Here is a 105,460-nt window from a genome sequence, read left to right as displayed (position 1 = left end):
AGGTACGCCCGATTCGTATTTTCAATTTTTAAACTTGGACAAAACTGCGTAACACAACGTGAAAACAGACCACCTACCTTTCTGCAGATTTTACAAGTCTCTTTGGACGTAATTACACAAACCTATTCAAAATCTATATTCAAAAACCTCATGTTTTGTTATGCATTGGGTCTGTTCTATTAAGTATGCAGTTAAACACTAAGACCATAAATACCACAGTTACTAACAAAACGTACCTCGCAACATAAAAACAAGAGCAAGGTATAAGCAAAGTGGACGAAAAATACGCTTTTATGCTAACCACGCACCATGGGCTAATGGGCTAAAAATCACACCACACCAACATCAAACGTAAATAGAGCAACCACTATTTTGTTCCAATGTACGTAACCGTTACATAACAACATAGAGGTTTGCCTCAACAATTTATTTTGACAAAAAATGAATTAAAAAACACTTTGTCACAAGACACAATTTTACATCCCTTAATCAAAAACACTCAAACAACCTATCAGCGGCTACTAATATCACACTGTAGGCCTACACTCTCTGTATAACCTGAATATTGGTATTCGACATAACATATATAACTACAATAAAGACGAATCACAATTCACAGCAGTATACATCGATCTGTTTGTCATTTAACCACAACTAGTTCACTATAGGTTCTTGATTGTCAAACCAACCAGCAGAGAGCTGCACTTACTGCAAAATTTACGTCTATAAAGCTCTATGACAACAAGGGTGTGTTTTGTTTGTTTCCGATCCCTTACAGCAAATTTACTGTAAGTCACTGGGTAATAATAAACCACTCGGATAATGCTTGGTGTGCACAGAGCTTCGCCGCCTGTTTGGGCTCAAGTTATTCATTAAAGGCGCCATCGACAATGCCTACCCCAATATTTGATTCAGTAATGATGCATCCTTTAACAAACAATTCAACTTTAACCATGTGGTTTAAATCGTTGTAAAACGCAGTAAGGGTTGTTACGGTTTGATGGGTGTGACAACAAGTGAAAAGTCGTACAGGCCGTGGGCCTTGACAATCCCGACAACAAGTTTTGTTTCATAATTAACCTGACTGTTTCCAGAAGTCTGCCACTGCAGTAACATTTGGCAAAGTTTGTCTGCTGTCTGCTTATTGCGAATGTAAACACTGCATGCAGTAACACATCTTTGCCCAAAACAACAGTTTGGGCAACTGTACCAATATATCAATTTCCGCAAACAGTGCCGCGTAATGTCGCTTTTCATTGACATTTTTCGGAAAACTGTCTTCAGAGATGTTTCCATTCGACAACGTGGTTTGTCGCATCTTTGTTTTGCGGATACGCCTCAACTGTTAATGAAGGGTCATTGAAAGCACTATACAAAGCTTTAACAACTTTTATAGCCACTTAAATATAACTTCTTCCATTTGCACAGATTAAAACCCTTCAGAGTCTTTAGAGTTTTAAGTGTAATAAGTTAGGCATAAAATATATTGGTCTGTAATGTTGTTTAACTGTTGTAATGGTCCAAAACACAGTGTATAAAACCCTAGGCCAAACAGAATCGACTGTGTTACACAAATTCTGTCAGAACACTGTGTACAACGGTTGGTTCTGTTTGGCCTAGAGTTTTATACACAGGATTTTGGTTTATATTGATGTATAGAACAGTAAAACTGCTACTGTAAGGTTGATTTTATTTCAAACTAGACTTTATTTTCTGTTCAAATGGTAAACCTACACTCATCATCCAAGCTGTTGGTGCTGTTAACTCCTATCGGGGTTACTTTTTGTTTTTTCTTTCTACGCTTCTTCTTTTCCACCTCTGTGAAGGAAAGTGGGGCAAGGTTTTGTGCCGGCACCGTCATGGGAAAGTCCCCGCTTTCGGAAAACCCAGGTGGATAACTGGTCCCCGGTGGTGGAGAAGACCTCTCGTTGGCCCATTTACTAACTACAGAAGTTTGTGGACTTGATTTTCCTTCATGTGTTGAACCGTAACTTGGCACATTTGGGTCAGAAACACTTAGCGCCGACTCCGGATTCTCGAACAAGTTTATTGTCTTTTGTTGTTTCCGGCCAAATTCTGTGTCTGAGCCACTCTCAGTGCTCATTGCATCATATTCTTTGTGAAACATGATGACCGCCTTTAGGTCTTTTGTTTCGATTACAAAATACCATACGCTTTACAGCACACTGAAAAACATACGGCCAATCGTGAAAAATCCAAACAAGTATTTATAAATATTAGATCCAAAAGGCGGTGACAAAACAGTAACAACCCAGCCCTATTTATTACACGTACTAATTTTTTGCTTGAAAAATTTGTTTGTTTTATACCATATAGATTTTACCTTTAAAAACAGAAACTTTACAGGACAGAATTTCAATTTCAAGCACTTAAGACATAAAGCGTATATGTGCCTGTCATTTCATCTGTACAATAGAAACTTTAACTATATTCCCTGAAACGAATATCTTCGAAATCATCGTAATGCTGTCTGCCACACAAGTGCTAATCATCAAATATCCATAACAAGTAAAAAATACCGTTAAACCGTCACGACTAGATATACCAGTAACATCTGCTTTAGAACGAAGAGTATCGGCGATTTACTCTCTGTTGACCACTCACCCGGAACGCGTACAAAGCGCAACGTCATTCCTTCTGTCCAGGTGCTGCCATGGCAATAAACCAAGCACAATTCTCAAAGCAACACCACGAAAGTTGTTCAAATGAGCAGAACGCACAATGGTCATGAAAATCGAGCGAGCTTTTATGGCGGCAAGGTAAACACAGGAATCGTGGATTTGTGTGGACATAGCGCGATTTTAAAAGCCCAAGGAACCGCAGTAAATTTCCTCATCTAAATTTAGCCTTTTAAGTCAGTGTTGGGCTTTGCACTATTCTAGAGAAAAACAAAATGAGCGATACAGCTAAAATGTTTGCTGCTTAAAAACCGTAACGACTAAAGGTACCTATGGCTTGTTCTATTCACCACAACAAAACAAAAAGCTATTACGTTACAGACTGCCACGTATGTACCAAACGGTCCGTGATGGTGTTTCTGCTTGACAGATTCAAACCCCGCCTCATACGTTAAACCCGACTTCGAATTATGAATAAAGGTTCAATATTTGTTTTGCGTTGAATTTCAACACCATTAATAGACATCTTAGGTTTGTTTAAGTAAATTAATCCAAAAGCAACACACCTAATTTCCGGCATACCTAATGCTTCTACTAGATTTTTTTTCAAAAACAACGACTATTCCCATATTTTGACAATGCTTTATACAACAAAAATCATGACAAAATTCGTAGTCTTTATTGTTTGCATTTGATATGATGTCCTAATTCTATATTATGGTGCTACGATTTGGACTATTTCACCGGAAATCTGTCTCAATAGCTTATAAAGCTCAATAACATCACTTACCGACTTTGCTTTTCGAAAAAGGATCCATGGTAATTCCGTTTCGAAGTCTTCACACCGAAATTATTTAATTGTCGTTGTTAAGGCTACATGTGTACAGATAAAATCGTATATGTCAAGACCGACCTGATAGGTTTGCAAAAAGCCCGACAGACATATAATGAGCGGTTTGTCAATTCCAACGACGCACCTGACTCTTGCCTATAACCTTCGGGCCATAGGATAGCGTTCAGCGTAGGAATCGATTCATGGGCTACACCTTTGTTATCACGTGTACGTCGTTCTGCAACAATAGCCTACGTACCGTATCGTTTCAATCTATTATGTGCCACTGTATGTTATCTTACACAATAAACCTTCACGAGAAAGGCTTGGCTCGCTGCCGATGTCTGCTGACTGATTGTACATGTAGGTTTATTGCCGAGTGGTTGTTTTGACCCTTTTTAAGTTCTTTTCTAAATTGTTTTAACATATTGGTTTAAAAAGGCCTGCTGGTTGGCAAGGATAACGCAAGTAAATTTACGATCGTGTTTCGGCACTTGAAATCGAATTGACGCGTTACCAATGCGAATTTTTTATTCAAGAAGCAACCATGACCTAACAAAACCGTTCTAGTGTTCGAGATACACTGTTTCACAGACAACTCACAGAACACATTGTAGGTTTAGTGCCCATGTTTAAAAAAATGCCGTAATCGTAAATGTCGACACATAATATACATTTTAAAAGTACACCGCCTTATACAGTTGAGGTCACATTAGAGCCCTGCACAACAAAGGGGTGCTCCACGCAGGGTTTGATCGTACTAGAGTTTATAGACAGTGGGTGAGTTGCAAGCGAAATGAGTTTAAAAGCCAAAACATATGTTTTATTAATTGTTGCAAAATTTATGTTTCCAAAAATAAAGCAGATTTAACTAACACAAATTCCACTTGATCTTAAGATACCAATAGTATCCTAGTTTGTGTGAAGCCATACACAGTTTGTGTGTAGTCACTTTACTTGATGCTAGCTATGCACGTGCATATTATTTTGCCTATTGCGTAATAATCCAGCACTGCCCGTGCGTAAGCGATGAGATGACAACGAATATAGGCTACAACATTGACGGTTTTTAGTGTCAGGAACCTTTGGTTTTGTGCAAGTAAGTTTTCTTCAGGGTACAATTTGTTTTTCGAAGTACGCTTTGCTTGTTTGACAGTGATTTTCAATATTTTTGAAATCTGATTTTTTCCCAACATAGGCAACCTTATCCATACATTTCATTAAAAAAAATGCCAACCTGACTCATTGAATTTTTGTTCAAAAAGTTAAATCGCTTTCAAATACCGGCGTAGTAAGAAAGAAGTGATAGCGTGAATGGAATGATAGAGCTACTAACACTGAGCATAGGCTTTGGGCCGGTCTGAGAACTTCTGGTAGGTGGCGCAACAAAGCATAGGCGTTTATGGTGCTGACTCGGCAATTATTCTTACCATAAACCCAAATTGCTGTAACAGCACCATAAACGCCTACGCTCCGTTGCGTCACCTACCAGAAGTTCTCAGACCGGCCCAAAGCCTATGCTCAGAGTTAGTAACTCTACCGAATGGAATCGTATGTGAGTCATCACAGTTTAGGGAATCTCCCTCTATTTTGGTTTTCTACTATATAACTATACCCACAGCTTTTTAAACTTGCTAATTTAACTTTGAGCATATTCTGTGGTCTCTATTATTATTATGTACACATAAAATTAGTGACAAATCAAATTGCGAACTTCTCGCTACAATGGGGCAGTTAAGGGTCGAAATTTCCGCATGGTGTCGCCACGCAACAGTTATAGTTGTCATAACGGCACAAACGCGCTCAAATTTAGAGGCCTAAATTTCGCATTTATTCTATTAACACAACTCCACTCCGTCATATTTTTACAAAAAACACTGCTATTTGACAACATAAATCAAGTAGAAATGGATTATTCTAAATGGACAACATACAGATTAAAATCCGAGTTAAATAGAAGATGTACCAAAACAACTGGCAAGAAAGAGGATTTAATTTTAAGATGCGTTGTATTTCTGTTTTTTTTGCAATAGCTTCTTGTTTTTTTCTCTGCATAACTACTTGTAGATAGACTTCAGACTTATGATAGGAATGACAACTTCACTTGTGCTGTGAGCTTGGGGGAGAATGTAGGTAGCAGCTCTGAGTAACAGTGGCCCAAAGTATAGATACTTAAATAACCATCTTGGATCAAATACCACACACAACTGAGGAACAAGTGAAAGTTTATTTTCATTTCAAGTCCACATGTGACAAAATTTCCAACAGTGTCGCGAATTTGTTCGATAGGTGGCGCAACGGAGCATAAGCGTTTATGGTGCTGACTCAGCAATTTGTTTATGGCACCATAAACGCCTATGCTCCGTTGCGCCACCTATCGAACAAATTTCAACCAAGCGTAATGGCGGCTGAATAGGAAGCCCCAAAAATGCATTGCGGGCAATGGGGAGAGAGTGGAAAAATGACGATAATTTTTGTTTTAGACATTTGTACAGCGATTTTTGCAGATATGATTTGTAGATTAATAGGACGCATGTATTCCAGTGTGTAATAACCTATAAATATGCGTAGATTGACTGTGATGTGTATTAGTGTAGGTGTACTGGATATAGGTTATTAAGTTAATGTTGAAATAAATCATTACTAAGTGGAAATAAATGTTTTATTATGCAATATAAGTGGTTTGCGTGCTTTTTTAAGTATTTTAGACATGAATCCAACAAGATGGCTACTTCCTTCACACAAGATGATGTAATTCTTTGTGTGACATTACCTTGTGCTAATCCAAACTGCTGTTTTGACTGTTATCAAACTTCAGGAAATTGTGACCAACATGTGGAATAACGTTTTAATTAAAATCACAAAAAACTAAAATAATATTTCAACTATTTTATCACTATTTGACTTTTTTATCTCGATTGAGTGCATTTGGTTTGGGTCTTTATTATCTTGCCATGGTGATATTATGAAATTTTGCAATTCCATTTTACATTTATGATAAATTTGTTTCCAAACATTTCAGACATAATAGGGTTTATATTTCTCCAATAAGCAACCTTTATTGTCTCTGGTAAAATTCCACTGGAATGTTTCAGTCTCCTCACAAACCCTCAAGCTTTATGACACTGCAAGATTACAATCCAGCCTTTTTCGACAACAAATACACTACAGAGGGATTGGAAACAGATTAAATATTTTTTGTGTGTATACTGTTCTACTTCCGCTGTGTATGTTTTGTAATCATTTCTGACACTGTCTGTAGCATGATATGCTGCACATTTTAAACTTAAACAACTTTGAGGTTGTTGTTTTTTGTTTTGTGAATGCACCATCTGTTATAATGGTGATCATCTGACAAAAAATACAGGATATCTGTATGAACTTGGCTGGTGTATTTGTTGCCTTCAGTCCTGTTTAGCAAGAATTTAAGTGATAACTGGTGTACAGGTGTGTTTCTGCAGAAAATTGCTTATTAAGTAGAATAAAAACAATATTTCATGATTCTGACTGAAATAGTACATAAATAGGCAACTCATTTGGGTAGTTAAACTTGTCCACCCTAACTGCTATGATGTCTTAAATGCATTTATATGAACATGTATCTCTTTGAGATATTAGAATTTTGTTAAGAGTGTAGTTTGAGAATTTACAACATTAGAAAAAAAATTATTCAACACATGTTGGTTGCAAACTGAAAAGGGTAGATTAAATGAGCTAATTGTGAGCTTACTAGATTTATGGTTGGTAACATAGAAGCAAAATAATGTTGAACCTACTACAAAAAAACTTTTAAACAGCCATATTTTAGCTCCAAGACCTTGCTGACAATTAAAAACAGCAGTTTGGATCAACACAAGGTGATGCTAAATAAAGTATCACATCGTCTTGTGTGAAGAAAATAGCCATTCTTGTTGGATTTGTGTCTTAAATATTAATAAATGCATGTAAACTACTTATACTGCACAATAAAACATTTATTACCACTCAATAATGATTTATTTCAACATTAACTGAACAATGTATTCCGAGTACACATACACTAATACACATCACAGTCAATCTACGCATATTTATTGGTTATTAAACACTGGAATACATGCGTCCTATTAATCTACAAATCATATCTGCAAAAATCGCTACACAAATGCCTAAAATAAAAATTATCGTCATTTTTCCACTCTCTCCCCATTGCCCGCAATGCATTTTTGGGGCTTCCTTTTCAGCCGCCATTACGCTTCAATTTGCTTCAAAAATCACCCAACCGTTCAACGGAGTAGCGCGATCCAGTGTTTATAGAGATCAGTGAGCTCTACCCCCCATTGCGCAACCCGCTGGAAATAAAACATGATAAGGGGATTTCCCCTAAAGTGTAAACTTTGTTCTATTTTCTTCGTTTGGAAAACAATACTGGGACGGGACAGCAAATAAATTGGAAAAAAACAACCAGCAATTTTCATAAAACATGCTTAAAAGCAAAATTGTTCCTCTGGAGGAATTGGAGTTTGCCTTTATTGATCCCAAAACAGGTGCTGTTTGTCGATTTGCTAACTGTTAACATTTGTAATTTGTTAGTCTAGTCTAGTGATTTAAATTTGGAATGGTTGATTGTTCGCTAAACGTAATTTTGTTTAGATGAATTGGTGTACCGAAAATCTGTACATTCAGACCTATGCCATAAGACCCTGTCAGGTGTTGAATATTACGCAGTCCCACATCATTTCAATGAAAATGCTGAGGAATTAAAGCAGTATGTACCGGTTTTAGATGACATAATTTCCGATCTCCAATGGCTTTTAATGCTAGATCATCCCAAGTTTTGGTGCCAGGTATTACAAAAAGTGTTTTGTTTGCTACTTTTCCTAGTGCGTGGTTGAATTGAGATAATTTTGTCGGCTGATGCAAATTGTAGAAGCAAAGTTTTACTAAAATATTCACCAAGCTGGAAAAAGCTGTGAATTACTGCATTTTAAACACTTTGGCACATGTGTAAAGTTTGCAATTAAAAAAACACTTCCAGATTTTATTTGAGTTTTTCTTTGTGTATGTTTTATTTGATACATGACTGGCTGCTACTGTTTTTAATTAAAAATATATTATGTGTTTTCATAAATTTAAAATGGCATGACATTTGAGCACAAACTTATGAAGAAAATCGTTTTTCCACAAAAATTTACTTTTACCTTTTTTGTCAAATATTACATCTGAGAGCGCTTGTGATCTTTAGGCACAGCTTCAATCTTATAAAACAAAGATTTTATTCAAACCTGTTAACAACAGAATAAGGCATTAGGAACAAACAAAATACAAAACAGGAGGTCAGATAAATTTTATCACAAAACGATACCATGGCATGCAATGCAAATAACTTTGATAGACTGTTACACATGTTGTTCTTTTTTTTCAGTATTTCATTTCTTAGCATAAACAACTGTTTTGTTATAAATTCAGGTTGCAGTAATTCCTTGTCTTTGTTGTTGTAGGTTGTCAATGATGAATCCGTACATGCTTTGCTGAATTCCTATTTACGAAAAGCACCAAGATACAAGCAGTGTGACCTTCCTGCAAATATCAAAAGAAAGCATGACCTTGTCCACCGTCTAGTTTTTCTGGTGTTTCAAAGGTAAAAGATTTTTATCATGCTTTACTTATTTGGCACAAAAATTGTATAGTTTGTAACATTTCTGTGTATATACATTATAATACTGCTGTTCAAATCAAGTTGGTCAAGCAACAAAAAACTAAGTAACTAAACTGTTTAGATTAGACGGTTCCAACCACATTTTAAAATGTCTGCACACATTTTTGATTGTTGCTGAATACTGTATAGAGTGTACACAGTTTGAATTACTGTGTGGTTGCGAATTAGCGATGGACTCCAATTGATTTCCACCATAAAACTAAGATGATTGCTTATTCATAATTGCCTCAATCTGTTTGATACATTGCAGAATGTCGACAACAAGGGAATCAAAATCTGAATTTATAAGCAAAGAATATTTTGGGCAATTGATTTATGATAATTTTCTATTTGATATTCCACGTTTAATGGACATCAGTGCTTTATATGGAAATCAACATAGTATTAAGTTAGTAAGAAAGGTGGTCAGCTCTGTGTTTGAATGTCAGCAAAGCTATGTCAGCGATCTTCAGCAAGCTGCCAAAACTGTTGTTGAGGTACTATTATTTTATGTTAACGTAGCGATGTTGTATAAATTTATAGTTTTGATGTTTTAACTAGATGTTACCATTCAACAAACAATACACAAACAAAGTTTGAAATGTTTTTTCATGTTTTGTTTAATATTCACTGATGTTAGCAAATTATTCATTGAATGCAATGTGTTAAATTTATAAAAGATGTGATTTGGACTGTTCACTTGTGTATTTTACCATGTGTCCTTATAGTTACTTGTTGGGTATTAAGCAATGCATTGTTTCACCCAAAAGCAAAATATAGCCGAAAAAACACAGTTTATAGTGGTTTCAGTTGTGACTTTTGTGATGTATTTCGGAACATACCTTTCAGATTCTCACCCAAACGGAAAATAAATGTTTAAAAGAGGGTGATGGTGCCAATACCCCAGCTTCACTTGCAAGTGGTCGACCCACTTCACATCTTGAGGAAATGGATGATGCTGACTTCTCTGACCTAGTCCTGTTTTTATCAGACATCACTCACACACTTCAAGCATTTTTGGTGGACGTGTATCCAAAGTGTAGTATTGTGTTTTTTGAGGTATATAAATTATGACTATTATGTAGCTGTGGTTGAATTACAGCACTAATAATAATGAAATTTGTTGTTAGATGATGTCTTCAGGAAAATTTACAATAAATATAACATATATATTTTAGGCCTGGTCTGGATTATCTGTGTTAGTTTATTTACTTTTAATTTTGTTCGAGTGCCTTTTTCCCAATTAAGTCATGGCCCTTTTACACAAGTTGGGCTTTTTTCTCACAATTAAACACATCTACAGTTCTTCTTTTGTTGACTCTTTTTATGGATGAGCTATCATCTGTCACATGGTTGTCTATAACACTTGAAGCAAATAATAGTGTTAACGTACCATTTCCATCTTTATTTTTTTAAATAGTTGTGAAAGTGCAAACAAACAACGGTACTACTGGTATACAATTTTTATTGTGAGGTCTGTAGTTTACCCTAAGAAAAAAAACTTTTTTGTTGCCTGTTTAGTGTGGCACATAGAAACCTTTCAATTGTCTGAAATACAGATTTATATGCCTGTGTTTTAAATAGACTTGCATTTTCATTTTTGTAGGCTGGGTTGGTCAACAAACTGGACACTATATTCTGTGAAACTTTGAAAGCACTAAAGTCGGCATTGCATGAGAGAAAGTCTTGTATTCCATTTCCTACATACCAAGAACTAAACACTCATTTAAAGTTGACTCACAAATCAATTCTAAAAATTGTCCACCATCTCATAAATACTTGTCTGTTAAACCCAATATTAAAAGCTACCAAAGAAGATAAAGATGCCCAAACAGCAATGGCTGAAAGATACTTTGAGGTATGTTACAAGATTTTATTTGACACTGTTTTGGCTTATTGTCAGCGTTCTTTAGGTTTTCACAAATTACTTTTTTTGCAGAACCTTACTTTGTTGTTATCACATCGACCATTAATCAGTGAACTACAACAAAATTTTAATCTTATCAAAGATGTTGAAGCAGTATTGCAGGTCAGACTGTTCGTTTGCATGAAATTAAACTTTATGTTTGTAACAAATTGTTAAATAGTCCCCAACTACGAAGCTGATATGTGCAGCATACAAGGCAGGCAATGGTGCTTGTGATTCAACTTTCTGCGGCTTCTCCACTGAGCCTGTGTATCTCAGTTGGTAGAGCGTGAGTCCCAGGAAGACTCATGGGTTCGAATCTCACCGCAGGCTGGATTTTTCTAGCCTGTGCCTTGCCATGTGGGAATGCTTGGAAGACCAGCTGATTCGGTACACGCGTTTAATAGGCCTGGCGTACAATGATTTATCGATATGTATGCCAGGATCGCTGGTCTGCATCGACGCTTCAGGGCTGATCCCAGTATGAATTCATTAGACATGATTTTTTTGCTTATCACTGCTTTGATCTACCATTTTAGACATGTCATGACATTGAGGCCGCACAACCAGAGTTTATCTTACAAACCTTGAAGGACATTTTCACGTCATCAAGTAAGAACCAGCGAGCCAATGCACCAGTGCAAAATGGGCCCTCAATGAAAAAATTAGTGCCGCAGAAGAAAAATCCATCCACCAAAACTCCCCATGTTGAGGAAAACACAGATGAAGACATGAAAATGATGATGCTTGTGTCATCAGTTCAGGATCTTTTTCATGATCTTGGAGCGACTTTCATTAAGGCCTGCTTAAAGCGTTTTGACATGAATCCTGAGAAAGTTATTCAAATGATTCTAGATGACAATTTACCACCTGACATTCAAAAGATAAACAGGTGAGTTATGTGAAAATCTATTTCATGAGACAGAGTTTATTTTTAAACTTTTAGACATCACCATGGAAACTTGTGGTCTACATTCTAATTTATGTAAACCAGCAAGTCTGATATTGCTGCGTGGCATCTAAACATTTAAAACACAGTATGTAAAGAGGCAGTCGGTGGGTAATGTTGAGTCAGCTTATCTATAGCTTTAGAACAAAACTCTGTTTAAACTTTTAAAACACAAAAGGGCAGTGGAGAGGGGCAATGTTTGATTATATGTATTTGATGTTGCCTGCTAACGACAATAAAACTAGGTCTTAGTATAAAATATAACCTTACAAGCAAGATTTGATTAAAGGTTTGCTTTAACAAATAATAACGTTTTGTTTACTGTACACAGAACTGAAGAGCAAGCTACCTCTGAACCACCTAAGACCGAAATCGTCGATCAACCTTCAGACACAGAAGAGCAACCGGGACCTTCTGGAATAAATGATGTGATTACCGAGCGAAAAAACATTTATGACAATGACCAATTTGACGTGATGACAGCAAATGCAGGAAAATCTGTTGACAAAGGAAAAATCCATCGTGGCAAGAAAGATAAATCTGACATTGAACACTGGGGTGCAGAGAACGAGTTTGAACGCTTACGAGAATTATACAGCAAGTATGACCTGGTTAAAGAAGGGGACAGCGATGAAGAAGATTTCTCACTACCTGGTAAGTTTTGGAACCGTGTTTGCGATCTTATTGTGAACAATGAAAAGCAAACACCATCGTACCCAAGTGATATTACTTAATCAACCACTAAGCCGTGGTAAAAGGCCAAATCGTAAAGAAGAAGTCGGGTGAGTAACAGTATGATCCGCTGCAACTGCACTACCATTAAACTGTGTTACTTGGCGGTTCTAACATTCAAGTAAGGTTTGTGCGCTATCTGAGACGTGACTGTAGGAAAATTGATGTAAGCAATTTTGATTCACCTAACTTAACCGATTTCAATCTTTGCAATTCACAAAATGCAGAACTAGTGGTGTGTTATTTTCTGTCCTATTTTTGGCATCAGTTTATTTAGTCAAAAATATTAGTATAATTTGTCAATAACTTAACCTAGATTGGAACCATTTTACATGTATAATGTAGTACGAGAATCTGCCGTGTACGAAGACGAATATGACGACACGTACGATGACGTCAAAGTTTCGGCGAACGACTTAGATAATGCTGACGATTTACTGGCAAGGAGGTTGAAAGCCCAGCAGATGATTCGACAGGAAGAATCAGATTCAGACGACGAACGGTAAAATACGTGCAATTGTTTTGGGTCATACCAGTCTTATAGGATTTGAATAACCGGCAACTGAGCCACGACTCGCGCCATTTCAGCTGGCGTTTTATCCATATATACTAGCACAACTCATTTTACCACCACAAACCTAGCCTCATTATTAAGTGTATTAAAACTTTAACGAATCCGTTTTAGGCCCAACCAAGTGGAAACAAGTCGACAGAACTTTATCGAAAATCCAGAGGTTGTAAGAGCGCGCAAGGAAGCTGCAAGACAGCGGAGGCAAGAAGACTTCCAGCGGAAAGCTGCAAGGAAAAAGGGAAAGCCGGGTGAGAAAAACCAGAGCCAACATCCTCCAACTGAAGGAGCTCAAAAGGAAACAAGAAAGAAGAATGAAGAACGAGATAGAAGGAGAAAAGAAGCGAACAAATCATCACGTAGCAACCATAATCGAAAGAGTTTAGCTACACGAAAAGCCGCATCGGGAATGTGAATTAAGCTGCTCAGCATGTTTGGTGTATATTGTTGTCATTGCATAATTTATTCGCTAAAGGTGAATTCGTGGGCAGATTATTTGAATAAAATTTACTTGCGTTAGGAATCGATATATTTACAAATACAATTTTAGTTCTTGTTAACAGAAAGTTTACTTCTGAGTAGCCAAGAAAGTTTACTTTCGATTTGCTGATTAAGGCCGGCCGGAATCTCGAATCAAATTGCTTAGACTCAAAGAAAACAAGTTCCATATTTTTGTAACGAACAAACTTCAAACAACAGGACTAAACCAAAAATTAAGTGGTTTGTTTCGAGCTTTACGTTTTTTTGGTCTGGCGCATCAGCCCTCAACAAGTTCAGTGAGTCTTCTGGCGGCGGTCTGTGCAAACGCATTTGTTAAAGAAATGAGCAGTTTCCTTGTCACGCGTATGTGAGAACACCGACACAACACATAAGGTAAATCGACAAAGTGCCTTAATGTTAATATACAGAACCATTTTGGTTCAGTAAAGGCAATTGCTTCAATTGTCAGTCAGTATCACACCAATTTGCGTTTCCGTTTTAGTGAAACTTTAGAGCAATTGTGCTGCTACGATTTTTGTAAACTTGTGGGAAGAAATAAGTTTAACCGCTTAAATTATTCCCGCTTTTTCCTCGTATTAGCAACGCACCAAATGTGCGACTAATGGCTAAACTTTCAATACCGCCGATTTAAAGCATCATAAATTAATTAATTGTTGTATCTAAAAAAGAGAAGCTATTGTCTTTAACAGGTTGCTGGAACATAAGACATGTTGTATAACGTAAAACATACCACACATGCCGAATACTAGTGACTATTAGGCTTTAATCTCGCTGTTATATGGTAACTAACCGTGGTACTTGGGAAGAGATTTATTCTTAGTGTTGGTTTATTACTTCCATGACAAATTTCCGACAAGTTTAAGAACGTCAGTTTATTTGCTTTTGACAAATTGCTCATCTGCGTTGCAGCTTATGGGAAAACCCGATACCGTCACAAGTTCGTTAATTGTCCTTGTTCGCTTTTACTAACTACTCAGTGAAAGGTATAAAAGCGGAAGAACTCAATTAATTCTAATGCTATATGCAGTGGAGATGAAAAATACAATGGAAAGTACAACCCATATCGAAATCACCGTGGAATAAAATGTTTGCTTAGAACATACACTCAATTCGTCACACAACAGTAAATACCACAAAAATAAAAGTCATAACCATATTGACGAAAATTTTGTGACTTATACTTTACTTACTTTACTAACAGTATATTAGGTTCTTTGCAACGCAGGCGCTTGAAATACATTTTTCAACTGCAAGTAATTATGATCAATTTACCGTAAACAGAAACTACATTGCGAGTCTCACTGTATTCCAACGTTAGGTATAGCAATGTGAGTAAAACAATTACAGTAGCGAGGTGTTTATTCGAGGTACATCGTAATAGAATAACACAATGAGCGAATACGACGCATAAGACGAGAGTCAGAGAAAGAAGGCAATCTGTCCGGTTCGCTGTAGTATGAAGGCACACGATAACAGAAGTGAGAGAGGCCGCTACAATCTTGTGTTTTCTCAAACACATAGAAGGGTTGGTCTATCTAAAGCAGGGGTTGGGAACCTGCGGCCTTCGATGTCAAAAAACATTTTAGGATGTTGATATAGCTGAAAAACAGACCAAAACGATTTTTTTGACCTTTAGTTCACATTCCTACTTGATTAGTTCTAGGGAAGCAGTTTTCAAACTAGAGCCGAATGGTCCCGCAGTGATAAACAAATTAAACGATTTCATAGGACTACCAAGACAAGAGCCCAAGGTTCTGCAATCTTACTTGTGTTGCAAAAGAACAATTGTTTGCGCATAATCGAATCTTAAACTCGTCTGTGGTGTCACAAGCTGCTTTTAGATCATTGATATTTGTAAACAAGCGAGTTTCTTGGTTAAATAAATCCTGAATGTTGTAGTTAAGGTGGAAATGTAGTGAGGAACCTTATTCAGCTTGGACCTTAAAGGGCCCCGGCAGCGGCGATGTGACTTTTTCTACATTTTAGCCATTTAGAATTGCCATAATTCAGGGATTCCGAATCACTAATTTTTTTTGTCCTATGATTTCTCGTTTTCGAGATATTCAATCAAACAATGTGCTCTCGAGCGACACCTTGGTTTAAAATGCAGCGATTGTTACGTCACCTCGTACCAACTTCTAACAATGGCGTTGGTCAGCTGTTGTTTTTGTTGCTTGTTTTACCTTTGATGCGTACATTTTTTTACTGTTTACAACTGATAAAATTAACGTAGACACTTACTTGACAGTTAAGGAATATATAACAACTGTTTGCTTATAAAGGTAGGTGTTTTGTTGTTAACAAAAGGTATTTTTCACGTAACAGTATTATTGTAGGTGTTTATGTACTAACTGTGTGGTAATGGAGGAGAGAAAATCATGCGCCTGTTGCCATGAAATTAGTAAGTGCAACAGCAGTTAGCCAAGTTCAACGAATATTCTGAGTCGAATCTGCTTTGTATAAATGCACATCCTGGATTTGAATATATGTCTCAACGTGTATGCATTAGAAGCAGCATATTATCGATTTAAACGTTAATTCGGAAATCAGGATGAGGGTAACACCTGTCACGAACAAGTTTTACTGTACCAACTACTAACATGCAACATTCCACCAGCAACCTCTATGTATTCAGGCTTTACAGATATACTGCCTACAGAAAATTTGTTGAATGGTGCTGGGGAAGACTTCTGAGTTACGTTGACTGACAGCCACTTGGCAACTATAAGGTGTGAATTCCCTTGTGACGTTGCTGCACAACAATACATGTGGTTGCATATGCTTTTCACCCAAGGTCCCAACTCTTTGCAATATGCTTTGTTAGAAAGTGCTGTCAGTTTCTTTTGGACTTCTAAATTCAAAACCATAAACACAAATATACTGCTCATCTTTTATTTTCATCATACTTGTAGCTACATGCCAAACATAATGTTTTGTTTCTGACAATTCTTCACTAATGTATTTAATGATTTGTGGATGCCTGTCAGTCACAAAGGCTTAAATAAACAATCCTTTGCTTGTGATGCTTTCAATGCACCCCTCCTTCTTATTCCGTAGCATCTTATTCCAATCCTTCTTATTCCATAGCATCTTATTCCATAGTTTGCCACTTCAGTGCCCTAGAAAATATTATGAAATTACCAACTGAATACCTGAACAAGGTTAATACCAACAATTTTATTGTTGCAAAGATCCATCATTGTGTATGTACCAAATTTAGCTGAGTGTCCAGGGAAATCTGCAGTTAATTTACTTCTGGTACACCATTTACGAATTCCTGACTTTTCCACTTATTTGCAACAGAGAGCAGTACAATCTTGAGCCACAGTCAGAAGTGAAACAATTTTTTTTATGGTGGGTACTGTGGCACCTTGACATTTCGGGCAAATTTTTAGGAGGTGAAGAAGTTTTCTTTTACACACAATATATTTTGGTTCATAGCTTAGATTGGGTGGTTCCCTACATGAAAATGTATTGATATTATCACACTTTTTTTCATAACCACACTTTTTTGTGGTTATGAAATAACCACACAAGTACATGGCATGACAATAAACTAAGTTAGTATAACATAATGGTAATTTTGAAGACTATAATGTTAAATGAGATTATTTCAGAATAAAATTAACTAAAGCAGTGGTCGGCAACCGCAGGAGTTCGTTACCGGGCCGCATAATCTTCCAGGATAAATGCTATGAAGCATTTTGCCCATATATCCCGGGGATGATAAACTAATTTAGGCGTTTTCATTGCTATAAATTGTAATTTTTTGAAGACTGGTCCGCGATAAAATTTTACTTTCAAAACCGGTCCGCAGTGCAAAAAGGTTGCCGACCCCTGAACTAAAGCATACCTTACGCTGTGTGACTACTTTTCTTGCAGCTGCTCTCATTGCCATTTCTTGCTGAAGAAGAATGTTCTCATAAATACATGGAATGGCATTTGGCTTTGACACCACAACTTTGCCATACCCCTGTCATACTGCAGTTTATTTGTGAAACATTCATCTGTGAAATGTAGGCTACAAAGAACACTGCATTTTGTTGGTCCCTTCCACTTTCTTTTCATGTTAACAAATTTAATCCAAGCTGACCGCAATCGCTTTATACTTGGAAAGCGAAAAAGTGTCTTATTGCTGGCCTTTTGATTTCCTCTCGAATAGCAACCATACACAGAACACACTGCAGGCATATTTGCACACTTGAGTATAAAAATGAAAGCAATTAAACACCAAAATACCTAACCTGACTAACGTAATTGGCGTCGCAAAATATTATACAACCACCGACAACAAACAAGCTCCAAACCAAGTTGGTACGAGGTGACGTCACATGACGTTTGAGCAAAAAAAAGTGACAAAATATCCGCAGGGTGTCAGTGTTTTTAGATTTAGAACGTAAATATTTGACTAGAAACTTCGATTTTTGTGGTTTTAAACCTGGAATCGTGTTTATAAAAATACGACAAACAACATATTAAAAAATAATTTTCCGGTGCCGGGGCTCTTTAAGTCCTACAACTCTACGAGGAAATACCAAAACAACCATTCTGTAAGTCAAAAAGTTTGAACACCACTGTCCTTCGCCTGGGAAATAGTCTATGTGTCTAAACAAGTGCCGATAAACCGTTTGGTGACCTTTATAAACAAAAATGTTTCCCTATTTTATGACACGTTTCCTGACAATTTCAACGAATATTGAATGCAATCACTTGTCAATTGTTCTCCAACAAGATTCTAATCTCATATCTCATACGGTTTTATTCTTCTTAAAGCGGAATCGAGGGTCGTTACGTACGAATCAGTGGAAATATTTCCATCTAATAACGTTCTCATCAAAGTAGTAGTTAGTAAAAGTTTACGTGTAAGGTTTATACCTTCTTAAATCAAGGGCTTACCTTAATTTATGCAAATTGTATTATTATGTGTAGGTTCTCCAGTTGTGTGTTTTCAAAATGGTATCCGAAGAATTTGGAAAACTTGCTGTTTCGCTTCTTATTCCAATGGCCGCCTTCAGTTTTATTGCCAACCTTCTGACACTAATTGTTATCAATCAAATAATTATTGAATTATATGAAATTTTCAATTATTTGAAAATGTATCAAATAATTTTTAACACAATTTCAAATAATCAAATATTTTTTTCCTATGCAGTAAACATTTTTAGAGCTAAGCGAATTTCACGGCGACCCTCTGCGCACAAGTGGACAAGTGTAGCCTACTCCTCGAGAGCACACTGCGACTTCTCCTGTATATGTGCAAAATCAATTTAATTGAACACATCAGTAATATTTTTGTGAAATATTTGTTTCACAGAAGCACTGCAAGATGTATTTCCAGCCTTTAACACATTCCCCAAAAAATGTTCTATTAAAAAATTTACTGTTCCTTCCGGTAGTAGTTACACTAGTGGTCGGCAACCGCCGGGGCGCGGCCTGGTACCGGTCCGCGACGAGTTCGTTACCGGTCCGTACAATTTTTCAGGTTAAATGCTTCAAAACATTTTGCCCATGTATTCCGGGAATTATAAACTAATTTAGGCGTTTTCAGTGCTAAATATTTGTAGTTTTTTGAAAACCGGTCCGCGATAATATTTCAGTTTCAAAAACAGATCACAATTATATTCAGCAAGTACTCAAGCAAAGCTGTTGACATAAAGTGAAAAAATACACATGGAAATTTTGATTTTTTGATTTAAAAAGGAGAAAATAGCTTTTTGATTATTTGAAAAATTAAAAACCTTTATTTGATAACAGCCCTACATATAAATTAATGTAAGGTTGGTGCAGCAGTATTAAATAAAAGGCGTTGTTACTTTCAGGGGACCTTTAATAAACCGATCATCAGTCTTTGTGTTTCGGATATTTTGTCTGCTCTTGTATGTATACCGTATGTGATTGGAATTTGTGCATGGCAAATTTCTATGTATGGAATCTTCGGATACGGAAGTACACAACGGGATCCATTTTCTACTACTTTCTTGGTCAGTTGTTTTAAATTTAAGGATCATTGTGGAATTGTTATGCATTTGTATGTACTACTAGTTGAATTGAAAGTTTTGAAAAACGAAAAAATTTGACATATTTTTTTAAATATGCTCCGAGTCCCGGAAAGACTCTGGTCGAGGGTTTAAATCCCACAGCAGACTAGACTTTACTAGCTTGCCCACGCCTTGCCATATGGGAATGCTTGGTGGCAGGCTGATTCTCGACAATGCCTTTAATGGCCACACAGAAAGTTTAACATCATATCATGTTGCAGGTAGTCTGATATATGTTGTGGATATTTAAAGTGTATATCGCTGGTAATATGGGTATTGCATTTGATTTTTGGTCTCAAGTATTTAACATTGTTTTGGATCGCCCGGGATCGGAAACCTTCTGAACGGTTTGTGTCTGTGCCTATACTTGCTTACGCTTAATAAAATTTTACATTTTTTCATATTTTTTTTCTAGGTGGCAGCTAGTAATTTTTTTTAGTGGCACTGGGTGATGTATGTTGTTTTACTGGTGGAATTTGGACTGACAACGGTTTTTACTTTTGCAGCCGTTGTTTCAGTTGGTCTGAACAGAAAACGTCGTCAAGTACTTTCAGGTAAACAATTTTTAATTTTATTTGCTAAGTTACTTCAATTTAAATGTGTTACTGTTAACAGAGGAAGCCAGAGAGCAACGAAACACAAAAGACAAAGTTATTATCATTCAACTTTTGCTGAATGTTTCGTTCTTTTACTTCGGTGATGTACCATTCATAAGTATGAGACTTTTCTACGTTTTTCACTGTTAGCACTCTACTTATTTTGTTTCCGTTTTCAACACAAACGTAGAAGTTTGCTACGTGGCAGCAGAAGAATGACCAGGTTCATTTGATCAATATATTGGGGCATTTCTCTTTCTTCATGCAAGCGAATGTTTTAACCCTGTGTTCTACAACATTGCATCAAGGTAATATAATTTAATCTTTAAAATATATTCCACACTTTAAATTAATGATGCTCTTTTCAGAAAAACTCGAAAGAAGACAATAAAGTTGTTGAAAGATGTGAATTTTTTTTGTTTACTTTATGGCTGTCCTTCAAGCACACCACCAGCTGCACCTAACCTAAGAAACGTTAGGTAACAACATTTAAGATCGACGGAAGCAAATGGTTTTTATAACCAACTTCACAAAATCATGTCTTAACTTTTACACATGCTTTTACTTTCCAAAACATGTTTGTCTGTCGGATTTATTTAACTTTTTCATCGTTGGTTTTGGCTGAAAACAAATAGCTTGCAAAAATGTCGTGTTTTTGACAGGCAAATGTTTATCGATGAACAACTCACAAATATGGCATTTATTGAGAGATATCGCAAAACATTGCGTCGGTATGTGTTTTGTATCGTTAGTTCATGTTGTCAAACTACTTGCTTTTTCTTTTACCACATACAAGTGTACAAAGAAATAAAAAATAAATAAATAAAAATAAATGTTGTCGATAAAACAATCCACGTGACCTGGCCGGTAAATAAGTAAAAAAGCATTTACCAACACAGTGCAGATGCCGAGGCGAGCACAAAATTTAAAATTCTATTCACATTACTATTGAGTAATGCAATAAGGTGAAAAGGCATCAATAAAACCGTTTCATTAGAAATTGATCAATTCTTTTTCTACGCTTTTGTATTTTTTGTAGACGTTTGCTAATTTTCTCCTAAAGATCTAATTCTAAACGTTAATAGAAGGAACATATTTCTACTGACAGTTTTTGTAAAAAGGTTTTTTTTTCCAACTCAAAGGCAGTGCTTTTCAACTTTTTTAGTGGCACTATGAATTTTATTTATTTATTTATTTGCAACAATTGTAATTTTTGTAATCTAACACGCACAAATAACTCCAATGCAACGAATCACTAAAACGCATTGCTGTGTAATTGCTTGTATCGGTCGTTTCTACTTTTTTCTCGTAATTAAGCTAGGGTGTAGCAAGGCTGGGTTTATTACGTCACAATTGCTCAATGTTGTAACTAAAGTTAACCAGATTGTTCAGACGAGCGTTACATAACAATAATATGATGAATCCTCAATGTGGGGAAAACCCCTGCGAAACCTTTAGAGTTCACGGAAAGCCTGTGAGTGCTGTACGTTCAAATGAGTTGTCCCTGCCGGGCATGACACGTTTATGTGTATTTTTTTCCAAAAAATAGAATTCGTGTAACTTAAATGAGGTGAAATATGATATCTGAACGGCACGAAGCTTGAAAATATGAATTAAAAAACTCATTCAAAGTTGTATGTTACAGTAGTAATTGGCACAATTACAATTGCCCTGACTATACTTTGGCATTCTTGTGAGCCGTTTATTTAAATTTGTATAAATTAATGTTTTGAAAGTTTGGATTTATTGACAAACAAAATTTGGAATCTACATGAAGAAATTAAATGGCTACAAACAAAGCAAAAAATCGACCGAAGTTCTTAGAATTAAAAACAATTTTCTTGCGTTTTGGCCTACTGTGCCAAAAGAACTCAATCCCTAGGCTAAAAAATGGACATATCTATAAAATGATTAACAAAGATTTAGTTTCTGTTTTTCTCATTTACTGCGCAAGACTGTTCTGGTTGGCTCCACTTCACCAGAAAGACATTAAGAGGAAGCAGCGTCAGGCGAAGTGATGTAAAATCGTATGCATGTGAACTCACGAATCGAAGCAGGTTTGTTCGAGTCGCTTCATTTCACTCCACCGTTTCGAAATGTGCTTGGTACTGTCGCACAGCGTCCTTGTGTCGAACATTGTACTATTATACGGAAAAACGAAAGTAAAAACCTTCAGTAAAATCCAATTGTACAAAGAAAATCGTAGTTATAAACACAAAGCTTTACTTACCTATAATTTTATCCGTTAGTTCTTTCACAGATATATCTTTTAAACCAGTGCTCTATGCATCACATATGGTTGCTCAGCAATTTTCTGTAGGAGTTTAGTCAATTTCTGTTTAAGTTATGGTGTTTATGTAATTTCCAAGCTTTAATTCGCACCGTTTGCACATTTTGTCTGTTCATAAGCCAAATATTAGTGTAGCGGCTTTTACTACATAATCAATCCACTGCATTAGTCTCTAATTTGTTACAAAACAATACCCTGGTATGGAGCAATGTCCCCTCAAAATTTAAATAAAAATACGCTTGTTTGATGAAATAAGAATCAACTTTAACACAGTGGCAATTTTTGGCCTTCCCAAAACTCTGTTTTGGTTACGCCACTGCGACTACATGCTATAGCATGGTTGCAATTACGGTTGAAATTTTGCTTAATTGTCATGTTTTCTTTTTCATGTTAATTTCCATTTTTGAATCATCATTCCACTTTAGCGTAAAGATTCTGTATGAAAATAAAATTCGTCTAAATAAAATAAAAAAAAGGTAAATGAAGTTAATCACGAAAACGCTAAAGTTCGCTATAATTGGACAAAAACGTTGCAGCTCAACCTCCGCACAAACCTCAAACACAATCTTTGTCAAGTGACAAGCAAAAATAGCCCTTCGGGCGTTTTGCAGTGACTTGAATAAGGTTAGGTAAACCACACCATAGGTCTGGCCAATAATCATTTGAGCCGGTAAGAGTAAAGTGGTCTAACGTCTAACATCGCCTAAACTTTTGTAAATGTTTTGGACAAAAATGTTTTTGATTTACTTTTTGATGATCATCATTATTAGCGATACTGAAGGTAAGAGATTAAGTTATAAGTATTGTCGGTGTATTCCTGTTTGAAATATATAATTATGATAATTACACAATATTTTTCACACAGGTTTGCAGTGTTGGAAGTGTGATGGAGCTTCAAGTAACATAGATTGCCTGCTTAATGGAAGAAGTATGAAATGTCCAGGATCGGAAGTGGGTGAAACAAATAATTTGCATTGAAAGCAATATTTCAGTTATAGGTTGTAAATAATCAATTTGTTTTCAGGATTGTTGTTGGACATCGGTTAGACGTTACAAGACTTCAAGTCTCATTTGGAAAGGTTGTAAACAAACTTCTGCCTGTAATAATGACAAACGTCAGGTATTTTCATTTGCTTTAAAAGTTGAAAATGTTTTGTTTTCTGAAAAAAAACATGTTTTTTTAAACGATAATACAACACACATTATAATGCCTATACATATCATGGCAGTTATCATGAAATCTGCCTTCTAATTTATTTATCAATATTATATTTATTCAATCTTACAGAATTTTTTTGGTGACTCCAATGGAATGTCGCAATGTAATGACAACCAACGTTCTTCACATTGTACTTGCTGCTGTACTTCATACCTGTGCAATCGGAATGCAAATGCATGCAGCAGTGAGTTAGCTTTTAGGTTAATTAACTTGTAATATTCAACTCATTCCGAAAAGTTCGTTATAATCATAACCAACAGTAAATTTGTTTAATTTGATGCAGGGGTAGATAAAATTGAAGGTGGGTTGGGCAAAGTTAACATTAAATCAATTTATAAATATAGCTATTCATTTTTTGCGTTTTATACGCAAATAGATTGTTTTTGTTTATTTTGGAATTGCAAACAAACAAGACTTAAAATTGCTACGTGATCATGGAACTTAAAACATACACACTCCTGGTTCAGGCAAAATAAACAGATTGTAAATTCAAGTAAAAAGAAGTTGTAATTTTTACTTTTTAAAAACCTAAAAGCTTTAACAGTAAAAGAATTGGTTATCGGCATGTTTCTAACGTTTATTTTCATGCAGCTGTGCGACGTTTGCCACAAGGGCGTTGTCCAAAAGTACCAACCATATTCCGAAACGGGGCAGTGAAATGCAGCGACTCAAACAAACCTGGTTCGATGTGTGAGTTCACATGCACTGGTGAAGATTTCACGCTACAACCTTCGCCACAAGCTGCTTCCTCCCAGTGTCTTCCTATGGGAAAATGGAGCCAACCAGAACAGTGCTGTGCAAGTAAATCACTTTAAAATCGGTTTTAAACGCCTGCTTCAATTCTATCATTTTTCAGGGCCCTGTCCACCTTATCTGCCACTGGACTACATAATTTTGGCACATGCCGAAGACGCGACAACTTGGGAGTTTTATCAGCAAGCTTTTGGACGTTCAGTTTTTAAGTATTGTTTGTAGGGTTAAAAAAATGTCAATGGGGTTATTTTTATTTTGAGGGAGATTTTATGCTAGTGTTCTAATTTTTGACGTAGGCTAATGATTTTATGAAGTAATGATTTGTAAGGTTACTTGTAAAAGATGGCTTACCGTCATATGTAATTTTCTGCTTTATTTGCCAGAGGTTGGATTTTTTAATAGCGTAGTCCTAAATTTATTGATTTTAACGATTCACCTCTACGTATATATTGTATTTCATCTAGTACTTACAGTCATGGTCCTGATTCATTAAGAACATCGGTGACACTGTTTAGCGGAGTTCCACATCCAGAAAATGCTATCACGCTAAATCAAACGGCAAACATGGATGCCAAAAGTGTTTTGGAGGCTATTGAAAATGTACCGTTTACTGAAACAGGTAAAATGCAACCAAGTGAATAAAACGCCATACTCTTGATCAAATCAGGTTAATCTAACTAAAGATGTATATCGAGTGTAGAAGTTAAAATTAATAAGCAAACAATTGTCGTGACCTTAATTGGCTACCACTTGTGACTTTCACGCCTAAATAGTTTATGTGCTTAATATGACCCTGTTTGATTTTTAATTGTTTTTATGGAATAAATACAAATGTTCGCAAAGTCTGTGCAAATTAGATAAGAAAGAAAATAACTACAAGGACATGAACTTTTCCAGGTGATGGGTTAGTGAACATTGGAGCGGCTCTTACCTATGCACGAGAAATGCTCAAACGACACGTGCGTGATCCGAATCGTCATGTGGAAGTTGTTCTTGTTACGACCGACTCCTTCTCGGACGATGATGTCATCGGGCCTGCACAGGCGTTGCGGGATATGGGAGTTTTAGTAAGCACTTCAGTTTCAAACCTAAACATAATGAATCACTGAAATTTTTATTCTAAAGACCAAAATGGAAGTGCTTTGACACATAAATTACTTTGACTTTATGGCGCAAACGTAAAAACTCCGTTGCACGCCCACCGAAACTAAACATAAAAGAACACACAAAACATAACAATCTTGTATATTTGGCCATAAACCACAAACATGAGGATGGATTCGTCATGGGGGACATTGATGATTTGTCAAACAAATTTACAGAAAGCAAAAAGGCGTACTAGGTGCTTTAGTTTGCAGTAATATTTTTTTATCAAATCGTTAGACTTGACGAGCAAAATTTGTTTTTCCTTTTGTAGACTTTTGCCCGGTTTGTTCCTTCAAATAACACGAAAACAGTCAACATGACTCAGTTGCTTGAGATAGCAGGGGACAAAGACCGGGTTATGATCAGCAACAAAGGCTTAAACCCGAGTACAAACAACTCTTTATTTCTTCAGTCCTATGTTTGCAACAGGATTTGCAAACTCTATTAATCGTAAATTACTAATTGACCAAATTCTAAAACAAACGTATATCTTTATTTGTGGTTAGATATAAATGGAAAATATTTAAATAAGTTATAATAAACATTGTGATATGTTTTGTTTCTATGTTGCATGTCATGAAAACATATCTGTATTTACTGACTACACTTCCAAATTGAATATTGCGAATACAAAGTGGTGTTTGTCAAATATCTTAAATAAACTTTTGCTAGCATAAGCAAAGAAAAAGCAACTTCGCCATATGTTACCACTAGTCTTTTCAGCCAAACTTTTGTTAGTTCGGTTGTTAAATTTTTTGACAGAAACGTGTTTAACCAAAGATTGTAACTTACGTCATAAAATGTTCCCATGAGATTTTTTTTCATATTCATGTTTTTTAGTCAAATAAGCCAAATCATAGGTTTAGGCTAGAAGTATTGATATGTCCCTTTTACCAAAATTCTATTTTTTGTTCAAGTGTGGGCCGGGTGCTATCTGTTTGCTAGTAACTCTGCATCACAATTTAGTAGCTATTTTTATATTGTGAAAATTATGCGCAAAGTGGATGAAACTAAAAACTATAAAACCACAAAAAAGAGAAAAGTCCGCGATGCGGAGGTAGGTAAACGTAAATCCTAAAAAGGTCACTTAAAACCTATACTGGGTCAACGGTTGCTTAAAAACAATGGTGTTCAAACCTGGTCCACTTTCAGCTTGGGGTTGTAATGTTGATTGAAAACAAAAGCAAAATGGCGGCCATATTTTGGACCAGGGCGGCAAAGTTTGTAATAGGTTACATTTTTGTTTCATTACGCCATATTCATTTATTTATTTCTGTCGCAGTAATCTAAGAAGAAAACGCGCCCCTGTGTTTTTAAAATCAAAACAAATAAAGAAAAAAAAAACAGTTCCTGCTTTTCAAGAAGTAGTTCCATTTCTGTCCGTTTGGCATTTGGCCTGTGGAATGGCAGAGTCTAAGATTCAACTAAGACCACGGTAATAAATGTCCTGATCATCGGAAAACAGACAGATGCTGAAGCGCTGACATGTGACAACAACGCGCGTCCAATCACCGGGTACAAAAGTAACATTATTCCTAAACCAATTATAGCTAAACTTGTTTAAACTTGTCTAAACTTGTAAACTGTTTGAAACTTGTTCAACGGAGGAGAGGTAAGTAATTTCTACGAGTAATACGGAGAGAGCAACAGAAGCTGAACCAGTAACAAATCCAAATATTGCCACCCAAGCATAAATCACAGCAAAGTTCGACAATTCAGCACCTATAAGCAGTGGTGGGATTCAAATTTTTTATCAGCCGGTTCTATCACAAATTTCATATTTTTCAGCCGGTTCTGTTACAAAAAGTACATTGACAGTAATCAGTAATGCTAACCGGTTCGCTGATCTCATAAAATTTCGTGAGCCGGTTCTATAGAACCGGTGCGAACCGGCTGAATCAAAATTAGCTAAATACATTCATTTACTTTATTTCAACTGTCCATTGTGCATTAAACTTTTTTCGTAGGCTACACTAGCCAATGCGGCCGATCTCTCGTCACCAGCTGCACTGATGAGACCTTATAGGTCGAAACAGTGTGCACTGTCTGCAGCTTATCATTTATTGGCTCTATGCTTTTACATTGATACTGTGACACTGAGCCGACTTCACTGTGGTTCCCAAGCAGTTGCTTGGCCATTGTGAGCCAGTTTCATCTGTGCTGTATGTCCAGTTGTGGCATCGCACAGACTAGGTGATGCATGGGGTTGTACCCTGTGCTCCCAACAAACTGGAGTGCCGTTGAATGGCTACACTAGCCAATGCGGCCGATCTCTCGTCACCAGCTGCACTGATGAGACCTTATAGGTCGAAACAGTGTGCACTGTCTGCAGCTTATTATTGCTATATATTATGAAAAGCGTTACTGAATGTAAGAGACGTTGCTGAATTATAGGCGTTACTAAAGATAAGAGACGAAAAGCTATACTTAATAGGAGAAGTATCGGGTTAAAAATAATTTGCGTGAAAAGCAATATTTTAGTTTAATGTGGTGATTTATACTTTTTTTTCAAGGATTCTTGTTGGACATCGGTTCGACGTTTTCAAATTTTGTCACAAAAATCTCTTTTGGAAAGGTTGCAAACAAACTTCTGATAGGTATTTTAATTTGCTTTTAATTTTGAAAATTCTGAAAAAAAAAACTGATTTATTTGAAGAATAAATTTAGGTTAAGTGCAGACAGTGAACTGTTTCGACCTGTAAAGTCTGTTCTGTTATGGTATCGAACAGATGTATATATTTTTTGTTTGTAGTATATATATATCATATGGTGTCACATCTTATCCCCATGCTTCCGCAACCCTGTTGGAAATATTTCGCCCCTCCATGTACAGATTATAGCCGCCTGCAATCCTGTCGGTTGCACAGTTTCCAGGTGATCGGTGTCTTGAACCTTGTCTCCACATAAGGGGCGGTATAGATTTGAAACTGTTCTCCATTTGTGTAGTCTATATGCTGTATGGCAGGGGTGGGCAAACTTTTCATTGCAAGGGCCGCATTGAAAAGTTCTCAATTTCAAGGGGCCGCATAGTATATTAACCCAAAATATAAACATAGTATGTTTCCAGCTAAATACAAATGCTTTGTTGTCACGTGATTGATCGTACAAACATTGGTTGAAACGCATCAATTGTAACTGTATCAAAATGAACAGGCATTTATTGCCACATAGGCTGCACTACGTGTTTTTGTTAAGTGTGCGCCAACATTAAACAATACGAGTTCCTTTTGTATCCATTTTAAGGTGTTGTGCGGGTAACGATTCCATAACCGTGTTTAATATCTGTTTGCAAAGTACTGCAACGACCTAAACTTGACCCAAGGTGTCCAAAGTTTTGGTGTCAACAGTGCAAAGTAGGCTGTATTTGAAAATGTAAATCGCTTTTACTTTTATTCCCCGCCGTAACAAATTACCCAAAAACTAAATCGTCGATAAAATTGCTGATTCTGCAAATGGTCTATTCAGTACGTAGATACGTACTTAAAGACTTACAGGCGACGTCCAAGACCGAACGCAAAAAATGTGTCAAGTGACTATTTGCAAAATAATGTGGCAGAAACAACAGGCTAGAGCACGTAAAAAGTATCTGTGTTTAGTTCCAAAGTATGGTCCGGGAACAGATACTGCACATGGTATAGGTATCGGCAAGTCGGACTCCGGTATTTTTTAAACTCTACGCCTATGCTCATAATACTATTTAGCGTTGCTCGGTAAGTTTCTCTTTCAAATTTACTAACTTTTGGCGGGCCGCATACCCACCCCTGCTGTATGGCAATGCTGCGATCAAAAGCGATTTGCTACAACCCATTCGTGTTGAGAAGCTGACACATAACCTGGCAATGGGTCGGTTGGGTCGAAAATTGTATCACCTGTCTTTGGGATGTATTCTTTCTATAGTACTTGTTCCACTCTTCTTTCATGTTTCTGTTTGTAGTATGCACATATCATACAACACAAATTGGAAACAGTGTGCAATCCTTAATGCACCTACTATGAATACACGGCACAAGGCAACGATTACCTATTGATGAGCTGTCCGATGACCACAACTGGGGACTACATATGAATGTGGCGAAACTTTAACAATATTGTTGCGTGAACATGGGACATGTTGTAAGATGTAAAACCAAACGAACACACACCTTGAAAATAAATATGGCTGAATACCAAGTAGTTATTAGACTGTGTGTAATTTTGCTGTATGCTTTTATAACATTGGGACTGGTCTGGTTTAAGGTGCAGACCAAGCACCAACCTTTCAATTATTTGTAAAGTTTGAAGCTTATTTGTAGCGTGTGTTAGTGCTGTGTTTTCACGAAATGATGTATGAACAATTGCCTTAGTACTTGGAAGTGATTTATTCTATTTTAGAAGTGACGGTGTGTACACTGGTTGTGTATTTTGCACTTTGCAAGAACTGTTAACGATTTGAATTACTTTCATTCCCGACGAGTTTTAACCGCGTTAGTTTAATCGCGGTTCATGGAACAGTGTCTTTGACAAATTGTTTTTCCGCATTGCAGCTGATGGGAAAACCCGACACCGTCAATAGGTCGTTTTTCTTGATCGCTTTTATTACTTACCCAGGAAGGTGGAAAGCTCCTTTAATCGTACAATCGCAGGAATTACCCATTATCCTTTATTCCTCGAAACACGTTGAGTTTCAAGCACAAAGATGATTATTTATAAAACTTTTCAGTTTAGACAAACAAAAATACATGAAACACCAATAATGAAAAATCTTATGTTGGTCCAATGTTAAGGAGAGAGACAATAGATACAAACTTCGATGTGTATCTACTCATACTCATCATAAAGACTCCTCAAATGTTTTATTTATTTTTGCTTGTTTGGAAAGGCTTGAGCTGAACGACACAAATCAACTAGCCTAAAAGTGGTGGATAGCGGCTAAACTTTGTCATGCATGGAGTTATTGTAAGCCTCGTCCATATTGCAGTTGTGTGTTGCCACCACACAAACTACAAAATAGTTTGGCACAGGCATACGTTGTAGTGTTTACAAACATATATTTTGCGCGTCCTAAGGCACGCTTTAAACATATTTCCCAATAGCGAACAATTGTTCATGTTAGCGAATATAAAAACTAACCGGTGCATATGTCTTTGCATTCCTAAAGTTTAATTGGCTATGTAAGTAATGTAGGTGGCTACATTAGTGAAATTTTGCTTTTGCTTAATCCTTTGTAGCAGGCATTATCTGACCAATATGTTTTTCGTGTGCAATAAATACTAAAAAGTGTTTATCATTATTCCCTGATTGTGGCTGGTGAATTAGTTAAGCTACTGTTTCGTGATTTTACATTTGTTTCGCATGTTTTCACAATTTTGCGTACTTTTGTACTTTGCGCAAAATGGTTTATTTTTTAGCATATAGTGGAAACCGAGAACACTATAAGCCAACAATGCTATCTTAAAGGACTTTGTTTACTATGGTATACGTTTCAGAACTGGTAAACTTTCGCATCCTTTTAGAACATGACGTAAGTATAATGGATATTGCAGTTCTTTTCTCCTGATTAGTTTGTCACACTTATTTTTAGATCAGTGGATGACAATTTTCGTCAAATTTCCACGATTATTTGAAACAGGTTATCAAGTGGGATCACATGTTAGCTATTAGCTTACAAGGTTTTTGATCGCATATACAACAATTTTACTCATCGAATAAAGCATATACATTTGTGTAGGTATCAACGTCGTTACCTTAAAAAGTGATTGGACGTGTTTTTGTTGAATATATTAAAACCAGTAAATAGTATCCAGTATCATTCTCATAAATGTAAATACATGAATAGTGAATGTTTAAATGTAGGATATACTTTCTTTTGGATTAAGCAAATTGTTTTATAATTCAATTGTAGGTTTTGCAGTTGTGTGTTGTCAACATGCTTACCGAAGAATTCGGAAAACTTGCTGTTTCGCTTTTCATTCCAATGGCTACATTTGGATTTTTTGCCAACTTTCTTACAATGATTGCAATTCTGCGTCCGCCAAAACTAAGGTGCTTTTGAATTTGAGCCTGATGCAGTATACATAAGTGTAAGGTTGGGGCAGCAGTACTAAAATAAAATGCGGGCGTTGTTACTTTCAGGGGACCTTTTAATAAATTGATTATCAGTCTTTGTGTTTCGGATATTTTGTCTGCACTTGTATGTATACCGTATGTGATTGGAATTTATGATTGGTTGAGACATCCTACCAAAGACAGCTTCGCACTATGGGTTTGTATGATTGTGCTATTCTAAAAAAAAATTGCAAAAGCATACAGCAATGAGCAACCTTCTGCAAAACTTTTCGCCGTAGCCAGTTGTTTAAAATTGAAGCATGAAACACCCAATAGAAATATAGAATGTTATTTTACGCAATGGTTCCATTTTACATTTTCGACAAATGAAAAATACTTGAGCAGTATCGTGCGTGTACCACTTATTACAAATGCCAATGGAAAATCTTCGCCCCGGCTAACGATCCAAATGACATCGCTTTAAAATGTTATACCACTTAGGGTTCATCGTGTAATTTTGTAATATACAACTTTTTGAGGAATATTTTGACTTTATTTGTGTCGTTAAAGCTCGGTGTAAATGGTTCGTTTGTCCCGTTCATGGTAACCGGCACACACGTTTGTGTGTTTGCTATCCTGCGATTTGTGGCGTGTCAATGGCCGTACAGAAAGTTGACAGCATCTCATGCGAAGGTAGGTTGATGTGTGATGTAGAAATGAAAAGCTGTAACAAGACAACTTTTTTCAGTGGATATCGGTGACAATTTGGTCAATTCATTTGTTTTTTGTTGTCGTATATTTGATAATAATTTTTACCCTTCGGAATCATAAACTTTTTGAATGGTTTGTTGTTTTGTCAGATGTAGGCTACTTACTTACGCTTAATAAAATCTTACTTTGTTTCTAGGTGGCATTACATGGTTTTTGTCGTTTTAATTGTGGAGTTTGGACTAATAACGGTTTTTACTTTTGCAATCCTTGTCTTGATTGGTGTGAATAGACAGCGTCGTCAAGCACTTCAGCTTTCAGGTAAATGAACTTTCAATTATTTTATTTTCTACTTCAATGTGCATGTGTTACCAGAGCAAGCCAGATTGCGACGAAACACAAAAGACAAATTTATCATCATTCAACTTGTGCTGATTGTTTTGTCCTTTTACATCGGTTATGTACCATTCATAAGTATGAGACTTTTGTAAGTTTTGTCAAGATTAGCAAGTAACCTAATTCGTTTTCTTTTTGTACATAAACGTACTTAGGTGTATTTTACGTCCTAGCAGAACAATTACCGTATTCATATGATCAATATATTAGGGCATGTCTCTTTCTTCATGCAAGCGAATGTTTCAATCCTGTGTTCTACAACATTGCATCAAGGTAATAACAATTATTTGAAAAATATAATCCATACTTTTCCTAAATGTAATATACCTTTTCAGCAAAACTCGAAAAAAGACAATAAAGTTGTTAAGAGATTTCAAAAATAGTTTGTTTTTTTGTTGTTCTTCAAACAAACCACCAGCTGCACTTGAGCTAAGAAACGTTGAGCAACAACAGGGGAAAGATACGAAAGCAAGTGATCTTTCCAACTAAGTTTACAAAATCATGTCTCATTCTTCACACACATTTTCACCTTCTAAAACCTTTTCTTCCACAAGCATTTGTTTCGGGTTTTTGCTGTAAAAACAATAAGTTACAAAAAGTGGTCGCGTATTTGAAAGAAAGTTGATCCATAACCATAGCACAAATATGGCGTATTTTGTTTAATTTTGCAAAATATTGCATTAGTAAGTGTTTTATTGACTTTATTGTATTTAATGTATTTCTTATATTACCCCACGCAAATTTATACAGTGTACTACTACTAATCAACAAAATTGCTGTCTTGTCGCAATAAAACATTCCTGGTGACCTAGGCCGCTGCAAACAACACCTTGCCACAGGCGCATTATTGCGTTTATGCATGTATACCTGATAGCAACAGTTTATATATATATATATTGATGGTTTTTCGCCAAATCGATTTTTTTACCGACGGGTTGTCTTCTTGGGGTCATCGATGGGCAAAGAGTCAACAGAAATAAATCAATTTGACTAAAGAGAAAAGTAAATGTATTTTTCTATTAATTCGAGTCTTAAAAAAGTAAAACAAAAATTGGATGAAATTTGATTCTACAGCATTCGACACTTTGTAATATTATTACAGTAAATAGCACATTCACAATTGCCTTAGTTGAACTTTGTCATCCTTGTGTCGTTTTATTTAAGGTGATATTTTCCGGACGCGGAACCACGGAAGCGTCAGAGTAGTTATGAAAGCAGTCAGGTTGTTTGAGTCTCTGCATTTTGTTGCACAATTTTGGAAGGTTTTGGTACCCGGAAAGAACGCTACTGGAGAGCATAAAAAGATAATTTTCCAGCATTATGTTCCAAAACATAATTGTAAGAATAGTTCAGGAAGCAACAATGCTTCCTAATCAGATATCAGTCAACAAAAGTGTTAAACCAGGGGTCGGCAACCTTTTTTGTACTGCGGACCATTTTTGAAACTAAAATTTTATCGCGGACCGGTCTTCAAAACAATACAAATATTTAGTTATAAAAACGCTTAAATTAGTTTATCATCCCCGGGATACATGGGCAAAATGTTTCATAGCATTTAACCTGAAAAATTATACGGCCCGGCAACGAACTCCTCGCGGACGGGTACCGGGTCGCGGACGGGTACCGGGTCGCGGACCGGCGGTTGCCAACCACTGTATTAAACGATATATATTTCGCCCTACTTGCTGCATTTAAAAACTTACCAAACCGTATTCTGACTTTTTCCGTTAATGACTGTGATACGCTTTGTGAACATGTTTGGTAAACATGATACTGCTACAAAAATGAGAAATCACATCAGACAAATTTTCTTTAAAATACCGATATGTGACTCAAAGATCATAGTCGCGAGTAAATGTTTAGACATTGACAAGATTAATAAAAAGTTTTAGAGTTAGTTTAACTGTTATTTTTTATGATAAATCTTATCTCAACCCGAATACTTTGGCATAAAAGTTTATTTCTACAGAATTTTCATTTTAAATAGTCACCAAATGTGCTTTTTGCGACATTTATTGGTATTTACAAATGTGTTCATATAAAATATCTATTTTTTCTTGGCACGTGTTGGTAAGGTTTTTGTGTTCATACATCATCAACCAATTACAATCACTTTAAAGTTAGAGGTCGCTTATACTAGTCATTGTTTCTAAAAGTTTCCGACAGTTTTTTTTGTTTCATTGTTGCAGTTTTTTTCTTGAAATAAAATTCTGTGTTAGGCTTTGCAACTGCAAAACGTAATTCTGGTATACAGCAAGAGCATGCTCAATAAAGGCGACAGATCTTCTTGCAGACATACGACTGAATTGATAGTGAGTTATCCTCGCTTGACTCTGAATTCATGTCGGTTATCGCAATGCGATCTTTGTCACCTGCTATCTCCAACAACTGGGTCATGTTGTAAGGTTCTGTGCCAGTCGAACGAACAAATCGGGTAAAGGTCTGTAAAACATAAAACTAAATAAAAAATTTACATGATGTAGCAAAAACTGCATGGCCACTGATTCCGTAATAATACTTTTAATATAAAGTAGCACAATCTTTGATATTTTTGTCTTGTTGAAATGATATCCTTGTGAGGTTTATTTATTTTCGCTTTGTATCAAGCCCGATTAAAAAGTTGAACCTACAAGCACTCCCATGTCTCTTAATGCTTGAGCGGGCCCAATTACGTCATCATCAGATGGCGTATCACTGACGACAGAAACAACTTCAACGTGACGACTTGGGTCGCGTACGTGACTTTTAAGAACCCCGAGAACGTAGGTCAATGCTGCTCCAATATTCACACGACCGTCAGCTAAATCAAATAAATTGATAAGTTTGTATTGGGCAACAACAAAACAACAGGAAACAGCTAAAAATGTTTTTACACTGATTTTACATCATTAAAATGTAAAAAATACCAATCACTGTTTACCATTACTAAGAAAATATTTTTGACGTAGGTCATTTTACCACTTTATGTCGTATTTTAGATTAAATTAGTCTCTGCAGATTAACTGGGTTAAAAAAACCTGGGTTCGAATCCCGTAAAACATCTCTGACCTGTTTTGGTGTACTGTATTTGCCCGAAAATGTCGAGAAAATTTTTGGAATCCAAATGAGCGGTTTGATTTAATGTTACGCCTTTTTCCGGATGTGGAACTCCGCTAAAAGGTAGCAAGGCGCTTCTCATCGAGTCTTGGCCATGTTTGTAAGCCCTTTAATTAAACAACTGTGTTTCGTATCTAAACAAACAAGTTGTTATCCTGGGCAGTGCCGCTGACCATTTGGGCGGTGAGCACTACTTACTTCAAGCCAGAAAATTAGGTTTGTAGGCAAAATAGCTTTGTTTATTGAAAAATGGTGCAACAGTGGGCGGTAAAGTTTTAGCTTTTAAAGTTCCGACACACTAACAAACTATATTTTGTTTAAACTTTCATTAAAAGATTTTTAAAACTTTGAGTTCACTGCTTTAAAAAATTGCTTTCAGTAATGCAAAAATTAAAACTGAAAAACATTATTGGGCAAAAACACATGATTTCAAAACACGCAACCTAAATGAAGTTATATTTGCTTATCGAAAATATACGTTACGTTAAAGCCTTGTACGCCAAAGTCCCAACATAGAAGTCCCAAGTTTTTTTGTCCTTTGCGTGAAGCAATCCAAAGTAATCCATAGGTATGAAGGGTGGACAAGGTTCTGAAATATTAAAATAACTGTTATAGCATTCATTTTCAGTCGTATTTTGTTTCTACTTGCTTGCACAACACTGTTCTGGTTGGCTCCATCTTCCACCAGGAAGACACTGAGATGAAGCAGCTTGTGGCGAAGGTTGTAATGTGAAATCTTCACCAGTGCATGTGAACTCACAAGTCGAACCAGGTTTGTTCGAGTCGCTGCATTTCACTTCACCGTTCCGGAATTTGCTTGGTACTTTTGGACAACGCACTTGTGACGAATATTGTGCTGGAATAAAACAAGATATATGTGATTGTGTAATGAGGAATTCCTGGAATGGAACAACACAGTAAACATTTATACGTCAAAGAAAAAAACATTTTAAGAAGTGTATTGCTTGAGAAAACGATAGAACACTTACATTTACATATTCCTTGTTTGTTGCACATAGCTGTGGAGCAACAGCAAGTACAAAGTGAAGAATCTTGATCATCATTACATTGTGACATTTCACTAAGTTTATGGAAGAAATTCTACAAGTTCAAGTAAAGGTTGAAAACAGACGATTTCGTGCCAGGAAGCAAAATTTTCTGCATCTATCAGGTGTAATAATGTACAAGGGCGTAAAATGCGATGTAAAACATGACAGTACAAACCTCTAATTTAATTTCGAAACGCGTTTAGGCTGCGACAGGAAACCGTCAAACCGCAACCAACGAAACATAATTGTGATGCATTTTGGGTTATATTTAAAACTTTTGTTCTAAAAATTCAGCTCCAAATTGACATTATGCAATGGCCAGTGGGTATAAATTAGGCATTCCCGCGTAATTTTAACTGAATATAAGTTAGTTTGAATGTCCATATCGATCAGAAAATAGTGGAAGTAGCCGTCTTCAAATTCTTTATTCATCGCGAAAGAATTTCATTCCTAATTTTTAAAAAGGAATCGATCAAAGAAACGTTTGTAGGCATCATTGAAAGTAACCTAGTTATAGAAGGATAGCCAAAAATTTATGTACGCATTTGATTAACATTTCTCGTGTTAAATTATTAAACAAATGATTTTATAGAATAAACTAACTAACCCTACCTGTCGTTCGTCACTTTTGCAAGCAAAACTTTGTTTGCAACCTTTCCAAATTAAACTCTTATTTTTGTATCTTCGAACAGAGGTCCAACAATAATCCTGCACAACATAAACCAATTCAACACGCACCAACATGAATTATGGTGGTTTATTGCACAATTTACCTGTTGTCCAAGACATCTCACACTTTTGCCATAAAGTAAGCATTCTTCTTTGCTTATTGCTCGCTCACACTTCCAACAGAGCAAACCTGCATGACAAAACAAGTGAACAACACCAAGGGCGTCCGCAGGAAAAAATACAGGGGAGGGCAAAACTATCTTCACATCGCCGTTCGATAAACGGTATTTCAGAACAAAAATCATCTGACTGTGCTACTCATTCTTGCCAATCCCAAAGTAGCAAAATAATACAATAAACACAATATTAAATATCACTGAAGTATGTGGTAGGTTGGCAAATACTTTTTAACGGAAGTAGGATTTACATTGACCAACCTTGTCAGATGTAACAACAAATACAGTGAAGATATCACATAATGCCTGTTTGACACATCCATCAATGACGTAATAATATGCTTGTTACCGAACTATTGTTAAGTAATAATGTTCGATTCATTTAATTTGTTGTGAAACCTTATTCTGTTCTGTTACAGCTACACTTGTAATAAAGAGGTGGAGACCCACGACGTCTTCCATTTACGTTCCAGGAATAGTTTTTGTATAACACTGTGTGAATGTTTATTGTGTTTTGTTTTAAGTTGCGGATTCTCCGACCGTTTGCGTTTTTCTTTTTTCCAGGGGGGGCACGTGCCCCATCTTGCCCCCCGCTGCGGACGCCCATGCACAACACAATATCCCACATATACGAAGATCCTATGTTTAAACGTTTCATATACATTAATAACATGCTTGTTTGTAGTTGACAAGCAATTCCTGCATCTTGTAAACCAGTGGTTCTCAAACTTTTTTGACCGCGACCCAAATCTGAGTTTTATGAACACCTCACCCAGATTGGAAAGAATGGCCTGCACGGAGGATTTATCCGCCGCGCAATATTTTGGATTTCCCCTTGTAAACCGCGCAAATTTAGGCTTTTTATGTGTAATCCGCGCAAAAAAATGTTGTCCGCGCAACTTAGCACAGCTTTCGTAGGTAACTATAATAAACTTTCTTTAAAATTTTATATTTTCGTTTTACAATGAAGTTCTATGTCGTCACAAGCCTTATTCGGGAACAATCCACATAAATCAGTCAAGCACATCAAAAATTACCGATCGTCACGCTTGAAATAACATTTCTATTTCGCTAACGTAATCGTTAAAAGTACATTTATCTGTATTTTTAGGACGTAGGTTGACTATTAAAGTGACTGTCGGCTAGGCAAGTTACATAAAATAATGTTTTCTACATGACAAATAATCACTGACAGTTAAGAGCAGTTTGGCAATCACAAACTATCCTTACAAAACAAATCCGCAAAATGTTTGAATCGTTATGAATATGAAAAATTGTAGAATCTAGCAGAACAGCTGCGTGCGCAATAGAGCAAGATAATCTTGCAGGCGTTACATACAAATTGCGTCAATCGTTAAATCCACCTGTCAATCAAAAGTCTATCAATCCGCGCAGAAAATTGTAATTCCGCGTAAAAATCCGCGCAATTATTTTGACGAAAAAAATATCCTCCGCGCAATTATTTTGACGAAAAAAATATCCTCCGCGCAAAAATAAAACTTTCCAATCTGGCACCTCACGACCCAAACCTCAAAAAAAGTATTTTTCTGATATGCATGAAATGATAGACACAGACAACCATTTGTACTACACAGTTCTATGAAACAATGATTGATTACAAACAAATGGTTTATTTATTTAATGTGATTGATGAAACTGAAATTTTCCTTCATAATATCTTCAATCCGCGGCTCTATTTTTCATTCGTGAGACCACTTGATACTTTATATTCAGTGAAAGGTCTGTGATTCGACTTTTAACTGTGCTGTTGGATAACGAGACGGACTGTAATTTCGAGGCCACCGTTATCGCCGCATAGGATTGTGGCCATGTGAAAATGGCTGCAGGCTGAACGAGCTCTTTAAACGAGCTTGGTTCGTTGGACAACACTGCATAACACAGCACACATTGCGGCTTTACAGCACCATGATCATTGATAGAAGTGAATCCAAAATCCAAAAATTTGTCCTTGTACGAATACTTACTCATCCTTAAACGCTAACTGTTACATCTCCAGGTTCAGTTTAGCATCATTAACTTGTCCTATTACTTCCCGTGCTATGACGTTACAATCGCCATGTGCGTAACAGTAAAGTTGGAAGGCTATATTTTGTATGTGGTAATGATTGGTTCTATTTACTGCACAACGTGGTCGAGTGAGGTGACTTTATTACTGCATTAAATAAATTCGTTTGTGTTTACTTAATTCAGTAATAGTTCGTTTGGGCAGAATTGAATTACCGTAGCGCGACCCATACTTAGAGAACCACTCTTGTAAACAAAGATTGTATTAAATAGGCTATTTCTCAGCATTTAGTTCACCTACCTTGCGTAATAACACTTTTCATTAGCAGGATGACCACTAAGAACTTTACTGAGCAAACCATCTTCACGAAGGATACCATACAAGCTTTGCAAAAAATTATGCAAAATTCATATTTGTTGCTATATATGCCTATCAGTTTATAGCCCCAAGCATATTTTTGGCATGTGAAGAAAATCTTTTTTGCGCTATGAAGGCCAAATGTTTTGCTCCAATGTTGCAAAACGAGCCCATCTTTTTCAATATACAACTACATAGGGTCCAACTTCTTTTAACTTACAAGAAAACCAAAAGATAAAAAACATAAAAAAGGTAACTTATGTTTTTTATTTTTCAAATATTTGTTTCAGTATTTACTTCTGCCACTATTAGCTTTAGTAACGCATCAAGCGTTATTAACAAACTCTTTCATTACATAAATATATAACATATGTTTTGTTTCGATAAAATGAACACATATAAAAATTAATTATTTGTTTATTGTAGTCATTCGGTACTTTTTTCAAATGCAGTGGCGGCTCGTGCCTACAATTTTTGGGGGTGCTGCTCCAATTTTTAGCCTTTGTTGGATTAATATAAGTTGGCAATATATAGAAAAGCCACATTTCTAGTTCTAGTCATTGTTTTGTGTAGAACAGGGGTTCTTAAACTTTTTCGGTCTATTTATTTATTCTCACGCCCCCCCCCCCTAAAAACGTTAGCACTGATGATGCTTGTCTTGTTTTTTGAAAACAACATATATCGTAGGTCCGCCTTAAGCTACTGTCAAGTTAGTTCCAGTCGTTAGAAAAAGCCACTTCAACACTGATAAGTTGCGAAAAAGCGGGCGCACAGAGCCACAGTGCCAGTATTCTTGTAAACTACGCATATGTCGCCCAGAAATTGTTGATGCACTAAAAGTCAAGGCAATCTCTGATGCGAAATTAAGAACAAATAAAGAATGTACAGCCGACTATATAGTACAGGGGTCACCAAACTACGGCCCGCGATCCCATTTTTTAGGTTTGCCAAAACGTATTGATAACTTTGTTACTGTCAAAAATTAATCTACTCCTTACGAAAGTTTACTGTTACGACATGTAAAATTAATATTACCGACTTTCATAGGATTGCAACGCCCAGGATTGACCCAAAGCCAATTTATTACGTACAGACAAAACAAAAAATGTTAATTGTGCGCAAACAATTGTATTATTGTGTTACTTGTGACGTAATATACGAGAATTCCTTGTAAGATGAGACTAATTATACAATTTAATAGATTTTAAATAGGTTTTTAAAAAGACCATATCTTGGCGCCCCTATAAAAATCGCCTTGTGGGCTAAGTTTGAGAAGAGGGCACTGGGACATGTAAAGCCCGCAGTGGAAAAAAGTTTGGTTAGTACAACTGGACATCCATTTCAGAGCAATGAAGCGTTTACTTTAAACAATAAGTTCGAAATCACTGATTTCAAATCAGCGCCGACATAATTCCAATACATTCATTTACAACTGTTTGCAAGTGAAAACTTTGCAGGCAGATTGTGCTGCGCCCCCCTTGCGAACCCTTCACGCCCCCGGGTGTAAACAGCAGACGGTATCATTGGGGAATTTTGTTTACTTGCACAGCGACGGACCAAACTCAATAACATGCGGTAATAATGTGGCACAAAAACACCCGGACACAGACTCGAAACGAAGCGGTTGTAAATACGGTAAAACACAACAACAGTATAGAGAAAACATTATTAATAAATAAGTCGAAAAAGTCGAAGTATTTTAGTTGGACAACATTTAAGTAAAACTGGTCATAACAATGACTACTAACTAACACTCTTGCTATTCAGTCATTAATATGGGCATGTATCATTTAAGTACCTTATAGCCACAGTCAGCATTTTCAACATATTCTATTACACGTCACAGATTATAATTGCCACACAAAAAATAGCCATAAAGCTTTTTATTTGTATCATAACTGACAAATTCAACGACCACATTACATTTGTGTCAGAACTTGTTTATTCAACACCTTTTCTTAATCTTTGTGTACAACTATTAATTGTTTTCAGGTTTCTTAACAGCTAAACTTGCTGCTTTATTTGGTGGCAAATAGCTTATAATTCCTTTTTTGAAGTACAAAACTCTGCAAGCTTTGAAAATTACAACACTCTCACTTAAATTTAAAACATACTATTAAACCGTGTGCTTCTATTTTACAACCAAATGAATCATAAAGCAATAGTTTAAGCAAAATAATTGATAGCTTCTTCTTTGATTTCCAAATGACAACCAAGAAACTGTTTTTTTCTTCTTTCTATTCAGTGCTATCACTGCAAGTGCAAGTCTTTTTGGAAATAATAGTGTTCCTTAGAAAAGTTTGCATCCTTTTCAGTGTTGACATCCTTTTCAAGAACCGTTTTACCTTTGAGAGACTCATGGAAATTGCTGGCTAACTGGCTTTTCCTTTAAAAGTTTCAGTATCTTTTTTAACAACAGGATACATATGTTTAGTGGTCACTACTATCTCCCCTGTAGAATGTTCATTCTTAAGAAACATTTCCTGTGAAGCAATTTAGCAGCTACTGTTTAAAGAACCATAACATGACCATTATATCAATACACAAGATTGCACTTGGTTGCAAATACTGTCCACATGGTGTGTTAAGAAACCAAAACTTAAAATTGTCATCACTAAGGTATTTCAAAATTACTGTTGCTTGTGTTGTCATCACTAAGGTATTTCAAAATTACTGTTGCTTGTGTTGTCATCACTAAGGTATTTCAAAATTCCTGTTGCTTGTGCAATTGTTTGTTCTGCATTTAATATTGCCTGAATTTCAGTGAGGCATTTAACTTCACAGTGTGAGTAGTTCTTGTGGTTGCTTATTCCTGCTTGACATATTTGGAATAGAAGATGTTTTATCCCAGTTTTCTTAACTTTTTATTCAGGTTTTTATTACAAAGGTTAATCGTGACTTTTCAAAGTATTAGATGACCTTTTTCTTTTTCAAGGTGGTAGATACACTTTCTAATTCAATGATAACTGCAAAAACTGAAGCCCACTTACAGTCATCTGAAAAAGTCACGACTAACCGTCAAAAATAATCATGTAACTGTACTCACTGTCGAACTTAAAAATACAGCACACGGGTTTGGCTTTGGAGCACAGTAAACCCGGAACAGACTACACAACTACAGGCCGGTTCACACGCTGCGTGATTGGTGGAGCTGCGCGAGCCGCAGCACCCTGTCGCCTATTTCGCTCCGCAGCACCCTAGCACGAGCCGCCCCTGTTCAAATGTGAAGCCGAAACACAACTGAGATAGCACTACATACACAAAATATTTCAATGAGTAGGCCTATGTTACTGGGCATTGTACGATTGTAAAAAATAGGTCGCATTGGCAAGTTGTTCAATTCCTACAAAAAAGTAAGGCACAATCCATTAAAAGCATACCGGTCGCAATGAGGCCAGTATACTCAAACGGGTGCAGTATAGCTGTTCAACTTCTGATATGTTTGTTGATTAAATAAACAGCCAACATTTTTTCGTAAGGGTAAACGTGGATGAAAATCCAAAATCACCAAACGGATATACAAGGAAGATATCTTTGTCGAAATGGATTTTATCTCTTATCTGATAGGCGCAAGCACATGCATCGAATATATCTATCTGACTATCAATTCCACTGTTGTTCATCCACTGTTTGTAATTATTTTTATGGTAAGGTACTCATCGGTATTTTGTACACTTTTGTGATGTTTTTATAATCCTTTTTTACGTTTTAGCAAGGAAGGAGTTTTAAGCTACGCAAGATTGTGTTTGTTTCATGTAATTTTTTGTTCCCAAATTATTTTAATTTTTTAGCAACGTAATGTAAACAGATTAGTGACAATACTTTGGAGGCATCCACTTGCCGTCATTCAACTCACTGATAGTTAATTTTGTGAAAATTGCAAACAAAAATGGCGATGATCAAGCTTATAGGCCTAATGCGTCGAGCTCGCCTTGATCTTCGAAAAAAATCGGAATATTCGGTCAATAGGACTGATAAACTAATTCCTAAACCTAAAAACAACTCTATGTCATTCCGTTTCCACAACTTTTTTAATCATTTTTCACGGCTGTAAAAAACAAATATGTCAGGTTGCCTGAGGTTCAGCACTTGTTGCGAATCTGCACTGCACGCTGAGTTATTTAGGAACGGGAATCTTGACTTTGAAAATTAGAACACAGTATAGAGTAATTAAACATCTATTTGACAAATGTATGGCTTCCATTGCCGAGCACACACAGTTTACTATCATATTTGGCTTCCTTACACAACATTCAATCTTCACCTTTTTGCACACAACATAGTCCAAGCATAAAAAGCAATAACTTACTAATTTTACGAAATCACGATTTCATATATCCACAGTGATTTTTTACTACTTTATATCGTTGGTGTTGTAAAAAAATATGGTATCTACTCTCTATTTTACTTGTATCCATACTCTGTTCGAACAATTGACTGAAAAGTACTTTTAACAACACTGCCATAACTTTTCGGGTTCTTTTCAATCCTTAACTTGGCTAAAAAATAAAAAGCAAAGAGTTGGGTGGTGATGGAATATATTTCTTAGCAAACGCACAATTAGCATAAGACAGGAAAACGGATTTTTTTTCAATTTTAAAAGTTTTACCCACACGCAAATTAAAATCAGAAATGACAACAAAGATTCGAGTTGGTGACGGATATTTTAAAAACAGAAATAAGCGTGTTTGTATAATCTTGGAGCAAAATGAAATCAATCGTTATAACAAAGCTTAAATATCAGGCTACCCAGCAAAGACCCCACGAACATTCTAAAAATTTCATGGTAGGTCCACTTTACCACTGGGTAGCAAAATTTAGTTTAGAGTAATTAACTGAGCCGGACTTTTACGTGAATGTCGATAGTCAACAAGCAAATAAAACACAAACACACAAAAATTTGTACACACCACGCCGCTGTTGCTTTTTCAAATACAATTTATATACAAAAAGAGTTCGCCCAGACGGAAGTGCATCGGAACCAATCTTCTGCCAATCGACCAAGCGATGGGCGCCGTTAGCCGTAAGGTGGCGCTATTGCGGACGCGGGTGGACCACATGGACAGGCGTGTTTCCAAATTAAATATTGTAACGATTGGCAAAGTTAAATATTTAGTGATTTGAACTTTTCTGTGATTTGGTTTAATTGTTGGAACGGTTCAAGTGCGGTGATGCTATTTAAGGAATAATAATTGTTTTGTGTAGCTTGCAAAGCAGAATCTAGTTACCACATACCATGCCGTATGATAGTACAATAGTTTGGAAAGATAAGATGATTTTTGCATTATTTCAAACAATCGCGCCATTTGTACAGACTAAAAGCAGTTAAAAACACGCTTACATTGTTCCTTAAAACGTCAAATCTGCAAACAGCCATCCCTAGGGGGGAAACGAGCAATGACATATTAACGCGTCGTAAACCACGTGATCTGTCCACCCGCGAAATCTCGGCTCTGCTTTATTAAAACGTGCGCCCATCGTCCCGGTCGAAAAAGCGTTACCGCTTGCGCGTGTTGGTTTGTGTGTCTTCCGTATCACTCATCTGCTCTCTTAGATGGTCATTGCACCTCGGGCTCTCGTACCCCATCTACCGACAAAAACAATCGTTTTGTTTTGGACGTCAAACAAAAACGGTTCAATTACAGTGCAGTGAGGGCGAAATGTAACGACATTGCACTATAAATTTAAAATTAAAATACAAAGTAATTGTTACCTTTTTTTATGAAACCTAAATGTGATTTTTCACACAATGCGTGTTTTATTGAAAGTGTTGAAAATAACTATCCAAGGCTTATTTCACGCAATATAGAGAAAAATAGATGGAGGAAAACTAAGTATAGACCAACTTACATGATGCGTCTAATATTGTGAGAAATTCAACCCCTGACCAGCATAAGCTCTTTCACCCTGGTAAGTAGAATCTTGTGAGAGAGCAGCGTCAACTTGAGACCGGAATTCGTCGCCCATATAGCTGTCCTGTAAAAATGTTAGGCGTTTTCACTAAATCAAAGAAATGCAAGCAAATATATGGCGGAATATAGTTGAATCCTCAAATGGTGTTGCCTAATAAGTACTATAAATGAAAACAATACATGTTCAGAACTTACAAATAACGCCAAACGAGTAAACGCTTGAAGGTTTGGTTTGAATTAAAGTATTTTCAGGTTGGGCATTAGAAAGACAGAAATTAAAGGTTTAAACTTTAAAGCTATTTTTATAGATCATTTGTAATGTTCGAATCCATTCCGTTTTTAAACATGATTTGGCCTTGAAATTTTTAAAATCATAGATAGTAATTGCTTACCTGCGACAATTCAGCCTGGGACAATCCCAGCTGGCTCATTCCCTGACTAATCGGTTGACTCATTGACAGTCCGGCGCCGTAGTTCTGGGTCAGTGCGCCTATCGGGACATATAAACACGATTGAGGGTCACCAAAGCAACACAGTACTTCATAGGTGGCTTAGCCCATAAAATAGTCGTTGACAAGTACAAAATGGCTACACGTATGGTAGTTTACCTTGTGAAAAGTTTTGGGTCATGTCTTGTGACTGAGTTCCCTGCTGACTGGCGCCCTGCGATTGGCGTTGAATGTTTCGGCTCAAACGAGGAGCGCGACCCTTTGCTGCTGGACGTCCTGGAACATGACAAAACAATAAGTAACTAAAGTGTCGTTTTTAACAACTGAAGAACAAAAAAGTTATTTCTTTCGGAACATTTTGCTGCAATTCAAAATCAAACAATTAAATAAAATAGGACACGCTGTGTACGTTTATAGCAGTTATTGCAGCCAAAACTTTAGTGGTGAAATTTGCAATATTCTTCATACCTTGTGGTTGTCCGTTCTGGAAGTAGTTTGGCGGAATTGTCGGGTTCATGTACATGTTAACCGGCACCGGAAGATTGGCGACGGCTTGTTGTGCTTGTAGAGCGGGGTTACCATTGATCATCCCCATCTGATCGTGAGTACGTATGTATTGATGACGTGGAGGGAGATTCCCTGTAAATATTTCAACAAATTTATGACGTCATGATTCTCTAAACCACAAAACATTGACAAGGAGTCCACACTATAGGGTAGGTTACCATTAAATGGAGTTGCTCTGTCGTACGCTCCACCGGGTATTAATGCCTCTCTCGCATCCCACATTGCATTGCTCATATATCTCCCGCCCTAAAACAAACAGGTAGAAAGCTTATACATTCCAACCTCATACCCTCATTTTCAAACATGAATAAAGCAGGGGTAGTGGTTAAATAAAACACAAAGAAAAACAGTCACACAAATGATACAAAATCGACTTTTATTTCAAAATCGACACTAGAATCTACTTAGTGACTATGGCAAGTGTAACTGGCATCTCATTTTTTTGATTATCCCTCAAACAATTTTGAAGATAACATCAACCTATAACACTAAAATCTAAACATAGTTTGCTTTGTTGTGGTTCCGCTTCGTGTATTTTCCTTAAGGCAATGAATCGCGTACGCGCATGCCACGGTCACGTGATTCGTTAATTGTACCGCACTCATTACCCTTTTGCCTGTGGTGATTACTATTCGTCTGTGCTACGTAGATTGGCAGTTATCCAAGCTTAAATGCTTGTTTCATTTATTCGTTACTCATTCCACTCATGTTTATTTCCTGGCATGCCAAATATACCCTTAGAAGTAAATTTATCCAAGGTTAAGAACCTTTTAATTTGTAAGGTTTAAAGTTCCTTTCATTTTTTTAAACTAACCGAAAAACTGTGACGTAATTCAAACATTTTATTTAGGTATATTTTAGGACATTTCAAAACCTACAATACAACCATTTATGATAAGTGTACAAGTTCCACAAGGACGAGGCCAAGAGTATTACCTAAATCTCATATCTTACCGGATTGAGGACGTTAGTGAGTTTTCTTGGCTTGGAGAACTGCATAAGACTTTCCTTTAAGTTTCCAAGCGGGCCCTCCACTAACGCTCTCTGCTCCTTGAAGTAAGTGAGCAGATGATTCCACAACGGCTGCTTCGATAAAGCCTTAGGGCTCCCGACAATAATAACTCCGAATCTGAAAAGATTAGATTTTTACGTTTTGGAAGCAATATTTAACTTTATTAAGGCAAGGTGTTTTCTTTGAAGGCGATTCAAAGGCACGTAGTAAAACCGTCAATATGTCGAAACATATCGAAACAATTACATTCCACTCAAACGCATAGTCCGTTTATTTTCATTGGGATTGTGAATTCAGAGCATATGGTCAATTTAATATAAACTTTAGTAAGACAAATAGGTCAGATACGATTAACCATATTCGTACTTTATTATACTCTCTAGTTCGTTTCACAAAAACAGTAAACCGACAACTCTAAACCTCAGTTGCGCAACAAATCACTCCTTTACTTTTGCAGAACCAATTTGCAACATCTAACAATTCACACTCTCACCTTGCTCGTGTCAGGGCGACATTGAGACGCCTTGGATCGTTCAGAAATCCGATTCCTTGATGTTCGTTAGCTCTCACACAAGACAAAATAATGAAATCCTTCTCACGACCTTGGAAAGCATCCACGCTCGCTATCTCAACCTCCTGCAAACCAAAAACACATGCCTGAGTCTTGTTTTGTAATGTATGAGACCAACAACAAATACATAGAATTTGTTCATGCATTGCGTAATGTACGACCCTTTAGAAAGCAGGTGCATTCGTGTATGAAAGAGATAAAAATTTCCAATGCTCTGGCCTTCAAATCACAGTACGCCCGGCCCATTGAAGGCTTGGTGACCGGCTGATTCGGTATGGCGCCTTCAATGGGCCTGGGTATTGTGATTTATGTATGAGCGTGCCGCGATCGCTGGTCTGTATAGACGCTTCAGGACTGATCCCAGTTATGAATTTATGTTCATCTCTGGCCTTTGTTTTTAAAAAATAAGCAGGCATTTGTATTACAAAACAAGTTTGTAAATTTTAATCAATCCACAAACCAAGTCAATTAAAACACATAAACGTTCGGCACCAGAATAATTAATTGTTTACAATTTTACTGTATACTTAATGCAAAGAAATCCACATATTATTTCGCTCATACCATGTACAGCTTGGAATGAAGAGATCCAGAATATTGCATGTATTGAACAAGATACGATCGTTGTCCCTCATAAGGAGTGATGATGCCGATCTGCTCGGGTTTAATGCCTGACTTCAAAAACTTGGTTGTAATCCTTTCAACCACTGCTGCCTCGGTTCTGTTGATAAAATGTTTATTTTGCGTGAGAATTTTTGGGTAAGTGGAATCTTGATACTTATACAAATCAGTTTAGCAACACGATATAAAGGCATTCGAGTTGGAATAACAAATCACAATTTGGAATGTTTGATGGGTTTTGCATAAAACGGATGTATTATTTAGTTCAGAAAAAATGTGACAATAATAAGCAAAGATTTTAGAAAACTGCTGCTATTGGTCGGACAATACATAATCTTAACTCAAATCCAGAGGATATTACTCAAACCCAGGCGTTTGATTTTAGTCTCCTCCATTGGTTTACCAAACTTGTACAATTAAAACAACGTCTGCAACAGAGTTAAATAAATTTGTGAGTTACCTGTTAAGATAAGAAGTTCCAGAGCTGGCAATTTCCTCTTGGCCAGATGTTTTGTAAAAGAACATGGGCTTGTCGGGTGATGGCCACGCAAAACTCAGACCTTTTCTCATTCGCTCACCTAAAACAACCCAGTATTGATTATGTTGAACGCAACATAACATAACAGTGCACGAAAAAGTAGCATTGATTTTCGGGCATAATTATGTCAAATTAAAAAAAAACTTGTTTTCTGGTATATCGCCGTACTTTTAAATACGGTTTTTGTTAATATGCTACTACGAAAAATATGGTTTAGTTAATATGCCAACCAGTTTTAGCAACACAAAATTATAATCCTATACAACTGTTGGAAGGTTCCCTTATTATTATTGTCGCAATTGACCAATTCTGGTCGATATATTTTGACATAAAGCCTGTGAGCCAACAAAAGGACAGTTTGTAGCTAGAAAAAAAAGAAGAAAAAAATTCAACAAAACGTATTAAATTTAAATGGATTACAAAGGAAAGGGTAATAACAAAAATGAGAGAAAATCCATCTCTATTCCATTCCACAGCGTGGTGACAAAATCAAGATAAACAATACCTGCAGTAACTCCATTCTGCAACGAGCCTTCGTAGAAAATGTTGGATGGAAATGCAGACAAAGCCGGATGCATTCTATACTGCACCTGTGTTGCAAATACAGATTTAAATCGAGATCATTTGCAACGAGATCGTTCTTCATTTGAAAAACAACACAATTAGTATCGAACCTGTAATCTGATTGGTCGAATTCCCAGCACAACCAAACGTTCGAAGAGCGACTGAGCGAGACCGGCATTGGCCGCCTTTTTACACATTACAACGGGACCAAGTTGACAATGATCACCCACAAGTATAAGCTAAAATGTAAGAATAAAAAAATATTTCAAAAGTTGCATTTTAAAAGGCAGTTAGAAGGTGAAAACGAACCTGTTTTGCTCCCAACACGACAGGCACCATACATTCTGGTTCAGTAGCTTGTGTACTTTCATCAATCAGTATTGATCTAAAGCGGAATCTGACCAGCCTGGGGTCGCCAGCACCAACACAAGTTGAACATATTACATCAGCATGCTAAGACACAAATGCAAAGTGAATTACAAATAAATTCGTTACAAAGCAATGCAACGTAAAGTGATTCGTGTAAAAGTTTGCAGCTGGATTTGAAACGAAGACCTTGACTGCAGTTTAAACATACACATTTTCAAACTGCATTTTGTCAGGCTCGATTGATACTTTTTTGTTTTTATGCACAAAAAAAATAATAATTAGATAACACACAAAACGAATAGAATTTACTTGTAACAGTTCTCTTTCGGCGTTACGCTTCAGTGCACGGTATCGTTTCTCATCATTGGACGAAAGTTCACCAGTTTCATCTTTCAACTGCTGGAGTTTTTGAAGTTCAGGCAAACTGCAAAGAATCAACTCAATTTAACGAAGCCGAACTTACACGTGGTTAATTGTAGCAATCATTTAACTACATCAAATATCATTCAGTTATTATCGGTGTATTACTTGTTACATGCAAATACAAATATTTAATCCGTGCACGAAACATTATACTTTTACGGTTTGTCACTTAAATTGATAAAAACGTTTCGATAAGATACAGCCCTGTGCATCTAAAAGTCATTTTACGGTTTATAATGTCTATATTTTTGGTGTTGTAATTGTTGTGTTAATTTATTTTTCTTCTAAAATATTAACCATTGACAAAAATCTTCACAAAACTTTAATACAACGTGTATGGGTAATAGTAAACCATTAAGAGTTTTATCCAAAAATAGTACAGACCTCCCCATACTGCGGACTTGATTGTGAAGTGATAGAAATGAGACGTTGGAGTCGATCGCTTCTCGGCTTTTAGCACAGAGACGGACAACCTTCAAACCAGTGCGGTGGATTTTCTCTGTCAGTTGGTCCACTGCAATGTTGCTGGGCGCGCACACAAGCACTTGTCTGCATAATTCAAATACAATCGTCAAATACTGAATTATACTGACTGGTAGTTTAAAATCATGAGCCCGATCAATGCAAGGAGTGTTACAATAACTACCACAGTGCACATTTATCAAGGAATTTTTAAACCACTTTTACAAAAAACATCCACACCCACTTTTAATTCATTCCTCTTTCCGATTTATTGGTGGTTTTGTCTTGGTAATGCAATGCGGATTGCGGACCAATGTAAGACACACATGACCCAAAAAAATTAACAACAAAATGATTAGGCAACTTGCTACTTACCCCTGTCCACAAGATTTAACCAAGTGGTAGACAATGGTAGCACTGGTGACAGTCTTTCCTGTGCCTGGTGGTCCCTGGATCAGACACAGTGGTCTTTGGAGAACCGTCTTGACTGCGTACACCTGCACAGTCGTCACATATCATTTGTAAGCAAAGTTGTACCACATAATTATTGGCCAGCAAAATAATTTCGCTTTTTTAACCAACATGGTTGCACAAGAACAAGATTTTAAATTTGTAGGACAAATTTTGATATTTTTCTTGAAGGGTTAGTGTATATTTGCCTGAGAGTGATTGAGTTCTGGAAGTCCTGGAGCTGAAAACCTCTTTGGGAGATTGATCTTCAGTGTTTGTTCCTCAACTTCATGTCCCAGTAGTCTGTGATAGATGTAGGCAGATACTGAAGCTTCATCCACAGCAAAAGTCTTCATTGAACTCTGCATCCTAGAAAATAAAGGAAACATGATATGATTTTTTTTATTTATGCTGATTTTGTATCTTCAACACCATGAACAAATTTAAATGATTTGTTGAAACGGACAATAATTCTCCTTAAAAGGTGAAAATTTTTTAAGAGCACTCACCTATCAAATGAAGTTGATTTCCATACAAAGTCAACTTGAAAGTTTCTGGTGTGTTCCAAAGGTACACCAGCTGAAGATCGAAGCTCCATGGCAATTTCATCGCTCAAATCTAATTGCGATTCGGTCAAGAAACTACAACATTGTTTTGAAACACAATCGCTACACAAGGATATGCATAATATGCACAATTTACACCAATAAATTAAACAAAACCTCAGGTACACATACTTTGCACGAAAAAATTGCTTATTTTGCAAAATTGAGTGCTTTACATTTTGTTTCATGCCAAATGTGTTTTCAAAGGTATAATTAACTAGCAAAACTTCATAGGCAAAAAAATACAAAGATGTGTTTAAATTAATTTGCATGTTGTGATGGTTGAGACTGCCTTCGGTGACAAATTAGAACAAAATGGAGTTCAAGAGTTATCATGCTGAATTGTGTTAACAAACCCTAACACACGAGACAGCAGCTCACACTTCAAACAGTAGTTAAAAAAAATTGGGATAAAGCCAACAAAGGAGTTTTATAAATAATAAGTTTTTATGTTAAGAATAAGATAACAAATCAAATGATAAAAGGATACTGTCAGGGACTTTTACAACATGGCCCTTTCCTTCCCATGAAGTGCCAAGATGTCGCAAGCTGATCTCATCTCCCTTCATAAGTTTCATGTCTGCAAACCAAGCTATGTTACAATAGAGCCACAAGCAAAAACAGGAAATAGCAGCCAATTCAGTTGAAACAAAACACATTGTGCCCATCACTTGCATGTTTTTAATTTTAATACATTAATGTGTGCCATATTGGCCTATTTGCGATAGCTACTTAATAATATTAGGCAGGGTTCTCAATCATATGTGTTACAACTAGTGATGTACCGAACCCGCCTAAAAAGGTTTGGGCCAAAACTGAATATTTGGCCACAAGGCTGAAACCTAAAAATCCCTTTCCAAGGGTTGTTTTCAATATTTTGCTGACAGTGTGGCTCGTATTTTATAGATACAACAATTAGTCAAATTATGATGTTTCGTATTGGCAATATTGAAAGTTTAGGCATTAATCCCATGCATCAAAAAGTTTGGTTTTGGTCGAATTTTCAAAAAAGTTTGGGCCAAAACCAAAACATTGGAAAACAACGTATTCAGCCGAAATGTTTCGGCCAGCAGAAACTTAGGTACATCACTAGTTACAACAGCCTTTAAACAATTTTTGGAAACTATAACATTTATTTTTTCATACAACTAAGGAAACATAATGTTTGAAAACATTTAAAAACAGCACCTGAATCAGTTTTAGGAAGCTGAAAATGAGCGATGCGTTTCTTGTTTAATCCAATATCCCAACGCACAGTGACATTTCCCTGGGTTTGTGACTCCTTCAATTTTCTGTCATAATCAGCTTCAAGCTTCACAAGAGGACCAAATATGTTCTGATACTGGTAAGCATCTTCATATCTGTAATAACAACCAGCAATATATTTAACAAAAACATATGCACTATATCAAATTTGGTTGTCAAATCGACATTAAACAATATGGATATGTTTTGTGTTCCACTAGCAACCAAACAATCTTAATAAAGTCAGATTTAAGTTTCCAATAAAAAAATATAATAGAAACAGCCAATGACTTGCAATGCACCTTAACAAAACAGCCTGAGGTTCCTCGTCTACTCCTGGCTTTTCCAGATCTTCAATTGTTGCACCTTCGTTCTCCTGTACATACAAACAAAACATACGTCCATAAATAGGTACATACAGACATACAAAAACGGATAATAGATATATATTGGAGCACTAACTAGCAAACACTGATTTAAGGTCTATCTTAGTGTGCAGTATTAAATATTTACCCAAGAAATAAACTTACATTGGTGTGGACAACATTTTTGCGATTATAACAATCGTAACTAACATCTCAGAACAGTGGCATTTAAATTATATACCAAAATTTAGCATTTACTGCACAGGTGACATGCTTTTAAGAAAGCACATGATAGTTTTGCAATAAAAATTTACTGCAAATACTATCAGAGAAGAATATCTTGAAGGTTTGGCATGTTGCAAAATATTTCAGCATATTGGGTACCAGCAAAACATATTTTTCTTCATATTTTTTTCTCACTACCTTCCACAATTCTTCGAGTTTATTAATTTGCTGGGCGGTGATTTGTCTTGCTCTCAGCTGCTCCTCCTCTGATGGGATTTTAACCAACCATGACAAAAAGCAGCGATCATGAATCAAAGGTTGCCACTGGCTGGCATCCCTTTAGATAAAGAGTAAACATGTTTATTATATAAAAAAGAAGACCACACCAAACCTTTCGCAATGCAATTTACCACACAAAATATCAATGTTCCTATGTCCAACAGCAAACTGCCTATGTTTACACCTATTTTGTGCAAAACTTACCAATTCATATCCTTCAAACTGCTTTGATTTGCACATGGTTGTCTGTAAAACATAAAGATCCTCTAGTCAAAGTCGTCTCATTTACATTTTTTTTGCCAATTAACATGAGGTTGATAAAAAATAGTTATTTAAAAAACTCATTAATAAGAAAGAATAGTAACAATCAATAAAAAAATAGGATTGAGGGATCAATACAAATGATGTCTAATCATGAAGTGAAAGTACACAAATAATTTAAACCAGAAAGTTTCCTTTTCCAACTCACCTGCACAATAGGACAACCACAGAGTCGGCTTTTGCAGGAATAAATCCAAGCAGGAAAACATTACGACATCCACAGTTGTAACATTCCAGCACAGAGTCACCAAGTTGTCCATCACGGTGCAGAGTTACTTCTTTGCACTTTGCACGAACCAAATGGTTGATAATGTGACTAAAAGCAACAAAAGAGATGACATTTATTTTACTTGTCAAAGAAGTAAAAAATATCTGCACATTATTACACAGTTACATCCTAAAGTATATTTTTTTGCAACTATTATTTGCCATATGACATGGACAGACAACACTTAATATGGTGCTAGAATAGCATCACATAACTCGGTCATTGTTGACCTTGTTTATTGTATACACCAGTTCTCGCACCGACTTCTGTCAACTCTAAAACTGAGCATTATATACCAGTAAAGCTATAGTTTGGATGAAAACTTAAAACCAACCTCCCAGATGTGTTTCCACGACCATTGCAAAACCATTTTCTTGTTGTGTTACACATTACCACACAATTTGGGTCATGAATTCCACAATACCTAAAACAATATACATAATGTAGAGTTGAAATATTTCAAAGAAGGCATTCATATATGCCTAAAACTGATATTACTATTAATTCATAAAAATAATATTTGATTTGCTAATTACCTCCTGTACTTTTGAATTGTTAAATATAATTCCTTTTAAACCAAATAACACAGTTAAGTTAGCTAACCCTATTTATCATCATATTTGTTTAATATGTACCACTACATTGGATGCAATGACTGTCTAACATGCAAATATAACTGCTGTGGTTGGAAGGCAAATAATAAACTTGACACTATTCTATTTCAACTAGAAGGGTGGCTTAGCACATACTGCCCTTGCACATACACTATAACCTATTTGAAAAAAATAATATATTCCCTACAGTTATTTTATATTGGGTCCCATATCACACACTGTCTTTTATAACATTAGTTGTTTCTGCAGGCAGAAACTCATGGGTCCCCACACATGCAATGTTGTAAATAATTCATTTCAACAAATAACCATGTGAATATTTGGTATTGTAAGGTCAAACACAATGATTGGTACTGAGCATAAATAAACATGCTATGTGGAGTGCAAACTATCAAAATTTTCTTCCATTCGGTCATTTTTAAAGGTTTTTCTATTGTATGTTCTATCTTAAAAATGAAGGGGTAAATAGCGAAAAATTAGACTAAAACACAACAATCAGCTGCTATTATTGGAAATTGCACAAGCTGTCCTAATTTCATTCAATTCAGACATTGTTAAAAAAATTGTCCTATTTTGGGGGGCAAGTGGCGTAAATGTTTGGGCTACAGGGTTAAACACAAGAATCAACACCTATAAATGGCATACTCTACAAGCTTTCCAAATTTTATCCAATTCAGACATTGTTTAAAAAATTCCCCCTTTTTAGGGGGCTAGCGGGTAAATGTTGGGGCTACAGGTTGGAAAACAACAATCAACACCTAACAATGGCACAATGGACAAACTGTCCAAATTTCATCCCAATCGAACAATACTTAAACAATTCACCCTTTTTGGGGGGCTAGTGGGGTAAATAGTTGGTCTCTACTCCAAAACTAAAAAAATATCAAACCACAATAACCCAATCCACAGTCCTGTAATTTTTTGTCCAAATCGGCAAATGTTTGAACATTTGGTCACTGGAGGGGCTTTTGAGCAACAACCGTTGATGCCTCTGACGTCATAAGGCTGTTAACACCCCCTGACTGTCGACTGCAAAAACATCCACCAAACAACCCACAAACATTAGTAGTGTATATATGGTTGGTTTTATAACATCACACAAAACTAACGTGTGTGGTGCGCACCAACCACATTTTACATTTTGGGGCTAGCGGGGTAAATACTGGGGTTATCATGACAAACGAAGCAGATGGCACATCTACATAACTATATCTACCATCTGTGAAAGTTTCATCCAAATCCATCAAACATTTCAAGGCAAAAAGGGGTGGACAAACTTCAGGGAAGAAAAAAAGAAAAAAGAAATCGAGTAAAATCAAGATGTGTCCCCTTCAAGGAAGGGGACCCATAATTATTCATCAGCATTAAACTTTCACATAAGTTCATCTGCAATTTTAAAAATAGGAAAATCAATTTCTTGAAGTTGTTTTTATCATTAGCAAACCTGCAAGCATATTCTGGTAGATCTTTGGTGTAATAAGCATCCTCATCTTCTTCTTCCTCAAATCGAAGATCTGCAACACCCTGCGTCGCTAAATGGATGCTTTCCTGAAGTCCAACCATTCCACCATCAACTCCTTCCCCTTCTTCATCACCAACCACATCTTGAGTCTGAAAAAATGTTTTGTGCTTTTTATCATAAGGTTTTTGCCACAGACAATTTTGTTCTGTAACTGGTAAGAGTCTATAAAAATGCATTCATACAGAAATCAGTCTTAATCAATGCGTGATCAATACAGACAATTGCAGTTGCAATCTCATGAAGTATGTAAGTAGTTATTCCAAAATAGAAACAGTGTAAGGTCAAAAAATTGAAAATCACTCAATAGATGTGAGTTTCATTTCCATGTGTCATATCAAGTTACTGCACTACTTTGTCTTGTGTGTTACATAACACCAACTGGGACAATAAGCAAAAACAAAATGTTGGCTTCCATGTTTTGTTGTAACACTTCATATTACTTAACAAATTGTCTGCAAATATTAATAATAACCCAACATTTCAATAAACATAAACCAAAAAATTAGTGATGGGACGAGTACCCGGTACCGGGTACTCGGTATCCATGGTATCGAACGATTTCAGTGGTATCGATACTCGTACTCGGTATCGAAATATTTTGTCTCAGTTTTCGATACCAACGTGCGAGTACCGAAGGCCGATTTACACCATAAGAATACGGGCAACTTTTGGCCAATATTTGCTTCAGACAGTACAAAATTGGAAAAAAGTCCCGCCAGTTGACGTATGTCTTTTTCGCTATCACGGGGTGATTACATTTTTCGGCATGTGTGTGTGCACGCCTTTACCCCGAGCATGGCAGATAAATTAGCTAGTGATATACAACTAAGTACAACACTACACTTAAGTACTCGGTATCGAAGGTATATACATGTGGTACTCGTACTCGGTATCGGTACTCGCTTCAAAATCTGGTATCGTCCCATCACTACAAAAAATGTTGTGTCACAAATTTACTTTCAGGTATATATTTCTTGTAATTTTTGTTGAGGCATAGTTTTAATTTTAAATAGGCGCAGAAAAGTTTGCCAGCGTAGTCAAACCAGTTGTTTGAAAATATAACACTTGGCCCAATGTATATCTATTCAAATTTTAATAATACTATTTCTCTAGGAATGTGTACCACAAGTTTTATGAAAGCTACAAATTTGTAATCTCGATGTGGATTAACACAATCATGTGTGATAACATGTCATGTACTTATGCTTCCAATCTATTCAAACGTTCAGAATTAGCATAAGCAAACAAGAAATTTGACCAACTGAGTTGCCAAGAAATTCATTGATTCGGGCAAATAATTGTATTCACCAAAACTTTGGTATGCAGGAACTCAAATTTATGTAAAAATAGAAGTGTCAGATTTTTTGGGGTAAATTAGGAAACTGGCAAATGATTGAGATTATCTGGGTTGGTCTACTGGTTTAGCTATTTAAGAATAAACAATACATATATATATATATATGGGACTTAATACTCTTATTTGACTGTTTCTTTTGTTCGTTTTTGAACACAAGCACATGTAACTCAATTCATAGATCCTAATTCAAATAGATAAGATTAATTTTTAGTTGAATTAAAGCCGTAACTATGAGCACATTTATTTAACTTTTGATTTAGCAATACAAATGTAGACACAAAATTATGTGATTTATCGCAACATAATAGTCATTGTTTAGTAACCCAATTGCATAGTTTGTGTGATCCAAACATTTGAGAAGCTAATATAACACTTAACTTGTCCACATGTTCAGTAACTTATATATATAGTCCCTATACAATCTATAACAAGTTGTATACATACCTGGCTGTTGTCTACGACATCCAGCTGGCTTTGACTTGCTTGAGTTTGAGTCTGCATTTGAGTTTGAGAGGGCATTGTGAAGTCAGTAAACTCATACTCACTGGCCTAAAGAAAGTCAATAAATAGTTTTACGCCAAAACAGGATGCTTGATTACTTTTTAACCATTTAAATAAAAACTACTATTTGGTAATTCCTAAACTGAAAATGTGCTATGTTATGTTTTCGCGCAAAACTTCGTATTTTTTTTCTTTTGCTTGAATACATACATCAAATGACTGAGAAAGCAAGTTTGCGAAAGTCAAAGGTTGCACTTCTGTGCATAAACTGCAAAATCAATATTTTGAATTATTTTTTATCTTGGGCTAATGCAAACCTGTGTGTCTCCTCCTGCAACCAAGATATCACCCTCTTCAGGATCCAAAAAGGTCAGAGTTTGGGAGCTCGGCCCATAAGCATCAACACTACTCATCCTAATTTATCAATGTTGCAACCCAATGTTACAAAAATTTGTCAAACTACAAAACTATGAATGCAAAGATAGAGATGAGTAAAATCATAAAAAAAAAACATTAAAGGTCGTACAAAAGTGCCATGTCCTGCAATTGAGGATTCAGCATGTACAACAAAGTATTTTGGCAGTAAAAGAGCAAATTAGGAATAAAACAGTTTATGTAGAAAGTTTCGTTCAGGCTATAAAAAAATGTTGGCAAATCGTAATAGCAGTCCAGTGACAGTTGGTGAATGTCTAGTGTTAGAGCTACAAACTTTTTACATTAAACACATGAAAAACAACTTAGGTCTTTATGTTTTCCTTTGATAGCTTTTTGGCCTCAATGATTAACAACTTGCGCACAAGTTGAACAAAACCGGCCAGATTGTTAGTTTCATTTAGCTTTACTTCAAGCTCCTTGAGGTTATCCAATGGAGGCTCACTGTCCAACAACTCATAAATCTTGTTGTCAAGTCTAATAATCACAAACATTACAACACAAGAATCTTCTGGAAAGACATTGTGAAACAAAAACTGCACACGATTGTCCCTAAGTGGTCTTACTTCAAGGCCAAGGTATTTTTCTGTAAGTATCATATTTTGTGAGATTGATTTTTGTCTTTTGCCATATTGGCCTTTCCTCTTGGTAGGTTCAGTTTCCAGGGCAGATTTTTCAATTGACATTTCATCCAACAGCTTTGTAGATTGCTCCACTTGAGCTTGAACTTGTTTCTCCAGATCAAGCAAAGAAATCTTTTCTTCTTGTAAGCGATTTATATGCTCAGCTGCAACTAAGTTATTTTCATGTGCCGCTTGAACACTTTTGCCAGACTCAATGACTGCTGCGTACAAGCTATTGTAGGCAGTAACTTTGTCCTCAAAACTTCCTGAAATTTTTGCTCTATGACTTGTTAAAGCTTTGATGTTGTTCTCAAACTTTTCGTGGCAGTTTTCCATCACAGAATCCAATTTTGCACAAAAACTGTCGTATAGTGCATCAAATCCCTCATTTTCAGGGTTTATCACCATTTTTGTTGAACAATACACTTTACAGCTTACAAACCATTTATTGACAATACTATAGCATAAAAATGGAAATATATGAAAATGATTTTCAAATTTCGCCGTCGTCCCACAATATACAGGTTTGGGTGTGTACAGAACTTATGCGTTATTTAAAAAATACAGGAGCAAGTATCACTATCAAGTGAAACATTAAAATAACACAACCATAAAACTGTCACACAACTGCGTAAGGACTGCGAAGTGCGGAACTAACTTTCTGAACTGAAAACTGCTTGCAGAAAAAAAAACTTTGCTTGGGACGGTTAATTTTTGACAGCGCGATCCATGCGTACTTTTATGACGTCCATGGCGGTACTCCTGTTAATCACTCACGTGGCGGCTAATTTGTGTGTCAATGCAAATAAGACGTTGAAAACAAATATTTTCATTATTGAAACAAAGAAGCAATAAACCAAATGCTAAACAAGTAGAAAACTTTCAGGTCTGGGTTGTTATACATCACTATTTATTCACCCAGTTAATTGTTTACAAAAAATAAAAGACTAATGTTTTTGCATAATCTGCGTGTTTGCAAAAATACATTTGAATTAAATATCCCCTCTGTACTTAAACTACGAGCCTTAACTACTAATGGCCCATGTGTTTATTGAGTTTTGTATATAGTTTTATGGACACAATCAGCTTCAGCAAAAAGCTTTGTCTACATTTAATATGTAATTATATGTAGCCTATAGCCTACAGTTTGAATAATTTGGGATATTTTAAAAGCTAGACTTTTAACAACATCAATATATCACAGTGTTAACTGTCAATGACTTATCAATGCGAAATTTCATTCTCTTTTTGCAGTTTTGGGTTTAGTTTAGTCATAGACGGTCACGAAAGGGTTATTTGAGCTATTTTGATTAAGTGAGCATTGGCGGATCAAAAAATGTTTGAGTGAATTTTAATACCTAAGTGAATTTTTAATGTAGGCCACTGAGAATCAATGTAGGCTATTTCTGTCACGATTTTTACAACCAGGTATTTGTTTACATTCATTCTGTACTCGGGATCGAACGCAGGACGACCCCGAGTGCTAATTCTGATCAACCAACTGATTGTACATCGCAATACATCGTATGTATTGCATACCCATTCTTACGCCGCTAGCAATTTATAAAACTGTGCTCTTTTTTAACCTTCCGGGAAATTCATTTAGATCATTTAAGCCCACATAAAGGAACTGGGGTAAGTAGAGAGGTGATATATGTTCCCAAGTTTACGACCTGCACTAAAACGCCAAGCTGAGTAGTTTGTATCGTCAAATATTAATGTGGTACTCAATGAGCTTTTCACATTCCACACTGTGTTGGTAGGCGTTCACACGACATGGTTCAAGTTTTACTGCATGTTACCCGGAAAAGGCTGGCGCATGTTGGCAACGCAAAAATAAATGTAATCACTCGACCGGAACACTCAAACCGAAAGAAGTTAAGGAAGGGATTTTTGGACAGACAATTGACGTATCCACCAGCTTTTGTGATGAGAATAAACGCTTGCAGGATGCGAAAAATGTCTGCAAAGCTTGTCAGTTGTTAATCTGCTCGAGAACCTAAGTGCTTAATCGACTTGAGAACAACATTTAGCTAGCTGAGGAGCATTTTTCAGGACCAGGTTAAAACAAAGATAATAACACTTCAAAGTTAAAATCAGTTATTTAAGTTATTTGACAAAAAACATCGCATAGGAATAGTAATTAAGTTTCGGATGTGCAAATTGATCTCCATGCAATATGAATGAAGTATGTTTAGATGACGTACATGTCACGTTGAACTTGGCAATACGTTCATCGCAATATTGCCCCCAGCTAAATCGATGCCAATCAAGCATTACGTGAGGTTAGTAAGTAAAGCAACAATGTTACATCAGCTATCTGATACGTATGCTCTTAGGACAAACACTTAGATACAATTTGCAGCACGGTTTGTCAACGAACTGCATATGCAACTACTTAGGAATGGCTGCTTTTGCATTACAATTTAATTTGTAAAGTTCATTGAATGCTTGACGAACCGCGAAGCTTTTTCAGTAGAACAGGGGTATAACAATACAAAGCACGTGTCTTATGTATTTTGCCGACAAATCGAAACAGAAGTATGACATTTTAGTAGGGCGATGTGATAACAATGGTCAATTTGGTAAAGCAACACAGCGACTGACAATGCGAACTGTGACCAGATGAACTGGAGATGACGAACCTCTTCAGGAAGCGTCGGTTTGCCAAATATTGTACTTTGTTCATACTGATACAGATTGTGCTATTTCTGACTTTAACGGAAAAGTCAAAGGAATTTCTGGGTAAGGAAATATGAATTTTATGTTTATTATTTTCACTACATTCTTTAATTGTGGCATAATAATTCTTGCATTTGCAAGTAGTTATCGGGTAAACTTATTTTGCGCATGCTGTGATACGATCAGTAGTTTTCAGTGTTTTTTTTTCAAACAAAGGTGTTATAATATCGGATGGAACTGTGCCGCATTCAAAACTATCAGCAAAAAATTTGGTTGTTTACAACCGGGTGCCGAAATGCGCAAGCACCGCAATGAGGCTGTTATTGGCCAAACTAGAAAAGCGCAATAAAGGAAGATTTGAACTAATTTTGGAGAACTCGCCTCACTTACGACAGATATTAGAGCCCGATGATCAGGTAAGCAAATAACTCGTAATTATAAAAAGCTGTATGGAAATACACATTTAATTGCATGTTTTCGTTAAGCACATTTTATACACTATAGCAGGGCTTCCCAAACTTTTTTGATCGCGACCCCTTTTAATCTCTTTAAATTTTTCGCGACCCTTCAAGGATAATATGATAAACAGTGCGAAAAAACGTTTGTTGTATTTATTGAAACGCCTAATTGGAGCGAAAACTAAAAACAACCTACCGGTACTCGGAGTCGACTACTTTACACGTTCAAACACCGATAACTTTTACGTGCTTTAGCCTTAGTTTCTGAAAGATTGTTTTGCAAATGGGCACTTGTCACAATTTCTTCGTGTGGTTTGAACGTTTGCTGTGCGTCGAGAACATACGCACGTTCGTAAAGGACGATTTACCGAGTCGGCAAGTTTCACAACGATTTAGGTTTTAAGTAATTTGTTAGGGCGGAAAATAAAGTAATAGCAATTCAAGTTTCAAATCATGTATTGTTGACGCATAAACTGAGCTCACCTTGGACCAAGTTTAGGCCGTTGCAGTGCTTTGCAAACGGATATTAAACACTGCTTAGAACTCGTAAATTTATTGCCTATTTTTTATTAGAGAAAGTTATTGCGCCAAAGAATGCTTAAACGTTTGTAACTCTATATATCATGTTTATGCTGCATTAAAATGCCTGTGTATTTCAAAACAATTGCAATTGTTGCGTTTCAACCGACGTCCGTTCGATCAATGGCGTTTTAAAACCGACTAACTTGAACAAAGATGCGATTTTGACGTTATACAAAGATAAAGGCCGGAGGTGTGCGGCACCATCACATCCCCGTACTCTGCGCCAGTGTATTGAGTACTTTTTGCACAAATTGGTACAGCTCTCTGCGACCCCTCAAGTTTGTTAAGCGACCCCTTCCGGGGTCGCGACCCCCAGTTTGGGAAGCCCTGCACTATAGCAGTGGTTCCCAACATTAATCGACATATTCTTCCCGTAAAAATTCTAAACATTTTCATTCTTCCATGATGTACCACATAGAAAGATCATTCAAATTTGGGTCGTTTATTAACTTCGCGGGTTATATTCCCAGAGCTTGAAGTATATATTCACAAACCATCTGTAAAAATTATAGTAAATTTATCTCCTCAAGTTTTAAGATTCCTCCCGGGTGGGCAACCACTGCACTAGAGCTTTTTTGAATGAACCGGATTTGAATGGTCTAAGTCAGTGGTCCGTAAACAGTGGGTCGCGACCCAAAGTACAAATAGCGATAAATAAATATCATGTTTCTTGGTTTACATTCCTGAATCAAACTCAATATATAGAAAGAGAGTATTTTTCTTAGCATCTATATTGCAGTATGTGGTTTTGTTCACAAAATGTGCTTGCCGATGTTTGTTTGGCACCATTTAAAAGGAAGTCCAGGCTGTATATGACACTGAAATTGTATCGCGGACCGGTCTTTGTAAAACAACAAAAGATATTTGGACTTGCCAACGCTGTCGTATGTAAGGAGTGCATTACATAATTCATCAAAGTATTTCACCTAAAAAAATATACGGCCCCGTAAGGAACTCCCCACAGACCGGTGATTGCCGACCACTGACTTAAACAGCGGACAATTATCAACGAAAAAAGTTTTGTATGTAGGCATGGCATTTCTATTATGTATTTTTTTATTTCGGCTCAGAAAAGTTTGGCAATAAAGTGGAGCAAGGAAAGCAAACCTGCGGTGATCATTCGTCATTTGCATTACCTGGACTTCGAAAAGTAAGAGTAACAAGTGTGCTGTAATTATCGTACTTACATATGGCTGATCAAATTAGTGTACGAAAATTTAAGTTCCATGCTTTTTGTATATCTTAACCTGGCAATAAGCTTTCCGTGAAACGAAAAAAACAGAGGTGTGTAAATTAGAGTAATTTCCGATACCTGTACTAAAACTTCTGCGCGTTTTAGTTTTAGTTACGTTTTTAGGTTTGGACTTCAACAGCCAGCTTACATCAATGTTGTACGAGAACCGATCGACCATTTCGTTTCAAGTTATTATTTCAACCGGTTTGGATTCGTCGGTTGGAGCGATGCCAAAGTTAAGAAGTGGTTGCGAATTCTTCCCGACGAAGAGCGCTTCATGGTATGTTTTTTACAACCTTGTTTTTTACTACAACGGGGGTCACTGAGAGATTAAGATTCGAGTTATTTTACGTAACTTACATGTATAGTTTCATGTTTAATTTCTTTATGGTTGACTTTACCGACATAAGATAAAGTGAAAGATAATGTTTCACCGAAAATGTGTGTTTACTGAGGGAAGGATAGGATCGATACTGTTTTACGTTATATTTTCCTGCAACTTTTTTGCAACTTCATATTCCTTAAAAAACTAATATTTAGGTATGCAATTGAGCATAGAGGACAGTGTTAAATCAGAAAACTTTACTTAAACCGTGTTGCATTTCCATGTTAAAATCACAAGGTTTACCAAAGACGTTTTTCAACAGAGCATCAATGAATGTGTGATGCGAAATGCCACTGAGTGTGTGGAAAAGAATCCAGCTAACATAATCGCCTTCTTCTGTGGTCACGATCCCCGTTGCAGGTATAACTTTGTGTGTTATAAGCGAAGTTCTATTAAGCAGTATTTCCCAAATTGTTTCTTGTAAAATTTCATTCTTTGGTGGGGGAACTCAACACTGGTAATGAGTCCCAAAGAAGCATCAACAAATTTCGTGGCTTAAATTAAAGCTAACTTACACCAAACGTTAACAACCTTGTAAATATTAAGTCTAAAAGTTCGACGTTTATTTTACTGTATTATATTTTTTGCGAAAGTCTTTTAAAATATCACTACGTTCAATTTAGGACTTATGGTGATTGGAGCCTAAACGAAGCGAAGAAAAATGTCGAACAAAGTTTTGTAGCTGTTGGAATAGCGGAGGACTTGAAAAACACAGTACGGCTTTTCGAGGAAGTTCAACCACGGTGAGGTTTTTACCCATTGCTTAATAATTAAATAACCATTTATACTTAAATTGGTTAACCTTCCTTTGTACACATTCTAGTTTTTAAGCTTGGTATAACCATCTGACACAACGATTTACATGTTTTGTTTTAGACACTTCAAAGATTTCTCGTCCTTGTACGCCGAGGAAAAAGGTTTGTTTTGTTTCACATATAATACAATATGGTCATTCTTTCGTTTCAGTCACCACTATGTCGTTTCAGATCTTACACTGAAACAAACTTTCGTCAGCTTTTGACTGTAGTTGTAACTTACGTAAGGTTTTTCGCCATTTGTTTCAGATTCCGTATATACTCCCTAATATTTTTCTGTCGCGTGATTTTAAACTTGTACGATTTTTATGGGTCACACAACAAGTTTATGGGCATTATTAGTCAACGAATAGTTTGAACACGAAGCATTTTCATAACAGGCTTAGTGTTTGGTTTTATTCTAACAAACTACAACTTTCTAAACAGGTCAAGTTTTTTTATTTGTCCGCAGGCACCCTACCCAACACGCGAACTGCAAGGAAAATCGATCCAACAAAAATTGCGCGCGAACGTTTGAGCTACGCCCTACGTTACGAAGTCGAATTCTACCACTTCATCAAAGGACGGTTTTACAGTCAGTTGCTTGGCACTTGGTAGCAACTGCTTATTTGCCTGCAGGCATAAACTGCTGGTTGCCGGTGGCTTCGTGAGAAAAAATTCGTGAAGTATTGGACAAATGTTTTCTTAACCGAAACTGAACGGTTTTCCAAGTATCTAAAATTTATTTCAACTTTTCTGCGTATACCACTGTGTGCCTTTGAAATTTACCTCTTTGTTGTGATTTGAAAATGTATTTATCGCTATTTTGAAAAATTATTCAAGGTGTATAGTAATAGTTATTTACTCCATGGACTATCATATAAAATAGTTCATTTTATTCAGATTATTTGCACAGGCACATTGTTGACTGTAACTCGAAATTCCTTTGATTTCTTATAACTCGTCGAGGGCGAACTTCGTTGGGAAAGCGTGTTCTGCAGATTAGGATATACCACAAAACACCGAGACGGGACAAAAACCCATAAAGCCTTGTGAGCTGAAGCTAAGCGACCATCTTGACGCCTGAAATGTGCAGCAGCTTTGCCTATTATCTCAATGTGCAAGTAAGCTCACGGAAGCAACGTTTGCCGAAAGTCCAAGCTACCATATAAAAACAAGCTATGATTTTGAATTTAGATCATTCCGTATAAAAAGACTTATAAATGCTAAAAGTATCCGTGTCTAACATGATTTTCCCCTTTAGTTCTTGTTTATTTTTTGTTCTTCGATACATTATCAAAAGTAAAACAAACAAACATATTTTTAACATCACCAGGTATCAATTTGAGGCAACCGTTACTTAATCTAAAGAAGTCAAAAATATTTCGGTTCATATTGTGACTTAAAATTAAACTCGAACAAAATCAACCAGACCAACAACAAAGTAGCAAACATTTATTTTTCAGGCCAGACGCGCGAAACAGTGCAAAACGCAAAAATAAACAGCGCACCATTCAGCATGCTGCGTATCAGCACCAAAATTGCGCGATGATTGTGACACAAACAAACAATAGAAACACGCGCGCAACAATACTGTTTACGCTAATGTCCACAAACGTTACTTCGCGGAGGAATACAAGTGAATAAACGAGAGCTGTATAATACAAACACAAGTTAATAGCAATTAGCCCTTATTGGGCATTCGGAAACTCTTGGCGAAGAGATAGACGTGTTGATAATAATCACAATAACAATGTTGTGTTGATGGTTTTGCATAATTAAAGCTGTGTCCATTAGCTACGGCCATTAACAATAATTAATTAGTTGCAGTGACGATCTGTAACAAGTGTTTGCGACAAATAATGTGAAAAACAAGATCACTTTATTTTAGGAATGGGTTCTGAAACACGCCTGAAAGGTGTAGTTGGCACTTGTGATAAAATATTGCTCAATTTTACGCGGAATTCATAAAATACAATGATATTTTGTAGCAGAAGTTAAAAAAGAGAAAAGGGTTGTTGATATTCTTCGGCATAAACACAGAATGTGGGAAAGTTCGATTGCTAACGTTTTTTATCCTCCCGAATGAATATTTCATGAGAAGAATATTGATAAGAATTGTAAACAGAATAAGTGTTCAGTGCTCGGAGGCAAACAAATCCATAAAACACTTTTTAAACAAAATTCATTCATAAACAACATTACAATTTGTTTACAATTTAAAATCATCATCTAAAAATAAAGTGATAGAAATAGGCGTCGTTAGATTTTAATGGTTGGAACATCGTTCAAAAGGCTAACAAATAGCCGAAGCGTTAAGCAACAAAAACAATGCTAAAAAGTCAGCAGGGTGATGCGGTTAGGATGTAAAGATGCGGTATAAAATCACCACAAGCATTTATCAACACTGAATTCCATTTTCTGGTGACAAGTTTAACAAAAAATACTTGATGAATGTGGGAGGTCTGTGCGAAGAATCACAATGAAATGCTGAAAATGCATGTTGAGGGAAAGAGGGGTGGTCTTACTAGCGGTTTTACAGCTTTAATGCTACTTTTAGCTTCTTCACATGGAATGGTCGTTACTAAAAATGTACCTATTTGCACGCGAGTGACAAAAATATGCTAACAATGTGCAAGTTAATATTTTTTCAATAACACATGGGACCTTCGAGTTTGAAAGTTGTTCATTGCTGAATGTGGTAGGAATGTAACAATAAAGATTTAAGCGTATACTAAGTGTGGAAAGGCTAATTCATCATATTACCGGTAATATAGGTCTCATTGATTCTTGACAGGGCTGACACACTGAAAATGCTCGATTTGTAAGTAATGCAATTAGCAAAAAAAAAACAAATCTAAAAGCACAAAAATAGCAACAAAACACACGTGACATGGGAACCTTTCGTAAATATTCCGAATTTCATAAGAGCAACAAAAACCTTTTAAAAAAAGAGACAAGCCGCTTCGTCAATCTCACACGGATTCAAACGCTCCGTGACGTCACTGCTATGTGACAAAGTTGTTTCGATGACGTCAGTGGCCCTAGATCAGACTAACGACGGCTCGATTGCCTTGCTTTGCGCTTGGAACGCGACGGCCCTTGCCACTGTGCCCGCTTCCGCAGCTAATGCAGCCGCTAAGTGGACAGTCGGTCGTGAAGCTGGTTGCCTGAAAAGAGAAAATTACATGAATTCGTCTTTTAGGTGTTCAACTCACAAAAATCTGAAATTTTAAGGTATGTTTTGTACGTTTATTAAAGTCGAGCGGCCAATACTGGAATTGAATAAGATTTACTACATTTAACTGCAAGCTGATGCATGAATACCATGTATCTGCCGGTCGTATTTTGTCATTAGTGAAAGTGGGAAATGAACAGATAGCGAAATAATGCAGTTACTAAGCAAGACAGATCATGCACGACAAACGAAATCTCACCCGGATCTTGCCAACATATCCTCGATCGCTCGAATCTTCCTCCTCTTCACCTTCTCCTGCTCCGGAGTAAGAATCACATCCTCGTACTCCACATAGCGATCCGGGATCTCCACTTTGTCAGGGGTTATTAGCTGCGCATGCGAAAGAGGTTAGACGGATGTCACGTCTATGACGTCACAGTTAGGTAGCAGATGCACCGTTGGTTATGACGTGAGTTTGTTACGTCACGCATGCATGAAACCATAAAGCCTTACCTGGTGTGTGACGTTCAAGTCCAACTCGAGATCTTGCGGTTCCAAGTCTTCCTCGCGGTGAGGGCTTGGTAAACCGTTCATGACGTCACCATCCACTACGTCATAGTCGTTCATTGGATCATCAGGGTGGATTGCGTCATGCTCAAAAGTGTCGATATCGAAACCTTCCACGACACGCTTGGGTGGTTTCTCCGCTTCGGCGCGTTGCATTTCACGCTTCGCTCGTTGCAAGACCTGGTGACGAATGACAAGTTAAAAAAATCGCTAATGCCCGTATTTAAAAAGAAAATGCGTAAAAAAGCGAACAGTTTGACCAAAACCGCGAAGATTTAGTTAGGTTTCCAAAAAATATGTTTCACAAACTTCTTATTTTATATTCTTTATTATGCAATACAAAATGCAAAGTCGCACAGGTTAACAAAAATCACCTGCACCAGATGTGATTTTGGATGTGTCTAAATTTAACGGAAAACTTTAGGCAAGCAAAAAATAAACGAATTACACATTTTACCAAGCTCAGTTTCAAACTTTTAGTGTTATCACATTCTGAACATAAAGCAACAAAACAATAAACTTTTATCTACTCTACAGTTCGCTATAGTAAAACACAACAAACGCAAATGTTAATAGATATGTTAGTTTGTTACCTTTGGCATTCGATGATGCTTGATCGCCTAAAGGTGTGAAAATGATAAAGATTAGTTCAACAGCAAAACTTATTCACAAAAATGTAGTTATTTAACAATGATGTGAAAAAGTCAGTAATCAACAATATCACAACAAGCGATGGGTGGTTAAAACTGAAAATCCATTCAAGTAATAACGATGATAGGTTCGATATATACTAATTTTATGTAATTACTGGTTAATATGACATTCCATATCGATTAGTAAACGTTCAAAACAGGTGATTTTCGCTCGAATACTGAAACAGGGAACTTAAACTTAAAAATCCCTACACAAAGCTATGCGTAGCTGTGTTTTAAAATCATACCAAAATACTACAGGGAACTATTATGATTAGTTTTAAACGTCAGGACAAAATAAAAACATGCATATGAAAGCTCTCATAGTAAAGAAAAACGGCTTCACAACGCTTCGCTTACCATCTGAACGTCAATTCCCACTTGCATGTGTGTATCGTGGTGATAATAACGCGGGCTCGTATGACGTCGCGTAAAATCGTTGGTCAGAGTCCGTCGGCGATTTCTAAAACAAAGCACGTTTCTATCAAAGTGGTAACGACCTAGATGGGATTTCAATTCAAATTGAGACACAATGGCAACGTGTATACTTATATTTTGGGCACAGAGCAGGTTACACGGTGAAGACATTTGGCTACTTTCTAACACTGATTAGACACGTTTTCTCAAAGACATAAACATACGCAACGACAGACTTACTGGTTAAGTTCGCGTTGGATTCTTTTGATCTCATCGGGATCCTGAGATGACAAGTTACCATGCGATCCGACCAGCAACCTTTCAGCAGCGGACTTAGTTCGGTGAAGGTTGGAGGATCGGGCGCTGCTGGGACGACTGGTGCGCATCAGTGTGGCTGCTGTGAGGCTATCAACGCTGGTAGCATGTGATACTGTATGAACAAACAAACGTCTTAAAAATGCAAGCAAATAAAACGCAGCAGATGTGTAACAGGTGCTTTGAATGGCTAACATTTTTGGATTACCCAAACAGGCCTGATAGATCGGTGTATAGCAGTCTTATACATGTTTTGTCACTTACCACCATGGGCGGGGAGGGTGTGATATTTTCCATCATGTGACAAACTGCTAGATGATGAGGCGCTTCTCATATGTGAGAAACCTCTTCCGGATGATCTCCGTTCCGTCGAAATCCTTTTTACATTACGGGGCGACCTGTAAAGCAAAACAGTCATTGTTCAAAAAATTTCGCAGTCGTTATTTGCACAAAAGTCGTTGGCACAAAGCAGCATGTAACGGGCAGATAAGTTATGATATAAAAGCTTCACAACAAGGAAAATTAAATGATTGTACCAGTTCACTACAAATAACCCATCATTTTTTGAATTCAGTGGCACATCTAGTGTTTCATATCAAAAGCAGCAATATAAAGCTTTTTTTTATCATATCCGAGATTTTTACTATTTTTCTTTTTGTGCAAAATTAAAATACATAAAACGACCGTGAACACTTATTAGCTTATTTACCTCGCTTCAGAACTTTTTGTGGAACTGTTCCTTCCAACGGTGGAAGTTGGTGAAGTGCTTTGTTGATCTGCAAAGGCAATATTAATAAATTTTACAAAAATACTCAATATTCACAGTCAACGACAAGTTTGTTCAGTTCAAGTATATTTAATACGTTACCGAAAACGTGGAGGTATTTTAGGAATCGACTGTAATTTTTACAATGTAAAGAGTTCATATATCCTTCCCCCATAAATTACCGACCTCTGAAACCTTCCAGGTTGGTGTCAAGTCCAATCTTATTCCGATTAAGATTTTCCATCATCAGTTGAACTTTTCCAAGTTCCCACTCAAGCTGCCGCTGAGATTCGGTGGATGGACTCACACTGCAAAAAATTGAAAAATATAAAATTTTGAAAAAAATCAGAAACACATTGTAGAAATGGGAATGTGGAGAATAATGAGATCAGTATAAATGTTGCAACTGACCTTTGACCCCGGTTAAGTTGTTCAAGGAGTCTTGTTTTGTGCTTTCGAACTTCCCGTTCAAATTCCTCGTTCTCCTTTGACATGTCTTTCAATCTCTGTACCAAAAAGCAATGTTGAAGTAAAATAATTCAGCCATAATTAAGCCAACATCACAAAAAACATAGATTTTATTCGCCAAGTGTTTTTTGTTAGTTTATGTGAACCGATATATGGGGTTAGATTGAAGTTTGCTTATAGGGTTGGGTAGTCGACGTCAAAATACAAGGAGAACTACTCTACATTGCTTACCGACGCAGATTCGGAAAGTTGCGACTTTACTTTTGAAAGTTTGTGTTCCAGCTCTACAGCACTGCCTTCACCTGTAAATAAAAAGCATAATTTGGCAAACACAAAAAGATGAAAATCTACGACATTATTTCACTACCATAAATCGTAAAAAAATTCACGGAAGATAACTTACCAGAGAAACTACTGCGCGCCCGCAGGAGGGAGCTCTCGAGTCGCATCTTGTTCTTTTGCAAGTTGCTAATTTCCTGAGTCAGGTTACTCAGGGTGTTGTCCAGCTCGTTCAGTCTGTCCAACTTGCTCTGCAAAATTTTTGTGTTCACATTACAACGGGCTAAGGTAATGAAAATTGTGGATTTTTTCCAACCCGAGATATAGTTTCAATTTCACAGTAACTGTTTATGTACCTGAATATCAGTCTCGTTTGTAGAAAGCTTCTCAAAGTTGTTGCTCAGATTTTGCGTGGCTTTTGATGGAATCTGTAATACCCAAAAAAACATGTTTTGGTGACTGCGTTTAAATCGATTTTGTCTTTTAAAAACCAACTATATCTACTAAAAATATTATCTGGGAATTTTCTCAGTAACACATCTTATACTGACCACGTCTGGTTGCTTCATTGAAACTGCAAATGCCCGAAGTTGACCCTAGAAATTCACCAAATGTAGTTAGTGCCTGAAAGAGGTCTAAGACAAAAGTTGAAAACAATTCACTTATACCTGTTTTCCTTTAACGTCCATTTGTCGAATCTCGTAACCAGATTGTGGAGTTGAACCTATAAGTTAATGTCTATGTTATATGTTAAAATTGTATATAATACATATTAGGAAGTCTAATGATCCGATATAATTTTAATACATATTAGGAAGTCTAATGATCCGTTGTTCGACTTTTTAAAGACAACGTTTTTTACGAATATGTACCTTTTGTTTGAGAATAAGGGTCGTGTTTTGACAACGGTTCAAACTGGAACTGGTGGCTGTTTGGGTAAGAGCTGTCACTTAGTGGGGGTGAAAACACGTCATCACCAGCTCTGTAACAATGTATCGTTAAAATGTCAACCATTGTCTATTGCAAAATCACGCTAAACTTGTCAAATTTATTTGTTGGTGTGTTTACATTTACATAAAAATGATTCAATTTTAAACTGTCCGTTTGATTAACTATTTAGGTGTTGTAGGCAATATCGTGCATTTAGTAAAAGTTGCGAAATCCTAGCAAACTTTTCCTGCTTTTTTACCTTCGTGGTGTGTTAACTGAGCTTGGAGTTCTCTGTGATGACGAGCGGTAAGATGGCGGTGAGTTTGTGGAATTTTGTGGCAGATTGTGGTCAGACTTTGTGCGAACTGGTTGCCTAGCAACGTCAGGTTCAAGATAACTGGTGCTCTTCGAATTCTGGATGCGTTTTCGTCGCGAACTTGATCTGTCGTCTAGTTCCTACAAAGTATAAAGCAAAACACGCTGTTTAAATTTGAAAGTGTAACATAAAGTTTTCAAACAACACATGCAGCAGATTCATTACATTCGTTTACTATATTTTAACTTGCAAATTCTTTTTTTAGAACCCGGCCAGAACTTTTTCTGCAATATGCACACAAATATAAAATCTGTTTTCCTAAAATATGTGCTGTTGGACATGACGTTACACCTAAACGACGTCACAGACGACCCGCTAACACAGTTTTGAGTTATCATCTTAACCACGTTTAGCTCCACAAATTCTTCCAAACTATTTATCTTACAAAACAAAATACTTTAATCACAAGAATGCTAAGTTCCGATCAGTGAGTAACAGTTCATTCTTAATCACAAATCGTCTAATACTCTAATGTGACAAACTTCAGTATTTGAAAAACTTGCAACCAACCTGAGTGGATCGCGGTCTGGGCAGAGACATCACTCGGTTGTTTCGAAACATGGGTGGGACGCTCATAATGCTCGATGCCACTTCGGTGGGATCCATGTAGTCGTTGTAGGAACCTGACTTGTAACGCTTGCCGCTAGATGGCGGGTGGTGATGGTGAGCAGAACGCCCGGTACGGTGAGTGTTGGTCGGTTGGTAAAAGTAACTATTAGTGTAAAACGTGAGGTTACATTGCAGAAAGAGTGTTTGACGTAAAGTATAGCTCGTCAGCTTTTTGTATTTGTTGTTGGCTTTAACGCCTCAGTTACAAAAACATGATTTAGCTTTTCAAAGAATCCAATGGCCTATGCTTTTCCTAAAAACTTGGTTATACACTGTGGTTAGAAAAACATTGCTCAATCTGTTATTGCATGGTTAATGTTTAAGTGGAAGTTACATGTTTATTTACCCGTTTTTCCGATTCGCAGAACTAACAGAACTCATTTCGCTCGCTGTGTCGTAAGCAGGCCTGAGTAAATAAAAACAGAATAAACAGTTGTTGACAAATATCACATGACCACATCAGCACAAAACGACTGCTAGCGTAAGACCGATTTACTGCAACAAACAATTCGGTAATATTGTGGTTTACCTCCTCTGCGAGTTAAGTGTGTTAGTTGATGTCTGTCTTTGTTTTTGGTTCATCACCCAGTTTCCCAGTTTCGTCATCGACTCGTGACGTTGTACTCTGCCTGTTGTCCCTCGCCTAAATATAAAATTATTCCACACCGTTGATTAGTGCTATTTTTTGTCTGATACAAGTTTAATACATCAGTAGCGGCTTTTATTTAGATTTGGGAGTTAAATAACATGAACTGTCATAAAGGTCAAAAGTTGACTTATCAATGTGACAACATTCTAAGTATGCTTTGACACGAAGGAAGCAACAAGATAAATGCTCCAGAACCGTACAAGCAGCAGTAGAAAAGCATGAGCCTACCTGCCGTCGGGCGACACCGCATCAGCATATGGAATATCACCATTACGATGACCGTAGGCCGGTACGTGCTGGTCATAGTTGTTTATCATAGCAGTTCGGGGGTCATGCTGTTGTGGGTAGTGGTGGTGCTGGTGATGTTGGTGTCTGGCTGGAGGAGGCTCCGAAGTGTTTCTCCTTCTCTGTTCAACACTAGGTGTCGTGTTGCTCGTCGTTGGAGTCCTGCTCGAATTGGAGGACCTCGTACGATGAGAGGAGCGGCTTTGTTGTGAGTTTCTGCTCTGTTGCCGTGGAAACTGTTGCTGGTGAGGCTCCGAAGGGGTCGATGAAGTCGAATGTTTTGCATTATTGTTGTTTCCATTTGCAACTTGCTTTTGAACAGGAGGTGTTGGACTTTGAGGTTCTTCCGCCTTGGGTTTGGTGTTGAAGCCAAAATCGGACTCATCAGCTTGTTGGGCTTCCTTGGCTTGCTGGGACTTGCGAGAACCGCTTTTGCTGAAGAGAAAAAGATTGAGCGTAAAAATCTGAACGTGCACTTACTTAAAAAAAACATATAGTTGGTACAAACTACATATTGCTTCAAAAATCTAAAATGGCCTTTGCTGTTTCACAAGTCGGGAAACAGTACAGCTATATGTGGACTGGTAAAAAAAAACACAAGAATACATGTCTTTGTTGCCACAAAACGAAAACTTATGACACTTTTAATCAAATCACTGCTGGCATCTGTGGTATCAGGCTCGAGTTTTAACTCTGTTGGAAAACGTTTATTGTTCGCAGTACCAAAAACACAATTTCCTTGACTGGAGTGTATGAGACAAACGGTGGCAAGTAGGTTTACTTTGCACAAACGTCAGCCATCATTTGACAAGTTGTGTAGACAACTGCGAGTTGAGCAAAAATGCAAACAGCAAGTCAACCACATAATCCCGGATTACAGCCAGTATAAACTCGGCTTGAAGTAATTAGGAATAGTTTTGCGCACAGGTCGGCAACGCACAATTGCCATAACACGGCATATGATGCTCTAGTTGTGATTTGAACACCCACGAAAGCGGTCCACCCATCAACATGCCACCCACAGCACTAGACGATACCGGTTGTGAAGATATGAAGCAGCTCAAGTTCGCATCACCACCGGAGCACTTTAACTTCAATGCGTTGAGCGAAACCCCTCGGGCGGCAAAAAGTGGAAGCAAATCGCTTTGGCAAAAAATTGCAAGTTAACCCCGCTAGCTCAGACCTTCGTGATGCATGGATCTTACCGCTGAGCCGGTAAAGGGTTCGGGTAAATGTAGTGGCATAATCGGAAGCGCATTAGAGTGGCGACAACGACCCTAACAATCTTGAGGTCAATAAGATGATGATGGGTTAAGGTCATGGTAGGATAGCTTTGTTACATATATAGCGTCATACAATAGTCTTGATGTCGAACCACTGTATCGCACGTACATAACTGAACTTAAAAAAAAATGTTAGATGAAACGCTTTAAACCCTGACAACTGTTTATTTTTCACAAGGCTTGTATAACTGCTACATTTTACACGGCCAGTGAAAATAGGTGATGGAATTAAAACTCGTGCAACCAGCATTACACTTATATAGCAAATGTTCAGGATAGTTGTGCGCGAACAGCTGAATTCGTTCGACGCTGACGGACAACCACAATGCCACAACATTTCCCATGTATTTCAAGAAACGTAACCAGTAATTGAAGGATTACTTAAACTGGCAATCAACCTATATTTAAACCAAATTTCCGCTACAACTACAACCAGTCAACACAAACAAGTTCATTTTACACTTCCATGTAGGGATATTTCCACGTACGTGAGCACTGGAAATAATTTACATGAAAAAAATTGTGATTTCTGCTTTAATTATTTAACACCCAAAGTTGGTTGCACTCTATAGGTTTTGGTTCCCATAGCCAGCGCAGCAAAGTGGGGAAAGCAGTAATCTACGTGTGTTGGTTTATCGCAATGTAAAGAGATACCTTTATCGATACGACCTCGACAAGTGCCACAAAGCCTTGTTCGTGTTTCCATAACGCGATCGAACGAAGTGAGCCCGCAACCCCGTGTGTTGGAGCAGCTACAAGGTCCGCCCTTTGTCGCGTTAGCTGTCAGGCACTAAGTAAACTGGGCTTTGTGTAAAATCGAGCCCTCTGTGTAGCGAGGTGAGGAATTGAATGGGAAATGTTGGCAAAGGTGCAGCTGATTAAAGGTTGGGTAAACATAAGCGCTAATTTCGGGAATCTATGCTTTATTGCACTGCCAATTTTCGTACCGTACTGAGGCATAGGTGAATTCCAAAACTACAGGTTATTCACGTAAAAACAACTGCAATGGACTAAATCGATATAACAAGCTGATAGGACATGACCCTATGGTAGTGCTATCAGATCCAGATATTAACTGTAAAAATATATTACGATCGCGTTGACATTCGATTACCTTCAAATTTTAAATTTACCAACATTCACAAAAACACGTTCTACTAAGGTTCCTCTTTCGTATGTGAGTCAACACGTACTTTCACAATAAAAGTTCCCACACACCACAAATTGGTTCCTTATCCATTCCGAAATCGAAAACGTGAATTTCTCAAACCTTTGAAATTTGTTTTGGATATATGGTGGAAATATTTGGACGAACACAATATTTTCTGTGAACCTGAGAAAATACACAGTGGAAAGCTGGTCGCTGCCCACAAAGGATGTGTGTGTACCATGCACGTAAATTTCTATTTTAATTGTCAGTTTCGTCGCTATAGTAAAACATTATCGGCTTCAATTAGAATTCACCCAATGACTAGCGCCATAGCAGGTTAGGCTCATTCAGTCGTAAACCCTCTCAAGCAAAACCACGGAAACACAAATTCGCTATCCGGGGAATTTCTGTATCGCTTCATAGTCTCGACAGGTGAACGAAAGAACGTGCCGTCCAAACTCGGGCCATCAAAACACGACTGTGAGCAGAGAAATCTTAGGAAACAAGCCGCAAAAGTTAAACACAGTAACGTGCATTGGACCTTAACAGGGCGATGACAGACCTTTTCCAGTGAGGTCGGAAAGTTGTCACGCACAGCGCCTGACATCGGTGTGTGAGGCGAACAACAAAATCGTCGCCAGTTTGGGCCTTGTTGTGAGCGGCCACAGTCAAATGCCTTTACTCGTGTGCTGGCGTGAGGCGCTGCAAGTCGGTTACGGGGTGTTGAACACACCATCAGTCTTATATTCTTGCAGGTTGCCTTGCACTCTTGCAAATTGTTTGAACGTAAACAAACCGTAATGTACACGCAACATCGGATAATGGAAGCTAACTACAAATTAATTTAAAGTGGTAATTATGCCTTACGCTGAGCAATTTCGTTCTACAGGTTTTGTAATAGACGGGCCAATTAACAGTATTTTTAGAGCACTACTTAGGCACCGTACATGCTTAAACTTAAGTTTTGGTATTTTTTTCGCTATTTTGTGTGCGCCGGTGTAAGTGACTAAAAGGACGCCAACAGAGGCAAATAAACAAGATCATAAAGGCTCGATATAGGCACAAAACCCGCATGCAAAATAACACGCCGCTTTTTTAAGTACGGACTAAAGTTTGGCAATGAATTGAGTCTTTGTTATCATTTTTCAGTACAATATTACCAACGTAAACTTATATTTGACACAATGCTAAATAACTCGGCGAAACATTTAAAACTGTACATGCTAGAGTTGGATTTAAAGAAATTTCGATTTCAATCTGTCCTTTACATTAAGGTTTTACACAGTTCAAATGTGTTTACACGCAACAATGCAGTCCACAAACAACACTTACCGGAATTTAAACTTTGGCAGTTTTACGAGCATCATGGGTGCTGCTGATCCACTACAACTTAATTGTTACAGTAAATCCAACTTCATAAATCCACTGCAATGAGTTTAACGTCGCAAAAACGTCTCAATATTACCAGTTGCAATTACATCAATCAATCCTAGGTCGTAGGGTTCCAATTAGCTTGGCACTAATGGCTGCACGAGACACAAGTATAAGTGTAGAGATGGCAATATTTATCGACATGCTTGCGTTTGACCTTGCTGCGTGTATAGGCATTTTATGGTCAGCGCTTTATTGCATGTACACTGGCTCTGCAAAACGATTAGCCTGCAGTAAACACGGTCACAAACTAAAACCACCCTGACTAACAACAACGTAAAGATTGTTTATATTTTTATTTCAACTTTATTACATGTTTTACGACAGCACATACATTTTGCCAGTAAAAATGAAATTTTTATTCCTTTTAACTCTGAAAAACTCGTTTCGGCGCAAAAACTCAATCATCAAGAAACAGTTCTATAAATGTGTATGCTAACAAACTTAGGTCCAAGTTAAGTGGTCTAATCTGCTTTAGACCCATTAGATTAACGTGATTACTGGGATTAAACGTACAGCAACCATTAACCCGAGTACAAACAAGTCTGGCCTGGTCACTCAACTAAGCATTCCATCCCTGATAAATCCTTTGTATTTGAACTCGAAACTTAAACAGCTGCAAAACCTTTATTGCTTATAAACACAGACCTGTGCGACTCACGCTATTCTAAACTGCATGCTTTTAAAAGTAGCCTAAAGTAAGCTGGGTTAATTTACCCAGCACTACACAAAAACGGCAACATTCAAAGACAGATTTGAGACTACACGGCCTAACAAAGAGCCGCCATTCACCTACAATCGTGGCAACTGGCAACACAACGGTTCCGTGTCAAACCGGGTTGAGTCTAATCCACACACAGTAGGTGGAATCAACCACATCTATTACGAATGCGTCACGCCGTATAGCGCTGTAGGCGACGATTTCAACTCTAGTAAGCCTGTTCAGATATTAACGGCTTTTGTGCTGCCGAGACTTTTAAAATTTGTTGTTGTTTTTCTGTGACATGTTCGCAGTATGACATAAGAAATGCAATTGTTTTGGCCGCATATTTGGGGGCGGTGAGAGATATTTTACTGCAATTCATCACGTGCAGTAGCAATCCTGTGCGCTAAACTAAAGTTTTTTATGCAATGAAGTAGATGCACTGTTTGGCCTGCGCATCGCGCATGTGGTTCATGAAACTAAATGTTCATTTATCACATGGATGAATTGAGTTTGCAACTAAAACCACACAGCTGTGTCTGGAAGCCGTTTGTAAACAAACTGACGACTTACTCTTCACAATTGTAAAATACGGCCTAAATGCCTGCAACCCTGTCTAAATTGCCATGCGGTTAATGCTCTGCTAGGACAAAGTTAACACTTGGTATTTCACCAAGCAAACTTCATGTAAGTGCTTCACTATAACTTCTCACCACGCAAACATATAACTGCTTCTGTAAAACACTTAACGACAATTTAGAAAACTTAGCAGTGTAAATGCACCTGCATGTCTCGGCCGAACTGCTTCTCTTCGCCTAATCCGAAACTTAATCTCGCGTTTCGCTACAGACTCATTTTTTCCTCTAATTTCTAGCGAAAAAAATGCGAGCCGAAAAAATATGCTGGACAGCCCTCTGTCGCTCGTTTCGCTTGATTTGTGATGCGTAAATTACGATTTTCTGCTTCCTGTGCAACTTGCCAGCACAACTGCAGCGAAAAATATGTTGGATGTTTTACAGACTGTGTCACAGATGCTGCAAAAACTAAAAACTTTATTGTTCGGCGTGGGATTCAAATGATACATTTTACCAACGCCACCTACAAGGTACAAAGTACAAACACATAAACCAACAGATTACAAAAACATTTTTCCACAACTTTTCGACTTGCAAATTACTATATTGGACATAAAATAAATTCTGCTTTGTCAGGTCGTACTTAAAACATCAATTTAGTTACATCTAGTAAATGTAAATTTGGTTAAATCTAGTAAATAAGACAGAGCTGCTATACCAGACAGAACAGTTATACGGTATAACAGTACGGTCTAGTAAACACTTCAATGTCGAGTGTCAAATTTAAGACGAATTTGTATCAGAAGGTAAAGGTTGGGTCGCGACAGAAGAGAGGTGGTATGTTGTTTTGGTGAAAGATGGAAAGGAAATGCTGCGAAAACGAGGTAAAATATTCGGAAACACGACTCCTGTAGTAAAACGACGCCTCATACACCGCATAGCTTGCGACTGACCGACCGTTGAACGGGGGTAGCCAAATTTTAATCTCCTCGTATGTTATGCATAAGCATTAATTTTTATGCATGTTGATGGCACTGAATTTAGTTTTTCGCCTAAACTTTTCTGAAATACTTCCAAAAAGAAACCAATTACAACATAAGAAAACGTATGGAACAAAAGAAATGTGATCGAAAAACCTTCCGATATAAACTTAATGACGGTAAAATTACCGATAATGCACTCTAGAAATCATGTGCATTAACATAGTTCGAAAATCATCACCAACGTATAACTGATCATTTTGCACACGTTTTGGGGTAAAATCATTTTTTTAATGAAACAATCTTAAAGAGATTTTGTACATTTAAGCACCAAAAATTAAGGTAACGATGGTGCGGACCAAATGCGACAACATTTGAAAGGTTCGCACTAATCTATGCATGATCATCCTAAATCATTTAAAGGCAATGAAAGGTGACAAGTTACAAACACACCACTCCAAGCAGCAATTTGAAATCCGTAAATTGCAGTCAATAAAACTGCCAAAAATTTTACAGCAACTTTAATTGCAATAGCTTGAGCCCACAGCACCTAGGGCGACAAGTAGTTCGTGCAAAGTAGTTTAATAACGGCACTGGGGATGTTTTAATGCAATGATGGCGTACATGGTAATTGAAAGCGGTTTGTCGACTAAACTTATGACATTTAGTTCCAATGAATAATGCACACGTTAAAGCGTTATGCTACTCAGGTATTGCGACATTCATGAAAAATTTAGCTTTACGTGCATTTTGCACTTGGCAATTCACGTAAAGGAACGTTGACTTTGATGTTAGCCGAAGGGCAAGCTTGTTTACTGCCAAAACAAAAAGTTTTCATTTGGAATTCTTTAAAACATCGTCAAACAACATGAGCCATGAGGAGTTGCGACTTTTTTTAAACGCGGTAAATTTGCCAAATCTTATTCCCTAATGTAAATTTAATTTGTGTTTGGGACTTGCAAAACCGAGCAGAATGCATACGGGTCAAATTACCAATAAAATCTCCCATGTTTAAAGTATGTTATATGCGATAAACAATAGTGGGGGGATTTTAGAATAATAAAATGAGTGTGTATGGATTGGTGCGTGTGGCGCTATTCGCAACTACACATTAGTTACGACTTACGGGTACAGTTTTGTTCTAAAGAGGTTAAGCAGACGGTTCAAGAAGAAGGGAGCACTACAGCATCAGCATCATACAATAAAAACAAGTTAGCCAAACATGTGTTGGGTCGTTAAAAGGTAAACAACTGTGTAAACAAGGTTTGAAACCTGACTGTAATACCGACAAAAACACAGACAAGATACAAAACCGTCAAACGGGCCAATATATCGTCATCAACAGACGTCATCAAAATAAAAACACCAATGTGTACTCGCTGAAGAGTTGGGGTTGGTTATTCATTAACGCCGACAGTTCGTACACACAAACAAAACCGTTAAAATCAATGACAAGGGTATAAAAGCTCAAAGTTAAACCAGGCATTTTTATGCTTTCACTCCTAACCAATACTGAAAATTTCAAAATACATTGCAATATAGTTTGGACAGCACAAGGTTAACAAATTTCTTCCAACAACGTTGAATAATTAAGCACAGAACTGCAAGTACAAATTCCAATACATGACTGGTATATTTTTAACACATATATTTTTAATTATGTTTTTTGTTTTATTCTATTTCAACTGCAATTCTTGGTGAAATCACATTGTTTTTTTGAAATCTTTTCTTCAAAATTTCACCTTTTTGGAAAAATTAAAGTCGTCTATGCAATGTCTACACTTGCACAAATAACCTACACTTGCGTATACCCTGCTGATACAAATTCGTCTAAATGTCATTCAAAGCCAAAAATAAAAGCACAAACACTCGCTTTTAACGACAAACAACCTCCAAGCCTCACCCGAAACCCATCTACTCCTTATGCTGACACAACATGGAAATGAAAACATATCGCTCGGAACATTACTGATTAACCTTGCTAGAGGGGCGGGAGGGTCGAATCACCTTCACTGGGTCGCGTTACGATCAACACGCTCCAATTAGAGCTGGGCGGTGCGCTTTTAATTCCGAAACATTGTAGCGACAAGGGTTTGCCCAGCGTCAAATGTATCCACTCGAGAAACTCTACGCTGGGACTAATTACACGCAATGTGACACTGATGGTAGCAGCGTGCTGACATACTCCACAAAATTGTGCACGACCAAATTTGTTTTTTTAAATTCCTGAGAGTAATCAGTTTGAGAAAATTGCAAAAACAGTTTTTGATAAATGTTAGCACAAATAAAAGATAAAAAACGGTAAATAAGTTCACCCGTGCTGAACCTGTTTTACTGGTTTGCTGACCAACATCTATAAGACTGGGTGGACAGATAACCAAAGAACGCCATTACAATCAAAACACAGCATAAAAAATGACCAAACCTTGTTTCATTAATATGAAATAGTGATATCTTACAACACTTCCTTTATGGGTAATTTAGAATTGCCGACCAGAGTGTAACGAAACAGAATATTCCGAACATGGCCGTAAGGCTGTGGGTCTTAAAAACAAATAAAGACACAAAACCGCCATCTCTTCTGCACTGGCGATCACAAAACAAGCGGATCGGCAGCGCGTTTGACAGATTTGTCTTTGTCACAAGGTCTGTAATTGGAGACAGGCTGATGATCGGATCAAGGGGCTACAACTGCTAAAAGCTCTTACACCTGGGTGCTTGCAAAGAACGGCTTGCACAAAGTAACGAGTTTCAAGTGGACCAAGACGACAGATGGGCAAGGTTTGTTTAATTTAGGTTGACAAACAAGGTAAGACGCGATGACGACAATGAAATGACTCAAAAATATAAACACCAAAAACTTCGATAAAAGTTTATTTTTACATTTCATTTATCGCAGGTCAAAGCGACAAATTTCAAGTCAAACTTTTACATGAAATCCAAGGTTTAATTTCTTTGACGCCAATGTTACAGCATACTGTGGCTATTTAACATGATTTTCTGTAAGCAAGTGTGTAAATTCGATATAACAGTTGAAGAACACTAATACCTAACCTTTTAAGGCCTGGGGAAGCACTATACCATCTTTGTTTTTACCGCAATCCGCTGCATTAACGGCTTACCTACCAACAAGGGTTAAGCCGGCCGCAAACTATAACAAGCCTTCGAGAGGAACCCTAACTTTTCGGGGCAATGCATTCAGTTCTCTTATATGGATGGGTTTGGCGAGTTACGAAACTTGTGGCATGCAAGAGTTGGTGGAGGTTCGCGGACTCGTGCCTGTCCTGACAACAATCTTCATGCGCCGAAAGTAACCCGGTGTAAAGCAATTTTTACATAACCCTGGCGCGCTGTAAAAACGTGCGTGTGACGCGCCTGCTAAAAAGGGGCTGCGGTTTTCCGTCACTGTCACGCAAACCAAAATCCTGGTCGTTTCGAACTCTAAACAACATTTACCATGCCAACGACATTAGTGCCAAGAAAACAACGAAAAAAATCCTCTTTACTAAGGCTTGCTGCTTTGAATTATTTCCGACTTGATGATACGGAATGACTGTTTGCAAACACTCCCGAACAGCTTATTCAGTAAATTTCCCCATACAGAACTGCAACTCCAATCAATCAATACTTTATTTGTCACGCTTGGCATTAAAACATTTGCATAAACAAAATAGTAACACATAAACAAAATAGTAATACATAAACATAAACAAAAGTAATATGCGCGCGACCGGGCCAGTGAGAGCCAAACATTGGCCATCGAGTCACTTGACCCGTTTCTGTTTATTTAAGAATTGAAGGAAAAGGGGACGAGAGAAATAAAGGGACTATGTGATGCTAATGTTGGCATTGAAAGAAAAATATATGAAGTAATAAGGCCAAAAACACAAAATGCAATAAACAACAAAGGGAGTACCAGAAAAGGAACATCGCAATGCAACAAAAGAAACCAGTACTGTCAAACAGCGTGAAAGAAATTGCACGAATCGTTGTGGAGTCTGACGATGTGAGTAATTTAAGCTCGAGGGCAAATGCGTTTAATTGCTGAATTTGGAATTTGGGGTGTGATCAATTAGTGGAAAAACAATGCGAGGCATGTTTATGTTTAGCACGTGGGCGAAGCTGCATGTCATTACCAATTCAGTTTACCAAACGTTCAAGGTGGGACATATCTGGCTTCAATAAAGCGTTTGACTTTTTTTTTGAAAGTGAACAAGCTGACATGATGTTTTATGGCGTTTGGCAGAGTGTCCCACATTTTGGAACTGGCGTATGATATGGTATTTTGCGCTCTTTTGGTGGAAACGCGATGCAGAAAGTAATGACCTCTGGACGCCAATCTGGTGTTATGCTGATGTATGCGTTGTATGGGTGTTAAAAATTCGTGAAACGTCTCAGGTAATTGCATGTTTTTGTAAAGAAATACAAATTTTACTACCTCTGTAAAATGAATGTCTTTTAATTTTATAATGTGTGTTTTTTTATACAGAGGTGTTGGTGAGGTGCGATATTGACTGTGAGTAATAATTTTTAAAATTCGGTTCTGAAGAGCTATTAGTGGTTGCAGGTTGGTTTGGTTGGCAAATCCCCAAGCAATTAATCCATGTAAAAGGTATGGATGCACTAATGAGTAGTAAACCGCTCGAAGGGTTGGGAGTTGCATAAAATGTCGAAGTTTTGCAAGAATGCCTGCGCTGCAACTTATCTTTTTCCGGATGAGCTGGATGTGAGGTTTGAACTTTAACTTATTGTCAAATATCACTCCAAGGTATTTGATTGTTTGCACCTCTTGTATACATTTTTGTCCATACGTTATTTGGAAATTGAAAGGAAATTTGTGTCTGTTGTTTTGAAATATCATAAACTTTGTTTTTTTGTAATTTAATGACAGTTTGTTGGCACGCATCCAGTTGTCCACCTTGCCGAATTCATTGTTTACATTTTTTTGAAGCACAGAAATATTTCTGTCTGACATGCAAAGAAACGTGTCATCTGCAAATAATCTTGTACTAAATTTTGATGCTGTTGGAAGGTCATTGATGTATACCAGGAAGAGCAGAGGACCTAAAATAGAGCCTTGCGGAACTCCACATGTTGTAACTTGACAGTTGGAGTTGTGATTAGGATGAATGTGAGTGAACTGTTTTCGTTCAGTGAGGTAACTTTTAAAAAAATCGAGTATATGGCCTCTGAAACCGTAACAAGTTAATTTTTGTAGCAGTATGGAATGATCAACAGTGTCGAATGCCTTTGCTAGATCTAAAAAAATTCCACAGGTGATGTTACCATTATCACAATTGAAAATGAGTTTATCATGAATTTCCGCTATGGTCAAATTTGTGGAGTGTTTTGGTCTGAAGCCATTTTGGAATTTGGTGATGAGTTTAAATGTTTGCAGATAACTGGACATCCTTTCGTGAATTAATCTTTCAAATACTTTTGACACTGTTGGTAGAAGTGATATAGGTCTATAGTTGGTCATTTCTTGGGAATCCCCCCCTTTGAAACACGGAATGACTTTAGCCAGTTTTAGACATTTTGGATAGATACCCGAATTAACACATTCATTAAATATGGTACATAACAGAGGAGATACATATGGTGCTGCAAGTTTAAGTAATTTCACAGGGATGTCATATGGACCTGGAGCCTTCCTTTCGTTTAGTGCTAATATAGCATTGTAAACCTCATTGACTTCCATAGAAACAAATGAAAACGAATTTGAAGTGGGGTGGGGAAGAAATGATGTGGGGGATTGTGGGGTGGACGGAATTTTCCCTGCCATATTGCTGCCAATTGTTGAAAAGTAAGTGTTGAATTCATCAGCAATTAGTTTAGGATCTGTTATATGTTGCGAGTTTTTTACAACTGTGATTATTTTGTTGGGTTCAGTTTTTTTGTGGGATGTGATATTTTGTATTATCTTCCAAGTTTTCCTTGGATTGTTTTTATTTATTGTAAAAACGTTTGTATAGTAAAGTTGTTTTGATTTTTTTATGACATTTTTTAGCATTTTTACATATGTTTTATAAGTTGTTTTAATGCCAGTGTTGTTTGTGTGAAGTGTTTTTTTGTACATTTTGTTTTTGGTGTTAATGGATTTTAAGATCGCCTTTGTGATCCACGGATTGTGTTTACGACAACTTTGTTTTGACAAAGTTGTGTATGGTGCATGTTTGTTTGTGATCCCTTGTAAAAGTGCTATAATTTGGTCTAATGTTTCTTCAACAGATGAAAATGGAATAATGTTCTCAGGAATTTGCTGAATATCTCTGCAATAGCTCTCCAAGTTAAAGTGTTTGTAGGTTCTACACTTCCTTAGTGTGGTAGATACTTTATGTGGGATGTGTTTAACGATCACAAATATCGGAAGATGGTCAGATATGTCATACTGTAATAAACCAGGTATGTGCTCTGTGTCATTGTTTGTGTATATATGATCAATTGTAGATCTTGTATTGGAAGGAGCTATGTGGGAATATGTATCAATCAAGGTTGTTACATTTAAGCATGCTATCATTTCTTTGTATTTATTGCATGGTGTTGTATCAGCATTAAGATCAATGTTAAAATCACCAAGAATGTAGAACGCAGATTTTTTTTTGTTGAGGGCAAACAGACAATTCTCAAAGTTTTCATGAAATTCTGAGATGTTGTAACTGGGATGTCTGTAAATTACTCCTATTGTTGCACATCGTTTGTCTTGTAACTGCAGATTTATCCATATGTTTTCACATTTTTCCATTTTAATGAAGTATGTGTTGATAATTGTGAATGAGAGTGAATCCTTTATATACAGGCCAACCCCACCAGCATGTGTTACCGAATTGTGTTGGATAAAATTATAGCCAGATATGTCAACATTTGAGGAGGTTTTTTCATTAAGTTTGGTTTCTGATATTGCAATGACATCTGGCCTTAAATTACAGGTATTGATAAACTGTACCAGGATATCATGGTTTTTAGACAAGCTTCTCACATTGAAGTGAATTAGCACAATATCATTATCAGTCACAGTCGAAAGTAAAGAATTATATTCCGTCACATCATAGTATGTTGCCTTGTTGTTAATCATTTTTAACTCCAGTGCTTATTTGAGAAATGATACCAAAAAAAGTATGTACAACAAAATGAAATTCAAAAAAATATAATAATAATACATATATAAATACACTATCATACATACGTTAGGTGGTGGCATTCCTTTGGACCTATGCTTCATTCAATGGAATGTTTTGAAGAACCATATCATCTGCATTCCGAATTGCAATTGTTGGACTGTTGTCATCTTTTTTTAAGAGAATTACTCCATTGTTTGTCCAGATGTATTGTAACTTTTCAGATTTTTTGTGTTGAAGACAGCAGTTGAACAACTTCCGGTTCATTTTTGTTAAGCTTTCATTGATAAAAATTTTAGTGTTATTGTCTTGCCGTACCTGCCTAAGTTTTCCTCTGTTGCTGTATATTTGATCTCTTATTTTTCTTGTTGTGAACTTGGCAATGATGGTTGGTGGATCTTTGCGGCGGTCGTTTCCAACTGCCCCAATCCGATGTGACACACTTATGTCAGCTTTTGTGACTTTTACACCAACTTGTTTGCACACTGCCATTACAATATCATGAGTACTTTCTTCTTTGTTGTAATTAATTCCTTTAAATTCCAGACAGTCCCTTCTTCCGTATTGTTCCAGTGCATTTAGTTCATTTTTGCTTTCATTTAGTAGTTTTTTCATTGTTTCAATATCTTTCTTCAGTGCAGCATGTTCTGTTTTTACTTTTTTAATTTCCTCCTCATTTGTTGTTACCTTTTTTAGAATACAGTCATATTTTTCAGACAGAAATTGCTGACTTTTTTTAATGATTTGAATCTCTTCCATCATTTCGTTCATTTTTTCGCTGTTTTCCTTTGTTTGGTTTAATACAGCATCAAGTTTGCTTATCCAGGTGGACTGTGCTTGCTGTCCAGTCTTTTTTGGAGTTGTTTTAGACATGACAATTATTTTATTTTTTATAGTTGCCAACCTTATTCAAATCACCTTATTCTTATTCCCTTATTCAAATAGAATCCAAACAACGCAAAAACCAAACTGACAAATATTTTTCCGTCTAAAAACTCAAAAGAAGTTTTTATTTTAATTTGTAACACGGCTACAAAGTCCACCACTACAAGTCTTTGTTACTTTACTTTTGAACATATTATCAACAAAAAGCCTACTGGTCATACAGAACTTTGAACAGTTACAAAACGGGCAGATAACACTAAACACCGTAATAATGTCTTTCATGGTACAAGAGGCGACTTCAAACAATTTGCCGAGATCGGCATGTGGGGCTCCCGCCGCAAATCACTTTAAATGCCAGCTATGATCCACCGCAAGCCACAGATACCCGATACAAAAGTTCCTATCTCCTAGTAATGACTGTTGAACCGCATAACAAACCAATCAGAGCAGTGATAATTCATCACAAAACGTTCTGACAAAGTCTTATTCCGCAGAATATGTTTTGTGCCGAGTGGTGTATATATATAAAGAAGCACGGTAAAGCAATTTAAGAAAGGTTCAAAGGCACCGATGGAAAAGTTTATCGAAACTTTTCAGTAACAGCGCCAAAACATCTTAATTAATACGTGTCCTAGTTCACTTCACAGGCAAATTAAAAACTGCAGATTGTGGCGCATTTGGCAGAAAGATTTATAGATTTGATCCGGCGGAATGGAAAAGAGATATGCAACAACAAACATGGAGATCACTTTGTTCACTTTACTGTTCGGATATCCGTCTCCGGTTTAAAAGATATAGAAACTAGAAAGGTATAAAATGTGGTAGATCTGTGATTGATTACGATCGTGAAAATAGCTTGCAAGTTGAGAAAATAAAGGAGAAAAAAAACGACGAACGCAGCATGAAATTATAGTTTACTTACTCAACATCAAAAAAGGCGGGGAAGACTAAATATGAAACAAATTTTCGATATGGATGTAATTTTCATGATAAAGTTTCAAAACGCTACATAGAACACTCTCTTCCTAAAATGTAGATGAGGCTGATTTATCTGTTGCAGTGGAGGTTCAGGTTTCACCAAATGCTTTTACACTCAGCGTTACATACAACCATAAAGCTATAGCTTAACTTAAAACAATAAAGATAGAGTATGTCTTCCGCAAAAGACGCAGGAGGTCGGCTGCACAAGATTACAATTAATTGAGTTTGCTGTGACAAGTCAGATTCAAGTTGTAGTCCAGGATTGACCTCATACGTGTGGCCGGCCACTTCAGCATGCCGCCATGTTGCTGACTACAGGATTACCTGCCCGAAAGTTACTGTGAGTCGTCGCGGTCGGTTGCGTCTCCAGGGGAAACCGTCTGCAAAGCACGCGATACGAGGGACGACACCTACTGGCTACAAATTTAAAAGATGCAAACTGCCGCACTGGATTTACAAAATGCAGAATTTTTAAACCACAGTATCTTTAAATTTATCAAACGAGATACGACTGCATCAGAAGTGCCGAGAGCTAATTAACTTCGTAAATGTATAAAAAAAATTCGACTTTGAAAAAAAATGTTCAAAATCGGTAATTTCCAAACTGCAAACTTATAAATCACATTGATAATTATGTCGGCAATCAGTTGATCGAATTTAATCGCATTGCCCCTTAAAACGTTGCAGAGTTGCTATTTTAACTGACTGACGTAACGCTTTACGCTGACGTCAGTGTCGTCGGGGGGACAATGGGGGCATTGTTGGGCGACGGACGTCGTAGGCACAGAGTAGGCCATGCGCGAAGGTAAACAACGGGAAGATGCGATTAACTTTCGCCTCAAGCAGTCGGGGACGAGATGTGTAGATTACAGGGGACTGCAGGCAAATGAATGATGACTGGAGCAGTCGCGGTGTGATGTTACACACGGAAGCACGGTAGCGGCACTTGCAAGTTGCACATGAAGCGCATGCCTTGTTGTGGGCTAGAGCCTGTGGCCGAAAGGGGGAACGCAAATGCAGTGAATGCATCATGGGCCTTTTGAAGGTACGACCGGGCTGTGAACCTAATTGGTTTGAACTTGGGGCCACCGTAATATTGGTGTTTTGTTATCGACAGTTGAATACTTGAGTAAATGGTCAACCTCCTTGAAAAGGTTATGGGGTGAAACGTAATATGGGGTAAAAATACGTCACTAAATAAATAAAACAATACGAAACTTTTTGAATGACGCAAGTTTTACTATGTTGTCATAGACCTAGAGATTTACTTCCAACGAATATATTTGCTAAAAAAGTGGACACAAAAATGGCCAACCACCATTAAAATCGATTACAAACTTGCAAACATCGACAACATGTTTAGCAATCCGTGTGCACGAGGCGCGCCCTCAAAACAAAAACTGAGCACCCAGCAACGCATAAGCAAACCTGTTGAAACAAATGGCCAATTTTCCGGGGCCGTGGAACTTGGCGTTGCGCCAGCTTGAAGACTGATGAGGTCAGATTACTACCGAAGCACACAAGGGCGCTTGTATTTTCCCCAATCGCGAAGCGCTAGAGCTGACTCGTCACGAAACCGGACCTGTCACGTGACCCCGCTTCTTTGGGGTCGTGACCTCGGTGATTCGGTTTGATGAAATCGCGAAGCTTAAACTGTGGGATTGCGTCCGGTGGGCAAACAAACAATAGGACTGATATCTTGTGGATGAGTTGATGACGTGCGCGGTACTTGATGAACAGCGAGTAGCAGTATAGGGTAAGCACCGCAACAAATAAGGCAACGAAGAGTCAGTCCGAGATTTTTGCTATAAGCTAAACAACTTTACGGCAGTCACAGCAGTCGCTAATTTGATCAAAAGCTTTGTGGCGTTTAACCGACACCTTTTATTACTGCAACATTGCAATATTTGGCATGCCAATTGTGAGATAAGTTGTTGAAATAAAACAACAGTATTTATTGTTTTCATGCCTTGAAAATCTGACCTTGCATCACTACCAAAAAACAAAACAAAATTCCACCGACCGTAACCAAAAAATCAAATTTAACGCCTCATATGACAATAAAACTGCACGTACCAATAATGCGGTCTGAATCCCCATCTCTTCTCATTATTAGCTAAAGAGGTTTTGCATTTGCAAGGGTGTTGAGAAAACGGCCGATAGCAAAATTCAATAAAGGCTCGGCTTTCAAGTTTCCATGGGCTTTGTCACGCTTTTTAGCTGGGGTTAAGAAACTTGTGTTTGGTTCACTTCAATACCGAACATGGGTTGGAAACCGGAGCGGGTGGTTGTGACCTTGCTTGCACACACACAGCTGTTAGGAGCGCAAACAATCATGCACACTCATCGCTCACGTCTTGGAATATAATCAAGATGTGTTATAAAGCTTCAAATGTACGTGTTCAAATGCAAGTGACTGTGTCACCCCTGTGAAAGTTTCATCCAAATTCACCAAACATTTCATGCCAAAAGTGCATGGACAAACTTCGGCAGAAAAAAGAAAAAAACAGAAAAAAAAACAGAAAAAAACAGAGTGAAATCAAGATGTGTCCCCTTCAGGGAAGGGGACCCATAATAAACTTACAATCGAGTGATTTTTGGAAAAGGATTACAAATAACGTTGAAAGAACTTTGTCCAGCAGCGAATAATCATAAAAAACGCCATATTTTTTGAATGTGAAAAGTGTTTGCTTGTTTGCACCATACGAAGTTGTTATCTAAACAAATTCAATCAAAGCAAGCTTGTACCTTGACATATAGAAATGCTTGGTGACCGGCTAATTCGGTATGACGCCTTCAATAGGTCAGGCGTTGTATGATTTATACATAAGTGTGCCATGGTCGCTGGTCTGCATTAACGCTTCAGGACTGATCGTAATTATGAATTTATGTACATCTCTGCAGAGCAAGCGCATTTAAATTAAAATTAAAGTTAACTGACTGTTCAAACTACAATAACTTATAACGTATGATACAAATTCATATTCTTGAAGCGAAATGGACCGTCGCTTTTCTTCTTTTTTCACCTTCTAGCTAAAAGCAAAAAAGGCAGGCACACCGGAAAAAACACGACAAAAGACATTTGGAGTAAAACTGACTCACCGGTATAGCGTGTGACGATGCAGTCGTTTACGCTCCATCACAGTTGTTTTCGAAAACAAAGCGCCCTCCTACGAACAACGGGCATCTTCCGTGTAACAGTATCCACGCATTATGCACAGAGTTACATATATAAGTGACAACTTGCACGCTACGGTCACTGCTAGTTGCTGAAGAAATACAGTAGCCGGAATTTTAATTAGATGCGGAATGTTGCACTGATGACAAAGTTGCCTTATAGGTTGTGAAAAGCTTTCACTGAAACTTTCACCACCTTGTAAACACAACAATATGAAACGGGTGGTCTGACAGGCTTTGTTAATAAAAGCTGAGTTTGTTTGTGGTGGTACATTAACAGAATTTGCGATTTTCGTTTTATTCTTCACCCAAAGACATTAGATGTGACAGGAAGCTTAACTATACATACGCACATACTAAACCCGATGTAACAGTTCCTTCGGTCCATAGTGCGGTGACGGTGAAAACAAAAATCCCCGGTTAGAAACCATTGTTTTCACTACATGTTACATAAAAGCGTAGTTTTTTGCGCATTATACACTTTAGTATAAAATCAGTTCTATTTGTTTTTGGAAGACATGCTTCAAGGTAAGCTCGTGATATCTAAACTGATTGGAGATTGGTTGAACTGGCTGGACACCAACGGACAGTTAAATGTAGTATTCAAAACCATATTCATCACATGGAATAAAAATGAAGGGGTCTTTAAACCCTTGTCCAAAATAAGGGCTAGGCTAAGTAACGTCGTAACTTTCTATTGTTTTTCGATCGCAACATGCAAAAATACCAAATAGAAATGCTGACACTAATCCTACTGAGCTGATTAAACGTCAAACAAAAAGCGTGTAATTTTTACGGAAAAATTGCAGTCACATAACAATTGCGACAGTTCCACGATATGTGACCCTAAAAACCTCTAAACAACATACAATTTCAAAAAGCCCAAATTACAGAAGATACCTAACTACATAACTGACTGTTCAATTAAACAAACTTTACTTTCAAATAAAAATGCGTATTACATTGAGTTTGTGGCGACTATTTATAACTTTCAACATGAAACTCAGTAATGGTATCAGCACTACATTGACAACTCTACGCTGGTTAAGGAGATGTCACAAACATCTTCACTTCCTACTCCAGTCGACCACCATCCCCACAGCCGCCATTGGCATCAACTCGTTAGTGACATCACGACGGGCATTGTTACGACACAGAGTGAAAGGCGGAATTTGGTGGATGGTACTCCAAGTTGTATCGAGGGTCGCAGCAGTTGGAACGCGCTTACTAAACGCAATGTATTACTCCGAAGCTGTAAGGCAAACTTGTCGGTACCAGTACTCGAGCCGATCCTGGTATTTCAGTAGCATAGGAGTGGCGGGATCAGTTAATTAAACGGTAATGTCTTTAGGGTAAAATTCTGTGACAAAAGCGCAAAACGTTTCAGGGCATCAATGAATCATTAAGAGCTAATTCCCGTGGAACGACAGACTGGATGTCTGACATGCACGCTAACGATACTCAACGATCTAATCTTTCACAAAAATAACAAATTACAGACGTAAAAAAAACGCATGGAGTAACAAAGACAACAAGAAGAAAATATGCGCATTTTCCACATCACCAAATTACCAAAAGATCACCAAAAGACGTAAGGCATCATGGTTAACTCTACAAGTACTGCATAACTACCCACAATTAAGTAACTTATGACCAATTTCAATTATTAAGGGTCACACACAAACATTTTTACCGTAATTATAAGTCAGAAGAACACCAAGAGTCAGAAAAAAAAATCCACTGTGAAAAGCATCTGGGGAAAATTTGTGACTTGTTTTACAATTTACCAAAACCTTTTAGTAACACAATTTCCTCAAAACAGTAATTATTTTAATTTCCCATCAAAATAGATATTTTTCTATGAACGTTTTACTCCAAGTTTTGCTTGTGTAACCTTGTTTGTGTTTTTTCGCATACCTTCTTTGGAAATTTTGCAACCAATTAAAAACAGCGTGTACCCCATTCCGCAGTGTATGCTTTACAAATACTGCAAGTTTTATAAATCGATTGTACAGCTGATACAACGCATTCCATTGGTTCCAAGCGCCTGTTTCCGGGTTATTGAAAACCTCAGAACCAATCCACCGGCCTCTCGAGGTTATTTAAACTTTCAAGCATATATTCGTATGTTGTTATTGTTAAAAGAGAAACGTACGATCTCCAGATTGTTTCACGTTTAAAGATAGTGTTGCAATACACCTGGTGAGCAATGTGTAAAAAAAATGTAAAAATGAAAACGTTGCAAAATCGAGCGTAAAGCAACGGCAAAATGTCTAAAAACAATCACAGAATGTAATAATACACGTTTTTGGTATGTCGAACGAATAGCTTTTGGTGAACGGTCCAATATTTTTTGTGATTTATTTCGAGGGCTATTTTGCCCACCTATGACAATGTCATATCCAAAAGCAAATTGAAACGGAAGATGTATAAAAACTGTGTAACCCTCGGAGGTGGTTCTGTCAACCAAATAAACAACTGATTGTTTTCGGTCAAAAATTGTCTTCAAAAGACTTCTAACAAGTGCTTTAGAGTTGTCAATATGACAGGCTCTAGAGAGGTAAAGCTAAATTAAATCACAATGGCTGAAATTTCATGAAATGATGTTGGCTGAAAATCACCAGTGTTAACAAGGTAGCTGAAAAATAGTTTGTTTTACCCAACACGCCCGATTACACGCTTAAAGGCGGCTTTCGGCCGTTCACTGCAACCACTGTGACCAATTACATGCATCTGTTAGCGCAAATTGATTTGACTGAAACCGCTTAAAAGGTGGATGTAGAAAAATATGAAGATTGAACGAGGCAATGAGGAACTAGCAAACGACACACCTGGTCCATGACCTTCCATAAATAACGTTTGGATACAAAACCCATTTTTAAAACATCTGTGTTTTTTCTACGATAAGAATAAACATTTTCAAAGTTGGAAACGTATCTGTTTTTCATGAGCAAAGACAATTTTTTAACACTGCCCAGCAGGTCTTTATTACCAAAGCAGGTCTTTGGTGCAATGTTAACTGTATGATTTCTTTTGTACTATGTTTCCTTTAAAAACTTACAAAAGATTTACTGTAACAGCGCAAAGACATCCAAAACACTATTGTAGGAAACATAACAGAAAAAGTTTTCCAATTTCCAACAGTTTGTAACAAATGTTTTGGATGGCGGTCATAATTTGATCACACTAGCACCTTTCTTAAACAAGAACTCGGTAACTTTAGTACCGCGGGGTCTAGCACACTGTAAATTATTCCTACCTTGGACTTGATTGAGCGAGGCAGGTGTTGGAAAGCAGTGAAACCCACTCCGCCATATCTTTGTAGGATTCGGCGCTGATGTAGTAAGTTCTCATGCCTTGGTGCTCTATCTGGTGAAAAAATGGTTACCAATATTTTATTTAACGTTTCAAAGCGCTTTTTAATCGCAACCGTACGGCTAGAATAAATTACGAGTATATAAACCAAAAATTACAAGGAATGTGGCCGAACCGTAGTTGTACAAACTAAAGATTCATAAAACAATGTATTTTGTACTGTATGCTGTTGGCTAAAATCTTACTTTTAGATAAAAGTGAAGCAAAACTTTAAAAACAAAAACAAGTTTTAGAAATCATTAGCTGTCTTCTGCTTGATAAACTACAACTTCCCCAATAAGTTTGTTTGTAAAGGTTCTTGGGTTTTAAACAGACGTAATCACAACCGTAAAACAAATCTTTACAAGATGTCCGATTGCATTCACTTAGCTCTCTACTGCCACATGTGGTAAACTCACTTTAAACGTGTATTTTCTGTTGATTTTGTCGCTTGGTGTAGCAGTTGAAATATCATAGCTGGGAAGTACAATGCTGCCCAATACTTCCTCCTCCTTGGAATCTGGGTAAACAGGAAACTCACATTATATAGAAATAGTTTTTTTGCACATATTGTATTTTTAGTTAAAACTTACAGAATCTATTAAATCAGTGGTTCCCAACCTTTTTTGTCCTGTGCACCCTTTTAGTCCATATTCAAATCTAATTCCCCCCTACAAATTTAGTTTGCTAAAATACCGTTTACATGAACATTTTAATGTAATTTTAGTACAGAAATTAAACTCTCAATTATAAGCCTAAACCGATTATATGAGAACTTATTTTTCTTAGCTCGTATATGACAAATGCAGCAATAAGACAGACCACCAGAAAGAGTTTAATATTGTGACACACATTCCCCCATACAAATCACAAAATTCCCCCCTAGTGGGGAATTCCCCCCTGGTTGGGAACCACTGTATTAAATGGTACATAAGGCAGGAATATCGATATGAAAGAATTTATTTTAAGTTATTGATCAGCCATCAAGGTTTACTTTTACAACCACAAATATTTGCGACTACTGTATTACCTTTGTAGTAGAAAAGACAGAAGTCGGAAAGCACAAACCACCTCTTCCTCCAAATCTTCATTCCTCCCATGCCACTGCTATCCTGTTTGTACAACCAACCACTTTTTGTCACCACAGATTTGGGATCACGTCGAACGACTGTCATTTTGATTGCTTTGTTTAAACTTTGGCTTGACCGTCTTGCTGAGCTGGGCCTTTTTTCTTTAGGCTGAAAAAGGTCACATTTTTTCTTTGTGTATATTGATGGAAAAATATGTTTCAAGTTAGACACAACTAAAACAACAGAACTTAAGGAGGCACAAACTTGATAGTTGCTATGTGCAAAGAAGATGCATAAGTAAATAGACTGCTTTATATGATTATTTTAAAAGCTTTATATATCACATACCTCTTGTTTTTCTACCTTCATTTTGTGGTTCTTAAACAATTTGATGTTGTTGAAACAAAGTGGTAAACTAGAATAGTGGTTTTCCTATATATTGCCAGTTTATATATACTACATCATATTTAACGATGTATCACATATACCATTTACTATATTTATAATGGATATATATTTGGCATTGGGTCCCTATCTTTTTCCTGGCACTTTATAACATAATTGTTTCTGCAAGCATAATCTAATGGGTCCCCACACATATGCATATGCGATTTGGTAACAGTAAAAATAGGGCACAATCATTGTTAGATATTTACCAATTTACTATACACATCATTTGATCTACACATATGATTGCTTTTGCAAGCAAAAACGAATGGGTCCCCACACGCGCGTTTGTGCGGATATATGGTAAACAAACATCCTGGTTATTTTTAGATTCTTAAGGAAAAACTTAACCAACTTTTGCCTTAACCCAACTTTACTTTAAAGTTTTGTCAGTATTCTTTTTGTATTATTATTGTCATATAATTACAAAAAAAACAGTAAATAAGAACAGGAAAAATACTTTCAATTTAATCTCATGCTTTGACCTTGATATTGTCATTCAAGGTCAGTTTTTAAACACAATTTTCCAAAACTGAAAATGAGCTTGATAACTTAATAAAACGACATAGCATGGCTGCACGAAAACAGCTGATTTGTAATCACCAACACGACTGTCTCGTAAAACGTCCGTCCGGACGTCAAGCTGAGCACTCCCGCTGCACTCACCCACCTTAATCGTAAACGAGTGAATTGTGAGCACTCCCGCTGTATTCACCCGCCTTAATCGTAAACAACTGAATTACTACCTTGAGATTTGAGAGTTCTATCTGACTGACAGTGTACACATATTATGGACTGTAGTGTAAAAGTAACTATTTTGCCGATTAAGGTAATTTTTTAAATACTAAACAAATAACCTACTGCAAACAACTGTTTAACATTTCAGCACATTGGGGCTTGTATTTCTGGCCTAAAACTTATTATTTTGGGGTTTAAGGGGTAAACATGGGTGAATCCAATAAAAAGTTACAAAATTCTTTAGAATGGCTTACATTGCACCAACCAACAAAGCATGAAACCCTCAGATTATGTACTTGGGTCAGTACAGCCGTTTTTAACTTTTTTCGTTTTGGGGGCCTGTGGGTGAACCGCTGGGTCATTTGGGGTCAAACTTCAGGAGGATCAAATTCGGAACAATAACTAACACCTGTGCAAATTTGAATACATTTAAAGCACTCTTTTTTGACCAAACGCATTTAACAAACAAGCGTTAGACAGAAACGAATATTTTGGGGTTTAAGGGGTGAAAATGGGTAAATCTTTTTTTAAGGTACAAAATTCTTTGAAATAACTTATATTGCACCAAACAACAAAGCATATAACTCCTAAATGAAGTACTTTAGCAAGTATAGCCGTTTTAAAAATTTCACGTTTTGGGGGGCTGTGGGTGAACCGAGGGATCAAACTGGGTCAAAATTTACATGGACCATCTTTAGACCAATATCTGTAATGTGTGTAAATTTGAAAATGTTTGAACCATTCTTTCTTGACCAAAACGTGGGAACAAATCCGCGTTAGAAAGAAAAAAAGAAAAAAAAATATAGACAAAAACAATATGTGTCCCCTTCCGGGAAGCCATATTTACATTGCCAATTCAAACAAATGTAAAATGCAACCAGTGAATATGGACATAACATACATTGCTGGGCAAAATATTAGTTGGTTAAAAAATCAAAATCTTGGATATATATTATAAATTATGTACACATAATAATAAGCTACTGTAATTCCAACGCAAAAGAAAAATTAAAGCTAGATCTTTAAACTAATGCTGTTCTAAATTAAGTCTTACATCAAAAAATTGCTACCTAAGGCTACCTTAAGACTTTATACACAAAAAGTGGAAAAATTTAACTTACAGTGCTTCTTCTAAAAATTGGTCTGGTAAGAGTTTCGGTGAATGAAGGTCTACGTTTCTTTTTCTTCAGCGTAGTGTCTCTGACAAACACAAAACAACTCTTATAGACAATCGAAAACGTTTGTACATTAATACATTTAACAGGAATTTTTTTAACCAAAACCCAAAAACAAATGTATCCAGTTATCAATCTGTAGGGCATACTTCATATTTTATTTTTGAAAATGACAAAAAGGTTAAAACACAAGAAAGTCAGATGAGGTGAGAGCTAATGTTGTTTTAGCTGCAAATTTAAGTGCTGATACAGGGCCCTCAAATCGAGCCCAGTCAAGAAAGTATGTAACAACACTTGTGCCAACTTGACTAACAAGATCGCTTGTGGTCCAACCACATGTGTACTGTAGACACAACAAAACAGCGACAGTGTATAAAACTCTCGGTTTTTATGGTCCTGGCTTTTCTAGCCATAGTACATTAAATGTTTAACATTGCGTTCACTTCAAAAAATGTAACTATATTTCCACATGACAATTTCAAATTTCATGCCAGATGAACATATTTTGTGAAAAAAATCAGTAGATCAATATACAATGTGTGTTCAATTAGTTTTTCTATGGAAATACTACAAGTGACTTCAAGGCACATCAAATCAGCAGCTTAACTGAGTCATGTATGTACACAAAAATTAAACATTTAACTATCATAGAGCTTTTTGATTGCCTCATAGGATTATGTTTGCCAAGTGGCATGGGAATTTGAAATCACAACAATTACTCAAGTGTCATTATAAATACGATGTTAAATGTGTATAATGTCTGATATGTCAAAAACCTTGCATGATATGAAAATACTGTCCACTAAAATACTATAACAATCTCCACACTTACTCCACTGCAGCATTTTCTACTTCATTTGGGTGATTAAAGGTGGTTGTCCTTTCGTTGTGACTGCAAACAACAAATATATTGAAAAAATAGGTAAAGTTATGTGATAACAGTCCTGATTCTATAATGTAAACAAACTTTTTTTTAACAAACATAAAACTTTAATATTGCCTGCTAAAGCAGTCATATCACGTTGTGTTGTTTCGGTCAAGTTGGTAACAATCAACCACTTAAATGTTGCTGAGAGACATTTGCTATTCATAGGCAGTGAGAGTAACATTGGAGCAACAAACCACCAAAACCAATAGACAATGCAATAAATTTCCTCAAAGTAGAATTAATTTTGCATTGGACAAATGTCAAAGTTCGGAACAGTTTAACAGCACAGCTATGTTGAATGGGAAGGCAGTTAGCTTGAACTGAATGACATGACAAAGAGCCGTTTTGGACAAACAAAACACTGAGGCCTTTGTACTACAACGACCCAGCACAAATAATCTTGAATAAGCATTTGAAATCCTAGTCCAATAAAAGTAAAGGAATGGCATTCAGTAGCACAAAAGGGTGTAACTTTACTACACAGAACGATTACCCTACTTTTAAAGTGTCTTTAGCTTGTCCACATACCTAGTGAAAAATGATGCCTTCCCTTTAATTGAGATTCAAAAGCACAAAAAATGTACGCACAAACATGGGCTGAATTAAAAAAGATTTGATGTGTAAAATCAAAATATATAACTACGTTAAGTTTTTCCGGCATAATTAGAAATCTTTTTGACAAGAATTCAACACACTTTTAGAGATTCTATTGTTACTGAAAAAATATTTGACAACTTAACAAGCTGATATGCACAAAGTGTAACGCACCACTACACATTAAACCATCAGAAGCAAGTTCTTTTAGTTTCTGAAAACAATATGTATTTTTTAAACGCTATTTATTGAAATAAGTAATATTTGCAACAAAAATTAGGGGTGTATGTGTAAAAAAATACCTCAGTCCTAAACATGTGTAACATATTATAATAGCTACGCTGTTTTAATTGCATACAAGAAAACAAAAAAACTACATCCATATTTGTTGTAGCATCCAGTTATTTTGAGATAAAGTATGCAGACCCTTAAGCAATTCGAAAGACCAATTTTTCTCCCAAGTTGGGAGTCGCTTAAATCACAATAACAGGTCTAGCCTGGGGCATGAACATTAGACCATGTTGAAATGTTTACAAACACAACATAAACGTGTATAGATATGCAAGGTACATGCCTTACACAAAGTTTTTACATATATATTTCAAACCCTCATAACAACATGTTGTCACTATTTTTTATGTACACATACAAACCTTGCACACAAATCAGAAATTTATGATTTGTAAATTTAATGTCATGCTTATGTTAAGAAAGTTTAAGCCTGACAACAGTGAAAATCCTTTGCTGAAAAAAGTCTAAAAAATTGAACTTGTGGCCATGCAGCAACTGTACATTCCCAACAAGCTTGCACTTTTGGCGCCAAACACTGTTGGTGACTTAATTTGGAAAGAGTAGTAGGGCAAGATTTGCCTCGCGGCACACAGCAAACATACGGAGCAAACATTGTTACACCCAAGACTTCAAATATATGAGCGTTTGATGACCTGTCGCATACTGCCTTACGCTGCACATTACACCATGAATATCAGATAAAAACATATCCACCATAGTAAGTACATACTTTCGTGTTATCACAGAGAATAAAACAAACTAGTTCATATTGTTAAAACTGCTTTGTTTTTTATCAATGTATACCCTGTATAATCCAAAAGTGAGCCACAAACAAGCACTGACCAAAGCAGGTAGATGTAACATACAGCTGTTGAATCATCACACAGACCACTATTTAATTAATGTTGCATTTTACCAAAAGTTTAACAATTCTTGTCATTAAATCCTAAACATTTAATTGTGAGTTATGACAAACCAAAAAAGGTATTGACATACTTTATGAAGTACATTGGTCCATCTGGTGCAAATCCTCTTTCCCAACCACTTGGCAAATCTGCAAACAAAATGATTTATCTTTTTGCTATAAAGCACAAATTTGTAATCTGTTAAAAATGCCCACCTAAAGTTCTTTGAAAACCAGTCATTGCAGGTTGTCCAGTGTCAGGATGCAGCCATGTAGTTGTTTGTTCTTCATCACTAAAATTAGACAATAAACAGTGTTGTTGACATTGTGTAAGTGAAGCATTGTCTAGCTTACAACACCAAAGGATCATATGACAATTTTTATTAGTTTTTTAACCAGATGCAGTACTTTTTGATTTTTGTGTTTAATGATGTCAGGTGTCCGCAAAAACTGATAAATGTGATGATCAAAAGAATCATACAGTCATTAAATTAACGTTTTTGTGATACCAAATACTCAGTAACACCTTCAGTGCAATACAGGAAACAATACACAGGTCGTTGTGTTTCCAACTACATCCTAAAATTCTGCACGAACATATTTTCACTAAACAAACATTTCTTCACAATTTTTGACATACACAACAAGAACTAATATTTCACTTATTCATTTTTAGGTCAAATTAAATGTATAAAAATTACTTTATGAAGAAAACTCGTCCATCTTGGGTAACTCCAAATGTCCATGGTTCAGGTAAAGGGTCTTTCAAGAGATCATCTGACATTGCTTCACTTTTTGTTTTTTCACTATCATTGGATAATTATTTCAACTAAAACTTTAACATACAAGTAAAAAAATTCAAGATAGAAAACACGAATCCAATTCTGATTAGTTACTTACTTATTTAACAAGTTAAAAGATCATAACAAACGCTCTCTGAGATTTGGCATAAGTGTAGTCGTTATGTTTATGTCAATAGTATAAAACAGAATGCAAAAACATTTGATAAGTTATTTTTGTGATTTTAAAATTAATTATTTTGAAAAGCTTCTGCAAATTGTTTATAAAATTCTTTACCCACATATTTCATATTATCAAGCAAACGATAACATTAAAATAAAAACGGGCGTTATGTGGATTGCGTTAAACAATTAAATAAAATATAAAACAAATACAACCACTCTTTATTTACATCCTGTACAATGTTTGCTTAAACAAGGAAGTAAATCCGAATGAACTACACGCAATCAAATTCAGACCTCAGAGAGAGAAAATCATGCAATTTTACACACTAAAAGGTTTAACGACCGACGCGCAAACAAACCTTTAATTTGGTTGGCCTGTTAACATCGACACGGTTCACTGCAC

The 105,460-nt window shown here is 36.8% G+C and overlaps 6 protein-coding genes and 1 long non-coding RNA gene across 8 annotated transcripts; 3 read left to right on the top strand and 4 right to left on the bottom strand.

Moving 5' to 3' along the window:
• Positions 1-7,762: 7,762 nt before the first annotated feature.
• Positions 7,763-13,826, top strand: LOC145214626 (activating signal cointegrator 1 complex subunit 2-like). The gene is made up of 11 exons (XM_080083185.1): positions 7,763-7,997; positions 8,104-8,297; positions 8,952-9,091; positions 9,420-9,645; positions 9,998-10,207; positions 10,755-11,006; positions 11,088-11,177; positions 11,594-11,946; positions 12,335-12,657; positions 13,081-13,237; positions 13,421-13,826. Exons 1-11 carry the CDS (start codon positions 7,934-7,936, stop codon positions 13,716-13,718), a joined length of 2,307 nt encoding a protein of 768 aa, XP_079939311.1. The 5' UTR covers positions 7,763-7,933; the 3' UTR covers positions 13,719-13,826.
• A 9,582-nt stretch (positions 13,827-23,408) lies between these two features.
• On the top strand, positions 23,409-26,465 carry LOC145214519 (uncharacterized). Its single transcript, XM_080083067.1, has 9 exons — positions 23,409-23,509; positions 23,594-23,679; positions 23,753-23,848; positions 24,017-24,131; positions 24,539-24,748; positions 24,804-24,909; positions 25,165-25,319; positions 25,598-25,767; positions 26,118-26,465. Exons 1-9 carry the CDS (start codon positions 23,446-23,448, stop codon positions 26,292-26,294), a joined length of 1,179 nt encoding a protein of 392 aa, XP_079939193.1. The 5' UTR covers positions 23,409-23,445; the 3' UTR covers positions 26,295-26,465.
• A 10,228-nt stretch (positions 26,466-36,693) lies between these two features.
• Positions 36,694-37,117, bottom strand: LOC145212683 (uncharacterized). Its single transcript, XR_013856768.1, has 2 exons — positions 37,060-37,117; positions 36,694-36,926 (listed from the first exon to the last, which is right to left on the bottom strand). It is a non-coding gene; the product is annotated as an uncharacterized LOC145212683 (long non-coding RNA).
• A 7,751-nt stretch (positions 37,118-44,868) lies between these two features.
• LOC145213481 (regulator of nonsense transcripts 1-like) lies at positions 44,869-60,012 on the bottom strand. Its single transcript, XM_080081770.1, has 28 exons — positions 59,905-60,012; positions 59,531-59,635; positions 57,652-57,818; positions 55,928-56,017; positions 55,474-55,641; positions 55,209-55,250; positions 54,924-55,062; positions 54,438-54,511; positions 54,079-54,251; positions 53,381-53,470; positions 52,795-52,903; positions 52,495-52,654; positions 52,211-52,332; positions 51,758-51,922; positions 51,260-51,374; positions 50,891-51,034; positions 50,692-50,820; positions 50,523-50,607; positions 49,940-50,057; positions 49,423-49,579; positions 48,781-48,923; positions 48,230-48,404; positions 47,434-47,521; positions 47,177-47,347; positions 46,868-46,984; positions 46,652-46,749; positions 46,198-46,323; positions 44,869-45,934 (listed from the first exon to the last, which is right to left on the bottom strand). Exons 1-27 carry the CDS (start codon positions 59,998-60,000, stop codon positions 46,207-46,209), a joined length of 3,357 nt encoding a protein of 1,118 aa, XP_079937896.1. The 5' UTR covers positions 60,001-60,012; the 3' UTR covers positions 44,869-45,934; positions 46,198-46,206.
• Positions 60,013-60,054: 42 nt separating this feature from the next.
• On the bottom strand, positions 60,055-61,279 carry LOC145213482 (kinetochore protein Spc25-like). The gene has a single exon (XM_080081771.1). The coding sequence runs from the start codon at positions 61,048-61,050 to the stop codon at positions 60,325-60,327; it is 726 nt and encodes a 241-aa protein (XP_079937897.1). The 5' UTR covers positions 61,051-61,279; the 3' UTR covers positions 60,055-60,324.
• A 1,273-nt stretch (positions 61,280-62,552) lies between these two features.
• On the top strand, positions 62,553-68,124 carry LOC145215640 (uronyl 2-sulfotransferase-like). 2 transcript variants are annotated; one of them, XM_080084369.1, is made up of 8 exons: positions 62,553-63,387; positions 63,541-63,740; positions 65,435-65,514; positions 65,710-65,878; positions 66,246-66,343; positions 66,607-66,726; positions 66,860-66,900; positions 67,250-68,124. In XM_080084369.1, exons 1-8 carry the CDS (start codon positions 63,279-63,281, stop codon positions 67,393-67,395), a joined length of 963 nt encoding a protein of 320 aa, XP_079940495.1. In that variant the 5' UTR covers positions 62,553-63,278; the 3' UTR covers positions 67,396-68,124. The 2 variants fall into 2 exon arrangements, with proteins under 2 accessions (XP_079940495.1, XP_079940496.1); XM_080084370.1 differs by having other exon boundaries at positions 62,555-63,387; positions 65,722-65,878; positions 67,250-68,123.
• Positions 68,125-68,217: 93 nt separating this feature from the next.
• Positions 68,218-104,946, bottom strand: LOC145215641 (uncharacterized). Its single transcript, XM_080084372.1, has 31 exons — positions 104,794-104,946; positions 104,309-104,385; positions 104,185-104,242; positions 102,208-102,267; positions 101,322-101,400; positions 99,818-99,823; positions 99,364-99,393; positions 98,976-99,183; positions 98,365-98,465; positions 97,851-97,960; positions 76,252-76,743; positions 75,904-76,017; positions 75,721-75,780; positions 75,276-75,477; positions 74,649-74,845; positions 74,332-74,441; positions 74,128-74,183; positions 74,011-74,055; positions 73,816-73,887; positions 73,584-73,710; positions 73,412-73,482; positions 73,124-73,218; positions 72,899-73,020; positions 72,656-72,722; positions 72,211-72,344; positions 71,872-72,061; positions 71,575-71,677; positions 71,116-71,142; positions 70,469-70,702; positions 70,215-70,345; positions 68,218-69,947 (listed from the first exon to the last, which is right to left on the bottom strand). The coding sequence occupies exons 1-31, from the start codon at positions 104,874-104,876 to the stop codon at positions 69,827-69,829; spliced, it is 3,582 nt and encodes a 1,193-aa protein (XP_079940498.1). The 5' UTR covers positions 104,877-104,946; the 3' UTR covers positions 68,218-69,826.
• Positions 104,947-105,460: the final 514 nt, after the last annotated feature.

This window comes from Phallusia mammillata, chromosome 2 (genome assembly GCF_965637545.1).
Source record: "Phallusia mammillata chromosome 2, kaPhaMamm4.hap1.1, whole genome shotgun sequence".
NCBI lineage: Eukaryota > Metazoa > Chordata > Ascidiacea > Phlebobranchia > Ascidiidae > Phallusia > Phallusia mammillata.
This window is presented reverse-complemented; position numbering and strand designations above follow the sequence as displayed.

Coding starts and splice junctions, on each gene's coding strand:
- LOC145214626 (XM_080083185.1), top strand. CDS start 7,934: ATGCTTAAAAGCAAAATTGTTCCTCTGGAGGAATTGGAGTTTGCCTTT. Junction 10,208..10,754: donor GTAGTATTGTGTTTTTTGAG/GTATATAAATTA, acceptor TCATTTTTGTAG/GCTGGGTTGGTCAACAAACT. Junction 11,007..11,087: donor TGGCTGAAAGATACTTTGAG/GTATGTTACAAG, acceptor CTTTTTTTGCAG/AACCTTACTTTGTTGTTATC.
- LOC145214519 (XM_080083067.1), top strand. CDS start 23,446: ATGTTTTGGACAAAAATGTTTTTGATTTACTTTTTGATGATCATCATT. Junction 24,132..24,538: donor GAATGCAAATGCATGCAGCA/GTGAGTTAGCTT, acceptor ATTTTCATGCAG/CTGTGCGACGTTTGCCACAA. Junction 24,910..25,164: donor TTTGGACGTTCAGTTTTTAA/GTATTGTTTGTA, acceptor TATTTCATCTAG/TACTTACAGTCATGGTCCTG.
- LOC145213481 (XM_080081770.1), bottom strand. CDS start 60,000: ATGAGTAGTGTTGATGCTTATGGGCCGAGCTCCCAAACTCTGACCTTT. Junction 50,058..50,522: donor GCAGAATGGAGTTACTGCAG/GTATTGTTTATC, acceptor GGGTTGTTTTAG/GTGAGCGAATGAGAAAAGGT. Junction 46,324..46,651: donor CCCAGGCTGAATTGTCGCAG/GTAAGCAATTAC, acceptor ACATTTTTACAG/GACAGCTATATGGGCGACGA.
- LOC145213482 (XM_080081771.1), bottom strand. CDS start 61,050: ATGGTGATAAACCCTGAAAATGAGGGATTTGATGCACTATACGACAGT.
- LOC145215640 (XM_080084369.1), top strand. CDS start 63,279: ATGACGAACCTCTTCAGGAAGCGTCGGTTTGCCAAATATTGTACTTTG. Junction 65,515..65,709: donor CATTACCTGGACTTCGAAAA/GTAAGAGTAACA, acceptor TTTTAGTTTTAG/TTACGTTTTTAGGTTTGGAC. Junction 65,879..66,245: donor CCGACGAAGAGCGCTTCATG/GTATGTTTTTTA, acceptor GTTTTTCAACAG/AGCATCAATGAATGTGTGAT.
- LOC145215641 (XM_080084372.1), bottom strand. CDS start 104,876: ATGTCAGATGATCTCTTGAAAGACCCTTTACCTGAACCATGGACATTT. Junction 104,386..104,793: donor GGACGAGTTTTCTTCATAAA/GTAATTTTTATA, acceptor GTCTAATTTTAG/TGATGAAGAACAAACAACTA. Junction 99,184..99,363: donor TGAAGGTAGAAAAACAAGAG/GTATGTGATATA, acceptor GACCTTTTTCAG/CCTAAAGAAAAAAGGCCCAG.